This window comes from Budorcas taxicolor, chromosome 14 (genome assembly GCF_023091745.1).
Source record: "Budorcas taxicolor isolate Tak-1 chromosome 14, Takin1.1, whole genome shotgun sequence".
Lineage (NCBI taxonomy): Eukaryota > Metazoa > Chordata > Mammalia > Artiodactyla > Bovidae > Budorcas > Budorcas taxicolor.
In genome coordinates, this window is record NC_068923.1 from 22,630,374 (window position 1) to 22,774,552 (window position 144,179).

At 41.6% G+C, this 144,179-nt stretch overlaps 2 protein-coding genes across 2 annotated transcripts; one reads left to right on the forward strand and one right to left on the reverse strand.

Moving 5' to 3' along the window:
• Positions 1-5,614: 5,614 nt before the first annotated feature.
• OC90 (otoconin 90) lies at positions 5,615-29,360 on the forward strand. The gene is made up of 14 exons (XM_052651999.1): positions 5,615-5,660; positions 7,623-7,688; positions 9,197-9,253; positions 11,633-11,807; positions 14,135-14,247; positions 16,401-16,529; positions 16,681-16,722; positions 18,047-18,097; positions 20,184-20,231; positions 20,996-21,049; positions 23,761-23,877; positions 24,468-24,639; positions 26,322-26,428; positions 29,068-29,360. Exons 1-14 carry the CDS (start codon positions 5,615-5,617, stop codon positions 29,358-29,360), a joined length of 1,470 nt encoding a protein of 489 aa, XP_052507959.1.
• Positions 29,361-34,205: 4,845 nt separating this feature from the next.
• On the reverse strand, positions 34,206-114,091 carry EFR3A (EFR3 homolog A). The gene is made up of 24 exons (XM_052651761.1): positions 114,069-114,091; positions 85,661-85,737; positions 83,019-83,146; positions 81,621-81,771; positions 78,910-79,031; positions 75,212-75,361; positions 73,455-73,592; positions 71,089-71,167; positions 68,427-68,562; positions 66,612-66,779; positions 64,698-64,812; positions 63,918-63,969; positions 62,410-62,582; positions 60,315-60,390; positions 58,926-59,087; positions 58,014-58,145; positions 56,837-56,904; positions 55,723-55,850; positions 54,745-54,795; positions 47,687-47,778; positions 43,096-43,144; positions 39,631-39,734; positions 39,063-39,112; positions 34,206-34,371 (listed from the first exon to the last, which is right to left on the reverse strand). Exons 1-24 carry the CDS (start codon positions 114,076-114,078, stop codon positions 34,266-34,268), a joined length of 2,517 nt encoding a protein of 838 aa, XP_052507721.1. The 5' UTR covers positions 114,079-114,091; the 3' UTR covers positions 34,206-34,265.
• Between the last annotated feature and the right edge of the window lie 30,088 nt (positions 114,092-144,179).

Sequence of the window (144,179 nt, forward strand, 5' to 3'; positions counted from 1 at the left end):
GACCCCAAGACATAATCTCTGGGCCTCCAAGCCTTTGAGGTGAGCTGTGGGCATGGAACAGGGGAGCCATTGTTCTCTAATTAGAGCCTGGGTCTCATCTGAGGTTCAGGGTGGGCCCCTTAATATGGAGCCTTCATCTGCTCTAAGCCAGAGCATTATAATTCCTCCTCCCTCACAGAGTCAGCCCGCCTGCCAGGTTCATGAAAGGCTGTCCTCTTGATGTGAGGAGGGGGAGGAGGGTCGCATGACAAAGGGTCTTTCCCTGGGGTATAAAGGACTCAGTCCCCATCCTGTTCAAAGCCAGGCGTCATTCATTCAAGGCTTTCCAGTGGGACCTTCACGGTAGGCAGCCCCTTCTCCTGATGGTGTAGTGGAGGGGGAGAGGGAGGCAGGGAGGGACGGGGGAAGAGGGTTAGGGATGGAAGAAGACAGGGAAGGATGTAGGGAGGGAGGAGGGTGAGGATGGAGGAAGAGAGGGAGGAGGGAGATGCTTTCAAGGGATATCTGAGACCTGAGACCTGGATGCCACTCCAAGATGTAGGTAGCAACTCCAAGGCATCCTGAACCCTTGTACAAAGAGATGCGATGCCAGAGAATAACATCTGGTGAATTCACCTGGGGGAAAAAAAATCCAGCACAACACATCGGTGAGAGTCCGACACATCTGTGTGGGCCATTGTCCCTCCCGAGGGCAGCTGATGTGGAAATAAAATAAGAGTTAATCCCAGGCCAGCCTTACTGAGCACCCAGTTAGTGGCCAGGTATGTCCCTACTTGACCAGGATGACTTCATTCAGTCCTAACGACGTCCTGAGGAAGATGTACTGCCCAGGAAGACGAGCACAGGCCGCTTCAGTGTCCCGCTCAGGGCACTCATGAAGCGAGAGGCAGAGCTGGAACCCCCACCTGCCAGCTCCATCCCAGGTCTGTCCGGCTAGAAAGGCTTTGCTCTTAGACACATCCTAGAGGGGGTGGCATCAGTCTGCAGGGGACATTTTGGTGAGTCTGGCCTCCAGTGCATGCAGACCAACAGTCCCACAAGACAGTACTGCCCTGGGGTCACTGACAGCCCCAGAGGCTTTCTTGGGCAAAGTAAGAAAAGGCAGTTCGCCTCCAGGTGAACTCAGTCCACCCCCAAGGGCACCTGCCTCTGCCAGCCGAAGGAGGCTGGATTCCAGCAGGCGGATGCTGGATTTTTGCAGCGGCTCTGAGCTATACCCCCCAAACAGATCCTAATGTGCGTGTCCCCCGCCCCCACATTTTAAGCCCCCTCCCCGTTGCTCAGGGCTGAGCACGTGCCATCACCTCTGGGCACACCACGGTTTTCCTTTTCTTGGCCCCCAGTTGGGGGCCGTCAGCTGCAGCGTCACACCACACTCTGGCAAGTAGCTGCCACTCTGGGGGCCTCCCAAGTTAGTATTGTCAAGAACTTCAACAGTTATACAGTGAACAAAATGATGAGGCTGCTTATTTGGAATTTAATGACCAGGATCACAGTTTAGGGGAAAACACCTGGACCAAAGACTTACGTCGGACTGGCTGGCCTCAGTTTGATTCTTGCCTCTGGTGCTGCCCTGGTGTCCCTGCAGGGGTGCCTTTTGGCAAAGGCAGCCTTGGCAAGTTCCCAGGCCTCTCTGAGCCTTGGTTCCCCACCTAGAAAGTTCTAGCTTTGGAATTGTTTTAGCTCTCTGGAAATCTGACTTCCAAAGGCATGAGAGATGGATGGTTGACTTACACATGTTCTGCATGTCATGTTCTTAGGACTAAGTTTGAATGATGATACAGAGTGGTCAGGGCTGCCAAATACTGCTGTATGCATTGTGCACTGTGCAAAGGTGTTGTGTGCGCCGATGGGGCAAGTAGAGGCTGAAAGGCAGCCAGGGCGCAACTCCCAAGCTTTCCCTCTGCAGCTTAGTGTTGATGGAGACCCAACACAAAGAATGACCCAGTCGATGAAATGTAGCGTTTAAAGGAATGAGGTGCTGGGGTTTATAACTTTGTTTTTAATTGTAGTAAAATATACGTAACATATAATTTATCACTTAAACCATTTTTAAGTTCATTCACATTGTTGTGCTAACATTACTTCCATCACCTCCAGAATTTTCACCTTCCCCAATGGAAACTCTGTCCCATTAAACACCAACACCCTGTAGCCCCAGCCATAACCTACTTTAAAAAATCTTAGAGCTGAGTCATGGTTATGTCTGTAATAAGGTCATTTCTGTTCATTTGCAGTTTAATAAAATATATGCTTGAAAACCCAATAAATATAGCTGCAGTTCCAATAAACCTCACCCTCGCCTGTTCTCTGACTGTCGGGACTACTCAGGAGACTATCTCCCTGAAATGAGTGTCACAAGAGGAGAAAAACAACATCCATGGTGCTAAGCGGACCCCCTCCTGCATTTCACCAGTCAGGGGTTTCTACTCCAACAGGGAATTGGAACCTTCATTGCAATAGCTATTTCTTGAGCCTTTACTGGTGCTGGACGCCATCGTTGTAATTACTGATGATTTGGGGCCACCTCTCTCCATCAGGCACTTATAAGTGTCGTGCATGGTCATGGATTAACTCATTCAGTCCCTACAACACCTCCTGAGTTATATTGTTAATATAATGAGCCCCGGATCTGGGGAGTGAAGCATATTTTACCATAAACGGCCAGTCTTGAAGTCTCACCGATCTCATCTGTAAAAAGAAAGTTCAGACTAGATGATTCCACTTCCTCTTCTGAGCTCAAATCTTTGGCATCCTCTTGCTGGGTGATGATAACAATTGAAAATCAGACTCAGTAAGTGCCTGGTAGTGTGACATCAACACCCTTAGCCTCGGTCATGTGGGTATGACTTTATGGGTCCCAGAAATGCTTTTAGCTGCCACCCACAGAGTTCCCACTTTCTAGCAGAAGAGCCAGTGCAATCAGAGGGTCTGTCCAACCTTGAAAGTTAACCTGCCGTAAGAACTTAACTGGTTAAAAAAGACTATAAGCAGAGAATCGTGTCTGACAGATAAGAAGCAGAATATTAGAGAATGCGTCAGTTGAGTGTGAATCTCAAAAAACTCTCATCCTCTCCTTTTACATTCATTCAGCAAACATTTATCTTACAGCTAGCAGAGGCTGTGCTGGGGGTCCTGGAGCAAGTTCACAGAGTAGAGATCCTCTGGCCTACAAATGTCTTCTCCTCTGGGACACCTTTCCCAGCACCAAGGCCTGCCCACAAGTAGGGTGGCCCACCATGGCCCTAGGTACCTATGCCAGGCCACCAGGACACTGGGCAGCCTTTGCCTCTGGGCGAATAAATTGCAGAAAGTGTCCCTTCCTCCAGGCTGATGTAGCTCTGCAGAAGGCAAGCTTGGGAGTTGAGCCCTGGCTGCATTTCAACCCCTCCTTATCCCGTCGGCACACACAACTCCTTGGCACAGTGCAAAATACGCACAACCGTATTTAGCAGCCCTGTGTGTGCCACTGGGGTAGCGTGATCACTCTGTATTACCATCCAGACTTTGTCCTAAAAACATGTTCTACAGACTTTAGGACTCTGTGGGAGAGGGCGAGGGTGGGATGACGTGAGAGAATAGCATTGAAACATGTATATTACCATATGTGAAAGAGATGACCAGTCCAAGTTCATGAAACAGGGCACTCAAAGCCGGAGCACTGAGACAACCCTGAGGGGCGGGACGGGGAGGGCGGTGGGAGGGGGTTCAGGATGCGGGACACGTGTTCACCTGTGGCTGATTCATGTCAATGTATGGCAAAGACCACCACGATATTTTAAAATTAGTCACCAATTAAAATAAATAAACACAAAACATGTTCTAAAGCAGAATATGTATAAGTCACAATCCTTTGGGAGTTAGATTCCCAGGGAGCTAAAATCATCCTAAATCCCCCTGGCCTTTAAATTGTTCCTTCCCTGTTAAATAACAGTTGACCCACTTGAGTCGATAGGCAGTGAGTGACTACTGAAGTACATTTAGTGCTCAGATCACAGGGCAGCTAGAGCTGAAATGTGGCAGCTTCCTGAACCCACCACTTTTTGCCAAGAAGTATTCAAATGACTCAGAAGCCAAAGGGAAGAAAGATGGAGCCGCTGCAGGAAAAGCACTGTTTGCTAAAGGGCAGTGCCACCGGGGCCGGATTTATCCTGCGATGCTGGTACGAAGGTTCAGAGTCATCCTGCTGAAAAATATCCCATGATATCACTTACATGTGGAATCTTAAAAGATTATATAAATGAACTTATTTACAAAGCCAAAATAGACCCACAGACATGGAGAACAAACTTGTGGTTACCAAATGAGATTGGTGGGAGGAGATAAATTAGGAATTTGGAATTAACAGATACACACTACTATATATAAAATAGATAAACAAAAACCTACTGTATAGCACAGGGGACCATATTCAATATCTTATAATACCCTATAATGGAAAAGAATCTGAAAGTATATATATAGATTATAAATCACTGAGTCATTTTGCTGTACTCCCAAAACTAAAATAATATTGTAAACTACCTACACTTCAACTTAAAAATGGATTAAAAAGTTAAAAAAAAAAAAAGAATACTGCTGAGAATGCTGCTGGACACACACATGGGTTCCTCAAAACTCAGTTTACAAAAGTCAAACTATAGTGCTTGTTAAATTGCTGCCTTTCCCCAAAGTCCATGAACCACTCACAGGTAAGGTGTGTTTGCTTCACTTTGCTTTCCTGCATCCTTGCTACGTGCCTGGCACACAACAAATGACCATCAATTTAGTGATAAATAAATGAGAGCAGAACTATGTCCTCAAAGGAGTGCACGGTGACATTTCCATTTTACAGATGGATAAACTGAGTTTCGAAGAGGGAATGTGATCTCTTTACTGTCATACTCTTACGGACCAGGGTTCTTCGCCTTCCCCAGTCAATAGAAATTGAATAGAGGCTAAACAAGAAATTCAGGCAAGGCTTTGTTGGGGGCTTTGCGGTAGCAGGTGAGAGCAAAAACAAGCAACAGTTTCCCTTGCTTGCTGGCTCCCGGAGGGGTGAGTGAATTTGCTCCTTATATGGGGGGTGAGGATAGACCTATGTCCAGGGGTCGGGCCAAAGGGGTGGCTTAGGTGGTTTGGCCTCCCGTTTGGGTGGTGTGTGTGTGTGTGTGTAGTGGGCATGACCAGTATCCTGTTTTTGCTCCCGACACACTGTTTTTATACTCCAGGCTCTTCAAAACTGGCAGCTGGGGTTTTTGGTCTCTTTCTGTCTTTTGGGTCCAGCATTTGCTCCAACTGAGCATGCACACAGTTACTTTTAGTTTCTTACGGTTTCTTTGTACTAATATTTTGTTGTTCGAGGAGAGGTGTGTCCAGGTGCGAGCATTGCAGCTTTGCAGGAAAGAGTCCATGGTCCCAGCTGGTCTCATTACTGTTAGTTAAGCCGCTTGCAAGCCTGGGACAGGATCACTTTTGGGCCTTTCTCCTTTTCCTGCACTGCATTTTAGGACAAACAGGTCCTGTGGGGGTCTCGTGTCCTGGTTTCTGAAAGCATACTCACCATGCTCTGCTGACTTCTTTCCCAGGACACTGTGCCAGTAGATGCCAAGGTCCCTCCCTTTGCTCTGTTGCCATGATTGTGCTTCTCCTCCTAGGAATGCTGATGGCCCCACTCTGCGGTAAGTACTAGTATTTGACTGTATTTCTGGCTTTGTATATATTTACTATGAACACTGGGGTTTCCCAGATGGTGCTAGTGGTAAAGAATCCACCTGTCGGTGCTCAGGGCTGGTGCCCTGGGATGACCCTGGGGGATGGGATGGGGAGGAAGGTGGGAGGGAGGTTCTGGATGGGAACACATGTGCACCTGTGGCTGATTTATGTCGATGTTTGGCAAAAACCACTACAATATTGTAAAGTAATTAGCCTCCAATTAAAAAAAAAAAAAAGAATCCACCTGTCATGCAAGAGACGCAAAGAGACTTGTGTTCCATCCTTGGGTCGGAAATATCCCCTGGAGAAGGAAATGGCAACTCATTCCGGTATTCTGGTCTGGAAAATCCCATGGGCAGAGGAGCCAGCTGGGCTACAGTCCATGGGGTTAAAAAGAGCAGGATACGACTGAACGTGCGCACAGACACACATGAACCCTGGGCCGTCTTGCCAAATTCCATTTGTTTTACTTATTAGTATTTTTATCCTCTTGCCAGGTGAGTGATGGAAAGCAAACATTAGTGATAAGCTTGAGGGTTAATCCACATTTTGAGCATGGATGTGGGGGATAGGGGTTGAGGTGGGCACCAAGGAGAGCAAAGGGCAAGGGGACCAGTGAGCGAAGGCCTCTCCACCCAACAGTGCATCTCCCCCCCTGCAGACAGCAAAGCCGCTGTCCTTTGCTTTGCTGATTCCCTTGGAGTGTGATGGCCTCTTTGACCCGCAGTCGCTGCCTTGCCCCTTCAAACTAGATTGACTGGTTTGATCTCCTAGCAGCCCAAGGGACTCTCAAGAGTATGTTCAAACCCTAAAGCCATCTAAGTAAGCTCCTTGCTATGAAGAACCTAGACAGTGTATTAAAAAGCAGAGATATCACTTTGCCAACAATGGTCCATATAGTCAAAACTATGGTTTTTCCAGTAGTCAAGTACAGATGTGGGAGTTGGACCATAAAGAAGGTTGAGCACTGAATAATTTCTGCTTTTGAATTGTGGTGCTAGAGAAGACTCTTGAGAGTCCCTTGGACAGCAAGGAGATCAAACCTGTCAAATCTAAAGGAAATCAACCTTGAATATTCATTGGAAGGACTGATGCTGATGCTGAAGCTCCAGTACTTTGACCACCTGATGCGAAGAACTGACTCATTGGAAAAGACCCTGATGCTGGGAAAGATTGAAGGCAGGAGAAGAAGGGGACAACAGAGGAGAAGATGGCTGGATAGCATCATCAACTCAATAGACATAAATCTGAGCAAACTTGGGAGACAGTGAAGGACAGAGGAGCCTGGGGTGCTGCAGTCCATGAGGTCACAAGGAATCGGACACAACTTAGTGACTGAACAGCAACAGAGGTCTTCCACCCTATCATCACCTTCTCCCCAAGCAACATTTATCAAAGCGCAGTTTCTAGACCTGCAACTCTCAAACCAGCTGAGGAGCTTATTAAAAATATCTACTTCTGATATTTACACTGGAGTAAGACTGCAGGATCAGACCTGAGTGAGGGCACAAGGACCATAATTTTTACTGAGCTTGCATCCCAGGTGAGAGTGATGCTGGTAGCCTGTCCTCAATTATAAACTACTTGGCGTTTGGGGTCTTTTCTGTATCTGTTTTTATTTCCACCAATCCTTCATCTCAAGAAACTCCAAACAAACATGCCATGTAAGTTAAAATTGTATGCTTTGTATGAAACAACAGCTTCAAGATAAGTCTCAAAATCTCCATCCCAAACCAGAAGACTACTCCCTTAAGACCAACCAGTATAAAACACTGGGCCACCCTGGTCACTCCAGGCACTAGAAAAACCAGGTGTAGAATTCAACTTCCCTGCATCCTTATTGCTCTCCCTGCTGGCGCCTCCCAGCCCTCCCCAGCATGTGGGGGGGCCTGTGTTTGTACTAACCTTGTTCTTCTCCTCATTTATAGGGGGCCACCCTCTTGACACCCCACACCTTCCACATGAGCTGCCTCTGGGACTCTCAGAAAATATCAGTAAGGATCCTTTGCTCTTTTCTTAGGAGACCTAGCTGGGTAGCAAGCTGTCTAGGATATTGGCAGAGAGACTGATCCCTTCTGAATATACCCTAGAGTCGCTTAGTGCTATGGCATTTGACGGTACAGTGATTTGAGTAAGACTCCAAAGCATCTCCCTCACAGTTAATTCTGGTGTCTGATGCACCATCGGGCTGTCCTTTGAGACAAAGCACTAAAAACTCTTATCGAAAGACACAGGTCAGCTGGAAGGGGCAACCAGGTGAAGGAAGGAAATGGGCGAATCAATCAGGGTTACACAGTAACTGTCTTGAAAGAACAAAAAGGAAAAGGTGATGCATTGCAGGGCTCAGGTTATCAGAAAAGGGGATCTGTAGTTGTTCCTTGGAGAAGGGAAGGTTTTCCTGGTGCTGGATTGTAAAGAGTTCTCAGGTGGGTTCTTATACAGCCATTGTTGAAGAAGAGAGTACATAGTGAACTAGCTGGTGAGGTTTACCCTGAACTAAGGGTTCGTTTCTGACCTTTCAGAGAGATAAGTGGAGTCAACCAAATTATTTATACATGAACCCATGCAGCTAAGCGACCAGTCCTGTCCAGACACATGTTTGTGGCCTCTCTCCAATGGCACAACCCTCATGGGAAGTGCAATGCCCAGGAGGAGGTCTTCATCTGGTAGACGTTTAGACTCACAAGCCACACTTGGCTTTTAGAAGGATCAAAGTCAGGAAGCACAGTGTGCTAGCAGGCCATGCCAGCCACTCTTCTTTAACAGGAAAAGCCCTGGCATCGATCTACACGGCAGGCCAGGAGATCCTAAGTAACAGCTCAGATACAAGGGGCTCACCTGGAGCAGCCCCAGACCTGCTTTAACCTCGAAGCTGCATTCTCCATAGAAGTCAGTATACCTAGTAACCAGCCCTAAGTATAATTTCTAAAATGCCCAGAAGGGACGATGCCCAGTTCAAAAGTCATCACATTGATGGAGACCCAAAATGATGACTTCCTGCCAGGTGTTTGTAGTTCAGCCATAGTTTCTACAAGTCCAGACAGACCTCACCATCCAGGGGTCTTTTTCATCACTGAGTATTGTTGTGAAGGGCCGACTTGGAATTGGAAGTCTTTTCCATCATTGGAAAGACCCTGATGCTGGGAAAGATTGGAGTCAGGAGGCGAGGGGACAACAGAGGATGAGGTGGTTGGATGGCATCACTGACTCAACAGACATGAATTTGAGAAAACTCCAGGAGATGGTGAAGGACAGGGAAGCCTGGCATGCTGCAATCCACAGGGTCACAAAGAGTCAGACACTACTGAGCGAATGAACAATAACAACACAGCTCAATTTTTATCTTATCAGGTTTCCATGGCAACCTGTGTTACTAGAAAGTTATCCCAAGGTCAAATCTATCCTAAGAGAAGGAGTTTTACTCACTCTTCCTGAAGAGGGTGGACAGGGAAAGGAAAGGGGAGAACCCAACTCTAATGTATTATCTCTTCCTTCCACTTAGATATGACTTTCTTCAATGGGATGTTTAAAAATGTGGAAGGTGTGGCCGAAATTTTTGGTGAGTTAAATCTGAACTTGCTTTTATCCCCTGGGTGTTAGGGCATGGATGTGTGTGCAGGAAATCTAAGGAAATTAACAGGATTTGGGGGTCTGCCCTCTGAGCTCCCACGGCCTCCCCTGCAAGCTCCGAACAACACGATCAGATTCTGATGTGAATGGTAGCACCTTTTATCGTAGGGTGAGTCACTGAGGGATGAGCTGGTTTCGTTGTGCTTCATTCATTCTCACTGACCACAGCCTGGTCAGGAGGGGAATGGCATCCCTCTTTTCCTGGCAAAGGAGTTGAGGGAATTGCCCAGCCACACAACCAGAAGGGACAAGGTCTTCTCTGAGTCCAGAGCTTGGTCCTCTTACACCGAAGTAGTTTTATATTTCCTTCTCAACCAGTAACTATACATAAAGTTTGAGAAACATTCCGTGGATCAGTTCTATATCCGTTATGTGACTACCAATTGCACGATGCTGCGGGTGCTGTGATGATTCCCAGCACTGATAACTAAAAGTACCCCAAACAAGATTATTACATGATGGACACAAGCAAGGTGGCTCTGCGTTGCCTATTAGATTAGAATGCTAGGTTTAAAAGTGCACTTAAAATGTGTAAATGACTAAGTGCAGGTCTTGAATGAAAATGCATGTTTCCATAAACACACACACACATACACACACATACACGTAAACCCTAGATGGACTTTTCCCATCAACGTAGAACCTTTAATCATGTTTCTGATTAGACTGTGTGGAAACAAAACATGGGTAGCGAAGTTTGAATGAGGTAGGAAGAAACTAGCAGAGTGGTGAACAGTCAAGGTGGATGTGATCCTCACAACTTTGGATCTCCATAAAAGAAAGCCGAGCACTGAAGAATCGATGCTTTTGAACTGTGGTGTTGGAGAAGATGCTTGAGAGTCCCTTGGACTGCAAGGAGATCCAACCAGTCCATGCTAAAGGAGATCAGTCCTGAATAGTCAGTGGAAGGACTGATGCTGGAGCTGAAACTCCAATACTTTGGCCACCTGATGGGAAGAACTTACTCATTGGAAAAGACCCTGATGCTGGGAAAGATTGAAGACAGGAGGAGAAGGGGATGACAGAGGATGAGATGGTTGGATGGTATCACCGGCTCAATGGACATGAGTTTGAGTAAGCTCCGGGAGTTGGTGATGGACAGGGAAGCCTGGCGTGCTGCCGTCCATGGAGTCGCAAAGAGTCGGACACGACTGAGCGACTGAACTGAACTGAAGCTCTTTTGGATCACCCTGTGCATTTAAATTGGTGCTACGGGATCATCTCAGTAAGTATTTGATGATCCCCCAGGCAGAGAGAGTGAGCACGAGATGTCCATCAGTCATAAAGCTGATGACGTTTGCAAGAGCATTTTGTTTGGGACAAGTCATCATCGCTGGTGGATACCTCAGGTGTATCTCTGACCTTTGGTTTTTTTACCTGTGAAAGGGAGGTGACAGAATAGGGTCTGTCTTTCAGAATGAGCAAGACATTTATGGGATCATTGACCGTGAAAGCTTTTCATAGCATTACTCACTCCATCAATTTTAACTACGGTGCTATTTAAAGCATCTAACTGTTTTTGGCACATAACAGGTAACCCCAGATTATTAGTGTCTATACTCCTTTTTTTTCCCCTTGGGCTGATTTATAGTTCTTTATTGCTACGACTGTATCATTTGGGATCCATTCAGGAAACTAGTAGGGACTTAAATAATAAAGACATTTAATGATCTCACATAAGCCATCTGAAGGCACAAGGACTGATGTAGTAGCTCAAAACAGGCATCTGAGACCCAGCAGGCTCAGTTTATCTTGCCCCACTGCTCCCTTGGACATAATAGTTTTTCAGCTTCAGATATGGGGCCTCATGGTTGCAAAGTGGTTGCTGCAGTTCCAGCCCAGCATATCCTCACCGCATTCAAGGAAGAAGAAAATTGTAGGTCAGAAAGGCCCTCTTCTATGTCTTTATGCTTTATTAGGAAAGGAATATTTCTCCAAAGCTTCTAACTGACTACCCCTGAAGTTTTTTGGGTCATACATGGTTTTCATGGTCAGCCCTAGACCAACCTTATCATAGAAGCTTGAGATTACCATGATGAGCTGAGAATAATTATTAAACATCCCTAGGGGCTTCGGAAGGAGGCTCGCCTTCCTTGAGTACTTTTCAGTTTTGTTGGTAAGGCAGAAGGATGAATGGCTGTTGGGAGGCAACCAACAGGGACCGCAGCTTGTAAACCCGCCTCCCTTTAATTGTCTAGAAGTCCTGAGTATGCAGTGGGTGCTTAGTAGGTGAGGAGGTTCTATCCCCCTCAGAAGGGGGCTCCCTCCTCAACTCTGGCTCCTGGTGCCCCCTGCTCCCCTCCCCCAGATTGCCTGGGCTCCCACTTCACCTGGCTGCAGGCCGTCTTCACCAACTTCCCTGCACTGCTCCAGTTCGTGAATGGTATGAGGTGCGTGGCTGGGCTCTGCCCCCGGGACTTCGAGGACTACGGCTGTGCCTGCAGGTTTGAGATGGAAGGGCTGCCTGTGGACCAGTCTGACAGGTGAGGAAGACCAAAGGTGAGCTCGTGGAGACCCGGCTGAGCCTTGGGCAGAGCTCAGGTGCAGAAGGCTCCCTGGTCCGTGCTTCTGTGTGCAGGTGTATATGGGCGTGTGCAATACAATTTGAAATCTTAGAAGCATTCAGCATTAGCAAGGATACAGCAAATAGCTACTGGTAGCAGGAGGGTCACTTAGGACAATGTGCTGATATGTGTTAGAGTTTGGGGGCTTTCCTGATGGCTCAGTGGTAAAGAATCTGCCTGCAATGCAGGAGACTCAGGAAGCTTGAGTTGGATCCTTGCGTTGAGAAGATGCCCTAGAGCAGGAAATGGCAACTCATTCCAGTATTCTTGCCTGAAAACCCCAAGGACAGAGGAGTCTAGTGGGCTACAGTCCATGGGGTCACAAAGAGTCTGACACAACTGAGCGTCTGAGGCTGCACGCATGTTAGAGTTTTAAGCAGATCACCTATAACCCAGTAATTCCCATTTTCTGTTCCTTAGGGACCTGACCTTGGGCAAATTATTTTACTTCTTTATGTTCCAGTTTATTTGTCTATTAAATGGAGGTAATAAAAACACATACCTCATAGAGTTATTATTTAGGATCACACGACCAAATACAAGCTAATGTGATGGAAATCTGCCTGACTTATTGTTTTCAAGGGTATTAGTGACTGATAACAACAGCAACAAGATTAGTAGTGCTGTATTAGTAGTGATGATAGTAGTAGCAACAATATTAGTAGTAACAGCTGTCATAGTAGCTACAGTAGTGTTAATAGTAATAGCAGCGATAGCAACAGAAGCAGTACTCGTACACCTGCGATGGTGTTGGTGTTAGTAGTGGTAACAACAGTAGTAGAACAGTCGCTGTAGGAGCTGTAGTAATAAGAATAGTAGGAGCAATAGCTGCAGTACTAATAAAACTGCTACTAGGGTTTAGGGGTTGGGTTAGTAATAGTAGGAGTAACAGTAGCAGTAGTAGAGGTAGCAGTAGTAGTTAAAGTAGTAAGAAAAGTGGCAGTAGTGGAAATACCACCACTACTACTAGTAGTCATATTATAGCAGAAATCAGAGCCATGGAAACTGCAGCAGTGTGGACGTGGGAAACTGAACCCATGTCTCACCTTTGCTCTGGGACCATGTCCACACCTCACTGGTATTATGCATGCGTGCTAAGTCACTTCAGTCGTGTCCGACTCTTTGTGACCCTGTGGACGGTAGCCCGCCAGGCTCCTTTGTCCATGGGATTCTCCAGGCAAGAACACTGGAGTGGGTTGCCACGCCCTCCTGTAAGGGATCTTCCCGACCCAGGATTCGAACCTGCGTCTCTTATGTCTCCTGCACTAGCAGGTGGGTTCTTTTCCACTGGTGCCGCCTGGGAAGCCCCACTGGTGCTATACTTGTGCCCAAATCCAGGGTGATGGAGTGTGTGCCTTCATCTACACAGACTCCCAGAAGGTAGAGAAGGATTCCCATTGGTGTAAGCTGTTTCTGGACCAGAGGGCTGTCTTCCATCCCTGGGACCACAAGCCAGCTCACTGACATTCAGAAAGGGAGAAACTGATTCCATTCGGGGCATGGTGCCAGGACCATTTCTGGGAACGTGTTTTCCTTTCAGGTCCTCTCTTGCCACTTCTTTTAGTTATTAAAATACTGAGCAGACCTAGAAGTCAAAAAAATAAAGCAGCAATTCATCACTATGTGAATGATCAAAGCGTTGATGGCCGAAACTGGCAGAACGGTGCGTCACACCCAATTTCAGTGACTTTACACAGTGCAATTGATGGAGGTGGGAATTTCCAGACTTCTGGGAGACAGATTATTTCCACCTTGAACTTGCTCGCCAGAGCCCAGAAATAATTGCTGTAGTTTTATTGAGTGTTTACCGCATGGTAGGGTCTATATTGACATTCTATTGACCTTACCAGATTTTTATGTTAGGTAGTGTCAGAAATGGCAGCTTGCCCAAGGCTATCAGCTGCCTGTGTGTTTTTCCCTCTTTGCGTCGGGCTCCACTGCCCTCCTGCTTGCTCTACAAGAGCCACCTGACTCAGTTGTTTGATGTCAGCCTCTCTCTGTGATCAATCTTGACCTTGGCAAGTTACAGAGCTCCGTGTGTCTCAGTTTTCAAGTATGTAAATGCTGACAGCAATAACATCACCTGCTGCATGGGTAACGCAATTCAAATCCAAACATGATGTGTGTGTGCACACACTGAGGACTGAAACAGGTCACTGCCAGGAACCGTCCGGAGACACTGAATGATGGTGTGCTGCCTGCCCGTGTTCTAACCCACACTCTCATTCCGATCCTTCCTGCCGCAGCTGCTGCTTCCAGCATCGCAGGTGCTACGAGGAGGCCGCTGAGATGGACTGTCTGCAAGACCCTGCCAAGCTTAGCACAGATGTCAACTGCGTCAGCAAGAGTATCTCGTGTGGTGAGCGTCTCCAGGTGTCCCAGGAGACTGGGCTGAGAAACGACAGTTCAGAGACTCCAGGCCTGGGCTCCCAGGGTCCCCCCTCCTCATCGTCACCATTGCCTGCATCTCTGTGGGCACTTACAGCCCCGCCAGACCTGTGGCAACTGCACCTTGCCTGCAGTAGAGGGCCCACTGCGTGCTTTCTGAAATGAAACAACAGTTGCTCAGCAGATTATCTGATTTACAATTCTATGCTTGTACCAACCCTGGAAGCTTGGGGAGGGCAAATAGTTTGCTACTTAGGCATTGTGTGATTTAGGGGAGGGAGTACCCTGACCTTCTGCTTAACAACTCAGATCCTCAGAAGGGGGAGGACAGAACCTGCTTCAGAGATTTGTTACAAAAATTAAGTAATGCTTAAATGTAGAATGGTGTTACATTTAAAATTTTTAAACAGTGTTAAATGTCAAACAATATGGAGACTGGCATCTGTTGAGAACGCAATGATGGTGGAAGTGGAGGCAGACGCCATGATGGATGAATAAGGCTGGGGTGCTTCTTTATAAGAATCAGACACTTGTATGTTCAAGTCTCAGCTCTCCACCTTACCTGCTGTGTGACTCCAGGGATTTTACTTCATGTCTCTGAACAATCCTGGCAGACGAAGTAGAGTAGGCCAAAGCAGAGAGGGAAGAGGACCATGGCAAGATAGACTACTGCATTAGAGCCAGCCTTTTGGAGTGCCTGTTACATGTCGTAGATAGTATACACAGCAACTCTGGTTGTCCTAACAACTCTGGTAGACAGGGCTCGTCATCCCCAGTGTTCAGACAAGGACAGAAAGGCTCAGAGAAATTAAATAATAACTCTCCCAAAGTCACATAGCTGCCGAGTGGCAAAGCCAGAATTTGAACCCAGGTTTGACTGGCCCCTCAGTCCAGGTAATGCCAACTGGCAGGTGTTTGGAGCATCGGGAAGGGTGTAAATCACTAGGTGAGGAGCACAGTGAACCAGGGAACCATGGCTCGTTTGCTCACTCACCCAACACGCACACGCTGAGCGCCCCACCAAGTGCAAGGCAATCACCTACATGTCGGCGGTGCCCTGACCGGGGATTTCCTCTCGCTGTCAGACACTGACAGTGTCAGAAAGGAACCATACGGTGCGTTAGGAAGTGCTAAGATCTGGGGAGGAAAATTCATCCGAGGAGAGGCACAGAGAGACCTGGGGAGGGGGTTTAATAAGAAAGTCGGCTGAACCCTCCCTGTGAGCACGGCAGTTGCGTGAAGATCGAGAGGAGGGGGAAGCGGCCTGTGGCTTCTCAGGAGAAGAGCAGATGGAGGAAGCGGCCCGCGGCGGACCCGGGCTCCAGGGGCCTGGTGCGTCAGGAACGAGGGGGACAGCAGGTCAGAAGTGGGGTGGCAAGGGAGGAGTGAAAGGAGGTGAGGTCTGAGAAGGAACAGGAGGTAGTGGTTTTTACTTTGAGTGAAGACGTTGATGGAGGATTCTGAACACACACAAAAAGGCGTGGTTTGACCTGAGCCCTAAAGACTGTTCTGGCCCCTCAGTGGTGACAAGAGGCTGAGCAACAGGGGAGGAGGTGGGGGCCTAGTACGGCCTCTGCTGGAAGCCAGGCAGGATGGTGGGGGTGGAGAGAAGGTGGGGGTGGAGAGAAGGTGGGGGTGCATTGTTGCTGTTGTTTAGTTGCTTGGTTGCACCTGACTCTTTGCCACCTGTGGACTGTAGCCCGCCAGGCTCCTTTGCCCGTGGGATTCCCCAGGCAAGAATAGTGGAGTGGGGGTTCCCATTCCCTTCTCCAGGGGATCGTTCCAACCCAGGAATCGAACCTGCATCTCCTGCATTGGCACGTGTATTCTTTACCACTGAGCTGCCAGGAAAGCCCAGGGCTGCATGATCAGATTCATACAGGTTGAAAGCAGAGCCGGTAGGATAGCCTGGTGGATGGGGTGTGAGTGTGGGAGAAAAGTGCCTTTGGCTCCCAGGCTGGACCACACAGCGGAAGGGATGGAGCCGTCGTGGATGAGCTGAAGAAAACTGCAAGAGAAGCAGGGTGGTGGGGGGCAAGTCAGGAGTCAGTCTGAGCATTTGCATCACCCCTTGGGATTCCCAGTGAGCTCTTCCCATCTGCTCTGTCCTTGCTCTGTGTACAGAATCCAGGGACACCTGTGAGCACCTGCTGTGTACCTGCGATAAGTCTGCCATAGAGTGCTTGGCTCGGTCCAGTATCAACTCTTCCCTGAACCTTCTGGACACATCCTTCTGTCTGGTTCAGCCTCCAGGTAGGAAGACCCAGGCCTGGTGTCATTGCTAGGGATGGTGATCTGTGGTGGGAGCTGGTCAGAGACCATCATCACTGCGTTTCTTCAGATGCCCCAGTCCAGAGCCTTCTAACATCCCCAAACCCACTTCTCCAATATGCTTTCTTTTCAGAGACAACCAGCAAGGAGGAGCTGCTGACAGTTCTGCCCAGAGGTAAGGCCTCTTTGGAAAGCCACTCTTGCTTGGACCACAGGGACTTGGTTACAGATGGGAATGGATGGATTAGCATTAGGTTGGGGAGCTGGAGTGACCGGTGGCGCTGAAGGCGTGTCCACTTCCCCCAGCTCAGAGACACCATTGAAGTGTGAAGTGAAGTTGTTCAGTTGGGTCTGACTCTTTGCAACTCCATGGACTATAGCCTACCAGGCTCCTCCATCCATGGGATTTTCCAGGCAAGAGTACTGAAGTGGGTTGCCATTTCCTTCTGATAAATTTAGTCCATAGCCAACATCAAATGGCCCTTGCTAGGTAGACAGGTGTGAATTTAATCTGGTTAGGATGAAGACCCCAGGTTCTTCCTCTCTGTCTATATCTGTGAGCAGGACATGGTTCAGCGCTCAGACAGGGCAAAGCCCTTCCGGCCGGGTGACCTCTTGGTGGCTGAGGCCTCCTGGGGACAGACTGGCTGCTTCCCTCGTCTGCCCCCCAGAGCCTGCAGCCCAAGGAGCCACCTGGGCCCAGGTGGGGACTCCCTGAAGAGGAGGTTGTTTTCTTTATGTCACTTTTCAGGACAGGGTGGGCTCTTCATAACTGTCTACTGAACAAAGTAGGGGATGGTTCTAAGTCTAAAACATGTGTCTTATGAAAAAAAGTGAGAGTTAAGTTTATGCACATTATTTCTTGTCTGCCAAATTCCCCACAATCTCTCAGTCCCAACCTCGTGGGTACCAGAGGATGGGAAGTTCAAGGTGCACCTTGGCCGAGCATGCTTCCTTTCCTGGGGCTGCAGTCTCTTTCTCAGAACTAGTCCTGGCGTGTTTGCTAAAAAGGAAGTTGGTGTGACTGTGTGTGCCGTGGATGTGGGTGTGTCCATGCCTATATGTGTGTGGATTTGTGTATGAGCATGTATAGGTGTGTGTGTGTGGACATGTGAGGGGGTTGTGTGTGCATGTGGTGTCTCTATGGACCTTCTGAGTGCAGCACTCTTTTCTCTCTGCCATCCCGTGTGAACAGCAGTCTTCTCGGGTGGGGACCACAGTCCATAGCCACAAGCCTTCAGGGTTTGCAGCCCTTTGGTTGCAACAGCCTGTGGCTGATGGTGTCACTTTCCCCACAAGAACCAGCACTGGCTGGAGCCCCTCCTGAGCGGGGGCCCTGCTGGGCACCTCTAGGTCCTGGACTAGGGTGCAAGAGGCAGGACGAGCAGCCCCTTTGGGAACATCTTTGCCAGCCCCCTCCCTCCTCCCTTGCCCAGCCTGTCCTTGGGGATCCTTGGCGCTTTCATCACCCATTGCTCCCGGGGTCTCTCTTTCTCCAGTGGTTCCTGTGGAGCCCACGGACTCCAGCCTGATGGCCATCTCGGGAGAAGGTGAGCACAGGGGACCGGTGGGGACCCCAAATACCCGTGTTTTGATGGTGCCATCTGCTTGCTTGCTGAGATTGGCTACCTAAAATTCCCCCAACCTGGGCTTGCAGTGGAACCACCTCAGGAACATTCCAGAGTCCCCCTACTTCCTTTTGACCCACAGATCTCTTTTCTACTTGCTCAGCTTTCTCCCACAACTCCTAGTCCCATCTCAGGAGAATTACCAGTTAAAACACAGGACCCACACCCTTGACCATCTGACCTTGAACTTCAGATGAACAATGAATGCTGTGTTCATATAAGTGTGTCCCAGAATTTGTATGAGCCCTACTTCTACTAAAAGATATTGTTCATGGGAAATCCAAATGTAACTGGGCTTCCTGGCTTTTTATTTGCTAAATCTGGCAGCTCATCACTGCGGGGAGATCCCACCGCACACCCACTGCCTACAGTTTGGCATCTTGTTCTCTTTTGCTGCTGCTTCGGCAAGGTTAGAAGGAGAAGCTCATGGGCTCATCCTCCGTGTCCAAGCTCATGTCATCCCCAACCGCTCCCAGATAGCCTGTGCCTTGGAGTCCTGGTCCTGAGAACCAAAGCTCCACCATACACCCTGCCCCCAAGAGGCCGCCACGCCCAGCATGACTGGCAGCGGCCACGTCCCTTTGAAATTGAGGATAATGGAACTTTCTTGGCTGTCCAGTGTTTAAGACTCCAAGGTCCCAATGCACGGGTTCGATCCTTGGTTGAGGAACTAAGGTCTTGCATTACTGCACAGCAGGGCCAAAAGCAAACAAAAAAAGAATAAATTTAAAAAGTGAGCATAAGCTACGGGTTTCCTGGCCCCACCAGACAATCACAGAATAACCCCCAATTCATACATTTTCCACTTTCTTCAACCAGAATCCTTATTCCCCTTGTGATATGACCCTGGGATAGACTCAAAGTAAATAAGGTTCCTCAAGGAGTCTGGAGTCTAAGTAGAGGAAGAGAGTGGATGCACTCACATCTTTGCCCCCCAACACACACTCAACACCTTCACACCCACGACCTCAGCAGTGTCCACAAATGCCCTCTGAGGAGGAAGCCTTAATGTGGGCTCAAAAATCAATCACATGAGTGCCGACAGGACAGTTTGTGAGGGTTTGCAGCTGTTCTCACCATTGTGGGGTGAAATTATGTTTTGGAGTCAGGCAGATTTGGGATGGATTCCTGACTCTCCTATTTTTCAGCTATGTGACTTGGGAAGCATGGTTTAACCTCTCTAAGTTTCATTTTGCACAGGAATCAGTTTTGTTTTGTTTTGTTTTCAGGTTAAGAGCCAGATAGTAAATATTTTAGACTTGGGGGCAAGAAGATCTTTTTCACAACTACTCAACTCTACCATTGCCGCAGGAAAGCAGCCATAGACAGTCTGTAACTGGATGGGTGTGGTTGTGGTGCCAATAAAACTTTATTGACAAAAATGAGCTGAGGGCCAGGTCATAGTTTACCAATCCCTGGAAATGGGTGACTGTTGCTATTCTTTGGGGAGACAGAAGAATTCAATGAGACAGAGCACAGGAAGATTCTGGGCCAGCATCTTGTTCCAAAAATTCTAATGTGGCTACAAAAAAAGCACACACAATGTCAAACCACAAGCAGGATACTGGGAGACTGAAACTATGTAATCTCATTTAATGCTCATACAATTCTATGAAATAATTACTATAATCTCCATATTCAGATGGTATATTGAGATGGAGAGAGAAGCCGTCAAAACCCAGAGTTGGTGGGAGGGTTGAGATTTGAAGCTGCCGCTTCCTCCATCCTTGTTTTTAGACCTACGTTTCCTCTTAAGCTGCCTTCCCAGACAAAGCCATTCCAACCAGGGAAAATAATGGCTGTTTCTCCCAGAGTGGTCACTTGCTGGTCTCTCTGTCTAAACACAAGACGGGCCCTTATCTGGCCTCTTGTCCACTGAGTTGAGAAGTAATGGAGCCATAATACCCAGACAGAGTCCCTGATCAGATTGCCATGGGTCTTCTCTCCTCTGCCTGGCTAAGGTGCTGAGCTGGGTTGGTAATTGAGATTTGATGATTTCTTTTCACAGTGGCATCTGAGACCAGAGATGACCAACTGATCACGCTCTCCAGGACAAGTAAGCAGAAGGGACTTCAGAGGAGGGCACCCAGTAGAAAATGCCATCTCGGTATTTGTGCTGAGTTCTGGTGACTGACTTCCCAGGTGGCTCAGTGGTAAAGAATCCCTGCCAGTGCAGGAGATGTGGGTTTGATCCCTGGGTCAGGAAGATCCCCTAGAGTAGGAACTGGCAACCCACTCCAGTATTCTTGCCTGGAAAATCCCATGGACAAAGGGGAGACTGGTGGGCAATAGTCCATGGGGTCACAAAGAGTAAGACACAACCGAGTGCACGCGCGCACACACACACACACACACACACACACACACTGGTGACCACCATTTGACAGGATCTGGAGTAAATATTATTGTGCCCATTCTGCAGATTATATAGGAAACCAAGACTCTGGGGTATTAAAAACTCTAAGTCATTCTAGCCTTGACTTCTAGACTGGTTTCTAACCCCAGACTTCAGAATGTAAGATTTGTCTTCCTTCTGTTATACAGTTGTGATTTCAAAGAGAACAAAGTCTTATCTAAAAATAGATGGGCCAAGATGTCATCAAGATAATTAACCTATTTACTTTGTTCATGGTGATTAACAACCACGGTTCTATTTTTTAAAAATACTTACTTATCTATCTGTTTGTCCCTTGGGAAGTGACCAGGGGCAAAGCAAGGAGCATGTTGCCTCCTGTGCCCAGGGGATGGGAGCCGCCTCTGGACACTAAGATGGGACAGACTGGAGTTAGTGCTCTCTCCCTGTCTCTCCCTTGGGGACAGAACCAGGTGGAGACCAGGAAGGCGTGGAGGACTCTGGGACCACACCTTCTCCAGGTAGGCATGCTCAGCTTCTCCCACCTTTGCATACGTTGTCGTCCCCTGTATATTTATCTTGTGCTCCCCCAAATGAGAGAAATCACTGAAGCCAATTTACTTTTAAATCCCCTCCTCTACAAAAATTACCCCCTTTACCAAAACATAGACAAAGTGAAATCAAAAGATCCATTAATAGGAAGATACAGAAACCTACGTGCTAAAGAGATGCATTTAGAAAAAAATACGGAAAACTATACTTGGTTGTCTATTTAAATTCACAGAATACAAACAGCTACTTTTAATATTTGAAGATGTTTTCTTCCAGTCTCTACTCAACCCAGAGTAAGCACATCTGTAACATAAATAAAATGAATTTGAGATCACTTGGCAGCTATGGTTTCACAGTCTGAGTTGTATCACTTCATACAATGAGATGATATTCACCTGACATGAAGTATTTTTCTGTAACATGGCTTTTACAGGCTGTGCAACAGTTCCTTATGTGGAATCCTATAACTTATTTAACCAATTATTTCTAACATGTGTTATTATAAATAACAGATATGCACTTTCTTTATGCCTATGCACTTCTGATTAATTTGTCAGGGTAAATACCTAGAAGCTGAATTGCTGTATAAAAGATGTAATCATTTCAGGGCTTTCAATATGTCACCATATTGCCCTGGAGAAAAACTGAATCAATTTACACTCACAGACACATTCCAGGGGCCAATAGTGGGTACTATTTAAAAACAATAGAACGAAAACCCTCTAGTTTTTAATAGAAAAAAATGGTAGCTCATTATTTTCCATTGTTCCCTCTGATTACAATTAAACGTGGTGTTTTTTTTATACCTGAGCTGGGCTGGCCCCTCTCACCCTGGGGCTGCTTGTCCAGGCATGGACTTCAGGATAAACTGAGCTCCACTCCGATTTGTGCAGAAGCGATGGGGCATTTTAAAGGCTGATGAGGGAGGAGGAAGAGGAAACTATTAGGAGCTCCCGCAGAGCCAGAAAAGTGGAAAATTCCAAAGAGAGGGTAGGGGCTGTTTTCTGAGACCTGTTCGGCAAGGTGGGTGTGGATGGAAAGCAATGAATTCTCTTGACTGCCTTGAGCTTTCTCGGACAGGACCGTAAGGCAGAACAGAGCTGGGTCATCCCAGGGACAAGGCTTTCCTTGAGTGTTAGAAACCAGGCTAGGGTTTGTTTGGGCTTCCCTGGTGGCTCAGATGGTAAAGAATCTGCCTGCAATGCAGGAGAGTGGGGTTTGATCCCTGGGTTGGGAAGATTTCCCAGAGAAGGGAATGGCTACCCACTCCAGTATTCTTGTCTGGAGAGTCCCCATGGACAGAGGAGCCTGGTGGGCTATAGTCCATGGGGTCACAAAGAGTCAGACATGACTGAGTGACTAATACTAGAATTTGGTTAAGTCTCTTAGTGTGGGGAGTGCAGAGAGCTTGCAGTGCTCATGGGCTAAGGTCGAGGGAGGGCTCAGAGGGGCCTGACTGAAGTTTGGTCAAGGAGAGTCTTTGTCTGTTTCCAGCTCTCTGGAGTGTGGTAGAAAGTCACCATTTAATGGGTTTCCACTTGTGGGGCTGGAGAACTGAACAGGATGCTAACCTTAGGAGGCTGAGGTTATGATAAGGTTCCTGAAGGGCTGCTTCTAACCCATCAGGACCAGAGCGTTGAGCAAGCAGAGACAGGAGCCCAGATGTGTGAAGAAAACCAATATGGTGCGTCTGGGGAAGGACTGCAAGTTAGAGGTCCAGGCCTTACCCTGAGCTCTGGGGACTGAGCCTGGGTCAGCTGACGAGTGGGGTAGAGCATCCTGATGCTGCTTTGGTCTGGACCAGACTGGGCTGGAGATCTGGCCTGGGGCTGGAGACCTTCCTGCCTGCAGCCAAGGGGGCAGGTGGGACTGACACACGAGAGTGAACGGAGGTCCAGGAGGCAGGACCACATCGCTGGCAGCCTTGCCCGCGGTGGAAGGGACTTCGCACTTAATTCTGAGCACGAAGAGAGGCTAACGCGGTTTTGAAGAGTTCGAAGAAGAGTTTAGCTTGCCTGCGTGATTTTGTACTGAGAACCAGTTTAATGTCTCCATCATTCTTTTTTCTCTTCACTTGTGAGCATCTTGGTGGGCCTTTACTAGGCAGCCGCATGATAGTAAACATAACACCCATATAGGCTTGAGAGGTTGTGACGTTTCTTGCCCCCAAGATGTCATCCACATGTTCTAGCTTGGGTCCCAACAGTTTTAACTTCAACATGGAAAATTTGGAAATTCTCCCATAGCAGCCAAGGATCCCTGAGGCTTTGCCCTGGCTCTCTGCAGACCCAGTCTGAGGACACTCTCTCTCCTGATGCTTTATCTGAATTTGGCCTTGAGCATGTGTCCATCTGCAAATCTCTTCTTGAACCACTTTTTTTAAATTTAATTTTTTATTCATTTTAACACCAAAAAACATTTTGAATTAGGGTCTGGCCAATTAACAATGTTGTAAGTTTCAGGTGAACAGGGATGGGACATACATATACACGTATTCATTCTCCACCCAACCCTTCTCCCATCCAGGCTGTCATAACATTGAGCAGAGTTCCAGGTGCTATATAATAGGTTTTTGTTGGTTATTCATTTTAACTATGTGCACATGACCTTCCCAAAGCCCTTAACTTCCCTCGAAGTTAATCACTTGTTGAATATGGACCATAAAGACGTGTGTTTTCAGGGTCTGCAGAAATTGTTGCCACAGCAAAAGGTGTAACCGTCGTCCCCGCTGGCATTAAATCTTTGGGGTTGGCTGTATCGTCCATCAAAAGCGGTCCCGAGGAGACATCTAGGAAAGGTGAGCAGAAGCAGAGAGGTGTCTGTCCTCTCCCGGTCTTAAGATCTTCTTATGAGTGGGGTGGTTCATCAAGGCCCTTAGGTCACCGTAAGGCACTGGGGACCATCCCACTTGGTGCCACTAGAGGGCGCCATCTCTCCTGCTGCATGAGTGCCTTTAGTCATCAGCTGCTGGAGGCTGAACCGGGAAAGGAGCCGCTGACAGAGGGCTCTTGTGGCTCTTAGTGGCTGAGAAAGAAAGAGCTCGGCATCGTCTGCACCGTGGTTTGCTGGAAAGAATGAAACACTTGGGTTTTGATGGTGCTCCTCCTTGGCTCTTCTTCCTCAGGCGCCTTAGCAAAGGCCCCGCACCTGCAAAGGGCCACAGCTGGTGGGACACACACAGGAGGACTGGGCTCATTCCTGGGCAAGACACTGGCAAGGCGCTGCTCAGGCCTCCCTCTGGGCTTTGTGGTCCTCCCCCCTCTGAACTTGTGATGATGGGGTTTGCAAGGTGGACCTTTGCTTGGCTTAGCCCAAGTTGCAGGGCGAGGAGGAGGGGAGGGGAGAAGGAGGACAGAGAGAGACAGAAACGAGAGTCCTGTTTCTCAGCCTGTGACAGGCTCACTGTCCTGCATCCGGGAAGTGGGGACCACACACGGGTGAGGTCACAGCTTGGAGAGATGCTCTTCTGTCTGACATCCCGGTGCCCTGAGGACTTTGAATCCTATGGCTGTTACTGTGGGCAGGAAGGACAAGGCGAGCCGAGGGACGCCCTGGACAGGTACGTCGGTCATCACTTCAGGCTCATAGTGTTGCATTAGCGCGCTCAGCGGGGCTTGTTGCCATGACAACCCCTTTGTCCTGATGAGCAGGAGAGGCTCCAAGACTGACTTGTTTTAGGTCATTCAGCCATAAAGGGACAGAGCCAGACAGATTCAGATCTTTTGATATGGGAGTCTAGAGTTCCAACACGAGTACTACCCAGCTGCTCTAAAAGGGTTGATCTGCAAAGACACCTCAGAAAACCCCCAATATGCCTATTTAAACAATGAGTAACGTGTAGAATTGGGTTTCCTAGGTGGCTCAGTGGTAAAGAATCCACCTACCAATGCAGGAGATGTGGGTTTGATTCCTGGGTCAGGAAGATCCCTTGGAGGAGGAGATGGCAACCCACTCCAGTATTCTTGCCTCGAAAATTCCATGGACAGAGGAGCCTGGTGGGCTACAGGGTCCATGGGGTCACAGAATGAGACACCACTTAGGGACTAAACAGCAACAACAGCAACATGTAGAATTGGGGTCTTCAGTTGCTTTGCTCTGCAAGAGAACACGTTGAAATGAGCTTCTCGACAACTTTTAAGTTTGTCAAATTTTGTACCTACTGCTCTTGGAAGAACTTCCACTGACCTCATGCATTGATTAACGTATTCATTCATTAATATAGGCATTCAGCCTACATTTGCTGTGCTTTTGCTGTGTCTGGCACTGTGCTAGGCGGTAGAGACATATAAAGGACTAAACTTAAACAAAGCAGATGATAACAGATTGCCTCCGGAGCTGGCAGAGTGAGAGATACGGACAGTTCAACGAAATGCCACCCACTGTAACATATGCGGTCAGGACACAGGGGAAACGATGGGGGACGCAACCTGGAGATGAGCTAGGGAAAGATTCTGAGAGTAGAACTGGTTCAGTTTAAAGACTGATTGCACCTGAAGACTCACCCAGTTCACAGCCAGTTAGAGCTCTGGTGAAATGGTGTACACTGCCCACACGCTCCGATGGTGAAGTTACCTAGGGAGGATTGAAAACTATATCACAAGTTTCCTTGGACTGGGAGGGACACTGAAGGAGATTGTGAGGCTTTATGGGGCTAGATGGGTGAGTCTGAAAAGCAAGATCATGATTCAAGCCCATGTTGCCTGAGATCTTGCTCTTTGTTAGCCACTTCCTTAGATGCAGTTCTTTACACTCAGGATAGTTACTCTGTTCTCTTTAAGGCTGGGGACATAGGGGACACCCTATGGATGTAGGATTAACTGTTCTGTTGTATAAAAGGTGGGCGGGAGTGGTGTGTCACTGCTAGCCCATGTGGTACTTTTGTATCTACTAAAACTGGTACCCTTTCCTCAAGACTCTCTCTGTTAGAAGAGTATTGTAACAAATATGCAAGTCGCCTATCTTTTCAGTCAACAGAGTCATGATAAAAATACAAAAACATTTTTTTACAATTACAAGATGCTTCCGCTGTGATGGACACTGCCTTTGATGTGGCATCCTGGCACAGTCCGCAGCCTGAACAATCGTACATGGTGGCCCTTGTGTGTACCAGTCAGCCCTGTGTGCGCTGGAAAGGAGGCACTGACTACTGTCACTACTTCAGGGAGTGTGGGAGAGCTAAGCCTGGAGGGAGTTCTGAGGGCCGCGGGGGCTCGGGCAGTTAACTATTTTCCTTGCTGTTAGGTGCTGTCTGTCCCATCACTGCTGCCTGGAGCAGGTGAGAAGACTGGGCTGTCTGCTCGAGAGGCTTCCTCAGTCGCCGGTGCTGTGTGTGGACGGTACCCCCCAGTGTAAGTGCTGCGGGCCAGCACAGTGGGGTGTTCTTTCATTCAGCTCAGCATGGGGACCACAGCTCATCTGACAGATGCTTCCACAATCACTTGTTCACCTCTAATGTGACTTATGTACTCTGAGGCACATATTAGTACCCTTATTCCACTGAGGAGGGGACTCAAGTTCAAGAGGCCAAGTCAGCTGACCAAAGTCACTGAGCCTATGAGAGCAGGTGGGGACTAAGGTCACAACCCACACTTATTCAGGGCTTCCCACATGCTCTTCTGAGTTCTGGAGTTCATCCTCACTCCAGTCCTATGAGGTAGCCCCACGAGCCTGCCCATTTTACAGATGAGGAAACTGAGGTCCAGGACCACACAGGTAGGAAGAGGTGATAGAACTGGGGTTGGGACTGTGAAACCATAATTCCTCAGACCCAGAACCGAGTCTTCACTGTGCGAGTGGGTCTCTCTTCCTAAAAACAGAACACTTTCCCCATGGGGTCTCCTGAAGAACCCCACAGAAAAGGGGAAGTGACTCCGGCTGCAGGGAGGGGTGGACCTGCATCTCCACTCCTCCCAGTGGTGGAAGCCGGAGGTGCCTTCGTGGCCATTCAGGGTCTGGGGGGTGGCGGTGGAGCCATTCGGAAAGAGCCTGACTGCCAGGAGCCTCATTGTGCCGGGCTTGCTGCAGGACTGACTTCGTCTACATCTGACTGCTACACCAGTGGGTGCAGTCCCTTAGGCTTCACAGCTTAAAAGGAAACGGTCCCGTAGCATTTCTGGAGAGCCGTGTGGGGGGCCGTGTCACCCTCACTTTTTATCTGGGGAAGCCCCGGGCTGAGTGCCCCTCCCTCCCTGGGCACCCAGCCTTGGAGGGCCACGTGCGCCTCTTACCTCCCGGGAGCTCTGGGCTTTACATGTCACACATTCAGTCATTCATTCCTTCACTCACCTACCTGTGTGCTTCTCCAAAAAGCCGTCACCAGGAATGAGAAACGCCGCGAACAGACAGGGTCCCTGCCTTGAATCACTCACAGGCGGGAAGAGAGATAAGCATAGGACTCTGTAGTCTTACTGGAGCGCGGGGATAGGGGCTTTGAACCCGCGGAGTGCGGCAGCCAGGATGGGAGAAGTTGGCAGAAGTAAGAAGGGGCAGTGAGGTGAGGTTTTCCAGAGGTTAACAGGTCCCCTGATGCCCATGCTGGGTGTGTGTTTTTAAAAAGGAAGCGGGGAGGGGAGGGGAGAGACAAGTTGTGGCATTCGGGGAACTCCCGAGTCTGGGAATGACACGAGGTTCCGTCTTTCGGGAACAGAAAGTGGAGGCGGTGGGACTGTGATGGCGCAACGTGAGGCGGATCAGCCACGCAAGGCTGAAAGCCTAACGCTTCCTCCTGTAGGCGGTGAGGGGCAGGGGCGGGGTTAGAGCCGTGAGTGACGGGATGAGACGATCACTGTTCTCGCGGGTGCCGTCATGCCTCGGGTCCCACCCGCTCAGCTTAAGGTGCCTGCAGCCCTCTGGTCTCAGTGAACCCGGGAACGCTGTGGTGTCACTTCAACTTCTCGGGGGCTTCAGAGAACCAGTTCCAACCCTCTGTGAGCTGTGAGCGCGGCTTCCTGGCGCGGACGCAAGGGCCGGGGTCTAAGAGCCGAACCCCTTGCAGCCGCTCCGGGCGGTCCTCCGCGAGGGGCAGGGGCCGAAGCTGGAGCTGCTCTGGGGAACCGGCCGCCGCCTCTTTCCGCTCTTCGTCTGATTCTCCTCTTTCTGCTCCCTGCTGTGGAGATGCCACAGGGGTGTCTGGGCTGACCGGAAGGCCTGTGTCGGAGATTTGGAGGGTCGGTGTGATGAAAAAAGTCTGGTTGATGAGTGCTTCATGGTAGTATCAGACCAAAAATAAAATTAAATAGACCCAGTACAGACCCAACAGACCCAGGCAGTCTTTGGGCATCCTTGGTGGCTCAGACGGTAAAGAATCCACCTGCAGTGCAGGAGATCTGGGTTCCATCCCTGGGTTGGGAAGATCCCCTGGAGAAGTGAATGGCAACCCACTCCAGTATTCTTGCCTGGAGAATCCCGTGGACAGAGGAGCCTGGTGGGCTACAGTCCCTGGGGTCGCAAAGAGTCGGATAAGACCAAGCGACTAACACCAATACGTCTCTGAAAACCACAGACAAGGATACCATTTGTAGAATGCTTGTCTATGTCTGAGCAACGTCAAACACATTCATTCTTTTGGATCACGCAGATGCTCTGCGCTCCACCCCTACTTGCAGGCAACTGAAACAGTCAAGAAATAAAGTGGGGTCACCAGACTGAGCAAATAAAAATACAAATTGTAAAATATATACATATTTTATATATATATATATATATATATATATATATATATTTCTGCTGTGATAGAAGCACAGGGTGGGATTTGATGGGAGCCCACAGGAAAGACACCCCCTTTAAGCTGGGCGAGGAGTGGAGGGCTTGCCAAGTGGTTTTGTGATGGACAAGTATGAGTCAACCAGGAGGACGAAGTTAAGAGTATTCCCAGTAGAGGAAGCAGCGCATGCAGGATCAAGACGTTCAAGACGGAGGGAGAAGGCCGGGCTGGAGGGGGCCAGTATCCCGCGGCGGCTCAGGCTGCTCCTCTGTCCTTGCCCCTCAGGTGTGGGGTGGAACCTGTGTGCGAAGCTGCTCTGCGCCTGTGACCAGTCAGCGGCCGAGTGCATGGCCTCTGCCTTCTACAACCAAAGCCTCCAGTTGGCAGGCAGTCACGAGTGCCTGGGCGACCGGCCGAATTGTGAGGACAGCGGGCCTGCGGCTTCCGCCCCGGCCTCCAGCTCCGAGGAGGACAGCGAGGAGTCCTTACCCTTCACGGAGGGCCTGAGAAGAACCAGAAGGTTCCTGGGGAAGCCGCTGGGTCTCATGGGGACCAGGCCACCGTACGGCCCGAGATAGACGCCCAGAGGATGTGAGCAGCACACCCTGTGGGTCAGCCCCTCCTGCTCCTGTGGCCTCTCTGGGCCCGTCTCATCCTCCGTGTCCTCAGCGGAGGCTCACAGTGCAAGGAGACCCTTGCACACCCACTGTGACCTGTTTGTCAGTTCACAGGCGAGTGTGCCTTTGGAGAAGGCAGACAAGGGGTGGTTCGGGGCTTCCTGGAGTGCACTGGGGACGCTCAATAAATATTCCAACCAACGCTTCTGTTTTAATCTTTTTGGTTGTGCCGTGTGTCATGCACGGTCTTAGTTTCCAGATCCGGGATTGAACCTGCAGCCCCTGCAATGGAAGTGCATATTCTTGACCACTGGACTGCCAGGGAAGTTCCCTGTTTTTTGTTTTGAAGCAATGTTGTGGATACTGACAAATGAATAGATTGCAAGAGTGAGATGAGAGAGGAATGGAGGGTGAAAGAGTATCTCCACTCCCTAATCACTGAAAGCTACCTTTCCTATTTAAAAAAAAAAAAATATATATATATATATATATACACGAAGGAGTGTATTTAATCAATCTTATGAGATGACATGGGTCACCAGTAGCCCACCAAAGATGTATGCCAAGGGCTGACATGACAGCCTTTCTGGTATGTTGAGTGGCCACAGCTGCCACCAAGAAGAAACACTGATAACCCTGTCTTGGGTCTGGCAATATTGATTTAAAAAAAACAGGGGATGATCCCAGTGGCTGTAAGTTTGGGGGATACAAATGCCCTTTTGGACTCACACGAATGTAATAGGAATTACAAAAAATTGAAACTATATCATCTATTCACCCACCCGCCCCACAGTTACTGAGATCTTACCGTGTACCAGGCAATAGGCAATGCCTCCAGAATCCCCCTCAGTATTTGATAAGGACACAGACGCTAGGTTCACATTGCATCCTTGGTTCTCGATTCCTGTGAATCATGTGGCCTGTGGTGACATGGTACAAGGTCCCTGCCTGCTCCTCAGGTGGGAAAGCAGAGCCTTTGGAGTTAGTTCATGTTCGTGAGCCTCTCATGGTATGGACTATTCTGGAGTCAACGGGGTTGAAAACCTTAGGAAATCAAAAGGTCACAGTGCCAAGCCAACGGTTGATATCCTCTCCTGCCTTCCAGGGAGATCACCAGATGGGTGCCTGCCATCTCTGTGTTCCAAGTCTGTATCCTGTATACAACCTTAGAGAGGTAGTCCAGAATAAAGGTAGTTAGTGTCCTCGTTCACAAGACACGCAGGAATGCAAGGCATACGGCCAGTTGTCTTAACAAGGGCCTCACCTAATACTGTTGAGAAAATTGAAGTTTTCCAGTGGGAATGCCCTGATCTTCCTGCCACCAAAGCTACAGAACTGTTGGTGGTCTTTGTCTTCCTTCTTGTCATGATGAAAAACAGGGCTCCTTATCCACATCAAAGGTCAATCCCTCCATCTCTCCTCTGCTCTGGGTTCAGTTACCCTATTGCCTTTCCCGGGGCTTGATTCCTACAAATAGTTCCTTTTTGTTTCCGATCAGTTTATCCCCAAATAGCGAATAAGACCCTATGCAGAGCGAATGCAAGGATCATTCACGATAAACAGACTGAGTGCCTACTCTGTGCCATGCAGGCATGACCCGATGAACCTCTTCTAAGTGATTCACTTACCCCTCAAAAGATAACCTCTGAGGGGCAGAACCTAACAGCTGCATTTTACAGACCTCAAAGCTCAAAGCTGAGCCACTTCCTGAAGGCCACTCGGCTAGGAAGTGGCAGTGTGGGATCTGAACCCAGAGCCTGGGCTCCCTGCTGCTGCACCGCACCCCTCAGGAAGACCCTGAAGCCCATGGGCTGTGGTGCACAGCTCCACGGATGGCAGCAAAGCAGGCCAGGTGGCGGACGGTACTAGAGAGGAACTATGCTTTTTGAGAGAAAGGCTTTGTGGGGTTTATACAGCAGAGGGGTGGGGCTGGAAATACAAACACGAAGACGGATGCAGACACGGCGACAGTGCTCTCCAAGCACACGCTGAGAGCTTCATCTCAGCCACGTCTGATCACGACCACAGCTATGGAGCTGATTCTTCCCACGTACGTGAGGATGACTCCATCTGGCAACTTGATTTTTACTAAAGCACTTCATTCTTAATAGAATCCAAACAGTGGATTAGTTTAATAAATGTGATAGCTATTATAAGAATGGCTATTATACAGAAGTTATTAGATTTTGTTTTATTGCTTACATATGAATTGCACAGTGAATTTTTACATTACAAAAAACTCAATTCATTACATTTAGTACATATATTGGCACAAATAAAACAAATTAGTCCCCCCTTTTCAGACAGGCAGAAGAAAAATATTGTGAGGAAGTTAACTGCTGGTAAAGTACAGAATTAAGATTCTTAAAGAAAATGATTTCAGAAGTATTCAGGAAGAGAGAGAGAGAGAGAGAGAGTGTGTGTGTGTGTGTGTGTGCGTGTGCGTGTGCGTGTGTGTGTGTGTCCAGGTTAATTCCAATGACTCTATATAAGCAGACAATACAAGTATAGAAGGAACATTTAAATGTTAATTATTCAGTGTCAAGGAAAAAAATGAATGATATAAACAACAGTATACAGCAGAGAGAGAACGATGAACAGTTTTTATTGAGTTTTAAACATCTACAAAAATATAGCAATACACCCTAAACACTCAGTACCCAAACTGGCTATACTAAAATAGCACGCATACCCATGACTTGCACGATCTCCTGCCATCTCCTGGAAGGGATGGCAAGCCAAGGACACGAATCCACATTTCCTACTAATCGTTAATGAGACCAGTTCAGTAATCTAGCATATACAGAAGTCTACTGTGATCTAAAAACAACTACAACAAGAAAATACCCCCCAAACCTAAATCAACTGTTTACAAACAGACCACAAGAAAAGTGTGATAAACATTAACTGAAATGGTTTTCCTTCACATGCTATACATCATGCATTTTTAAATCACAGAGAAATGTGAAATTATGTCCAGCAAAGTTTGTTTTGCATGAGTGCAAATGAATATATATCTTTTCTTATACTATTAAATTATATATATTTTTCATACAAAAGCACACAGTGTTAATCTATAAAATGACATCCAAGTGGATGATGATCGTTTTTGCATGTCCCCCTGCTTAGATTTTTGCACAATCCAAAAGTTAACATCTTTCTTTAAAAATACAGAAGAAAAAAAAGGAAAAATAAAGAAAAACATAAAAACTGGCCTATTAAAACGTTTTTGCCTGGTCAAGAGCTAAAGTTATAGTGATAGCTGCAATGGAGCCATTTAAGCCCAGTGGTGACCGCACTGTTATTTAGAAAACAATGTCTTGTTTCTCTACATTGAATAAACCACCATGGATGCTTGACAGGTTTCAAAGACTAGAATCTTTTGTGAGATGTTTCAAGACACTGTACTTTGGTTTAAATATTCAAGAAAATTTAGAGTATACTTGTTCTATCTTGTTTCTACTGAAAGTGCCCAAATAATCGTAAACACAAAGTAATAACATGTCATTCTTCACTACGACTTTTTAAACAAAAGCTAAAGCTAAAACTCAATTGTTTTTTGGGTCATAATCTGTGATGTGTATACTGTTTGATGTAAAAAGGAATCGAAAACCTGAAAAGGTAGAATTACAAACAGACTATTTTATAAAAATGTCCTAACGTCACTTTATAAGAGTTGCAAAGAAAGTTGTTCATTTTTGCCATGTGATGGAATTCACTAAAATGTACATAATTTTAAGAAAACACTATGCGTTTCTCAGCACATGTAATCTTGGTAGCTTATTAAATCAACACAAGCTTAAACCGACAATCTTTTAGCACACTTAATGGCTAAACCCATAGGCACTCTTTTCAAATGTAATATCATGAATTCTAAACAGAGATGCATATAAGCTACAGTTCAAATCTTACACACAAAACTCCATTTGGGGCATTTTTTCGACTATGAGGATTTAAAACAATGCACCATATAAAAATGTAAAATAATGTGCTCTCAAGAGAAATTAAAATGTACACACTCATCACAGGTGAACTAGTAGCTGTTTTTAATGTCTTTTTTTCCTATTCTAAATATATAGCTCATTTAATTAATGGAGCCACAGCAAAAATACTACTATAATTTCAAAGTCTAGTCTGTAAACTAAATACATCTTATGATGTAAAAAATATTGCACAGTTTGGTACTCCAAGGGTAAGTTCTAAGACTCTCAAGTAGAATGGTCAAACTTTTGGCAGAAAACACAGTATTACAAGAACTAGACACTTAGATGTATGGAGATTTTGGGGTCATATTCTAGGACTATTACTCAGTAAATGTTATTACCATAGACAAGTTGAGGAATGACAGTCACATATTGTTGAAGTAAATGAACAGAAGGATGCTGATCACAACATCCAAAACATGGGGACAAAAAGCCCCAGGACAGTTCTGCAGGCCCACGATTAATATATTAGTATGTTTTTGCTTTTGAAGACAAAGGAAAACAAAAGCAGTTCTAATTTTAAGCAGTTGCGTAGATGTCTAAGAAACACACTAGACACTTCATACATCTTCAACTCTGGAAGGCTTAACTTTTTAATTATATGTTTGTGAAAGGCTTTAAATATACTATTTAACAATGAATTAATGTGAGACCAATATATGTTCAATTTTAAAAGCCAACAGGAACCTAAAAATAAAAAATTAACATGGCATAAACCCATCTTCAGAAGTACTCTATAAATCATATAGCTACAAAATTTCTAACCTGGTATGCCAAGCATTTGGTTAAACATAAATTCCATCATAATTTTCAGTAAAGTAAACCCTGAAAAGTCAGCTTGGCCCTAGTTGTTACACTTTCTGCTGAGGTCTTCATGAGCCACTCAGTACACACACAGATCTGGAAACTTCATCTCGTAGACTGGGACAGACTGGTATTGGGCGTGCCCGGAAGTGATGGTCAGTGTTCCCGATGGGCTGGGAGGAGGACTGCAAGAGAAGAGTGAGGCACTGTCAGCAGGTGTGTGGAAAAGCTGTTCCCTTCACACCGCATCCCCATCACGACCTGCCAGCAAGGTAAGGCTCTGCCGTCACAGTGGTCAGTGTGATGGAGTTGCGGGCCAGCTGCAAGGTGGCGTGGTGCATAGATCACAGTGGAACTAAGCTGTTTTTAAGTTCTAAACTAGACATTCTCCTCTGAATACAGGTATATATAATTTTAACAATGGGATTACATCATATCCATTCATATAAGCATGCTTTGTTTCAGTAGTAAAAAAACCTTTTATTATTTATATATATATATTAACCTTTTTTGATTACAGCATAGTATTTCAATATATAGATATATTATGATTAATTTATTTCCATGGGCAGATTGTACATTCATTTCCATTTTTCATTATTATAAATAAGGCTGACAGGTCTATTCTCACATATACATAATTTTATCCTGTCTTCTTGGTTTATAGCCTTACACACAGAGTTTCTGGATCAAAGTAGATTCACAATTTTGAGATGGGTACACACTGTCAGAATCCCCACAATTCATTCTTTCAACATCTGGCTGCACCATCCTCATACACCACTATAAATACTGGGTATAACTGTTCTCTCTTGTTCTCATCTTGGGCACTCTGGTAGGCAAAAGGGAATTCACTCTTATTTTTATCTTCACATTTTGGGTTACTACTAATGGCACTTACTTAGTATTCATTTTGTGTCTCCTTTAAAATGAATTGCCTATTTGAGTCTACTGCCTGTATTTCTCCTCACATATTTTTCTCATCAATTTGGGAAACTGATCTTTTGTCATATGATACAAATGCTTTTCCTCGATTAGTTACTTAATTCCTATCTCTACCATCGATAAAGATGACACTTTTCATCATTCAAAAAAGTTCCTTGGTGTCTTCAATCAATTTCTCCTTACTCCACATGCTCACATATCTCCAACACTGACTGTGTTCTGACCTCTGTCACTGAAGATTGGTGTCCCTTATTCTTGAATTTCATACGAATGGTCCATATAGACACAGAAAGGGTCAATACAAGATACACTCTTTTATGTTTGATTTGTTTTGCTTGGTGTATTTTTTAAGCTTACCCCCCGCCCCCCCGCCAAATGTGTTCCTTTTTACTGCTGAATAATATTTCACTGTGTCAAGAGCACCACTATTTGTCTACTCTCTCCATTCTCCTGTTCATGGATATCTCGTAATTATGAAAAAAGCTGCTAAAACATTCTAACATTTTAATTTCTCTGGGTAAATATTGAGAAATGGGATTACAGGATCAAAAGCAGGTATCTTCATAAGACACTGAAACTTCTTCATAAGTTTTGCAAAGTGTCTGTACCATTTTATACTCCTATGAGCAATATATGCAGACTCTTCTATAATGTCCAATATACTATTAAGTTCATCCAAAGACATTTTTTCTTCTTTTAGATACTGTATCACCCAGTTCTTGAACTACAATTTGGTTCTTTTTCAGAGTTTTCAGTTCTCTCCTAAAATATACATTATTTTTTTTCCTTTAAATTCTTTGATATGTGTGTGTTCTCTCAAGATCATATCTACTAATTCCAATAACTGATCTGTGGGGCTGCTTATTCTTACTGTATTTTCCTGCTCCTCTGCATTTCTTATAATTTTTTTCCTTATTGTACTAAGGTCAAAATGAATGAAGGAACAATGGAAACTGAGGTATAATATTGCTTATTTTGTTTCTTTTCTCAAGAATACAAACTCGTTTCTCTATCTGGTAGTTGGCTGTTGTTGTTTAGTCGCTAAGTCGTGTCTGACTCTGTGAGCCCATGGACTGTAGCCCGCCAGGCTCCTCCGGGACTTCCCAGGCAAGAACACTGGGGTGGGTCGTCCTTTCCTTCTCGAGGGGATCTTCCCGGCCCACGGATCGATCGCGTGTCTCCTGCATTAGCAGGTGGATTCTCCACCACTGAGCCGCCAGGGAAGCCTATCTGGTAGCTGGAGTGGCGAATCAGCAAGAGCAGATGTACCAGACAGAAGCTGAGAACCTGAAGATGCCCTGGGAAGCCTGCTTCCTTTCTCTCTATCACGTGAACTACCCAGAACTGCTACTTCCTAACCAGATGACCTGGGATAATTACCGAACACCTACATGAATCTGTTCCTATATTTGTAAAATAAAAATAAACACTACATATTTTTAAAATGTGATGTAAATACTAAATAAAAGAATGCACTCAGCAGAGTGCCTAGAATATCACAAGTTTTCAATAAATAACTAGTAGCAATAAGGTTTAATAAATGCAAATTATTAGCAGTAGTTGCAGTACCAATGAAAAAGAGTTAGTCATAATACTTATCCTAAAATACTAAATCCACATAGTCATAATAGTGGGATTAAACGTAACATAGAGGTCTCTAGCAATATTTCTTGTCAAAACATGAGTTATAGATTTGAATTTCGATTATTTCCACTCACTAGCTGGATAAACTTCTGCAAGTTATTTTACTTCTCTAAGCCTCAGTGTCTTTACCTGGAAAATAAAAAAACACAGCATCTACCTAACTTTTCAGGACTGTGGTGAGGATTAGCAAAAACAATAGATACAAAGCAGGTAGATATTTACAATTAGAACTAACAGGCAACAAAGATGTTGTACACAGGGAATGTTGCTTGCCATTCGCATTCTACAAGGTCAAGCCATCAGCCACTGCTGCTTCCCACAATGGTGTGCCCTGAGGGGGATTCAGGATGGGGAGAAATGGGAAGCATTCTATTTTTTAGACACCCGCCCCACAGCCAAGGTGCATATTTCAGGAACAATTTCAATAAGCCCAGATCCTTGCACCTTCCTCTACACAGAAAAGCACTAAAACTCACAGGCTGTGTATAAATGTCCACACCTAGCAATTTTCACTGAATCTAAGGTATAGAGCATACTGCATAGTTGAGTCTGATTCTCTGTTCTGAACTTTTATAAATGAGTGATTCTCAGCTTAGTAGGGGGTGGCATGGTGGTTAATTCCTAGAATGAGATGTTACACTGATGAAAAGGTGCCTTGCATAGGAAGGCAGTAAAAAGGCTGGGGGAAAAAAAGCAAGTCAACTGAGCATTTACCTGTTTATTCTATTTATAGGATACAAGGTTTGACACAAAACCGATTTAATCAAGCTGAAAATATAAAAGATGTAGGAAAAAAAAATCTCAGAAGCATAGCTTCTATCCATGGCTCATTAACTGTGCCACCATGTACACAGAGCAATCTCCGCACTGGAGTCAACATAAGAATATGCACAAACTCATTCTTCAGATGGAACCTGGAGTTTTCCCCTCCCTTTCTGATGTGCTTTATTACTTAACAATAGACACAGAATAACCAATGTTAGATACCTTATGTTTGCAGAGCATAAAATACAATTGCTCAATGGTGTAAACAGGGGTTTGGTTTCAGGACCACCCACAGATAGCAAAATCCTCAGGTCCTTGGGTGCTCAGGTCCCTTATATAAAATGGAGCAGTACTGGCATGGGGCCTATACAACGTATCTTCCCTTATAGTTTACATCATATCTAGATTAGTAGAACTTCTAATAGAATGTAAATGTTACAGAAGTAGTTGTCAGCATGCAGCAAATTCAAGCTTTGGTTTTTTGGAACTTTCTGGGACTTCCCCCCCGCACTGCCTAAATATTTCTGACCACTGTTGGTTGAATTTGAATATGCCGAACCCGTGGCTATGGAGGGCCAACTATAACTAATAACAGGACTCAAACAGACATAACCTCAGAGAAGGCAATGGCACCCCACTCCAGTACTCTTGCCTGGAAAAATCCCATGGACAGAGGAGCCTGGTGGGCTGCAGTCCATGGGGTCGCGAAGAGTCAGACATGACTGAGCGACCTCACTTTCACTTTTCACTTTCATGCATTGGAGAAGGGAATGGCATCCCACTCCAGTGTTCTTGCCTGGAGAATCCCAGGGACAGGGGAGCCTGGTGGGCTGCCGTCTATGGGATTGCACAGAATCGGACATGACTGAAGTGACTCAGCAGCAGCAGCAGCAGGAGAATCCCAATTGATGTTTGATAATTCAAGTGAGCCATCTGCAGAGGCAGAATTGTTATGGCCCTAGAAGAATGATGAGGTTGAACCATACCAAACAGTAGTTTTTGTAGGTCAAAATGATTAAATCTGAGAAACTACCTTGTTAAACATATCACTAGAATAAGAGTCTTCCAATTACTCAAATGTCCATAAGGTGGTTTAGTTGCTAAGTCGTGTTCGACTCTTTGTGACCCATGGACTGTAGCCTGCCAAGTTCCTCTGTCCATGTGATTTTCCAGGCAAGAATACTGGAGTGGGTTGCCATTTCCTTCTCCAGGGGATCTTTCCGACCCAGGGATTGAACTGAGGTCTCATGCACTGCAGGTGGAGTCTTTACCGACTGAACCATCAGGGAAGCCCTGTCTTTACAGAACCATTTTAAAGGAATTAAGTGATCTAAAAAGGAAAGCTAGAAAATCTTTAAGAAGTATCAGACTATCCAGTAAACAGAAAAATTACTAAGACAAAGATATCTATATGATCTTGGGTTTACTCTAAATGAAAAGCAGAATTACTTAAAAGCTAGAAATGTATAAGGGTCTAATAGCTTTTGTTGTTTTATTCATCTTGTAGTACCAAAACCCTTACCGTATGGTGAGTTCCAATATTTGAGCAAGTCTATCATGAAGCAAATTTGCCTACAAAGGAGAAAAAACAAATGTTAACAATGGATCTATTACTTTCGCAATATCCATATGTAAAAATACAAGTGATTTAAAGGACAAAGCATAACTGTAACTGTTAAGCTGATGGTACAGAATGTTTACTGTTTTGGTTTTATCTGTCTCATACACTGAAACTTAATGTAAAGTTTCTCTTCATTCCTTTCCTAATCTCATTGGTAAAAACAAATTGATATACACACAGAACAAAAAACCTACAGCAAAATCATTGAAAACCACTGCAAAAAAAATTTCAAAGCAACAAAAATCATTAACATTTAATTTGGGATCTGCCATTTCAATCAGCTCATACCGCACAAAGACATTATTTAAGGCTTCACAGCTGCATCTTCAGTTTTCGGTCCCTATCCAATCTACTACCTTGTGGATTCTACTGACTTGCCTAAAGCTTAGAATCTACCCAGCAGTTACCACGAAAAGCTTCAGCAAAACTCAAACGCCATCCCCACTGCCTTCACTGTGTGTTCACTTACTTTGGATTCACACTGTGCTGCTATTTCTTCAAAAGGTGCTTTCTGGAATTTCTCTATCACTAGACGCCTCTTTTCCTTTTCCTGTTCTTCCATTCCACTGGTATCTATATAAATGTTTTTAAAAAAAAACATTAAAAGGAATATAGAATTTCACAGAACACTGCCAATGACCCTAAGAGCAAATGATCTATGCATAAAAAATAAGGGTAATTTACAGGACTACTTGTTTAGGGAAAAAACAAAACGTGTAACACCCCTGAAATGCCTTAGTTGAGGCCAGAAAGCACACACAAAAAACTTCAAAATTACACTACACGAAACCCTTTTTCATAGACTATCTTTGTTCCTCTTACCAAAAAAAAGCAGAAGCACAACTTCCTACAAGTCAAGCAACTTCAAGGCCCTTCCTGAAGGATGATTATTTTATTTATAATCACGCCGTTGCACATATGAGGTACTAAATAAAAAGTTTGCTAAATCTGATAATGAATGGTGTGACTGAAATATAGATATGGTCAAGTGGAACCATACTGGTTTAGTCTTTTCCATTTATCTTCCATAATTTGAAAAGGGCTTGTTTTTAATCTTTAAATGTGTCGTCTGGTCAAAGATAATAAAACAATAAGTCGTCTGTCTTTTTGATATTACTGATATAATAACTGTGTCTATTTGCTTAACAATTTTAAAGAAGGCTAATTAATGTTAGTTATTGATGGTCTATTTTAACAACCCAGTGAGTCGACAATTTCATAAGGCAAAAGACACTCCGTTCAAGGTTCTTAAAACAAAGCTGCTCTTCAGGTACACAAACTGAAAGCAAAGTGAAAGTGAAGTTGCTCAGTCGTGTCCGACTCTTTGTGACCCTGTGGACTGTAGCCTACCAGGCTCCTCTGTCCATGGGATTCCCTAGGCAAGAGTACTAGAGTGGGCTGCCATTTCAGGTACACAAACTAGGTAACAATTAGCTAGTTTAAAAAAGGCGAAGTAGTATGTAGAAAGGAAATAGGTTATTTTTTTCTCCCTATGAAATTGTGTCAGGCTAACAAAGTTGTAGACTTTATGTACTTCTGAATGAATGTAATACAGAATTACAATCACATCTCTAGCACTCACTGGCCCAGGGTCACAAGCTTAAATGTGCCAGAGGCCAGGCAGGAGACATAAATGTTTTAAATTAGATCAGTAAAAGAGGTAAGAAAAACAGACTTGGGCAAGCTGAACATCTAGCTCTGGTCTTTATTCAAATTCAATTTCTGAAAATAACGCTTCCACCCAAATTTGGCCTGCAGGTGGCAAATCTGTCCAGCAGTTCTCAAACTTTTCTGGTTTCAAGACTCCTTTATATGTTATATCACTTGATAATTTCTGTATTATAATATAAAAATGAGACTTTAAAAATATTCATTACATTCATCAAAAACTCAAGGCACTGTATGTTAACATAAACATTTGTTTAATGAAAAAAATGACCATATTTTCTAAAGTGAAAATTTAGTGAAGAGAATGGCAGTTTTATATTTTTGCAAATCCCTTTAATGTCTGACTTAATAGAAGCCAACTGGATTCTATCTGCAAACATTCAATGCACTGCAATATGTTATTCTGGTTGAAGTATATAGAGAAAAAACTAAACTCACACAAGCATGTGCTGATATGCTGGAAGAGAGTAACTCAATAGCCTTTTCACAGAATTGTAGCTATTTCTTCTACAATAAAATATGACAAGTGGTAGCTTCTTAAAAGTTAGTTGCAATATGGAATCTGAAACTTTATTAATGAATTTTTTACAATTGATTATATTAACATTTATTGATCTGTTTTACACTTTGAATAGAGTTCTACTCATACATGATTCCGGAGAAGGCAATGGCACCCCACTCCAGTACTCTTGCCTGGAAAATCCCATGGGCGGAGGAGCCTGGCAGGCTGCAGTCCATGGGGTCGCGAAGAGTCGGACACAACTGAGCGACTTCACTTTCACTTTTCACTTTCATGCATTGGAGAAGGGAATGGCACCCCACTCCAGTGTTCTTGCCTGGAGAATCCCAGGGACGGGGGAGCCTGGTGGGCTGCCGTCTATGGGGTCGCACAGTCGGATACGACTGAAGCGACTTAGCAGCAGCAGCAGCATACATGATTCTGTAACACTGTGCAATGGTCATCTGGAATACTGCTCCACTGATTTTTGCAGATCCTCTAAATAACTGGGAGTACGTGGCATCAAAGAATGTGATGACCACCAGAAGAGTTGGAGGCCACTGCCTTCATTTACCTTAGTACATGCAGTAGAGAAGCAAACTATGTCCCAGTGTTATGCAGAAAATACTTCTGGACTTCAGGATCTCTTGAAAGAGTCTCCCCTGGGGCTCCAGGGGACCAAAGATACTCTGACAACACTGCCAAACTGTAAATTCCTCAACATGCCTTATCAACGTTTAAATGTCTCAAAGCATCTTGTACATAATAGGCGTTTAAAAATTGCTTAGTAAATTCAATTTTATTTTGACAAATCTGATATCATATTACAATAAGACAAAAAATCCTCCGTAAGATTAAGCTGAAAAAGGTCAGATTTTATTTCATGTATGATGGGCACCAGAGTGTTTAATGTCCCTTGATAGTGATTCTCTTACTCTAATATTTCTTAAAATCAAGAGCCAATTTCCACTCTCTATAGTGAAAGTCAATTTCCATGGTCCACTGCTTTACCAATTAGAAATAAATTCAGAGCATCATTAGCCACCAGGAATTTATATTAATACTTAATTGAAGGAATCATTCAAAAAAATTTTTAAAGAGGCAAATTATATGAGGTAAAATTTATTTCCAGAAAGATCAAAGGAGAAAAATCAAGAGTATTATTTTATGCAAAGGTAAGTGGAAAGATTAGAGTCAGTCAGACATGGGTATGAGATTTGGCTCTGGTATTTACTAGCTATGTGCTCTCAGGAAAGTTGTTAATTTCTCTGCCTCAGTGTTCTCACTGATGAAATAGCAAGAATTAATGTGATAATGCCTACTGACAAATTCTGCCAGCTCCTTTCTCCTACCCCATTAGAAACACACCTCTAATTATACTGCTATAAGCCTACTAAAAATGACTACATAATTCTCAGAATTTTCATCTGCCCATCTCCTATAAAAGGAAATACATTGACTGTTTCTCACAAATTCGTGTAGCCTGAATGCTGGCCACCACAAAAGGGTGACATTCAAATACACAGGGATGCGCTGTCATAGCTCTAGAAAATTCAGTCTGCACAAAGGAAAATAACTATCCAGGACCAGCCAGGACAACCACAAAAACCTAAAGAATGCAAGCTAATAAACTGATACTGTATTTATAGAGAAATCAACAGTATATACATTTGCCATGTTGCCTCCGGTAATTCCGACACCTAAACAAGTACTGAGATAAAGATAAACTAGTAAAATACTAGGGAAGTTAACAAGCAAAAATCTTACCAATTGCTTTCTTCAGTGCTTCAAAGGTGATTTCTTCAGTGTTACTAACCTAGAGAAAAGTGATTTTAAGTAAAATAGAGGGTTAAGAAAGGTCAATATAAATGACACCCTCACCTAGTTATAAGTCATCTAAGACCTTTTACAAATATTTTCTCTTCTTTGTGTTGGCTGGATTCATGATTATACTCCAGAGTATCAAATAATCATCATGTTTTCATTGGTTTTAACAACAGCCTAGCACAGTGCTTCTCCAAACAAGGTTACACACTGATGCTAGGCTGGCAGAACTAGCACCCTTTAAGGCAACCCAACTAATATTCAAGGCAGAGATTATGTATAAATGCAGCTTCAGCTGTATAATAAATGAGAACTACGTATTCTATACTCTCTATAATTTTGGTACCACATATATGTTTACAAGTAAAAAATGAAATAATCAGAAACTCTGAATGGTTTAAAAGCAAGAATCACTACTTTGGGAAGCGTTTAATGAGCACAGTTAACCAACATCTTAAAATAGTCATATTCTGGATCTTTTTTTTTTTTTTTTATTCTGGATCTTTTAAGGTCAACCACCAAGTCTGATTCTCCAGAAAACACCCTTTAACTTGAAGTTTTCAAATCTCTCCTGTTTTGAGACATGTTTGTGCTATATAAACAAAGGAATACTATATAAAGTCAGGAATACTTTTTGTGGCACTAACACATTTTCAGGAGGAATCATATATCCAATAACTACAGTATCTCAATAAAAGTTAAGAAAGGATATATGAATACTTGCCTTGGACTCTGGTCATCCCTACTTTTAGCTCATGAGCTTCTTTTTGCTAAGTCTAAGGCAGAAAGGCTAACGAAAGCAGAAGGCTCCATGCTTTGCACCTGAGCTTCTCTGTAATACAAAGGCTTTAGCTGGAAATCAAGCAGCAAGAGTTTCACTACCTCAGGTTTTCTACTGAAGGTTCATATTCCTAGTTGAAGTCAGATTAAACTCGGAAATCTTCAGTTGCTTTGTTCTAGATATTTGGAGCAGATATACAAGATTAGGCTCTGGCTGGTCAATTATTTGTACCTAGAAGCAATCTCGCACTTCAAAGTTGTTCTTACAACTGGTTAAGACGTTTAGACTTTTGAGAAACGATTAGAACACAGGAGAAAGAACACAGGAGAAGCCAGAAGGCCAGGATCCTTATTACACAGAACTTTTACCTATTACCTGTTCAATTCTGGGTGGGTGAAAAGCTAAAGGACTTTATCCAGTAACTCTTCTCTATTTGTTTTCCTCAGAGAATGATGATGCCTTCCTCAGCATGGAACCTCTCAAGTCACTCTGTCTCCCTCCTGTTTTTGCCTCCTTCCTCTGAGTCCCTTTGCGGCCCTTGCTGGTCCTCTCCCCCATCTCCAGCCTGGATACCCCAGACCCACTTCACCCTCAGTGCACACCACCACAGGGGTCTATCTGGCCTCTCTACAGCCGTCTCTTCTTTCTGATGTAGCTCAGTCACACTTTCGAGACTCCTCTCACTAAAGCCCAGCTCTGACAACGACACTGCCCACTCTCAACGTGCTGCCATTTCCTATTGGAGTGGAGTGCACACAAAGCCCTCGGCCTGGGGATGCAATGCTCTGTAACCTGGCTTCAACCCTGTCTCCCACTCCTGCCTTTTGTGAATTTTCTTTTTTTTTTTAAAAAAGAGGAATTTCTTTATACTAATGTTTAATGATTCATATTTTTCATACAAAGTAGCTGTAAATACAAGCCACCTACTTCATTTGGTGTTTAAGCAAACCACAGTCTGTTCCAAGTCTACAGAAAACACTGGTTGTGCTGCAGTTATTGGGAAATGGTGCAAAGACAGGCTTTTGGAGGAGTTTCAACATTCCTTTACTCTTTATGACTTTGGCCTTACGTATGACCCGTAACTCTCGCTTAGACTGTACAACGCCCTTGAGCCTGTGTAAAATCTGCTATTCAAGTTTTTCCAACCAGACTAGCTGTCATGTCACTTTCACTGATGAGTGCCTTCTTGTTTTGTTAGCACACATATAGGTTCCTTCAGTTGTACTTGGGGAACAGGCAGCAGTATGTATGTATGTATAAAAAGATCTCTGCTATTTGTCCTAGAAAAAGTGACAATCCTTCTCAGCCGACCAGTGACTTAATTTTGTATAAAAAATTTAATTTGTATTCCAAATTTAACACGTATAACTTCCCATCCATTCCCCCAAATAATTAAGCACTGACTATTATCTTCTTGAGAGAAGAACTAAGTCACAGTTTCAGGTTTTACTTATATTCATTATGCGTATCAGTCATGCTGATGGGGCTCAGCAAGCACCAGAGATCAGAGAGTCAGGCCTGTGGTGCTTTATTCTATTAGTCAAGCTGATTGTTTAATTTCAGGCAGCAGATATGTCTCTATTCTATTTTAGTCATTTATCTTCTTGAATAATTTAATTTAGGTATCTTTATACATATATAGGGCAAGTTTTAGGAGAAGTTCACTAAGGATTCACAGTGGGCTAAAACTTGAATTGCAAATGTCAGAACTGACATATTACAAATGGACCAGGTATTTTAATAGATTAGTAAAAAGCTGAGCTATATCTAGGGAAAAATGAAAGTTTTGGTATGGTCTCCATCTAAACATTAAAAAAAAGTTACAAGCTCTAAAAGCAGGTATCAAATATATCTGAGGACTATATGGGATTATATATATATATAATTTCACATAATTCTGATGAAATAATGATTTTTCAAATGAGCAGCTTTTAATTTGATTCACTGTTAGCAAATATACATATTCTCAGTTTGATATTTTGTTATACCATTAACTGGTGAATACCTAACTGATGAAAATCTCTCCTGTCCACACAATGGAATTACCTGGTTTCAGCCTAGAGGGTACCATCATTGTCTTCTGATATCTGAACAACCATTCCTAATACACAAAATTAGGTACCACAACAGTAAATGAGTTTGAAACTCCAATGCACTCAACTAAAAACTGTACTTAATTTTTCAAATACTCAGGGTGAGGTGTATTTGACTTAGGATTTACAGTTATAGCAAAGATAGAACAAAAGGATCTTTAATAATTTAACAAATGTATTAATGAACTTTTAATGTAAAATTCATGCTCAAGAATCTTCCTCCTATACTAAGTCTTCATGCAAATGTCATTTCAGTTCATTTTATTAAAATAAACTGACTCTCTGCAACAGTTTGAAGTGCTATATATGTATTTTTAGGAGAAATAAAAATGGTCAACAAAAGGCAAAGGGAAAAATTCCAGTCAATAAAACAGACTGCACTCTTGACACATATAAACTAAGGCTTTGGATGTAATTTCTTTCCTCCAAAGGTATTATCAGCAAATTAATAATCATTAAAGATAGAGTTAGCAAAGCATCCTCCTTGCTAATAACGAGTATAAAAATTAAAATGGCTTTGGAGAGTTGAAATTTAGGGAAGATGCTTTTTCTTGAGTCTTAAATTGGTAAGAAAACTTTAAACCAACCTTAAGGCCCCAAGTTCCAAAATGAACACTAACAGCTTATTCAAACTACTCCAATGCTCTGAAGGTAATTTCTTTATGAAACTGATTAATTTTACGTAAGAGGGAGTTAAAAACCTTGAAAAATATAAATTAACTGGCTGTACCCTGGCCACCAAATACAATTCTGGCACACAAATTAACTGACAGGATTTGGAAGCAGGAGGGAGAGGAGGAGGCTGAGAAAGCATAAATTCAGACAATTTCCTTCCCCTTTTCTTATATGGATATTCTTTTAATCATTTATACTGTACCAAGAGAAATAATGAAATACCTAGGAAGCAAACAATGGATAAACCACAAGGAGGAGGCTGACTTGACATGCTGGCACATCGGCACTTTTACTTGACTATCAAAAAATTCTCTGCTGATTTGTGTGGATAAGTCCTAGAGAATACTGGCTGCTTTTTCTTCCTATAACTCAGGAGGGTATACTCTTGTGCTCTATTGAAACAGGAGGAGAACATTAAATCTATGATATTTCAAATAACTCCTTCAAGAGTACACAGGTCACTGATACAGCTTAACCTACATTAAATGTTATATTTACTTTCCAAAATGATTTAAAAAATTCTCTCATAGGTGAAATTTTGAAACTTTCTAAAAGTAGTGGGTATCTGGCTTCACTACAGAGTGTATAATCCCATTTATTCTCACAATTTATGTTTCATAAATCTTTTAAAATAAATAGGATTAGAGGGCCTATTTATTTAATAACAGGCCTTATATAAGTTCTTACTTATTAAAAAAGCTTAGTTCTATGGTTTCTTTTACTACAATGTGAAATGCAGTGATATCATAACACTTAATATTAAATTTATGTATTTTTCCAAGTATTTGAAATAAATTTAGTAAAATAAATTGTAAATTACAAGTTCAAGGCTAAATCAAATTAACATCTACTAACAATTTTATTTATTTAGGAATAATTCAGAATTGTATTTGCTTCTAAAAGTGCAGAGGGGGCAAAAAGCTCTTTCAAATTGACTGACATCTATCTCAAGACAGTACTTGGTCATAAACTTTCAGCAACTTACCACATCGTCAGAAGGAATGCTGTTGGGTAAAATATCCACCTGAATGGATACGGTGTCCACAATACTCTTCCTTCTAGAAAGTCGATCTTCATCTACAATTTAAAAAAAAAAATCCCCCATTATTTGCTAGTTAGAAATGGTATCATTTCAGTTCGTCGCTCAGTCATGTCCGACGTTTTGCGACCCCATGAATCGCAGCACGCCAGGCCTCCCTGACCATCACCATCTCCTGGAGTTCACTCAGACTCAGAGTCCGTGATGCCATCCAGCCATCTCATCCTCTGTCGTCCCCTTCTCCTCCTGCCCCCAATCCCTCCCAGCATCAGAGTCTTTTCCAATGAGTCAGCTCTTCGCACGAGGTGGCCAAAGTACTGGAGTTTCAGCTTTAGCATCATTCCTTCCAAAGAAATCCCAGGGCTGATCTCCTTTAGGATGTACTGGTTCACGTATAAATTCCATTCATTACAGATTTCAAAATATTTCCGAAAATTAAGAGAGTTTGTCTTTTTTTGCTTTTACTAAATATAAAAAGCAGTGTGCTCTCAGACTTTAACAGATTTACAAAATAAAACTGATAGGTGGACTCAGCTTCATACAGTTGACCCCTGGACGACATGGAGGCAGGGGCACTGACACGTGAAGAGCCGAAAATCGGTGCAGAGCTTCAAAGCTGGCCCTCCACACCCCAGGTCCGTTTCCACTCCACGTTTTCCCATTCTGTATTAGTCAATTCTATTCGACATGTTCTATCATGTTGAGGTTTGACAGAAAATAACAAAATTCTGTAAAGCAATTATCCTTCAATAAAAAAAAATAAAAAAACATGTTCTAAACTCAATTTTAACGTCTCTAAGAAAACCTTCTTTTTCTCTACACTGTCATATTTATTTTTCAAGAGAGCCCTTCTTCAGAATGTTTTATCTTTTCTTATAGTTTTGTGGATGGCTTCTGAAGTGGTAATAGCGCACTCCCTCTTATACTGTCGGTAGAGCTGCTTCTAAAATGAATATTTTTCAGACTAACTTATAATTTTAAAACAAATCCAGCCTACTGACTAATGCTGTGCTTCCCAAGATTTTGCACATAGACACATACACAAAATTATAGTACATGAAAGGCACACGGAGCTCAATGGAAGAGGCTGCCTGCACTGTAAGCTGACTGCCCAAGACCAGACCCAGCTACCTGAAGAGCTAAGGAAGGTGATCAGTATTCAGACACACCTGTAAGGTTCCCAATAACGGGGAGCTCGGGTCTAAAATTAGCTTAACAGCACAGTCAGTCACATCATAATCTGGCAACACTTTATCTTTCTAATTTCATTTTGTATATGCAGTTGACCAAAGGAAATGGCAACCCACTCCAGTATTCCTGCCTAGAAAATGCCATGGACAGAGGAGCCTGGTAGGCTACAGTCCATGGGGTTGCAAAGAGTCAGACACGACTGAGCAACTTCACCTCATGAACAACCTAGCAGTTCGGGGCACTGACTCCTCTGCAGTCAAAAATCTGCATTACAACTTTAATTGGCCCTCCCGATCCATGGTTCTGCATCTGCAGATTCAACCAACTTGAGACCACATAATACCGTGGTACATATTTATTGAAAAATATCTGCATTTAAGTGGAACTATGCCGGGAGAAATAACAATTACCTCAGATATGCAGATGACACCACCCTTATGGCAGAAAGTGAAGGAACTAGAAAGCCTCTTGATGAAAATCAAAGAGGAGAGTGAAAAAGTTGGCTTAAAGCTCAACATTCAGAAAATGAAGATCATGGCATCCGGTCCCATCACTTCATGGGAAATAGATGGCGAAACAGTGGCTGACTTTATTTTTTTGGGCTCCAAAATCACTGCAGATGGTGACTGCAGCCCTGAAATTAAAAGACGCTTACTCCTTGGAAGGAAAGTTATGACCAACCTAGATAACATATTCAAAAGCAGAGACATTACTTTGCCAACAAAGGTCTGTCTAGTCAAAGCTATGGTTCTTCCAGTGGTTGTGTATGGATGTGAGAGTTGGACTGTGAAGAAAGCTGAGCACCGAAGAATTGATGCTTTTGAACTGTGGTGTTGGAGAAGACTCTTGAGAGTCCCTTGGACTGCAAGATCTAACTAGTCCATTCTAAAGGAGATTGGTCCTGGGTGTTCTTTGGAAGGAATGATGCTAAAGCTGAAACTCCAGTACTTCGGCCACCTCATGCCAAGAGTTGACTCATTGGAAGACTCTGATGCTGGGAGGGATTGGGGGCAGGAGGAGAAGGGGGAGACAGAGGATGAGATGGCAGGATGGCATCACCGACTCGATGGACATGAGTCTGAGTGAACTCCGGGAGTTGGTGATGGACAGAGAGGCCTGGCGTTCTGCGATTCATGGCGTCGCAGAGTCGGACACGACTGAGCGACTGAACTGAACTGATGCAGTTCAAACCAGTGTTGTTCTAGGGTCAACTGAACCGTGATTTTATTCTTCTGAAGGGGTGAATAATGAACTCAAAAAGGGCAAACATAAAGAAATTGGTTTCTTGGGACTTTCCTGGTGGTGTAGTGGTTAAGACTCGGTGCTCTGGGCGTGGGCTTGCTCCCTGGTTGGCGAACTAACATCCCCAAAGCTGTGTGGCGTGGCCTAAGAAAACCACTGGTTTCTTTCTTACTGACTACTCCTCTACTCCAAGGTAGCCTTCCCTGGCAGTGAATTAATGCTGTTAATCAAATATGGCAATTTACTCTCTTTCTGGGACATAGAAGGACTGCAGTTCCTGGCCTCTCTGTGGTTAGGAGGGACTCTGTAACTAGTTCTGGCCAATGAAGAGTGAGCAACGTTTTAGACTGTGGCTATTCCATCAGCTTGGACTCCAGAACAAGGAGGATATGAAGTTATGCACGGTGAGCTGGAGCAACGAGTAAGTCTTTACAGTTTTAAATCACTAAGAATGTGTGTCTGTTTATTTTCACAGCACAACTTAGCCAGGGTTCTTAACCTTGGCACTACTGGCATTTTGGGCCAGATAATTCTTGCCGTGGCAGCTATTCTGTGTATTGCAGAATATTTAGCAGCATCCCTAATTTCTACCTGCTAGATACCAGTAGGCCTCCCCACTGGCAATAACTAAGAATGTCTCTAAGGTTGACAAATGGTTCCTAGAGTGGGAAAAATCACTCCCAGTTGAGAACCACTGACCCACCCCATCCTGATAATAGACCTTTCGAGAATTTTCCCTGTATGCCACCATCTTATTATAAGTTTCTTAAACACTAACCACATCACTCCTCCAAGCAATTCTACCCATTGCCTGAGGAAGTAAAAAGGCAATCTGCATTCTCCAGTCAGATCCTACGAACAGGAACATCGGCTGTTCCCTTGTGTATTAAGGCAAACGTGTCTATTCTCCGTCTCTGAGCATCTGCGCACATGCTTTTCTACAAACAGCAACTCCTACAGGAAACACCTGTTACCTGCCCTTTCTTATGTCCTCCCCCCCACCATAAAAACTCTCATCTTTCAAGCTCTACTTACACAGTACATCTCATCCTTTAAATCTTAAATATTACTTAATTGTTTTTACTTACCTGTCTTCTGGCTACAGAAATTTCCTATTGGTTAGGATTGATCTTTCCTTATCAGTATTCAATCATTATCACCCGTAAGTCATTGACTACCAACATGTAAATAAATGTCTTATCTCCCCAACTGTACAAGAATTCAGTGGCAGACTGTTTTGTATCTGTCATCTAGCAGTTACTCAGGTTCTGCTGTATAAAGGCTGGTCGTACAGAATGAATACATACCCATCTGTGACAAGTTACTACATATTGTTTCACTGCAGTTTTCAGGTTGAAAATATCTTATCTCCTGCATATGACTATTATTAAGGTAACCGAGACACTGTACTTTTCCTAATTTTTCCACATGATCATATGTGCTAATATAAATCACCAAACATAAAAATTAACATCAACTGAACTGCTACAAAACAGTATGGTCATCACTGCTGACTTGCTTTTCAACTTTCAAGGCTTTACCAGAACTCAAAATGAGGAATGAATAATAGCCTGCTTCGCAAAAAAAAACCCATACAAGAATTTCTAGGTTAATATATGAAAACTGATGGGTTGCAGAGAAGAGACAAACTGAAACTTAAGATAAAAATAAAAAGGAAAGGAGAATTACAGAGGCAGGAGAGAGATCACTGAGTGGCAAAAATGAGTTAGAATGGGAGGGACATATGGGCAGAGATTTGAGAAAGACAAGGAATTTTTCAAAGGAAGAAAATGAAACTCAATGGGAAACTCTAACACTCTATTCTCAGAAAGTTCTTTCATCAATAGAGCAACCTGCTTGAAGGTGATAGAAAAAGCCCAGTCACAACTAAGTATCGTGCACATTGACACATGAGTAAGCTTTCCATAACACAGCTCACAGAAGATAACGCCCCTGTTTTCATGGGCCATCCATGTCTGCTCCTGACCTGTCCTTCAAGGTCGGCTGAGATGCAACATCACTGCAGCCACTGGGGACAGCCCTGTCCTGCCTCTCGGCATCTCAGTGCCTCGTGTGTGCACCCCCAGGGCAGACCCTTGCTTTTCTTCCTCAGGCTGGCCTGGGAGACGCTACTTTCTATGCCCCTTCCATTTTCCCATCCCACCTACCTCTCTCCGCTTCCTATAATCTGCTGTTTGGTATGGTAATCACTGTTTCTTCTTTCTGTTTTTTATTGCAACCTGGGTTTTAGAGCAATGCTTGGAGACAGTGAGACCTAACTTCCTTCAGTGATATTCTGCTGCCACCTAGAGTGTCTGTGTATAATGTATGGAACTGCATTCAGACGGCTAAAGAATAGAGAAATGCCAAGTATACACAATAGTCTGAACACAAGTATAATACAGAACTACATTAAATTACTCAATATAATTGTCCATGGTTGTATAAAAAAAAGTAGAAGAACTTACTTAACTGTATATTGATAAATCATGAAATGTAATTAGGGCTACAATGCTGCTCCGATTCAATTAAAAAGCTAGCCGGCAAAATGAAATTTCAGAGGTAATTTGTCCATACAAAAATTTCGTTTTAACAATGATATTAGTTACACAGACAGACTTTTTGGTTCTATAGAAAAATACAAAATTCCATCTAGAGCTAATGCATGTTTATTTATAGTGACACTGGTTTTTTAGGTTCTTTGCAATTCTTATCAAGCCATTCCCTGTTTAAAATCATTTAATGACTCCCCATTGCTTTCAGAACAGTTTGAACTATTTAACCCGGTTTTACAATTCCCAATCCTATTCTTCCAAGTCACTCCAAGGTAGACTAACTTTATAGTAATTCCTTGAAAAATCATCTTCTTGCTTGCGTCTATTTTTCCACACATGCTGTTACTTTGGCATGAAACAGTTCACTTGTCTAACACTTGCTTCAGGTTCAGCTTAGGGGTTTTTTTCCTTCTGGAAAACACCCCTGTTTCACAAAACCTGGACAGAAGACTCTCCGAGGTGCTGTCTGAGGACCCCAAACCTCTCTGATGATAGCCTTTAAGGCATACTGCAAGCGTCCAGTTAATTGTCTTATTAGACAAACTGTATAATGAATTAACTTCTTTCCTATGCATCTAGAATAAAACTGCTGACGTGCCATCTTGGTAGAACTGAGAAAAATGTCATTCAAAACCAACGTCTGTGTTTCTTGGTCCAGATGAGGAATCCCGTTAGGAAAGACTGTAAGCTTTGTTAAAGCAAGAACCTCTACCTGTCTTGCTCCTGTTTGCACAGCAGCTGCCACACCATAAATACTCATTAAATACTGCACCCCTTCATAGAGGAGCATTTAACACACACTTAGACATACACTATTAAGTCAATTTCTAGGCTGATTTGTAATAATTAGCTAACATTTATTGATCACTTACTTTATGCCAGTCATTAACTGTTCAGTAAGCTTTAGGCAGACCATTCTTCTTTAGAACCAGTTACCATTATATTTCAACTGTTTGTCTGTCTTCTCCACCAAACTTTAATCCTTGAGGATAGGGAGTGAATCTTAACATCTTCCTACCCCGAAAGTCAGAAGAGTGCTTGATATAGCAGACACTCAGTAAAAGTTTGTAATACAAGAAAAAATAAACCTGGATCAATATGGATGACTGAACAATCTTTGAGCACACAGTTGGCAAAATCAATTTATTAAGTACCTAACTGAACAGGCAAGGCAGTTAATTCTAGTGGCCTTACCTAATCAAATTATTTAATATCAGCCTCACTATCCTCATTTGTAAACAAAATTAATGCTACTTTTCTCATCAAACTACATTCTCAGATTACCTGAGAACATGAATACAGAGTATCACTGTGACTGGCAAACACTCAGTACATAATAAATGGCAGCTACTACTTTGATGATGAAGGGTATACCTGCATGATACACAACAACATAAATATTTAAACTTTTTTCTTTTAAGAAGAAAGATACCTTAAATCTTAAATCCCTTATTTTCTAAAAAATGAATATCTGATGGTTATACAGCAAAAGGAAAATTTAATAATTGATTATGCCACAAAGTGTTACTATGTCTTCTGACTTTCTCTGCATTAAGGCAGGACACACATGCCACAGACTGGTTCTAAACTGCCAAAATCTTTATAAATCAGAAAAACCTTATTCATACTGAGGGATTTCTGTGCAGTTACATAACTAAGTATATGCTGAAATGCTCTGAATTCTTCTACTCAGTGATAGACAGGCATTAAAAAAGATAATACATCCTTTTCAGGGGTGGGAAGAAATGGGAAATACAAACCATTTGTTAAAAAAAAAAAAAAGTACCATAATTTTTGTTCAGAACTGTTCGGAGTTAAAGGAACAGGGTAGAAGGAAATAACAAGGGATGGAAAGTAAACTACAGCTATGGGGAAGGTAAAGCAAAACAATAACTGAATTTACAACTACATAAAATACACAGGCCACTGTCTTCATTTTCTAGAAGGCAGTTGTACTAAGCTATTTTCCTAAAGGATGGGGGAGGGAAAGGATAGGCCAACTGACACTGGATTTACCTTTGCACTTGTGCCTGGGTTTATGAGGTTTTTTGCCTGAAGGAAAGAGAGCTAAATCCAAATTATAAGAATGAAATATTTTTAAAAACCTATTTAAAAAATTCTTTAAAATTACAAAGCTCTATTAATGTTTTATTCTTAGCACTTTTTACTTTCCCAAGGAATTCCCGAGGAACAGAATTTTCTATACTATGGAATTTAAAAGAAAATGCAAAAGCTTTCATTAACATCTCAGACTATTATGAACAACTATCTGTAATAAATATACATATTCTGGATCCAAGTTATAAAAAAGAGTTACTTCCAAAGGTCATGCTATTTCTAGCGATTAATTCGGAAAACTACCTAAATGAAATCAAACAGCTTTCTTGTAGAACAGATGTAGCCCCATCAAAAGAAAATGAAGGTGTCCTAAGATAAGTAAAAAGTGAATGCAAGATATGATGCAGTTTTGCTTTGAAACAAAACAATTATCTCAGGCAATGAAAAGAACAGGAGATATATTATACACAGAGGAAAACATATTCTTAACTTAAAAAGTTTGCAGGTTTCTTTACATAGAAAATAGCCTGTACTCTTTCAAATGACAAAAATTACCTAATTCATTAAGTTCAACAGTCACAATTTACTAACTAAACGATTTTTACCAATTTCCTGAAGTTAAACACAATATAGCTTAAAGAGCAAAGATCTTACTTTGCTTCTCTGTTTAAAGAATATTATTCAATATAATAATACATGAACTATAGCAATTATCACTTGACGATTCAATCTGCTCATGATAAAATCATGTATATGTCTTTTACTAAAGGTTTTCAAGAACAAAATTTTAAAATAGAAGTAAGCTTTCTTAAGCATCTGTAACAGTTGAGATATAGTAAGTACACAAACAGAATTAATTTTCATTGCTAACTGAACTTGCAGAAAAATTGTTGATACGTATTCGATACAGTAAGAGTTTTAATCACCTGCCCTTACCTGTCACTTGTGGTACGTATGGGACTGACAACCTCTCAACACTATAGCCACTGCCACCTAGTGACTCTGCAATCTTGTTGGTCAAAAAGTACAAATTTTTGTCATGCTTCTCTAAAGATTTTGGAAGCCTGTCAAGTTGATCAAAACAAAAGCCATTTAGTATTATTTAAAATAAGTTAACATATAAACATTTTAGATCAAGGTCTAAATATAAATGCAACTTAAACTGTAATTAGTCATAGGAAAATCAGTATATTTTAGGTGACTAATTTGAGCTCTTAAAGAGTTCAAACATATGGTATGTGGACCCAGCTAGGAAGCGTTCTGCTGTTCTTCTTCCCCAGTAACATCCCAAGGGTGAGGTCAGCCTTATTTTATCCTGCTGGTATTCACACATTAAATGATGAAGAGGACTAAATTCAGCTTTAACTATCATGCTAATTAAAAATCTACTGCAAGAAGAAAATAAAAATGAAGCTCACTGACTATTAATCAAGAACACACTAGCCAACTAAGTGACAGGAAGCTCTCGTCCAAGACATACAGCTTCACTTTCCTTTCAAACTGCTTGGTATTACATTATGCTGATGCTTTCAGTATCAAACTGCTTTTAGAGTCCAAAAGTTTGAATAAAGTATTTTTCATATATGTATTTTTTTGTTTGAGTAGTAAGAAAAAAAAGTTCAGAATATAACCGTCGTTTTTCGGAAAACATTCTTTATCCCGTATTTTATTAATATTGTTATCGATTATTGGAAGTCTTTAACAAGATATTATAGTTTCTTAAAGGAGTGTTCACCTATATATCAGAACATGCTCTATTTAAGAGTTGCATCTTCATGTTTAAAAAAAGGTAAGCTAAAATTTTTTTCATCAAAGACTGAGTCCATGTGTGTATGAGTCTACATTTATAATGTATGAGAACTTTTTTTTTTGTATGAGAACTTTTATAACAAGAGAAACAAGTTAGATGAGTTAAGTGACAGAAACATAAAACAATGAGGATTACAAAACATCAGAAAATTATTCTAACAATAGTTCACTCCTTTGCAATCACCATTTACTGGTTTCTCAAGTCAATGTCCCTTCCTTGAAATGTAAAGCATTAACATACATGCACTTATCTCTGAAAATATGCTCTGGTAGAAAATAAGGGGCTTCCATAGTTCGAATTTCAATAACCTGAAAAATATCCAAAAACAAAATAAAGTAAAAATCAAAGGCCTCACTCTTCAGGATGGTGCCACAAAAATGTGGAAAACTAAAAACACAGAAACAAAAACTAAACATTTATAAGAAATACCATCACTTCATTTTGGAATTTAAGCTACAGTTGAGAACCCAAATAAAGAGTTCATTTTGTTTTCATGTTTATGAACTCAGCAGGTAACAAAATCACAGTGATAAAATAATACAAGCTGTGAAAAAAGATGATACATCACATCTGATCAAACGTCCCACAGAGGCAATTAGAACCTGTGCTTTCTCAAGCACCCTGTGTGGGAAACGCCTCCACAAGCAGCAGGCCCTCGCTGTGCCCCTCCTCCATGGGACCTGCTGCCGCGCATGCCCACGGTCTCAGTGCTCTTCTGAGGTCTAGCTCCCCAACTCACTTGGGAGCTACCTAAAGGGGAACCCTGCTTTCATAGCATTTGGATCTTTAACAGCAGATGTCAAATAGTCACTCAAACATTTATTTAATGAGATGAATGAGTTTTATTTCTTAGAATGCACTAAAACCCCCTACATTTTAGGAAGGACTGAGGGATATGCTTCCAATTTCATAAAAACGGGGTTCTCCCTGAAAGATGTCTTTAGGGAATAAAAATTACCGTGGACTTTTTCTGCAGGTAAGTCAGGGGCTCTGAAATGTATGCTAAACTATTTAATGAGTTACTGCTGAAAAAGATAATAGTTAAATGACACAGGACAAATCTCTGAGAGGTGTATTATTCACTTAACTTTTGAGATCTAACTCAAGGAGACTGGTTTAAAACATAATGACAATAAAAACAGTATAATTAAAGAAATATGAGATACTAAGATCCATAATGTTTTAAAAGGAAAACAACTGTATAAGAAATTGTATGAAGTATTGTAGAAGAAAACCATATTTCCTGCTCAACCACTACACAGAAAAATTCTAATACAACAGGCATCAATGAAAATATAAACATAGCATTATCTTAATAATTTGATACATAATCATCAAAATTAAAAATAATTATTGCTGGTATAAAATCTGCTATTTTTGTGCAGTTCAAATGCAAGGACTTATCTCAATATATTACCTTGCTAACATGCTGGCAAAACGCAGGAACAGCTATCATCTGACTTACAAAGTTGAGGTATGCAGCAACCAGCGCCATGATTCCACAACGATGGAACATTGGTAAATTATCTTCATTGATAATTGCACTGTCCTTTAATCAAACAAACACACACACACTGACAGATCAAGGTCTCATGCTCATTGGCATTTTCTCTATGATTATACTAAGAAATGCAGCTAGGTTGGAATGCTAACCAAATGTCACCTTAGAAACAGCTTTCTTTTAACAAAAAAGTTCTAAAAGGACAATAAATACCTATTTATAAGAGACTTAAAACTCTCAGTTCAAATAGGTCTTCTTCAGGAAAGCCTTTCCTAAAGACGGGGGGATTCAGGGGCTGGTGAAATGTATATCAGATATATAAAAATAAATGCATGTATTCTCATTGCACACAGTTCTATTATTACATAATATGTAAACTCTAAATAAACAACTCCATCTATGTAATTCTTATTATTTAATGACTATCTTCCCCACTGAAAGGATGGGCACAGGGACCACGCTGTCTTTTTCATCATGGTAATCCTATGGCCTTGAACAATATTTAGCACATGGTCAATACTTACTCAACATTTGTAAAAAGAATAAATGAATGTGATCATAGTTTGAGTATTTTAGATTTAAAACGAGACAACTCCCCGTGGTGGATTCATGTCAATGTATGGCAAAACCAATACAGTATTGTAAAGTAAAATAAAGTAAAAATAAAAATTAAAAAAAAAAATTAACAAGTAAAAGAAAAACAAACAAAAAAAAACTAGACAACTCACTTAAAAAATTCATGTCCCTGAATAAAGATGATAATACTTTAAAGACGGTGTCTAATTCATAAAAAAATGCTTTTGTCAATGAAAGGCTATGAAAGCATACCTGTAAAGCAATGGCTAATCGAATGAGATCAATAACTACTTCTTCATTGGCCAATTCAATAGTTATAAGAGCAAGAGAAGTATAAAGTAGCTCATAGTTTTTGTGAACATTGTCTTCTTCTTTACAGCCCAAATATATGTGCCGATATAGCTGCTGCCCATTCTGAAAAGGGAAACGATACAGAAAAAAGACAGTCTTGCTTAAAATGTAGCAGGGCAGATTTCACAGGTGTATAAAACCTCTTACAAAGTAGCTATCTTATCACATAACAAGGGAGAGATTTAAACTGATAATTGGAGGGTCAAATTGTATTCCAATTATTAACATCAATAAATGTATTGATATATAATTAGACACTAGCATTGGAGTCAAAGAGAAAATTAAATAAAAACAGCAAGTCAGAAATAGTTCCAGTGCAAACAATGAAAATATCTTTAGTAATAATTTGAAAAGACAAGCAAATTATAGATAGATTTGAGAAAAGCTGAAAAGAATGGCAGAATTATGGGAGCCTCGGCAAGTGTAAGAAACACCTGGCTGAGGAGAAACGAACTCAGGTTTTCTTGCCTGCGGGAACAACCTCCTGGGAGGTGGGTTAGGAGCTGTCTGGGGAAGAGCATCTCCAGGCTCTGCCACACTTTGGTCTGAAGTGACACAGGCACGTCTAAAGTCCACCCACGAGGAGAGGTCACAGACACACCCACGGCACTGTAAGAGGTTTCCCTCTAAACCAAACGGATCTAACATGTTAGTCAAAAACAGAAAAGCCCGTCGTCTAAAGCATTCCAGAGTACAGGTCCAATTGTCAAGTGACAACAAACAGAAATAAAAGCGTTTTTCCCATTTCAAAGTACCATGTGGAAATTAACTCAACATGTAACACTGGTTCACAACACAAACTGTAAGTTACAACTGGCAAACTGAATGACCGCCACGCTTCCTCTCCACTAGGCAGGCCCCAGTGCCCACCCTAGATGTGATTTAACTCATCAGTGGGGAAGCGTGAGCATCAGTGTTTTTAAAGGCACAAAGCTCCCCAGGTGACTGTAATGTGTGGCCAGGGTCACAGGCCACAACAGTAGTCTTCTGAAGCCAGTCCATCTGTAGGGTTATGCATTTTGCTCTGTAATCTATTTAATATGCACATGGACCCATATAGGTAAGAGGGGTCTCTCCAGCTGTGCCAATGCATGACTGGTTAAGCCTGTTTAGGTCTGTGGTTCAGTACTAGTAAGTGTGAGTTTTCTGGCTACAGATACAGAACTATGTATGCTCTTCTAATAGATTCCCCTTCATTTCATTTTAAGGTTACAGATCAATGCAAACCTACCTGAGAATTCAAATGGCTATAACTTAAGTCACGCATTATTTTTCAGAAGATAATCTTACCTTTTTCATGAAACTTGTGTCTTGTCTACAAATTTTTTCTCTTTTTATTTTTAGGTCAGCCACATCTGGTATTATTCTAGAGAGAACCAATGCATCATTTTTTAAGGAATGACAGTTATTATATCATATCTCATATGACAAATCATAGCTATACTTAGAAGTCTGAACTATTTATCACTCATTTCAATGAGCATTTTAAATAAGCTTATATGTAATGATTCTACTGAATAACCGAGTTTAATTAAGTAAAATTGCACAAACTAATCCTTGAGGCAAAATCAAAATAAAATTTATGTAACTAATGATTACTAGTAGATGAGATCTCTGAAAGTACATTAAAAGACCTTTAACATTTACTATCTTAAATACATTCAGTTCAGTTCAGTTGCTCAGTCGTGTTCGACTCTTTGCAACCTCATGAATCGCAGCATGCCAGGCCTCCCTGTCTATCACCATCTCCCGGAGTTCACTCAGACTCACGTCCATCAAGTCCATGATGCCATCCAGCCATCTCATCCTCGATCGTCCCCTTCTCCTCCTGCCCCCAATCCCTCCCAGCATCAGAATCTTTCCCAATGAGTCAACTCTTCGCATGAGGTGGCCAAAGTACTGGAGCTTCAGCTTTAGCATCACTCCTTCCAAAGAAATCCGAGGGTTGATCTCCTTCAGAATGGACTGGTTGGATCTCCTTGCAGTCCAAGGGACTCTCAAGAGTCTTCTCCAACACCACAGTTCAAACGTATCAATTCTTCGGCGCTCAGCCTTCTTCACAGTCCAACTCTCACATCCATACATGACCACGGGAAAAACCATAGCCTTGACTAGACGGACCTTAGTCGGCAAAGTAATGTCTCTGCTTTTGAATATATTATCTAGGCTGGTCATAACTTTTCTTCCAAGGAGTAAGTGTCTTTTAATTTCATGGCTGCAGTCAGTATCTGCAGTGATTTTGGAGCCCCCCAAAATAAAGTCTGACACTGTTTCTACTGTTTCACCATCTATTTCCCATGAAGCGATGGGACCAGATGCCATGATCTTCGTTTTCTGAATGTTAAGCTTTAAGCCAACTTTTTCACTGTCCTCTTTCACTTTCATCCAGAGGCTTTTTAGTTCCTCTTCACTTTCTGCCATAAGAGTGGTGTCACCTGCATATCTGAGGTTATTGATATTTCTCCCGGCAATCTTGATTCCAGCTTGTGTTTCTTCCAGTCCAGCGTTTCTCATGATGTACTCTGCCTAGAAGTTAAATAAGCAGGGTGACAATATACAGCCTTGACGTACTCCTTTTCCTATTTGGAACCAGTCTGCTGTTCCATGTCCAGTTCTAACTGTTGCTTCCTGACCTGCATACAGATTTCTCGAGGCAGGTTAGGGCTCTGGTATTCCCATCTCTTTCAGAATTTTCCAGTTTATTGTGATCCACACAGTCAAAGGCTTTGGCATAGTCAATAAAGCAGAAATAGATGTTTTTCTGGAACTCTCTTGCTTTTTCCTTGATCCAGCGGATGTTGGCAATTTGATCTCTGGTTCCTCTGCCTTTTCTAAAACCAGCTTGAACATCAGGAAGTTCATGGTTCATGTATTGCTGAAGCCTGGCTTGGAGAATTTTGAGCATTACTTTACTAGTATGTGAGATGAGTGCAACTGTGCGGTAGTTTGAGCATTCTTTGGCATTGCCTTTCTTTGGGATTGGAATGAAAACTGACTTTTTCCAGTTCTGTGGCCACTGCTGAGTTTTCCATATTTGCTGGCATATTGAGTACGCACTTTCACAGCATCATCTTTCAGGATTTGAAACAGCTCAACTGGAATTCCATCACCTCCACTAGCTTTGTTCGTATATTAGTATTGTTATACAAATTAAATAAAATTCTGGATTAATAAAACCTAAAAATCCTAGATGAAAAAAAGTATAATACTGCATAATGGTAATGGTGATGGTTCTAACTGTGAAAGTACTGAAAACCATTGAACTAAACACTTTAAAAAGGTAAAAAACAAAAACAAAAACAAAAACAATCAATGCTGTACTTAAATGCATTAATGTAGAAATCTGAAAATTTCATCATTAAGCCTATTTTCAAACAGCACATACCTGATCCCTCGAAGCTTTGCCCTGTTGTCATGGCGATCCATGAGATTATGCATTACTTCCAAGACTAACTGCCTCAGTTCATAGTCTTCCATGAGGGACGGTGATAGCAAAGGGTCCAGGAAAGACCCTGGCAGTGCAGTAACGATTGTCTTCGCTTTGTATCCAGAAGTCACCTGATTATAGGGAGGAAAAACAAGCAAAAAACCTTTGTCATGAATCCTTCTTTGGTAAAACTCTCAAGTTGTTTTCTAAGAATCATAAGCTTAGGGAAAATAGGAAGTATAAACATAAGTCTGAAGGAAAAACTAAAAGAAAATTTGTGAGATGATGATGATTTTACAAAAAAACATCATTCATAAAGTTAATAAAATCAGTATCAGCAGGTATTTACCATATGCCAGGCGTGACTCTAAGCACTGCATGTGTACTAGCTTCATCATCACCATGTTCCTGTGAGGCTAGGAATTATTACTGCTTCCCCATTGTGTAAAAGAAAACCGAGGCTCAGAAGGTTAAGAATATATGGGGCAGGAAGTCAGTACTAAATGGATATAGGGAAATTAGGTAACAAATAACACAGGTAAGATCTGAAAATTTTAAACTAGCAAATAATTATTTTATTTTAAATTAAGCAGTTCAGTTTAATAGGAATGCATTTTCATTTTGGAAAGCTGTTTTCATTATTTAATTCGACATTTCTGAGTGTATTCCTATCTCTAAAGTTGGAGCTTTTAATCAGCCTATACTTAAATCCCATTAAACAGTTTAACCATAACACACAGACATTAATTCAGTTGACTGTGTAGTACAATTAGGATTAGAGACAAGGCTATTTGCTCAGGGAATTTATTTAATTAAAAAAAGCTTAGGGCCAAATGAAATTTCAGGTGGGTAATCTCCATTTATATTAAGGATTACAAGCATATGTGGAACATCTACCATTTATATTTGGGCATTCATTATAGGATAAAGATGATTTTATAAGTGAGTAGAAATTGGTGGGACAATTACTACTTACCTAAAAAAACTAAAAACATATCTATATTTTATATCACATACAAAAATAGATAAACTTCAGATCAAAGTTCTAGATGTGGAAAGCCAAACTGTAAACCTTTTGTAAAAAGATATAAACAAATGTGTTTATATCATCAGAGCAGGCAAAGGGCTCTTAAACAAGATACAAATATAAAAGCAAAAAACATATAGGAAAGAACTGAGAAATCTGGCGATAGCTGGGCCCAGGCATCATCTTCTGTAAAATGGTAATGCTTTCTGCCTTCTGTATCTTTCATCATTATGAAAACCAAATATGATGATGGGAAACTGAGGAATAAACAGTAAAAGCGAAATCAAGTACATTCAAGTACAGTATATAAACCACAGAAAGAAAGCTTACCATAAATGGTATCTTATAAGAAAAAGAAGCTGATAATATGAAGCTATTTTTTTAACCTCTTTAATAATTTAAGGTTAAGGGTGTTCTTTACCGGTCTTAAATTCCTTACCATAAGCAAAGATCGCAGCAACATTATTTGAATCCGCCTGGTTCCCAAATCCCTAAAATACACAAAACAGTGGCATTATCTTATAAAAAGTAATTAACCTTATTCATTTAAATTATTATTTTTCATTTTAAAACTATTAATATTAGCAAAACAGACTTTGCTTTCATACTAGCTAAAGTCATGGCTCACTTTATATTTTAAAGTAAACTTCATATGAATTACAGGGTTATATGCACAAAAATCAAATTCAAACAAAAAAAAATTAAAAAGCTGCTGGTTTGCAAAGGAAACAAACCTATGCATGTAATGACATGAAAAGTCAACTGTATGAAATCACAACAAAAGATCCAGAACAATTAAAAGATACTATAAACTGGAGAATATAAAATTATAATGCAAATATAATTGACAGACATAATATCTATGTAATATATATTAATAAGGCCAGAATGTGCCTAAATAATTGTTATACAAATAATTCTTTCAAAAAAGAATTAACAAATGAAAAAAGGGTTATTAATGGTCAAACAAATATCTTAAATAAGACTATCATTTCCTTATTAAGTTATTTACAAACTAAAGCATTAGCATGTTGTAAAATCAAATTAGGGCTTTCCTGGTGGTGCAGCTGGTAAAGACTCTGCCTGCAATGTGGGAGACCTGGGTTTGATCCCTGGAGAAGGGAACAGCTACCCACTTCAGTATTCTGGCCTTGAGTATTCAACTTTACAGTTTGAGAAATTTTCAGTTTGAGAACAAAGGAGAACCACAAAAACATACCCTAATTGACTGATATCCAAAGTATGTGTAGATGTTCCAAAAACAGGTACTTTCCCCATAATGAACATCATGATTTCTGACCTCTGATAATCTGGTAGGTTACTTCCAAAAAATCCTATAAAAATATCAAGATAAATTTAAGATGCATTTTTCAAATTGAAAACTTTATTTTTCCATATAATAAAAAAATCGTAATATTGGGTTGGTCAAAAGGTTCATTTGGTTTTTTTCAATAAGATGGCTCTAGTAGCGCTTAGTTGTCTTTAACTTCATTTGAAACAATTCTGTCAGACTGTATTGTGACAGCTGTCATATCAGCAGTGCATTAAGAAAAAACACTTAACAAGATTGAGTTTTTGTCTAGCCATTTTAATACTGAAGATGGAAAAAAAGCAACATTTACAGCATGTCATGCTTTAATATTTCAAGAAAGGTAAAAATGCAACTGAAATGCAAAACATGATTTGTACAGTATATCGAGAAGGTGCTGTGACTGATTAAATGTATCAGAAGTGGTTTGTGAAGTTTTATGCTGCAGATTTCTCGCTCGATGATACTACATGGTCAGACTGACCACTTGAAGTTGACAGTGACCAAATCGAGACATTAACTGAGAACAATCAACACTACACCGTGCTCTATATCCTTGTACCCTTTGTGTACACATGCGTGTGTGTGTGTTGCACGGAGTAGCGGGGAGGCATGTGATTGTAAACTCTCAGTGTTGGTATCCAGATCCTGGTCTCTGAGGTCTTTTGAATGTTTGCTAGATGCAGAGAGGGCAGAGGATCTGCATGGTCTTAAAGCACCTTCTCAGAGACTGCTTATCATTTACGAGGGGAAATGGAAACTGTGCAGCAGAGAGGTAGAAGAACGCGTGGAGTGACCACAACTAACACCACCAGCAAAAAAAGGACACACACTGTGTGGTGCTGTATGCGAGAATCTGAGAAGAGCACTATCACTTAAACAGTATTCAGCCAGAAATGCACACGCTGAATCTCATTATGAAGAAACTCCAGACAAACCCATCCAAGGATATTTTTTTTTAAGTGAGGGGTAAGGGGGATCTATCCTGGAGGGGAGAATGGCAACCCACTCCAGTATCCTTGCCTGGAGAATCCCATGGACAGAGGCGCCTGGCAGGCTGCAGTCACAGAGTCAGACATGACTGAAGCGACTTGCCAGCAGCAGCAAGGGGGACCTAAACTCTTTTAAAAATGTCTGGATCCTAAGAGAATGTTCCAAACTAAAGGAACCAAAGAAACATCACAACTAAACACAATATACGATCCTAGACTGGATCTTGGACCTAAGGGAAAACATGCTATAAAGGACATTATCAGGTCAAATGACAAAACTGAAACAATCAAGTCTGATTAAAGTACAATATCAAGTTAAATTTACTGATGCTGATAACTGTATTCTGGGTATGTAAGAAAATATCTTTATTCTTTGGAAAAAATACTCTGTAGTAAAGACCCATGATACATATGTACTTAATATGCAGTGGTCAGGAAAGAAAGGTAGATGGACACATGCACGCATCTCTCTATATGTATAGATTTATATATGCACATATATGTAGATAAACACATATATACATGCGTGCATATGCACACAGAGAAATGCAGAAAGGGAGGGAGAGAGGCAAACAGGCAGAGAGAGAAAGGAAATGATACGATAAAGGCATAAAATATTAAGAGATGAATCTAGGTGAAGGGTACATATGGTGTTCTTGATTGTAATTTGCTGTATTCTCATGTTTGTTTAGTTTCCAAACACAAAGTTGTTTTTTGAAAGTCTAACCTTTCATTCACCTTTAACTAATGCAGCATAACAGTCAAGCACTTTCAATGAGGGCTTTCTGAATCACTGTTTTCCATAACAATCTGAAAAGGGAAATGTACTCACCTATTGTTTGGATGATAGCATTCTGCACAATCTTCTCATCACTGTCTTTGGAACTTGTGTTTAAGTTGGCATTACCTGTAGAGCCTCCCTGTAAATCATTTGCTTCAAATTCAACACTGAGACGCAGATGCTTCAACAGGGTGTTGAAGACTTCCAGCACTGTGGGTCCTGCAAATGAACCCTGATGTGAGCGAGTACATTCTTCCAGCATCATAGACTCAAAGCCAATACTCATGTTTCTCAACAGAGACATCTAGATATTTTCTAAGTAGCTGGCAATACTTCGTAATTTACGAACTAACCATTCATTAAAAAAGTAAATGAGAAATCCCTAAGTAAGAAAGTCTTCTAGCTATTCCAGCAAACATCTACTGGGCATCTCGGAACAACTGGCTGTTGGAATCTTTGGTACAAACACAGAAAACGTGCGTAGTCTTATAAAAGTTACCAAAAACCTTCCATCTATCTAATCTTGTCTACTCAAAATAATGCATATTGTGATAAACTGCTGGGTCAGAATCCACAGAATTATGATAATACAGCCCGCTGTGGCATAAGAAATTTATTTTCCATCTTTTATGGCTAAAGAAGAAAGAATTTTGCCTCAATTATTAGAGTGAAGCTAGCCAATTTACCCAACTTGGATAAACTACATTTACTCTCTGCTTTTAATTCTGTGAACACTCTGTGTGTTTCTGTCAATGCATCCATCACAATACAATCTAATCAGTGCTTTTTACTTCTGCCTTCTACTCTAGATTATAACCTTCTCCAGGACAGGCAGCCTCGTGTAAATCCTTCTCTGAATGTACTGAACCTAACACACAGTTCCTCACACGTAAGAGACATCAGTAGTGAGATGGCTCAATCAATGCATCATCTGTGATTCAATTCATATTAATATGTCAAATGAAGTAGCTCTCCAAAAAATAACCTGTTTCCATCTCTTTGAGGTAAATTATGAGTAATGATGAGTCCATATACAAAATGTCCACTCTCATTTGACACTGAGTGAACATTACAATATTTCAGTAGGTAATACATAGTTTCACTTTGATTCTGAAGCAAAGAAAACATAACTAGATTTTCCTAACTTCAGAAATTTTATGAGGGACCCTTTCAGCCTTCTAAGCACCCGAGTGAAAAATCATGATGTCTGACCTGTCCCTTCTCCGTGTTACCCACAGTCAGTCAGTTAATCAAATCCTGCTGACTTCACATTCCCACTTTCACGGCTGCCATCAAGGTCAGCACCATATAACATTATCTCTGATGAAGATTATAGTAAACCTTTAAAGCGTGTTAGTCAACTGAAGAGTTATACCCATGATCTGGCCACAACCTGAACCTGAAGCCATGTCCCTGGCTTCCTCCACACACCACCACACGTCCCAGTCAAATGGGCTACATAATGCTTTGCTCCTGCTAATCCATTTTCCCCCTTCTCTGGACCTTGGCTTTCTTATGATACTTGATCAAAATCTGCCTTATATTATGGCATCAGGGAGAGTTGTCTAACTCAGTAAACTATAAGTTTCTTGTTTATCTGTACCCCTCCCAAACGTTTAGCATATAACTGGTTTCAAAATCTTTACTGGAAAAGAGGAAGGCAAGGAGAGACTGATTTGGAGAAAATGTTTAACTGTACATTAAAGAGGCCTGACAATAGTCATGGAAACCCAAAATTTCAAGAGAAATTATAGCACATTCAAAAATGTTAGAAATATTTTCAAATTGTCCCACACAGTGCTATACCTGCTGGAAAAAATATTCTGTAAAAGATTAATTTTTTTTTTTTTTTGGGCTGGCACTTACCTATGGAACCTTTAGCAGCAATGGCAACAGCCTCTAATAGAACCTGAATAATACCTGCTCGAACCCGTGGAGAATCTTTTTTACAAGCATCAAGGTGTCCGAGAATCTCCTGGATTACATGGTGAGAATACTGAGCCTAAGAGAAACAAACTAGTGTAAAAATATATGAACGATTATATACATCCTGGAATTCATAAAAATGACAAGTCATGTGACACTAAAACATCCAATTACAGGAGACTGGTACTTAAGTCATGGAACAATATATAGCCATTAAAAACCATTCTTCTTAAGAATAATAAGGATCATGGGAAACACTCATGATATCCTGAGGGGAAAAAAGCAAGTTGTAAAATGTGTGCTGTGCTAAGTCGCTCAGTCATGTCCGACTGCTTGCAATCCCATGGACTGTCTGTGGGGATTCTCCAGGCAAGAATACTGGAGTGGGTTGTCATGCCCTGCTCCAGGGGATCTTCCCAACCCAGAAATCGAACCCAGGTCTCCCGCATTGGAGACGGATTCTTTACCATCTGAGCCACCAGCCACCAGGGAAGCCCAGTTGTAAAATACTATGTTAAATAAAATTCAATCTGTTTTTTTAAGAAAGTATATAAGACTAGATATATATGTCTAAATGTTAACACTAGCCATCTCTGAGAAGGAGATTTATGAGAAAATTTTTATTCTCATAATAAATATTATCCTGATTGTATCAGGATAGCCTTATAAAATAGAAATTCCCATCCTGGTGGGTACTAACACGCTATTTTCAAAGAATGGACTTCATAAAATTTATAGTGAATGTAAAGCTTCTTCTAAAGCAATGCTGTGGACCAGAATAACTTCTTAAACACTTAATCAACAAATATTTATTGATTCCTTCGTTTCTTCAACTTTAGCATTTACTCCTTGCAAAAAACAATTTCATCTGGTAACTGAATCTGAATAAGGAAGGCAAATGAAGAAATACAAGGCTATGAAGACTAGGGGAAGAGTCTTAATTATGTCTACAGATTAACAGATCAACTTCTCACCTTCTAAACTATAATTAAAAGATCTTAAAAGTTCTCATCAGAAGAAAAAAAATGTGTTGCTATGTGAAGTGATGGATCTTGAGAAAACTTACTATGAGAATTATTTTGCAACACATACATTTATCAATCATGTTGTACACCTTAAACTTATATAACATTATATGTCAATTATTTTCAATAAACTGGGAAAATTTAAAAAAAATTATCCTTCCACATATAAACCAGCTTTATACTAGCTACCAAAAGTATTGAAAACTTACATTATGCTAGTCTATAATTAGTATTTTATTCAGACACAAAGTTTTAGAATAGGATGAACAGAATTCAAATCCTGACTTTCTTACCTATGTGCCCCTGAGTGAGGTACCTGATCTCTCTAAAGGTCAGTTTTCTGATCTATAACATGGGGATAACAACATCTACTTCATGGAAAAGGAAATGGCAACCCAATCCAGTATTCTTGCCTGGAAAATTCCACGGACAGAAGAGCCTGGCGGGATACAGTCCATGTGGTCGCAAAGAGTCAGACACAACTGAGAGACTAACACTTTCATACTTCACGTTCACTTCATAAAATAAGGAGGATTGAATGAAATGAAACATGTAAGGTTATTAGCATAGTCAGAGGCATGGCCAGCACTTGATAAATGTCAGCTTCTATCTTAGTATAAAAATGAGGCATTCAGTGCATGCACTAAGATTTTCTTTTCAGAAACAAGGAAAGTAAAGCTCAGAGAGGCTAAACAATTTGTCTAAGTTCTATGCAACTAGCAAACAGCCTATCTAGGATGCAAATCCTGTTATGACCGGTACTAAAAGCTGTGCTGCTTCTTACAACCTTATCTCCTTTAAATTAATGATGACTTTTTAGGGTATTAAAAATGTAGATGTTAAAAAAAACGTTTAAAAAAAGACCTAAAATTCCAAATGAATTAAGAGCTAGCTGAGTCTGCCCAAGTTTTTCTGTAGTAGATGACAGTGCCTCATCAAGGTTCTATGAAGACCAGTGGAGTTAATATATTAATACATGCACTATCACATAGCAAATACCCTATAAATGTATCAGTCACATGCTGCTATAATAATCAATTCTGATACTAGTTTATCAGAAAAACACAAGTACACAATAATGTGTTTAATAAATGCACAATAATGGTTATCATCATAAAATCATTTAGTTATTTTTATTAGATATCTTTTCATCTTGGCAAATAAGAATATAAGTATAAATAAAAATAAATGAGACAAAGAACTAAATTAAGACTATGTCTTATCTCCTATAGTGTTTTCTATCTCTGAGGACATTCTTACTGACAGAGAACCAAAATTACTTATATATTTTTTGAAGTCGCTCAGTTGTGCCCGACTCTTTACGACCCCATGGACAGTAGTAGCCTGCACCAAGCTCCTCCGTCCATGGGATTTTCCAGGCAAGAGTACTGGAGTGGGCTGCCATTTCCTTCTCCAGGGAATCTTCCCAACCCAGGGATTGAACCCAGGTCTCCCGCATTGTAGGCAGACACTTTACCATTTGTGCCACCAGGGAAGTCCTATATAATATATAATCCTTATATATATATATACTTACATAATCCTTTATATACTTATATAATATATTCAATCCTTACCTGAATGGAATACATTATAATTTTAAAGCAGTGAACTGCAAACTCATTGGGATCCCATAGTTTGTGATGATCCAAATGCCTGTAATTAATAGTAAGAAAATTACTTTACGAATTCCTTATTTTTATTATACTTTCTCCTCTAGAGCCATCAACAATATGCAAAGCTTAACAATCCAAAGAATATTATCTACAAGAGAAGCAGAGTTTCCATTTCAAGAACTATGATATTTATTTCCCTTTATTGGCAGATCCTTTCTTAAAACAACAATAAAAGCTACTATATATGTGTGATTTTTAACACCTACATGAGCTGGCAAGTAAGAAAAGTCCCTCAGTCTAGACTCCACAAGAAGGTGGAATCTGAAGAAGTATACCCTGAAGCCAGCAGCTATCTTAGGTACATCTTCAGATCTCCAGTAGTTGACAGCTAATGGTTTAATGGGATAAACAGAAAACTAGAGACAAAGCTTAGGGTCCACCTGGGAAAGATGGCTATCAGATCAGAAATACATGTATCAATCCAAGACCATTAAATCAATCCAAGTCACCTTCAGTGAATGTGTGGAAATGTTTCATGTAGAAGCTGTCTGTGTTGGCCTTGACTCTGAGAGGAACCACAAAAAGCCAAAGTCTCTCTGGAAAGTCCTTCTCCGCACCCAGAGAGTAGTTTGACAGAATTCCTAAGTATCTATGTGGTTGAAAAAAACTGAACCTAAGGTTGTAGTTCAAAGTGGTTCCTGGATAACACTGCACCCATGTCTTCAGCAGAAGCAAAATAAAGCCTTTTATGGACTGCACATCATTAATCCAAGCCTCATATCCACAAGGAAAGTGACAACGAATATGGGCTCAAAATTCAAATTCATAGAACACACAAGGTAAAAGGCCACTATGAATGTCCATGATCTCTCAAATTTTTAAGGGACTAGAACAAGTTTTTAAGGACTTTTATTTATGGCTGTATTCTCCCTAAATGCCTGGTATCTTATTTGCAGAGGGCATTTAACATTTAAATAACTAATTAACTAGCCAATATGTAATTAACTATTTAACATTTAATTAGATTAACTAACACATGATCAGGATGTAAATCCATCAAGTTATACATAGAGAAAAATATAGCCCATTTTCGAGTTACTCAAGCAATCCATTATAGTTAACATGATAACGTCTTTCTTCTACCAACAGCTCTCTGGATTTTTAAGGCATTATAGACTACCTCTTAGTTAATAACAGGATTAAGATAAAAACGTGCAGAAGGGCATGGCAACCCACTTCAGGATTCTTGCCTGGAGAATCCCCATGGACAGAGGAGCCTGGTGTGCTACAGTCCATGGGGCAGCAAAGGGTTGGACACAACTGAACGACTAAGCACAAGCGCAAGATAAAAACTAGAATTCTGATATTAAATCAGCAGGTCTAGACATTAAAAATAAATCTGCCCTTAGTTATATCTGACATAATTTGATTAGCTTTCAGCAGCATTTTCATAAGCCCAGAGAATCTTTAAATAGTAAACATCATTTTTTGGTGGTGGTAGCAGTAAGGGGGAATCTCTTTGAAAATATAAGAACTCTCTGATTCTTAATTTGTGGTTTATAGATTCTTGTAACTAAAGATAAACTTTGCACCAAAATATTTTTCCTAAAAAAAAAAAAGACTTCTGGATATTACATTTAGACTACTTTAAACATGCTATAAAGATGGAATCAGGAAGGGGAAGAACAAGGCAAATGATTTTTAAAAAGACTAACAAAAATATCCAGAAATTAAACAGAATATTATATAGGTCTATATGTGACAACTGAGTTAGAGGCTTGACAAGAGCCTCCATGTCTATGTGGAGAAACTCAAAGCTTATAAATGTGTTTTGCTTGGAGGGCAGCATATAAGTACCAACAAGATATTTAATATTCCTGTGATTAGTCACTCAGTATACAATAAAGTTTACTCAGAGAACAGAATGTAATTTAAGGCAGCCCAGTCACACAAAAAAGAAAGCAAAGGAAGAGAAGCCAAATATGAGGAACTGACCAGAAGTTAATAAAATAAGATACGTCACACTGGGATACTCTGCTTTAATATTTTAGTGGGGATATGCATTCCAAGGTGTGAACAGAAATCCCAGCAAAACAATGCACATGACACCAAGAGCATGACTGCATTTCCTACTTAAGAGGGAAAAGCGGGGAAGCGGTTGAACCAGTGCTCAAAGGGACACTGTCTGACTCAATCCCGTACTCTTCCCACACCTCTACACTGGCTCCGTGAGTAACTCTCTCATACAAGTAAGAGCATTTCAAATAAACTCAAACAGAATGCATACAGCACAGTCAGATGCAACCAGGAAAACGCCAGCGACTTACGCAAAAACTGGTCTCACAGCGTTATTCATATTCCCAAAGCTCGCCCGGCCCAGCAGTTCTCTGAAGCAGTTTTCAGCCAGCACAGAGGGATTCTCTTCTTTGTCTGCTGCTGAAGGAGAAGGAGGAGGGCCTATGCGACTGGGAAAAAAAGAGAAATGAAGACAAACAAACCAATGCAAGACTTCTGACACCAGTTCTAACAGTTAAACAGAAAAGATTTGACTTCTTGGAATTTCTAGCATGACATTTTCTTTCTACCTAAAATAACTTTAGAGCTTAAATTTACTTCCATGAATTCAACACCTTGAAACTGATCATATAATCTTTCAAAACGGGAGAACTAAATTCAGTTGTACTAACTTGTTTCTAACTAATAGAATATATTTTCCAAAGGCAAAATACTCAACAGTTGCCATGTTGTAAAGTTCCTACATCTCTGCATTTAGAGCACAGTCTCAGTGAGAAAAAGGTACCCAAAGATCACCCAGTTTCACTGTAAGAGAGCAAAAATAAAATGAAGTAGAAAATTATGACACAGGGTAAATAAAAGCTCACTAGAACACCTGTACATCTCCTCAGTAGACACAATTTGTTCATATTTTAACACTTTATTTCATGTACAATAATAACAAAGAAAAGCATATCTGTGGCACTGGGATAAAACCATGAGAAAATACAATTTCTCAAAATCTGTCAACCAATTTAACTTAATCCCGTTCCTCAAGAGCCATAATCATGGGCAATCAGTTCTCAACCAGCTAGGTACCTTCAGAAAAACTAACCTCAGCCACAATGCCAAAACCAGGAAAAATACAGAAGATGCTAAAATATATCAAGTCTCACACTTTAGGTTTCCAAAGCCCCAGACAGTCACATTTAAGAAATCTAGTGTAAATATTTTCTGTAATTGCTATAAATTTCAATAAACATATGAAGTGCCTACAGAGTTACCAATTTCATCTTTTCACTTCTACACCATGTTTACTTTGGCATTGCACACATAATCATCAAAACTACAAATAAAGTTAAACTTTTAGAACTACAGAATTAAATATCTTTTAAATTTGATTCAGACTTTCCCTCTTTAAACTACAAGAAAAGGGAGATCAGGAAATAGGCCAAACTGGAAAACACTGCTTCTAAAACTTGGTTGTATAGTACCTCTGTGTAAGGCAACAGAAATCTGCCAGGAAAGCATGCTATGGCATCTGAAAAAGGAGAATAACCACAGACTCCTAAGTGCAACAGGTTACCGGTGTATGGGGAGCAGAGGGGTCAGCATATGCCCCAAAAAAATATTCCATGCCAAAATATCTTAGAATAAATAAGAAATAGTCTAGTATTTATGTTGAAAAAGCATAGAGAGTAAATAGTAGCTGCTTGACTCCCTATGAAAAAGCACCTTGGATCTCTAAATAATAGAAGTTCAGTTTATAATCTCTATTTCTTACACTTGCAGCTTAAATGGTACTAATTCAAATTGCAATCTAGACTGCCCAATAATAAGCAGCAAGTGATGATTTATTCTAAAAGAAATAAAGCCTTAAGTGTCTGAGTAAGAATCTGTGGTCTACTCAGCCTAATGTGGTGACTAAAGATGGTAATTTTTTCAGAAAGGACATATATTTAAACTCACTCAAGTTTAGGAGACTACTATATACATAATACTAAAGATGAAACATTCTTATCCAAACAAGCAAGCACACATACACCCATACAAAATAACACAGCCCCACCCTACCATCTTTATTCAATACCTGTCAGCCTCTTCTATCTTTTGCATGTTGAACAGCAAGGATGGAACAATTTTATCCATATGCTGAGGCTCCCAAATGGTAGCCCGAAGTTCATCATTTACTGTTTTACGAACCACACCTTGAATACCTCTGATTCCAGCGATTCGGATTCTATAAAAAAAGAAAAAAAAAAAAAAATTCAGTCATGAAAAAAGTTATTTAAATAAGTTTGTTAGCTTAGTTAAGGGAATAGATGTTAAATAAATACTGTTATCTCAAGTCACTAAAACAAAAAAAAAAACTTAAGAAGTGTAAGAAATTAAAATCTCAAAAATCTAAGATGGACAGAGATATGGCAGTTCCAAAAGAAACTGACTTTTAATATCATCTTTTTGTAATCAGCATTTAAAGTTAAAAAGGACTGTAAAATATAGGGTTAGTCTATGTGTCAGTTTTCAATAAAATAATCTAATCAAAAGAAATAGATTCTCCTATATTCTCTCACATAAAGCATACCAAAATTTTCTCAGGTCAGTCTTCCAAGGCAATAGAAATAAAAGCAAAGATAAACAAATGGGACCTAATCAAACTTGCAAGCTTTTGCACAGCAAAGAAAACCATAAATAAAACAAAACGACAACCTACAGACTGGGAGGAAATATTTGCAAACGATATAACTGACAAGGGCTTAATTCCCAAAATCTACTAACAGCTTATACAACTCAATAATGAAAAAACAAACAACTCAATCAACAGATGAGCAGGCCTAAATAAACTTTTTCTCCAAAGAAGACACAGAGATGGTCGACAAGCACATGACAAGATGCTCATTATCGCTAATTATTAGAGAAATGCAAATCAAAACTACGAGGTACCACCTCACACCGGCCAGAATGGCCATCATTAAAAAGTACACAAATAACTAACGCTGGAGAGGGTGTGGAGGAAAGAGAGGCCTCCTAATACTGTTGGTGGGAATGTAAATGGTGTGGCAGCTATGGAAAACTCTATGGAGGCTCCTCAAAAAACTAAAAACAGGGTTGCCATAAGATCCAGCAATCCTACTTCTGAGCATATATCTAGAGAAAAATACAATCTGAAAAGATACATGCACCCTGATGTTCACTGCAGCAGAATGTGCAATAGCCAAGCCATGGAAACAGCCTGAATGCTGTTTGGGTGCTCACTGACAAGATGCAACATAGATATATACATAAATATATAAAACACACACACATACACACAATGGAATGTTACTCAACCATAAAGAAGAATGAAATAACAGTATCTGCAGCAACATGGCTGGACCTAGAGATTACATACTAAGTAAGTCAGAAAGAGAAAGACAAATACCATGTTATCACTTACGAGAGGAATCCAAAATATGACACAAATGAACTCATCTATGAAACAGAAACAAACCCGCAGATAGAAAGAACAGAACGTGTGACTGCCAAGAGGGATGGGGGTAGAATGGACCATGAATCTGGGATTAGCAGATGCAAACTATTATACACAGAATGAATAAACAAGGTCCTTCTATACAGCACAGGGAACTATACTCAAGATCCTGTAATAAAACCATCACAGAAAAGAATATGAAAAATTATATATGTGTAACTGAATCACTGTGCTATATTGCAGAAATTAATACACTGTAAATCAACTATACTTCAATAAAGTTTAAAAAAGAATTAGATTTTTCTGAGATGATAATAATTCAAACTAATGAGGATCAGATTCTCTCCCAGTTCTTGCCCAGAAGTCTGAGCAGCTGAGTGACAACAGGATTTTACTGTCCTGAACACCCTTAATGTGTCCTCAGCCTGCCCCTTCATGGCTTCTCCCTGAGAACCTCTCCCCTCCGAGTCCACCTTGATGGAGGACTAGGCTGGTTCCTTTAGAGGGATGACATGTGAGCTAACAAAATGGAATGCGGATGATCCAAGCCATGTACACACTACACGTCTGTGTGTCCTGACACAGACACATTATAGTATGTAGACAGGTAACATTTTGAGAGAAAGCTGCCCTCTCCTCCCTTCTCAATTCAAAGGCCTCAAGTTCCTCCAGCTCTTCCTCATTCTTCTTTAAAAATAAAATCTAATCTATCGGTCCAAGGATGGGAAGAAAAGTAACCAGAAAACAGCATATAAAATCTGAGGAAAGAACAAGCTCACAAGCAGAGCTAAGCTGGTAGCCCACCTTCCCTGAAACACCTTCATTCTGACCAAATGTGACTATTATTTACCCTCCTTTTTAGCTGCCAGACTTTCCTGGTGGCTCAGACGGTAAAAGCATCTGCCTACAATGCAGGAGACCCAGGTTCGATCCCTAGGTTGGGAAGATCCCCTGGAGAAGGAAATGGCAACCCACTCCAGTATTCTTGCCTGGAAAATTCCATGGACAGATGAGCCTGGTAGGCTACAGTCCATGGGGTCGCAAAGAGTCGGATATGACAGAGTGACTTCACTTTCACTTAGCTACTACCTGAAATATTCACTATTAGAAGTTTACTCAGCTTACCCAGGACTGTTTCCAAAAGCTATAAAATAGGTTTAGAGACTGGAGGATGAGGGGAAGTGGGTGACACTGCTTCACAAGCCCACAGGGAAATAACGCACGCCTACAGGAGTAGCGGGTGGAGAATGGGATGTGGCAGTAATACGGCACTAAACAGGTGAGGAAGTGAACATGCAGACAAGACAAATTCTGCCTCGTACGAAGCTGGATCTGTTCATGCTGTTCTCTTAGAACAAAGTCTTGAGAGATTCTTCTATAACCACAAAGGGATAAGCCTAAGTTTACTACAAAGTTACTATGTGCCAAGTCAAATATTTTATGAAAATCTTAAAGTATCAGTCCGATTTCCTACTGGCCATGACCTCTAATTTTATTTGATAGTGTATTGCTAAAAATAAAGGGATTTCTAATAATAAAACAAAGCCATGAACATATTCCATAAAAAGTGAAAGAGAAAGTGTTAGTTGCTCAGTTGTGTCCAACTCTTTGCAACCCCATGGTCTATGGCCTGCCAGGCTCCTCTAACCATGGATTCTCCAGGAAAGAATACTGGAGTGGGTAGCCATTTCCTTTTCCAGAGGATTTTCTTGGCCCAGGGATTGACCCAGGTCTCCTGCACTGCAGGCGTCTTCTTTACCATCTGAGCCACCAGGGAATGAGATATGAGAAGAAAATAAAGCTTGACTGGGGGTGGAATGGAGGCGTTGATATTTAATAAATAAAAGGTGGCCAAGGGAGGATTCTCATGGTAAGATGACACCTGAGCAGAAGTCTGAACAATGTGAGGTAAGCAGCCATAAGGAAGGTATCTGGGGAGTTGTTCTAAGCCAGGAGGCCACTCAGTCCAAAGGCTCTGGGCAGAAGTGTCCCTGATGTGCTCACACAAGCGAGGAGACCTAGGCGCTGGATCAGCGTGAAAGGGGGAAGAAATGACAGGATGACAGGATCTAATATCGATGAGGGGAGCATTAAAGGGGCATTCTGGGCTGCAGCGGAGACTGCATTTTATTCTGATCCAGTTAGGAAACCACTCTCAACTTTGCTGCTTCAGTCAGTTCTTCTAAAAGCAATGAAAAGCTGGACTTTAGGAATAAAGCATACATTTCCCATCTTCTTTGGGAATCATTATGTAAGATATAAACACAGTATTCATCAATAAATTACTCCATGACTATAAACTATAAAACAATACATACTCTGTTCGTGTTTCTGGATCACTATGATAGGAGTGACACATGGCACTGAAGCGAGATACAAAAAAGTCGTAACGTCTATGATACGACGGTGTGTCTTCTTCAATATTTGCAAATTTGACAAACTAAAAAGAATGACAGTAAAGTGTATTATCACCTTGTTCAAAGTGTAGAAAAAATATTTATTTTCATTCATTATTTGTTACATCGACAAGAAATATCCAAATAAAGAGCAAATGAGATATGAAATATCATAAATGTCACATACATATGAAAGGAATTTTTTAATAACAAACTTCACAAAATCAAGAATATAGCATTGTGAGTGTTAACTATAACTTTCTGACGCAGTTTCTTTGGAGTGAGTGAGTGCTTGCTTTGAAGCTCTTCTGCATTTCCCGGATGCTGGCAATGTTTTCGTGATAACCACAGACAGTTCCAAACCTTCAGGAGTTCTATTTCTTAAATCATAGGTAGGACATCTTGACAGCTGTTGTATAACACATGAATGAATATTTATACAAACAAGATGGGATAAGAAAAAGGGCCCTAAGCTGAAGAAAACATCACCAACACAGTAGAGAAGAAAAAGACTCATACAGTAAAATTTATTCTACCTCTTTTTAAAAGATTAAAAAAGAGAGAGAGATATGCATATGTTTAGGAAATTTTAAATATCCTACAAGAGTCACAAACCCAACCATATGATCCCTTAATAGGCATCCTTTTTTTCTTATTTGCTTTCTCATTTATTTGGTGACTTACTGCTTCTAAAATAGCCTAAAGATGTCCTGGGAACAAAATGAAAGTAAGCATAAACTTGAAAAAATAAAAGTATGATACTAAAAGTATTTTAAATTAATTTAGCCAGAGCCAAGTCATCTGTTTTAAATAATTTCATATGACTCATATGATTTAGAAAAAGGCCACAAATAACACACCTGGGGGTTCCATCCCTGGTCTGGGAAGATTCCACATGTGACAGGGCAACTGAGTCCGTGCACCCAACTCCAGAGCCTGTGCCCCGCAGTGAGACGCCACAGCAATGAGAGGCCTGCACAGCAGCTAGAGTCCCCACTTAAGGCAAGCAGAGGAAGCCCACATGCAGCAACAAAGACCCAGCACAGCCAAAAAAACAAAAAGTACAAAGACTACTAATAAACACAAAAGTCCTGAATCGGTCATGTTTGACAATATTTTTTTAACATTCAATTTTCAATGTTTGAGAACTTAGCACCCCAAAGAAAATTAAAATCAGACTTCCAGGAAATACTATATAAACAATGTTGGTCAAGATAATATAGCATTTCACTTAATACAATTCACTCAAATCAAAAGTAGGTAACTGGAGATGTCTGTCTTTTTCTCAAATGAGTCATTAAAGGAATTCTAATGGCATTGCTGACTTCAAGTAAAGAAAATTCCGGAGATTTCTCACACTAGAACTCCTTTGCCCCACAGACATTAAAACATTTCCCCTAAATATACAGGATGGATGAATGACAAGGTCCTACTGTACAGCAGTACAGTATCCTGTGATAAACTGTGATAAACTGTAACGGAGAAGAAAATGAAAAAAGTATACATTATATATATATATATATATATATAACTGAGTCACTTTGCTATACAGTAGAAATTAACACAATGTTGTAAATCAATTATACTTCCATAAATTGAAAAAAAAAATTTCCCCTAGACTTTCCTCACCTAACTGTAAAGGAAGCAGGAGAAGCGAAGTGGCCACACTGACTGAGATGGGGCCTGTCACACCACCTACCTGCATGTGGGAATATCCAACACTTTCCCTCTGAAACTAATGGACAAAATCATACTCAGGGTTTTCAAATGGGGATTTTATTTACATAATCTAGGTTAAAAAAAGGAATATATTATATTACTACCAACAATAATAACTAACAGTGCCATACACTGTTGTAAGAACTTGGTATTAACTCACATCATACAAGATCCTATAAAATTGGTACTATAATTATCCTTGCTTCACAGATGAAAAACTAAGGCAAGGAGTGGCTAAATAACTTGCCCAAGATACACAGCCAGAAAGTGCTGTAGGCTTAGTTCAGAGTAAGGCAGTCGAACCCTAGAAGCCGTGTTGCCAGTCAGCACCCACAGTTCCTAACCATGAAACAGCTGTCTGCAAGCAACAGCAGATAACAGATGACTCTTCTGTTAAGAACCTGGATGGAAACATGTAGACTGGTTGAATGCCCGAAAGCTTCCTCAGAGATGAAGATGGAACTAGAGACTGAGGCTGAAGGTGATACAATGAAACTAAAGACGAGGAGAAAGGTTATCACTGTATTTTATTTTCTTTATTAAATATGCCTTCCCCACCCCACACATGTTTAATAAACTACAGTTCCGGATAAAAGAAAGTGAATGTTGTTAGCAGAAACAGTTCAGAAGCAGTGTTAGAAGGCTGGGGAGTGGGTAGGGGGAGGTTGTGAGGGGACACGGACCCCTTCCACTTATGGCCAACTGAGTTTCTACCACTTCTTATGATTCGTAATGTCCCAGATTTCACACAGAGCAACAATAAAACTTTGAGACAAAATGTTCTAATCATCTACAACTGTCCTGGTTGCCCAAATACCCTGACCAGAGCATCTGCCATTACCAGATAAGGACACTCAAAGAAGACTTAATCCAAGTTATGGTAGTTACTCTTAAAATTAGAACCGCTTACTTACAGAATTTGTTCCAAGAACTTGAAGCTTTGGTTCCCCTGATTCCAGCAGTTTTGCTACCATATGAAGAAAGCTTTCTACAAATGGCTTGATGCTTTGAGAATGGCAGGCCATAAGAAGTTGGTCCAATGCCTCCATAGCAATTAAAACATACCTAAACATAAGAGAAAAGTAACATCAAAGCATCTCTAGCTCTCCAGATTCTTCTCAGCACACTCACAGGAATAATTAGAATAAATTTATTTAAATGCACAGAACAGAGATAGGCAAATTTAGCAGCATCTGAGTGAGAGCCTAATCCTCTCACGACACTAAGGATGTCGGGGTCATAAAAGGCCCCTCAGGTGGGAGGACGCAGAGACCAGACTGCACTCCTCCACTCTCTTCTCCTCAGCAAAACCTCTCCCAGAGCTGCTTCCACATTAACTTCCCGTGAATGTTTTTGTAAACATAAATATTCTCCATTTTCCAGATTTTTAACCATATTTCTCTGCATCTGACCCAAAACAGTTATTATAAGAAATGAGCTTAAATTTCTAACACAATCTATTTGTATTTATAAATATGAGAATATAAAACAGTATCAGCAATATTATAAGGAAAGGTATAAATTTTACCTTCCAATTCATCAGATTTTAAAGCTTGTACTAAAAGTTAAAATTCAGAATTTAGATAACTTTGCTTGAAAAAAGACCATAAGAACTATTTGTATCAAGACTCACACTTGTAGCAAATGCTCTAAATGGTAACAGTGTGAAAGTAGAGAAAGCCAGTATATCATTTGGAAAATGGAATACACTAAGAAACTAGGATCACAAAATGATAAAAGTATCTATATACCAAATTGCAAAGTAATTACTGTTCAAGCACAGGGAATGGATTAAGATGGTAGTCCTTTATTTATAGGTTGATGTATAGCTCACACAGTTCACATCAGCACGCCTGCTCAGAATTTACATATTCTGAACCTATTATAATATCTAAGACTAAACATAGCTCTCTTTTATTGCTCCTCTGACAGGCAAAACTGGAGCTGTGCTAAAAATTAATTTGCTAACAGAATTTCGTAGTTTCCAATTTTGAGACTGATTTTTAAAGTATAGTACTGCACTGACAGACCTTTAAGGGAATCAGTTTCTACTATTCCCATTAGGGAAGTTTAAAAAATCAGTGGATGCTTAAACAAACAACTCTTTTAACTAACATGAGTTTATTCTTAAACCTGACTACGAGGAAAGTAATAAGCACTACAGCATCTATTTGGTATAATACATATCCTCGTATGATACTACAATGCTTTATTCTCCATCTATTATCTCTGCCTGCCTAGATGGCAAAATAACTTATAGGATGATTTAGCCTAGCAAGAATTTTCCAAAGATACAACATTAGTTTCCTTACCCAGTACGATGTCTGACAACATCCCTGCTCAACCTTTCTGCAAGGTAAGAACCAATTCGATCCAGTTTCTCTGGAGCAGATACAGCATAAAATGTCAATTTCTCCATATCAGCTTTAACAAGGCCATCCTAAAAATAAAAACAACAACAAGTGAAATAGGTTCTACTTATGCCTGTATTTCCACGCTTAGTGTTTGTATTTCTAAGTGCTGCTTGCTTCTCATCCCCCCTTTATGGATCGGAAATTAATCCCTATTTACCCGGAGCCTGCCTGGATACAGTCTCTTTAGTGCTAATCACCATTCTGGATATGTAGAGCTTTCAAAAAGTTAAAGCGCTGCCCTATTTAGGAAAGCATACACCTTCACAAGCACTGGATTATTCTAACACCTTCCTCTATATATTAAAAACCAAAAAACAGCTCAATTATACAATATATTGTAGTCATTATCAGCAAAGGTTCAGTTATTTGCTCTCCTCATTAGAGCCCTCTTTGAAGGCAGGGACTATGACAGGTAGACAGATGCACTCTGGGCACCTGCTACTGGGTCCATTTTGGACACAGGAGACTTTTTTGTTTAATAAGTTAGAGATAAGAAATGTTGTCAGCTGGGTTTATGGTTGCCATATGTATGCAAGGTTCATGTAAATCTTTTTCTTACATCTTATTTTACAGATTGCTCAAGTAGATTTTTTCTAAATGTTTGGCACAAATAAAAACTCTTCCAACTGACCTGTCACCACTCTCATATCAAAAGTGTTCAAAGCTCCCTCACTGCCAGTAAGATAAGTAGATTTCTTATCTGTTATTCACATTCCTCCATAATCTTGCCTCCACCTTATCTTCATTAGCGGCATGTTTCAGATTCCTTAAAGAAATGATCTGAATATGCAGTCTATTAAATGATACTTTTGAAATTTCCAATCAGGAATTCAGTAATTGTGCCCTAGTAACACTCATTATACTACGATTAGGTTACAAGAACCTCCACTTGAAGATCCTGGTCCCAAATGTTATCTCTGACTTTATCACACCTTTTCTCTTAGGTACAAAGAAACTAATCTCTGCTTCTCCAGACGGTGTATATATCCTTCCAAGTTCATTTCTTCTGTGAATCTTCGCAGAGACTGCCAACTCAGAGCGAGTGATACCTTCCTGATTTAAAGGCAGAAACTTTACCCCTGTTTTACTTAACATTTTACTTTCTAATTTATGCACTGTGATTTAACATTTAGTATCCTTTCACTTTATATCAGTGGATGGAAAGCTTAAGGCAGGTGCCGTATCTTAGAGTTACTTATAAGCTATGAATTATCCAGGATATCTGGCAGCCAATATATTTAACTGATTCCAAGTCCAAGTTCAAGTGAAGTCGCTCAGTCATGTCTGACTCTTTGTGACCCCATGGACTGTAGCCTACCACGCTCCTCCATCCATCGGATTTTCCAACTGGAGTGGGCTGCCATTTCCTTCTCCAGAGGATCTTCCTGACCCAGGGATCGAACCCGGGTCTCCCGCATTGTAGGCAGATGCTTTACCGTTAGCCTCAGTTAAACAGATTAGCCTTTATACAGTTCCTTAAATCAGATTTGATTAAAAACAAGATATAGCTCATAAATTGTTAAGATAACCAATAAGTTTCTACAGTTGGCTACCTTTTAAAATAAAGCAACCTCTGGAACTCAAACCCATGTAACATTTTTTTGTTCCTATCTAACACTAGACTAAAGGAGTCTCAGAAAAGTTAGTGAAGTCGCTCAGTCTCGTCCGACTCTGCGACCCCATGGACTGTAGCCTAAGAGGCTCCTCCGTCTATGGGATTTTCCAGGCAAAAATACTGGAGTGGGTTGCCATTTCCTTCTCCAGATCTTCCCAACCCAGGGACTGAACCTGGGTCTCCCACATTGTAGGCAGATGCTTTACTGTCTGAGCCACCAGAGAAGTTCTCCAGAAAAGTTAAAGACAGTGTCAAATAAAATCAATCAAACACAGCTGCTTTGAAGCCTGTAGTCTTCCATAAAAAAGTAATTTTTATGAAAAATTAAAAAGCACTTAAGTAAAAAGAGAACAAACTCTGCCTGGAACATTCTCCTTTTACTTCTCAATTCTCTTCTGAAAACTGTGTGGCGAACCCTATTTATTCTTTGGATCTTAGCCTGGATTTCACTCCTTCAGGCATTCCTTCTTCCAAGTCCAAATCAGGTACCATTCCCACCTACTCCAGCAGTACCCTATACTTCACTTCTCTATCACAGCATTCTTTCACATAATATTGCAGTTGCCAATTTACTTGTCTATGAGTTTGGTGAGAGCAGAAGGCCATGTCTGTATTCACAGCTGTGTTCTTGGCATTTTGTAAATAATCTGAGACTAGGTCATAAATTTAGGAACTATACACACTAAGAACATCACCTGTCCATCATTCTGAATATATGCCTAACCTAAGAAAAGAATCTGAAAACCAGTCAAGCAAGCACGGATCGTTTAAAGGTTAAAAAAGAGAGAAGTATAAAATTAGTAGTGTACATGATGAGATTTGGGAGTAAAAGTAGAGAAATGAAATTAGGGAAACCTTAGGGAGATCAGCAGGGGGGAAGGATGGGTCAGCAAAGAGAAGGATCAGTAGATGTAGATCAAATTACTTTTGGATCTTCCGGGAATATGTTGTCCACCAGGCGTTTGTAGCGAGGACGCAGAGCAGAACAGCAGCAACACACTCCTGTTGAAAAAGAATAAAATCACAAAGTATGGCAGTTAATCATATTGTAAACTGATCTAAAAGTTCATGTTCTGAGTACTTATGGATTACTGAAAACAAAGGGGAAAAGTTCCAACAGCCACAAACAGAAATGGGTGTGCAAATTCATTATTAAGTAAGAAATGAAAAAGTCAAATTTCTCCTCCCCTTCCCAAAGACACCAGGTCAAAATGAACACTGTAATGAATTATTCCAGAGTTTCGAACCGAACTGTTCTGGAGTGTGTGTACATGCATGCATGACTACCAAATTCACCCTATAAAGTATATATGTAATCGGTACCCCCCTCACTTCCTTTCTGATCTCATCTTCTATTACTCTCTGCATCATCCCCTACTTACCTCCTTCCAAACCCCACTTTTCCTGCCAGGCCCAATCTACTCAGTTCCAGCTACAATGGTCTCAAAATAGTAGTTCGCTACACTAGGAAGTGTAGCTGGTGAAAACAGTTAACACCTCTATCTACATGATGAATTATATAAAGAAGCCACAACAGAGAGATAATCAACCTCAAGGGAAAGTCCAGGAACTTCAAAACCTGCTCAGAGACTACTCTGTACATTTTCCGTTGCTGGCATCTAGGAAAAAGTCATGCATTTGGATGAGAAGACCTAGGTTCACACCAATTCTTTCATTTAAGGGGCCACGTGACCTTGAGGGAACGCACATCATCTCACTGGAAAGAACTCTGTGAGGAGGAGGAGGAGGAGGGATCCGTTTTCTTGTCCTACAAACTACTAACTTAACGGGGTGTTGGTCTTGAGCCACTATACAGCCGTTCCCATGATTTAGGAAACTGGACTATGTGTGTTTGTGGCTAAGCGTGCACGTGTATGTATTTAGAAACCAAATTACGGCATGAGAGAACACAAGCTAGAAGTTAAGGAACTCAGACCTAAGCAGACTTCTACCATCTCATCGAGTAATGTTACTCAACAGGCAACTTCTCCGGATCTCACTTTGCTCATGAAGCATGCATAACTCATGCAGGCAGCAGTACCATGTCAAGTGAGTGCCCAACACAACAAAACATGTGAGACTGACTCCAGATTTGCAGCAGAATGGAGTCATTATGCTGATAAAACAGGACAGAATTAAGACATGTACAGCAATTTTGGTGATTATAAAGCAATGCACATACATTACTTAACATTTCCAGCAAATTAGTGAGATATTGTTATCACTACCACTTTACAAGAAACTGCAGAAGAACCGACCAAGTAATTTACTCAGCTGCAATGGCTAGGTGAGAATCCAATGCCTAACTCTGAAACCTCATGCTCTTTCCATGAAACCACTGATACCAGTGGTCAAATGAATCAACACACAGATGTTTCATTTGCACATACTACTTCCCGAACACCACATCAGATGCCACAGACACAGGAAAGTATAAGAGTCCAGATCTCTCCCCTTGAGTTTATAAACTGTCATAAAAAATAGTGAATAATTTAACAGCATATATTTAGGCACCACATGCAGATAGTATAAAATGCTGTCTACTGTTCAGGATGTTTTCTACTTTAAAAGGAGAAAGAAATTCCAGAGTCCATTAGGGGATTTTTTTTTTTAGACTAACTCCAAAATATCTGAACTATTTTTAAAGTCCAAAAGCAAAACACAGGCCTGATTATTAGAAAGAAAAGCAAGGGTAAAAGCAAAGTAAGCAAAAGTCATATTCCTGTGTCAATTATACCTAATATAAAAATACTTCAGATGAATATTAATACACAGAAATAAATTAAAATCAAAGATGTATCAAGTGATTAACTTACACAGGGCACTGAGCTGGGTATTGCAATGATGAAAGAAGCTTATAACTTGATAAGAAGATTAGTAGGAATACTTTGCTACACTAATGCAAGGCCAAATATAGAAAATTCAAATTGCTATTACGGCAAAGAGACTGGAGTGGAACTGAAAAACAACTCCCCAAGCTTCAAGTTTCCTGTTAGAATGATAAATTATGTAATTTACAACAGACTAAGAATTCTTAATAAGGTATTAAATCTCATTTACATCAATACTTTCTGATATCATACACTGTTTTTAGTTTTAAAAAAGCTTACAAAAAATGGGGGCTTCGGAATACACGTAATATCCAATTTTCACTTTGAAGAAGCATAGGGTCTATTAGAGGAGAAAGATGAGAAAAATGACAAAATGCCCAATAGGGGGTTAAACGGCAGAGGCTCTGGAGTCAGACAGGTCTGAGGTGAACCCAACATCTTTAACTGTCCAGTTAGGCAGGCACATTATTTTCTCTTATCTTACCTATGTTTCCTCATCAATGTAGTAGCACCTTCTTCATATTTATTGGGAACATGAAATAAAATTATATGTAAAGTTCTTATTAAGGGTGTAACATTTGGTAAGCATCCAACAGATTGGTAGTTATTATTACTAATGCTATATAAAAGTAGAGGACAGAGGAACTTGGCAAGTTATAGCCCACGGGGTTGCAAGAGTCGGACAAGACTGCGTGACTAAACAAAAACAAGATAAGAACTATGATCAGGGTAACCGAGGTGCGTGAGGGCCCTTGAGACAGTGTTCCCAACAGTGTGAAAACCTTTGCTGAGAATTAATCATCTAAACATCCAACAAATTCTCTGTGTGGTTCACAACAAGCTTTTGATAACAAGACCCGAGTCCAAGTGGATGACTGCTTTTTTCTGAACGTGATATGTGCAGCACTGTACTAAGTACTTGGCAGCATTACTCACATACTCCTGCAGCGACTCTCTGAGAGGGTCAGCAGCAACTTTGTTTGACAAAAGAGCAAAGGAGCTAAGGGAGGCTCATTTGTCCCATATCCCATATCGTAGAGCTGGTACATACAGAGGAGCAGAGATTCCAACCAGACATGATGACTTTGAAGGGTAACGGCCACACTAAACTGCAGTCCATGGGGCCACAAAGAGTCAGACATGACTCAGCGACCAAACAACAACAACAAAACTCAAGGACGGGACACTTCCTAACCTCCTTTAAACACTTTAGCTCTCCACAAGCCACGCCCAACGGACGCGACTGCAGGAACAAGTCTGAGAGACGAGGAGTGCCCCGCCACGGAGGAAATACACAGTCACAGTGCATTTCTCCACAAGTCCAAACAAAATACAACTTCCTGACCTCTTACTGTACATGAAAACCAACCAATCAAGAGAGAGCTGAAAGGAGGTTTACAAGCTTCAATTTACTCAGGTTTCTAGAAAATGATAACACTGAAGATAATATGAGGTGAAAGTGAGTGGTAATTGTAATCACAAAAGAAGAGAGAACTCTATGGGCTATTTTAAATAAGAGAATACTGTGTTACCAACATCACAAGAACAAGTGCAATGAAAGCATTGGACCTACTCAGGCACAGAAGCGTGGGGGTCTCCCCTGTCGAAGCCAGTTCATAAGGCTTTTCGAGTTCAGCTGCAGGTACCTGGACATAGTCCTTCATGTCGCAAGAGACGAGTTTCTAGTTGCTCTTTCAGCTCTTAGATCCTTTTACCTCCTGTTCAGGAAGTGCCTAGTTCACTTTACTTGTAATTAAATTAGCAGAGGGTACTAGTATACTGTAACATATCTACTTGTTGACATCAAACATAAAGCTATCAAGAACTTGATAATATCCGTATCGAATTCCACTAGCAAGGCCAAATAGCTTAAACAGATATGATTAAACTAGTGCATTGCTAGTTTACTAAAGACAGATTTTTATACAGTTTGAATAAGAAAATAAACCTATTTTCTATTTTTTTCCTTAAAGCGTTTAATTCTTCCTCATCCTAGCTTCCCATCCCTTCCAACAAACTCCTCACTTCTTTACCTCTTCCCAACTTTCTCTTTTCCAAAGGAAAAAGGGGGCTAAGCGTAGCACAGAGAGGTTCCAGCAACTGGCAAGTCTAGGCAATAACTTCCTTTAAATTCACTTCTAACACATGAAGGAGAAGGTAATTCACTATTCTCCTCCTGTAGCATATGGAATTCAGAACTCGACTTACGATATAGTAGGAGAAATAGGAAATCTCAAGTGGTAACTGAACTATGGAAAAATTGAACTGGGGCATAGCTGGAAGGAAAAATAATGACCAACAAGGGTGCCAAGCTGTGTATTATAGTGGTGTGCAGACAGGCTCTTGGGGCAATCTGTTCAATAATGCTCTCTGAGGCTTAGTCAGGAAACAGAAAAATCCTCCTGTCAATCTCTCAGGGTTAGCAGTACTAATAAAAAAAACAAAAAACAAAAAACTGCCTGGAATGTAGAAGCCACTTTAAAAACACTACACACACACATTTATTTTAGTAAATTTTGCATACTCCTAAATTAACCATTTCTTCTTTAGAGATACCCAAGACATGGGAATTCACCAGTGTCGCCTGGTGTGAGATATACTGGCCTCTAGAATCCTCTTTCTCTGATGGTGAGGTGTTATGAATAATTTCTAACCCATTCTGAGCCAACAGGCATCCAGCAACTGCACAGAAAGCCTCGCAGCTGAGCTGACAGAGCATGGGCCAGGCGCATGAGCACTGTGGGGTGCTGGGAGAATTTAGCTTCATGGGCTGTCCACCACTGAATACTGCTGTTTTGTAATGACATTCGCGTTCCTAATGCAGCTCTGTAAGTCTGGGGGTTTGGATAATTAAGACCCCTTTTAAAATAAGCTATACTTTCAGGGAGGGGGGTTCAGGATTGGGAACTCATGTACACCCGTGGCTGATTCATGTCAATGTATGGCAAAATCAATACAGTATTGTAAAGCAATAAAGTAAAAATAAAAATTAAAAATAAATAAATAAAATAAAATAAGCTATACTTTGAACTAACTATATTACCCAATGATAATTTAAATCTTTAATGTCTCCATTACTAAATTACTAATAATTGAACAGTTAGTGTTTATTATTAAACATCACCATAGCACTGGATATCTGGGAGAAAGCTATACTCTAAAACAAAAATAGGAAGTTACTATCATTGTCACTGAAGTTGAAGAACGCTTATATCTTCTGATGGAAACCAACTGTATTAGGTTTCTCTCTCAATCTGTTAAAGGAAAAAAAATCATAGTATCTATACCTTCTACACAGCAATTATATTATTTTGGTTTATAATTCTTATGTGTAATACATTAGGAATTTGCTGGTATATTTAGGGCTTACTAAATCTCATATTTTAAATGGGAATAGCTATGATTGCTGGATTCTGGTCCTTATGGTATTTCTATCATTGCACCTAAAACAAATTATCGTACTTATTTATACACAAATTCGGAGAAGGCAATGGCACCCCACTCCAGTACTCTTGCCTGGAAAATCCATGGACGAAGGAGCCTGGTAGCCTGCAGTCCATGGGGTCGCTAAGAGTCTGACATGACTGAGCGACTTCACTTTGACTTTTCACTTTCATGCCTTGGAGAAAGAAATGGCAACCCACTCCAGTATTCTTACCTGGAGAATCCCAGGGACGCGCGGGAGCCTGGTGGGCTGTCGTCTATGGGGTCACACAGAGTTGGACATGACTAAAGCTACTTAGCAGCATACACACATTTGTCTTTCCTACCTGAATGAGTCACATCAATACAAGGCCCATATATTTTGTTCATTGTTGCATGTCTGGAATATAACACTCACAAAAAATGCTCCTTCACTTAATGAATGTGGACCCAAGGTTCAGTGATAAAATAAATTTAGTATCTGCTGATATGTATTATACAAATCAAAATGATAAGAAAACTGTCCACCACAAAATATTAAATAAATGCCAGAACCATATAATTTCTCCAATGAATAGCTGACAACGTCAACTGAATCACTTTAAACAATTCATGTTTTATTTTTAGACCTGGCAGAAGCTATCAGTAATCAAGTTGAAAAGACAGAGCATGTTTTTCTATTAGAAGATTTTAAAAATTCATTACTTTAGGACCTCTAGCTCTGTGGTATCCAAAACCCTTGAAAAGACTCTGCATCACACATATTCTCTTCAAGGTTGAAATTAAAAGCTACTCATTCAGTTAGTGTCAGAATAAGACACTTCATACCATTAAAAGACTTAGTAATATTACAGGCATACACACACATCCCTCCCAAGTAACTAACACTTAACATGTAAATTTACATATACCATTCACACACACACATACTACTTATAAAGCGTAATATGGGCGTTACTCCTGCACTTCAACTTGGGTACAAGGCACTGTGGTAAGAACTACAGAGGGTCAAAAGGTAACTAACTACTTGAAAAGACAAAGGTTTAAAAATTGAAATTTAGAGAGAGGCTCAAGAGGGAGGGGTCCCATATATAATTATGACTGATTCACGTTGCTGTATGGCAGAAACCAGCACAATATTGTAAAGTGATTTTCCTCCAATTAGAAAATAAATAAAAACTGAAATTAAAAACAAGATTTGGACAACACTGGCGGACAGGAGCTATCTAATGTCAAATGGACCACATGGCTCCAGGGCCACAGAAGTTGAGAGAAGAGAGAAAGCACGCCTAGCTCACGTGAAAGAAGGTTTTACGAAGGATGGGAGCTGAGCTGAGGGCTCCCCCTGAAGAACGAGGAGAACTATGAGGAAACCAGAGACAGTGGGGGATGATTACAGGCAGATGGCACAGTGCCAGTTTCACTATGGAGGACGGCACACGGAAAAGCCCAAATGCGTGTTCTAATGACCCAGAGCTTAGAAAGGAAGGAACCTAGGAGGTGGCACAAAGGAAGCATCGAAAGGGTCTGCTGAATAATTAGACAGGAGTCAAAGAAAAACGGGAACAAAAGAGTCTTATCTCCAGGAAAGTGTTCCTTTTAAAAGGATTCTAATCCATTAGAGGAGTATTTTATTACATGACTCTTTCCGTAAGTAATTCTATACCATCTTTCTTCTCGTTCTCAATTTCACTACTTGTTTTTTATTCCCAGGCACATAAACTTCATGGAAAAGAGGACAACAAAGGCATTAAACGGAATTAAAGCTCCAATTCTTTTTTAAAAGATGGTCTTTCCACTGCATTGCAATACTTGCCTCTGCAAAAGACACAACGTAGACAAAAGTCTGTATACATTACAAAACTATTCTGAAATACTGTCTGTAGGAAAAAAAAAATAGCTTTTCTTCTTCTGAGTCAACTCGTGATGGATCAGTCTATACTTAACACATTTTTCCCCACTATCACAATTTTAAACAAACAAACAAAAAAGGTATTGTTTACTTACAAATAGTCAATTTATAGATTTATACCTAGATTTTACTGTATTCTACCATACTTAACTGAAAAAAAATATTACTCAGCAGAGTTAACCTGAGCAATAAAATATACAATAGGCATGGTTTTTAGAAAATGTAATTCTGTTAAGACCGCATTTGAAAACCTTTTGGAATCATCATACAGGGGAAAAAAAAAAAAACCTCCACAAAAGTTACGGTAAGGAAATATAATGCCCTATTCTTTTCATCTGACATTGGCTTAGTTGGCAAAGCAAATAAGAAAGGATCCACTGGATGACACAGAAACCAGAGCTGCGAACAGGAAAGCAAAGTACCGACACCTCTGTCTCTACCACCATGAGGACACAACACACGCGTTCACGCCTGCTTCTAAGACCAGACTGCACGACTGGGCCCTGCGCCACAGGCCTTCTCTCAGTGCACCCGGGGTGGTCCTGGATGGGAGCACACAGCACCCCAGCGTCCTACTCTCCGGAGGTAAGAAATTACATGAGGCAGAACCGAAACTGAAATAGTAGGTGATTTTCCTTTTAAGACAAAATACTGACTAAATGAACTCTGTGATAATGTCAGTAGTACTGTTAAGAATTACAAAAGGAATCACATTTTCTCCATGTGTAATTAAAAAAAAAAAGCATGTGAGAACTTTCCTCTTGAATCCACACCATGTTCTTGACTAATTATGTTGACAATTACTCTGCACAATTAATATGTTTTGGGGGAAGAGAGAATTATGTAATGGTCGAAGATAAATTCTCTCTCCCTGGCTTTCAGTAGCTCAGAGTCTGACAGGACAAGATAATCATACGGAAAGAAAAGTGTAACTCGACGGGGTAACAGCCACGCCAGAGGAGACGGCTATCGGAGAACAGCAGCGTGACCCTAACCTTCCTGCAAAAAGTAATGACTAAACAGAGCCTTAAAAAGCAGCAGCAGGAATTCAGCAAAAAAGGGAAGATCATTCCAGATGTGCAGAGCCACATGTCAAGAACAAGAGTTTTAATTTCCAAACAAATCATAAAGTTCTGCAGCATGACAGAAATGGCTAGACAAACTTGTAGGAAGCTGTGGAAATCAACTCAAAGCAGAAGGTACAGAGGGAGAGGAGTCAAAAGTGACAGACAGGACAGTCTGAACAAGTGACTGGACGATGGTGTCCAAGAAGGGACAGAGGAAGATAAATCTGGGGGTGGGGAGAGGGTATCAGAAAGAGAATAAACTTTATTCTGCACATGTTAAATTTGAGGTTACAAAACTAAAAGTGGGACATCTTGTAGTAGGCAAATGATTTAGATTAGAAATAAAAATTTAAGAACCAAAAGCATATAAACAATAGCAAAACCAACTAGTTTAACTAGCTGAAGTCAACAAAGAAACATAGGATGGAATTAAGAGAACTCTGGGGAAAGCAAGCATTTAAGGAATGACTAGCAGCGAAGGAAGTGAAAGGGAAGACATTTAAAGAGACAGGAAGAAAACTATAAAAAGAATAGTGATAGAGAAAACAAAGGAGAGTTTTCCAAATTGCATGCCTTCTATAAAAGTACCAATTTACATAGATAAAAGAAATAAGAACTCGAAAAAAAAGAAATACTCTCAGAACAAGGAAAGAGCAGAAAAAGAAAATAAGAGCTTTTTTAAAAAACGCATGAAAGTGAAAATTTTCATATTTTACAGTAATACAAATTAAAATTTCAAGATGTGTTAAATATTTTAACCAAAAATAACGCAGTGGCAGTTTCAGAATATCCAGAATGAAAAATACTATTCTACAGACTCTACACTTGATGTGGGAAAAAATAGACTAATCACATAGTTTATAATGATTATAGGTTCTTATTAAAAATAAAATGATGGATAATATGAAATATCCCTTAAAAGGACCTAGTAATACATTTCATTACTATCTTAATTAGTTTTTAGTAAGATACAAGTCCTCTATCTGAAATACATAACTAGACTATGTTCTACAATATTTAGTAAACAATGAAGGATAAAAATAATTGATTAGAGTGAAGTAACTGCAAAATCAAAGTTCTACTAAAGATTGGAAGGAAAAAAACTACTGAAGAAAACCCCACACACACTTTGTTTGGCATGTGATATTGAAAACAGGATAAAAACAAGATTTCTTCTAAAAAATCACTAATTGAGCACTGGTTTTATTCTAGTAATAGATATAATTTAACAGAAGTTTCACATCTAAGGAAGTCTTCCAAGACATTCAAAAAACACTGTAACTGTTTCATGTCTAGGCAACCAATCAAAAGAGGTTTATAAAGCCTCCACTGCATGTTAAGTGCCAGAAATACAAGATGTGTGTTTTCCAAAGAAAGACACAATTCAAAAATTCTAGTTGTCACACTGCATTCGTGCAAGTTTGTATCATTTTTATTTGCTGCTTTCATATCTAATATCCTTTGAAAGCAAATCCTTTCTATGCACTCCTCTGGATGCTCCTCATCGCATATCAGTGGTCAGAAGTGCAGTATGTCATCAGTCTCGAAGAGCTAAGTATCTTACTGTTAACCAAAAGGAATTTCGCCCTAGTTCGTGGATTCTGCAAAAAAAGTAACGCTATTAGATTTGACTTAACTGTAGACAGATTGTAGTATAGTATGTTTGAAGGCTACTAAATGCAACTCATAATGCTTAACAAAATCTTCATTTTTTTAGTTTAAAAAAATGTTTAGCACAGAATGTATCCAGTAATAAATGTCAAAATATCAGGTATTATCCAAATATTTAAAGGACATCATGTAAAAAAGGACTGGTCTGTGATGCCCTCAGAAGACAGAGGTTGGACAGAAGTAGTCAAAATATTATAGAACTCCCTGAGCGCTTTCAGATAGGATTATCTGTCAGCTGCTGTCCAGATTCAAACTAGAGGTTAGATTAAGTAACCAAAAATTCCTTCTAATTCTAAAAGCACATGACATTCCAACTCTACTGCAAAACAAATGTTTATGAATACTAATATGTGAAAAGTACTACACAAGGTATTGTGAAAGGTACAGAAAAGACCAGCAATGTACTCTATTATTTAACAAGGACACATATGCTTTGATACTCCCCTTCTAAATTAACGTGCCATCCAGGTAACAAGAAAGTTGGTTCTTGGTAAACAAAACACCACAAACCAAAACCAGATGTATGTTTAAAGTTTGAACCTTGACTCACAGTAAAAAGCCTTTTATTTCTCCTCAGAAGCTGTCTGAATGTGACATTTCCAATTTGTGAAAGTTTAAAAAAAAAAAACAACCTGACATTTCCAGATGCCTTTGAAAGGCTGTGCAGCTCATATAAAGCAAAATTAACACAGAAAGAATATGAGTACAAGACATTTCATTGTATGTCAGAAACATATTGAGAATATAATGAAATAAACTTTTCCACATTAGGCAAATTATAAGGTAGTTCATTCAGAGCATACCTACAAAAACCCAAATCACTTATTTTACAAAATATATATGACAAATTTAATAGTTTATTTTAGCTACACACACACATTTATTTAAAGGTTTAAAAAGTGAAGGCAGTTACTTTACCAAAATAAAGTAGATCTTTACCAAAGATCTCCCCAATTTACTTATACTTCACTGACAGGCTGGTCTTGGAGGTGAACCTGGATACAATCTCTACCTTTTCAGCCTTGTTTCCAAATAAAAACTGTGACTATTCACAGTTCTTAAAATCAATCCCCGAACTTCTTCATTTTCACATACCATTCTATCTATATAGAATATCCTATCTTCACAAAAAGTAGTACAGATCAGATGCATTCAGTAGTAAGATAATAGACATTCCAATTACAAAAGGCTCCTGGACTTGAAATCCATCGTAAATTCTAAAATAGTAGGTCCAACAATTTCAAACATAACTCATAACACTGAGATGGTCAATTAAGTATGAGACAAAAGGCACCTTAAAAAGAAAGGAATCTTTGCAACAAACTACTGAAGCAGGACAGAGTTGAAAGTAAAGCAGAATTCTGTACCTGGAAAACCAAGGTAGTGGCCTGACAAGACAGTGGGAGGGTTCAGAACAATGAGGCTCAAGAATATTAATTTATGATAACAAAGTTGTCCATTTTCTAGTCAGGAATACTTGGAAGATTAGAAAAATTAAACGAAGCTAATTTTTTAAAGCAATGGACAAATGCTGCAGGTTGAACTGTGTCCCCAAAAAAGATGTGCTGAAGACCTAGCCTCAGTACCTGTGATGGTGGCCTTACTTGGAAACAGAGATTTTGCACATGGCATCAAATTAAAAGGAGTTCATCCTCAATTAGGGTGGGCCCTTAATCCAAAGACTGGTCCCTCACAAAGAGAAAGATATGGGAGACACAAGGAAGAAGGCCGCATGAAGACAGGAAAGACAAGTTCTGCTGCTACAGACCAAGGCACTCTAAGGCTTGCCAGCAGCCACTAGTGCCAAAAGAGGCAAGCAAGGATCCTTCCCTAGAACTCTGTGGGTAGCATGGCCCTGGCCACACCTTGATTTCAGACTTCTAGCAGCCCGAACTGTGACAATACTTTACCATTCAGCTTATGGTATCTTGTTATTGCAGCTTAGAGAAACTAAAACAAGGAAGATTTCATAGAATGTGTAGATCAGTAAATTCTGTATTTGCTTAAATATTAGGTATGTACCATTCCTGAAATCAGTTCAAATGCTAAAATGACTTGAAGTCAGGCTCCGGAGAATTTAGTGGCAGTGGTGGTTTAGTCGCTAAGTTGGTCCAACTCTTGCGACCCCATGGACTGTAGCCTGCCAGGTTCCTCTGTCCATGGGATTTCCTATGCAAGAGTACAGGAGTGGGTTGCCATTTTCCTTCTCCAGGAGAATTTAGTAGCATACCAAATAACTGAAGCATGAAAAGAATTTCTGTTCATTTCTACCAATTTTCTTCCTGTGCTAGACATACTTTTCTTTAAGTAAATGAATATCTGGTTTCAGTACAAGAAAAAGTGACTATGCCATCAGTTTACATCAAAGTTTAAAGAAATAAGCATGCTTTAAAACACAGAAATAAAAAATAAATAAATAAAACACAGAAATACTGTTAAGTAACAGAAATCATTTCACTTTCATGTCTCATATAGCTATTACAGATTGCACTGTATCCCCTGCAAAACTCATATACTGAAGTCCTCTCAGGGCCTCAGAATGAGACCTTATTTAGAATAAGAGGTAATTCAGTCAGGACAAAGTCATTAGCGGGGGCCCTAATCCAACATACCTGGTATCCTTATAAAAGGGGAAATTTTAGACACGTGTGCATGCAGGGGGAGGTTCACATGCATGTGAAACTGGCAATCTATGAACACAAGCCAGGTAAAGAGACCGGGAACACACCTTCCCTCACAGCCCTCAGAAGGAACCAACCTTGATTTCAGACTTCTGACCTCCAGAACTGTACGCCAATAAATTCTCTGTTCAAAGTCACTCAGTTTGTGGTATTTTATTACAGCAGTCCTGGTCAACAAATAGAACATCAAACACTAAATGCAAGTTCCCCAGGGCACAAATTCTGTTTGCAGGGATACAGTGCAAAACACAGGAGAAAACCAGAAGACCAAACCCAATCTATCTCAGGGATATCCTGTTCTTATTTACTTCCTATCTGTCAGTCTGATTCCTTCAGAACACATTCAACAAATATTTATATACTACATTCCAAATTTTATCTTCCTTAATGCTTATAACCGTATGAGGTAGGTATCAACATCTATAGGTTATAAATAGGAAATAAAGATGAAAGTAATTTGTCCGAGGTCACGCAACTAGAAGTGGTGGACCCCCTTAAGAGTCTGTGCTCTTAACAGCTTCTATACTATACTGTTTTCCTGAGATGGCTTTTTCTTTCATTTTTTAAATAATATGCACTGTTTAATATTAACTAGAGAAACACAGTCAAAATATTATGCAGCTACCCAAAGACGACACTTGTTACCACAGCCCTCCATGGGTATAAAAATCAAGTCAGACAGTAGAGAATGGAGAAGTGACACCCTGCTTGAGAACCTGTCATATTATAAAATGTCATATTCCCACATATGGGCTTTCCTTATGGCTCAGCTGGGACAGAATGTGCCTGCAATGTGGGAGACCTGGGTTCGAAAGATCCCCTGGAGAAGGGAACAGCTACCCACTCCAGTATTCTGGCCTGGAGAATTCCATGAACTGTTTAGTCCATGGGGTTGCAAAGAGTTGGACATGACTGAGCGACTTTCACTTTCACTTTTCCCACTTCCAGAAATTATCTTCTTTTCCTATTATAGGTAACTCTGAGCTCTAAAACGTCCCTAAGGGTACAAGAACATCATGAAAGGAAGAATGAGAAACTTTTATTGGGCTATTAGACTGCCCCCACGAGAAGGTACTGGTGAGTTTCCAGCATACCAGAGAGTGAACAAGAGCTATATGGAGCTCAGCCACTGGAAAAAGGGAGACAGAACCTCATCATTTTACAAAATCACAGCCAAGCGACGATCGCTGTCTTAAAAGTTTTCTTTACCTACTGTGACAACAAAATACTCCCAAAATTATCATAGAAAATAACAAAAACATTTATATATAAACTTTCACAAAATTCCAGCAGCAAATCTATATGTAAAGCAAGTTCCAGTTTTGAAGCTACGGCCCGTTTTTATTTTATAAAAATAAGGCGGGAATCCTTTGCTTTATTACAATGTGGGCATACAGAGGGAAAAGTCCAGTTAATTCTCCCCTCGACAGATTAAAGCACTCGTTTTGGGATTATGGCAATCTGATACTGGATGATTTTAGACTTTTAAACTTAAAATATGGAGAAAGCGATGGCACCCCACTCCAGTACTCTTGCCTGCAAAATCCCATGGATGGAGGAGCCTGGTTGGCTGCAGTCCATGGGGTCTCGAAGAGTAGGACACGACTGACCGACTTCACTTTCACTTTTCACTTTCATGCATTGAAGGAAGTGGCAACCCACTCCAGTATTCTTGCCTGGAGAATCCCAGGGATGGGGGAGCCTGGTGGGCTGCCATCTATGGGGTCGCCCAGAGTCAGACATGACTGAAGTGACTTCAGTTCAGTTCAGTTCAGTCGCTCAGTCGTGTCTGACTCTTTGCGATCCCATGAACTGCAGCATGCCAGGCCTCCCTGTCCATCACCAACTCCCGGAGTTCACTCAAACTCATGTTCATCAAGTCGGTGATGCCATCCAGCCATCTCATCCTCGGTCATCCCCTTCTCCTCCTGCCCCCAATCCCTCCCAGCATCAGTCTTTTCCAGTGAGTCAACTCTTGGCATGAGGTGGCCAAAGTACTGGAGTTTCAGCTTAGCATCATTCCTTCCAAAGAAATCCCAGGGCTGATCTCCTTCAGAATGGATTGGTTGGATCTCCTTGCAGTCCAAGGGACTCTCAAGAGTCTTCTCCAACACCACAGTTCAAAAGCATCAATTCTTTGGCGCTCAGCCTTCTTCACAGTCCAACTCTCACATCCATACATGACTACTGGATTCCTTAGCAGCAGCAAACTTAAAATATAAGTGTAAGCTCTAATTTCTGACCTATAATAAAGGGGTTAAAAAGAACTAGAATTTCAGAATCTTGCCACTCATATCTTTAATTTTAGCACTTCTCCTAATAGTGCAATTTATCGAATTATGAGTCCTACTGAATCAAAACCTGGGAGAAAGGAAAGATTGGGCATCCAGGAGTTGACATTTAGAATCACTGCTTGGGTAATCTGTACCATTTTTGTTTCACATAAAAATCAAGTCTTACCATATATTTAATATAGGCAAATTTAATGGTATGCAAATTATATATCTTAAAAAAGCTTTTTTAAAAAGTCAACTATTTCCATCAGTATACTTACTGTGACCTTAATAAGTATTTGTTATACTATTGTCCACAACGAAAACCTGGATATTAAACAAAAAAAGATAAAGGTAGGGCTTTCTGTAGATTTTTAGCTAAGCTCTTAATACACAAACACACACACACACACCCTCAAATCCAATTTCCGCCTAAATAAGTTAAGGCACTGTAGTCCAGGAAAATAAACCCTCAAATCCTAAATCAAAAAGATATCCACTTGTCACCATTACAAATACAAAGAATCCACCATAAGCAATGACTAGGATCTTTCTCAGTGAACCACATTTAAGTTAATTAAAAATCTCTGAATATTTCAAAAGTAGGATATGAGTTATTTCAGGCAAAATCCAAAACAGCACTAAAATTCCTCAACTGCTTAAATATTAACATTTTTATTTCCTCATTAGTCAGAGAGTAACAGAAGTGCTAAACTGGCTGCATGCAGCGGGAGGGCGGGGTGCTGTTTGTAACTTCCTAAATTATTTTTAGAACAAATACATTCAATATACCGACAGCCTTGATTCTTCTTACAGAGTTCACAACACCCACAGTGTCTATGCCATATGCTGAAGATTTTCATTCCAATTGAGATGATTAATTTTTTTGATTAAACAGTAAAGGAAAAAACTGGGAGCACTCTAGTTATATACCTAAACAGAATATACTTTTCTCTATCTGAAGTTTGAAGACAGCAAAATGTAACAGGGCTTGCTGACAGGGCCAAGCCAACCATAAAGTTTATTGTCACAAAACTAAGCTACTAAGTTGAACCTTCAAGGTTCAGTGCTTGACACAGTCTCCCAAAACTGCCAAAGAAACCACAGAGATTCTAAACATTTTGTATATACTCCAGACGAGACTTTGGTAACACAACATCAAAAGCCTAGACTTCTTATACTTTATTATACATGCAATGGTACATGTTTTATGTTAATCAAAACTCTAAGAAGGCCATCTAATCTTTTCTAATAATTTGTTTAATGACTCATAAACCAAAATTTGTTGCTACCCAAGATTTCAATCCATTATCATATTTTCCTCGAGTTCAAAGGTAAGACTTGTAACAACGAGTGCATGGAAGAAATAAAAAACACAGCAACTTTCTGTGACATTAGACACAAAGGGAGAATCTGGAAATCTGTACATACTTGGAGTATTCATTTTATTACTGCAACTACGAACAGAAACTATTCACTCTTGAAAATTAAAAGTGAAAGCCACTACAGTCCATGGCATTCTCCAGGCCAGAATACTAGAGTGGGTAGCCTTTCCCTTCTCCAGGGGATCTTCCCAACCCAGGGATCGAACCCAGGTCTCCTGCATTGTAGGCGGATTCTTTACCAGCTGAGCTACCTGGGAAGCCCCTGAAAATTAAAAGGGGAACAACAGAAAATCATCCCACTTTTATGGAAATACTCAAATTCTTTATCAAGGCTGAATCCAATGCAATTTTAGATGGAAAAACATGAAGAACTGGTGGAATCAACTACCGTTCCAGCAAAAGTGCAGCAGCCAAACCACATTTAATTACAGTCGCCCTTCCCTCATGTTCTTGAAACCACTGGATACAAAGCTTTTACAACTGTTCAGCCCTTAACCAGTATGTTGCTGTATTCCCTATCAGGGTAGGCAACAAAAAGAGCAGCAGTATTTCTTTGCTGCTGAAGAGAGGACAGAGCCGGTTTACTGAGTAAACATGCAGAGAGCAGTGGGCAGGGCAGGGAACAAAGAGGAGCACCATTTGCTGGGAGGAGAAGGCGGTGATCCACACTCAAGGAGCTGTCTGAGGCTCCCCGCTCCAGTCTCCAAACGCCCTCTCACTTCTTTTTTTCTCTGAAATAAAGCAGTCCCTCAGCAAGTTTACATGAGCACTGTATCTGCCGCAAGCAAATTCAGTTCTTCCATAAATTCACATGACAGCAAGACTCGAAAAAGACAGAATGGGATGAGAAGCTACTAATATTCGAGATCTAGATGAAATTTTTAGGTTACACATGCGGGGCTTCCCTAATTTCTACTCTTAAATTGCACAATTTAGCTTGTCTACCCAGGAAATACAGAACAGTTTACATACTCTCAGCCTAGCATAATTTGACAATTTCTTCCCCTAGCTAGGAAGCAGTGACAAGACAAGTAAATGGCTTAAGTACAGGATAGACAGTACATACCACAGTTAAGATGTATGATCATCTTTAAGGCCCAAAGCTTTAAAGTAAATTTTTTCCCCTAACATTCCATAAATTATCATTATCAAAGCATCAGATCAAACAGTAAGAGACTGTCTAGCTTCTTTTTCTTGCTACACTGAAATGCTTCCAATGCTCCTACAACCAGATGGACTGTCCTGAGTTTTACCCAGTTCCTGCATGCAAGCATTCGTTCAGTGGCATTTTGTTTTTACTCTTTACAACCTATCCTCCAGTAATTTCATCCACAGTTACTGCTACAAATGTACCCTGAAGTCCTGTATGGCACCACGCACCTATCATACCCTAAAAAGGACTCACCTTCCATCTCGATCCTCCCAAACCGCTCGCCCTCCAAAAAGTCCCCGTATCACACCGGAGCACTTCATCCCAATGACCAAGCCTGAAATCTGGGCATCAATCCTGACTCCTCCCTCCACCCCTCACCCAACTAGTCCTGTGAATTGTACTTTCTCAACAACATTCAGATTCTACACTGCAATTCATCCTGCTGTGCGTGTGCTGTTGCGTCCTCCTCTTTGCGATGCCACGGGCTACAGCCTGCCAGGCTCCTCTGTCGCTGGGATTCTCCCAAGAATACTGGAGTGGGTGGCCATTTCCTCCTCCCAGGGGATCTTCCTGATCCAGGGATAGAACCCTTGTCTCCTGCATCTCCTGCGTTGGCAGGCAGATTCTTTACCACTGCACTGCTGGGTAAGCCTATGACCCAAGTTCGAAACCCGTCACTCAGTCCGCTGTACTTTAATAACCTCTAATTGCTCTCCTTCCTACCTCACTCACATGTTCCCATAGCAACCTCTATTTCTCTTTTAGTAATTTGAGTCACTCTACAAATATACACTGAAGGTGTACCATGAGCTACCAACTATACCAAAAACTATACGTACAGTAGCAAAGAAAACCAGGTTTCAGTGCCTGTAAAGCTCTCTGTCTGCTCAGCACTTGTCTTCCTCACCAGACTGAGCTTCATGAGGGCAGAGATGATGTCCAGGAAGATGCCCTCGTATCTAGTGTGAGGCACTGCTATGCCCTTGGTGCCTACAGTAACCGACACACATTAGGTGTTGATAAGCAGGTGTTACTTTAAAGAAAATTACCAGTTATACAGATTGCCTCAAAGCGGTCACGTGCCCAGCCCCAATGACTTACTCCAACTGGCTGCTGGTTATTTCCAACTGTGTGACTCAACCCAAATTGTCTTCCCCAACCCACACTCCTCTGAAACGACTCAGGCCAAGGACGCCATCTGCCACTCACCTTCTTGAGGGCTCTCTCTCAACTCCAAGCACTGTTCTCAGGGGGCTTGCCATTTCTATCTTTGTGTCAGAGCTATTTACACAAGGTTCTATAAACTGGATCAACTTTTTACAGCTAGGGACTGCTTTATTCACCTCTATACTCCCCAAGCCTTGCACATGTAGGCACTACAATAATCTGCTGAATGAATCAATCCCTAAGAGAAATCCAACAGGAAAATAAGAAAAGCTGAAAGAGAATATTTGTGACTCTAAGATTATAGTAACAGTGCCTATGACTGAAGTGACTACAAGGAGAGATGAGACAGCTCCACTCCCAGAGCGCATGAGAGCAAAAGCAGGTCAGACATCATCACTAAATGCCTCTGTTTTTGCTTCTAGATTCCTAAGCTTCTGATTCTAAAATATCTCATGCTCTTGTTAGAGGGCATATTCTAATATCTAAGACCATAAATTACAAACTTTTAAAAAAGCAATATTATTTACCTCCTGAAACAGAATGCAGAATTTCACCAACAAGACAAAAACAGAGCCGGCCCAGCTGAGGCAGGATCAGGTAGAGAGGCCACCTGCTGAGTCCCCGTCGCACCCCCTCCACACAACAGGCCCTCTTATGCTTCCATGGAAGACATTGGGGAAACTCGAGCTCTTCCGGTAGCTCAAACTTGCCCTGCGCCAGCCTCCAACACGGATCAAGAGCAACGCGTAATGCTCAGGAGCTAACATGGGAACCCTGTGCCGGGGATGGCACTGTAGTAAAGGTAATACAGACAGACCCACCTGGGGCAGATGCCCATGTTTCTTCCCCCTGACTCCTGGACCCGAGCTCTTCCATTTCAAAAAGACGGTGCTCTAAGACAAACCTGTGGCAGCTTGCAAAAGGCACTCCCATCCTTGGAAGACCACGCCAAGAAGCAGGATGGAACCAAGGGAAAAGGCAGCAGGGAACAGATTATTTAAGTCTGTTTCTGTTCCCGGCTGTGAATTGAAAAGGAAACTGGGCCCCTGAAGTTCACGCAGTGCAGCCAGCCAAGAGAATGGGGAACACCCACAGGGACCCAGACCCCAAATTTCAGCTATTACACATGTGCCTGGGGCACCCTCCACTGCAGATGCCCTTTTGGAATCAGGTGCAATAAAGGCAACAATCCAAGCAGCGATTCTAATTCCAATCACAGAGTTATTAAGTCATTTCTACCTCTAAAGCACAATGACATTCAACTGCATCTAAATCTCCCTGAGAGGTATTATCCTGTCCCATTTAATGGATCAAATAGTTAATAAAAATACTTATAACTAAGTTCATAAGTCAACGTATGTCAGATGTCATCAACAGACCACTCCTTTAGACTTCCACGCTGGCACCTGCTGCAAAGTTTATAAGGCCCCAGGAATTGACTATGGCAAACTTGAACATCTTACATTTCATTTTCAGTGCAACCACAGCACAGAGAACTTTGTAACGAATAGCCAAGACAGCTGTTCAAAAAGCCAATTAAATAGCAGGGGTGTGAAGAACACTTAGAATTAGCCCGCAAACTAGTGCAGCAAAAATACCCTGGAGCTCAGGTAATGAAAACAAAAAGATACAGCTGAATAACTCACCAAGAATAAAACCCAAAATAATAGCATTGGGGAGAATGAAAGTCCTCCTGAAGACTACAGAGCAAAAGGCTTAATGCCTATTTTTAGAACAGAGCAAACTCTTCATGCAGAGGTACAATGAAAAAAACCTGAGTAGTGATTTCTTCTTTAATAAAATTAGAATCATGCTGTCTAATAATATGCAGAAGGGAGACTATGGCAGCCTACATGAAAAGAGAAGTATTAGTACTGATAGTAGCTCCTGCTGAATTTCAAGAATATGTGAGAACAGGCTCATTTCAAGAGTGGAGCGAACCTGGCAGATAGAAATGACGAAAGAATTTTGACAGGTCTGACATATTAATCATAGGAGGGATTGCCAACATTCATTCTGTGATACTTCCGCAGAACTGTGCTCATTCTACAACACACAATCATTCGGGGGAAAACCCTACAAATTGCTGATAAACTGAAGTCACACAGAGTGGTTCATCTCAACCTTTCAGGTTTTCACAACTGAAAACAACACCTAAAAAATCAGAAATTTTTCCTTCCTTTCAAAATAAAACAGCATGATAAACATTTGCTATCACCTAACATATCAATAACCTCAGATATGCAGATGACACCACCCTTAGGGCAGAAAGTGAAGAGGAACTAAAAAGCCTCTTGATGAAAGTGAAAGAGGAGAGTGAAAAAGTTGGCCTAAAGCTCAACATTCAGAAAACGAAGATCATGGCATCCGGTCCCAGCACTTCATGGGAAATAGATGGGGAAACAGTGGAAACAGTGTCAGACTTTATTTTGGGGGGCTCCAAAATCACTGCAGATAGTGACTGCAGCCATGAAATTAAAAGACACTTACCCTTGGAAGAAAAGTTTTGACCAACCTAGATAGCATATTCAAAAGCAGAGACATTACTTTGCCAACTAAGGTCCGTCTAGTCAAGGCTATGGTTTTTCCTGTGGTCATGTATGGATGTGAGAGTTGGACTGTGAAGAAGGCTGAGCACCGAACAATTGATGCTTTTGAACTGTGACATTGGAGAAGACTCTTGAGAGTCCCTTGGACTGCAAGGAGATCCAACCAGTCCATTCTGAAGGAGATCAGCCCTGGGATTTCTTTGGAAGGAATGATGCTAAAGCTGAAACTCCAGTACTTTGGCCACCTCATGCCAAGAGTTGACTCACTGGAAAAGACTGATGCTGGGAGGGATTGGGGGAAGGAGGAGAAGAGGATGACAGAGGATGAGATGGCTGGATGGCATCACGGACTCGATGGATGTGAGTCTGAGTGAACTCCGGGAGTTGGTGATGGACAGGGAGGCCTGGCGTGCTGCGATTCATGGGGTCACAAAGAGTCAGACACGACTGAGCGACTGAACTGAACTGAACAGCAAGAGCAATCAGACAGTGAAGTGAAGTGAAGTCACTCAGTTGTGTCCGACTCTTTGCGACCCCATGGATGGTAGCCTACCAGGCTCCTCCCTCCATGGGATTCTCCAGGCAAGAGTACTGGAGTGGGTTGCCATTTCCTTCTCCAGAGGGTCTTCCCAACCCAGGGATCGAACCTGGGTCTCCCTCATTCCAGGCAGATGCTTTAACCTCTGCATTTCCCTAAGCCATAAATGTACATACACACACAATGAACACTATCTCATCAGTTACCCAAATTCTTTTCTATGGGCTAAAGGAAGAACCAGTTCATGGCAATATTTTGTTTCATTTAGGTTTTATAAAAAATTATGAAAGATTTGAAAAAATTATGCCAAAGTTATAAAAATCTTAAGCATTCTTTTTTCCGGTTGTGGACTATATGCCAACTGTGGAAAATCTGGAAAACATAAATTACACAAAATAAAAACAATTTATAAACCCAGTGCTTCTACAAGTACCATTTTTAATGGCTGTATGGTATTTTTTTTTGCAAGGATGTTCTATATTCAATTTGCACCACTTCCCCATGATTGAATATTAAAGTTTCTGGGTTTTTACTATTTTACCAATATTACTGTGACATCTCAGTGCAGAAATCCTGGCGCAGTTTATGTTTTTCATCATTTCTTATAGATTCCCAACAGTGAAATTACTGGGTCAATGAGTAAACACATTATCAGAGCACCTGATAAAATACTGACATACTACTTTTCAAGAGTTGTACCAGTTTAAAGTTCTGCCTTTTCTACTGCACCTCACCACCACCTTCGCCTATTATTGCTAAAGAAGTGATTAAACTTGTATCTTTGGTAATGCGACAAACTCCGAATGATTTCAGTTTTTAATTAACATTTCTTTATTAGTGAAAATGAATCATCTTTCCCCAAGCCTTAATCAGTCATTTCCACTCAGACGTTGACAAGCACAGGTGTGTGCTTTAACCATGGAAGGCTGATGGTATTTTGGTCTCTGATTTGTGGAAATACTGCAAATACTAATCTCTTGTAATTGATATTAACTTTGAATCCTTCAAATCTTTAGCCAGATTTTTACAACACTTCTATCCTATACCTCTCCATCCCCCATAAAGACAGTATGAACTTAGGTAGCTGTCAACACCCACCCAGTATTCAGATCATCCCATACCAAAGTTAGGCTATACAGTAGGTAAAAGGTGCTTTCTCCTAAGAATTAGTGCCTTCATCTGACTCAGGGACAAAGGACCTCCGCTTCCCAAAAGACAGAGTATTCTTTTCTTTCAGAGAAGCACGTGTGGGCGGCAGAGGGGACAGAGACTATACTGAAAAGCACATCCTGAAAAACCAGAGAGATGGCAGCAGCTGTTTTTCTGTTAAGTTGTCCCCTCCAAATCACTCCAAGTGGGAGTCTAGGCAGATCGAGTCTCCCCAAGAAGTTGGGCTTCTTCTTCCTACCTGCCCCCTACTCTGATGGGACGGCTTTGGTAGCGGCTCAGAAGTGGACCAGACTCCTGAGATGGAACCGTAAGGGATGGGGCAGAGGGAATCTGCTCACTCTGGCTCCCCAGAGAAGTGTGACACACCAATCTCACTTCAGGGTCAGGAAAGAGCCTGCCCTGACCCAAGAGGTCACAGCTGCCTGGATCGGGTCTGTAGGCTGCCTGGGCCTGCAGCCTGAGGTCATCTCCAGGGAGCAGACTGCAGGGCCCTGGATGGGAAAGCAGGCCAGGCTGTGGGCACACCGTGGTCAGTAACATTCAGTATTTAGACCGGTGGTTCTCAACCTGGGGACAGTGCCCCCCTAGGGGACACGTGCCAGCGTGTGAGGACATTTCTGGCTGTCACACTTTAGGACAGCGAGGACTACAACTAGCTTCTGGTGGGGAGACGCCAGAGACACTGCTACACAAAGCACAATGCACCGGACAGACTGAGACCACCGAACAAAAAAAGATCCAGCCCAGGGCATCGACAGAGCAAAAACTGAGAAACCCCGACTCAGAGTACTTCTGCAGGACTCCACTGGTATTCCTTCTCTCAGGCCTGGCAAATATTTCAGACAGGTCTGCTAAGAATCTACTCATAAACTGTAAAACCTTTCAGAACAGTTTTTATGGGGAAAAAAGTTATTTCAAGTTATCATATCTAAGAAGCACTTCTCTGACTCCAGTTCAAATTCCTTCTTTTAGTCAATACTGACCAGTACCTATGACGTGATCAGGCAGAGTGCTAAGCAGAAGAAACCGTGTTAAAAGAAACTGACAGGATCTGATGGCAGGTTCCACTGCTGCTGTGCCGGAGCAGAGCGCTGCAAAGTCACAGGCATCCAGCTCCAAGCCCAGCTCCACACTTAACGGCATCAGGCTGTTACTTGACTTCCCTGAACCAATCTCTTCGTTTCTGTAACTGGTCACATAGGACCTTCCTTAATGTGGGAGACAATTAAATAAGATCATTCCTGTAGAGCACAAAGTATACTGCCTGGTATACAATCAACACTCCATAAATAATTTCTATTACTAAGAGCAAATTTTAAGTTTTTGTAAAGTAACCAGTAAGTTGGAAACTGCTAACACGCCTACAAAACAGCCACTACCTGTGAGTGTGACAGCTGGAAGACAATTTTAGTCACGTTAGTTGCACAGCATATTAAATCTTGGAAATTCTGGCTCCTTCCTCCTTCTCCAGTCTCATCTCCCACCACCTATGTTATCTTCAATGCAGCCCCATGTCCCCATGAGTGGGGACAGATGACTTCTGGTAGTAACCCAAACAGTGTCAGGCCAAAGGTCGCTGTGAGAAAGAGCACTCTTCAGCTGTAACTCTGACAAGCTATATAGGTGCTGGGTGGGAGAGAGAGAAAAGGGGGTGAGGGGCAGGCAGGGAGAGAGAAGGAACAAACAGAATGCTGACACGCCAGGTGCAGGTCAAGCCTGCTCACATTTCTAAACAAAAACACTACAAACAGCATTCATCCCTCACATCACAATTCATCTATATTCTGCAGTTATTTCAAAAGAATGGATTGAAAAATAAGTCAAATATAATTAACTTCATCAATGGGAAAAAACCAAACATGGATGGACCACATTACCACAGCCTAACATATGTGGCCAAATAGTAATGCCAATCTAAATGAGAAAAGAGCACATTAACTACAAATAATCACTGAAAGTACAGCAAAGAATGATTAAGACTGCAGTTTCCCTTAGCCAATATACAATAGGTTTTCATATATTAAAAAAGAGCACATTCAATTGGACATTTTACTGAACTGTTTCAAGACAAGTTATCTGTCGGCTAAGGGGTCCCTTTCATATAAGTAGTTTACTAAAAACTTTATGTCTATACTTATATAGCCAAAAATCTACCTAGCATACCACTGGGATCCCCAGTATTCTTCCCTCAGATTCTGGTGACAAGACAGAAGCAAAGACAAAACTGCTAAATATTTTTATAAGTTCACACATATCTGATGTAAATTTTGGCCAAGACCATTTTTGCCTTAGTGTAACTCCAGAGGACATTTTTTGAAAAGATAAACTATTATCAGCTTAGCTATGGAAAAATAAACATTATCTATGCTCATTGTGATTATGGATAGGAACCCTAACCCCAACCCAACCCCGAGATCTGTGTTCAAGTCCTGGTTTTACTCCACCTGACTACGCAAGTTACTGAAACTCACTGAGTCTCAGTCTCCTGATACACAAAATAAAATAAATAAAATGACTGGAATTAAGTTTTAACATGTCTTCCACTCAAACTCTGATTCAGAATTTGGAAAATCTTCACAATCAAAATGTTTCTTAATGGTCCTTGGAGTGGAGGACGACGAAATAAAGGCCTTTAGAAAAATGACGTGACAAATTACAGGGTTGTAGGTTTGACAAGATCGCTTAGTGAGACAGTCTTGAAATCTGTGCTTAGTGACTGTTGCAAACCACTGCCTGAATACAGTGACATGACCACAGAACTGTTCCTGCACTGCAGCCACTTCCTGTCAGACACACTTCCAGGTAGCTGCTTTCGGAAAAAGACCTTTCGGGATCTTCTAATTAACTCCAATGACGTGACTGCTAACATTCATGAGACACGCTGTCACTCTGCCTTCACGGGCGTGCCATGCTCCACTAGATTCTACTCACCAACTCCAGTTTCAATGACTGAGAGAATCAACATGCCAAGTAAGCAACGAAATGGCAGGAATAGAAAAATTCTCTGACTTAGAGTTACGGAGTCTGAAAAGACCCTAGTGATCATCTCCAACACTTTCATTTTACAGGGAAGCATTACATTTGTTTCACTAAACCCTTAAGGATTAACTAGCGGAGCATATACATGAGCCTCTTAACTCGCCTGACGCCAAAAAGAAAAACACATTCGCTTATTGGGGTGGGTAGGTGTTCCTAAAAAGTCCCTAAACAAAATAATGATTTTGCAGAAATTACTTATTCTACATGCAGAATTTCTGAGAGGTACTAATGTCCACTGTACTATCCCAGCGACCTTGGTGGTTCTGGTCACAAAAAGAGAGAAAAAGGCAATTAGAAACACAACTGACTTCACCTGGGTACTACCAATCAGTATCATACTTTGAATCAATCACAGAAACCGTACCATAATAAATATGAGCAATGACAACTCAAGTAGTTCACTTCCTTCCAATCAGGTCATGAATATTGTATTCTTAACTATGCAAAGTACACCATGGCTCATCCTCGTGTCATTTTGCATTGTAAATCACACAACTAAGAAAACAAATAAACATTTCCCATGTCCATTCTATGAAGCTAGATAACCCTAAGACATAATAAAAAATAATAATAATTGCCACTTTACCAATAAATTCCACTTGAAGTCCTAACTTTCAAGAAAGGTGTCCCCTCCCCACCCTTTGCTTTCTAAGAAAGTAGATTCATGGTGGTGGTTTAGTTGTTAAGTCATGTCCCACTCTTTCCACTCCATGGACTATAGCCCACCAAGCTCCTCTGTCCATGGGATTTTCCAGGCAAGAATACTGGAGTGTAGATTAGCACAGTGCTAATTCACTGAATAACATGAACATGAATTTAGGAACAATAAATTGACAATAACAGCGATGAGGATATTCCTCTAGTCGGGCTGAATAAAATTAAAATATAAACTGCTGACATATGAACGTGTGCGTGCTCGGCCCCGTCCAATTCTTTTCGACCCCCCATAGACTGCAGCCTGCCAGGCTCCTCTGTCCACAGGATTATCCTAGCAAGAATACTGGAGTGGGTTGCCATTTCCTTCCCCAATGCATGCATGCATGCTAAGTCGCTTCAGTTGTGTCGCTGTGTGACCCTATGGACAGCAGCACACCAGGCTCCTCTGTCGACAGGATTATCCTAGCAAGAATACCAGAGTGGGTTGCCATTTCCTCCTCCAGGGGATCTTCCCCATCCAGGGATGGCACCCACCTCTCCTGCATTGGCAGGCAAATTCTTTATCACTGAGCCACCAGGGAAGCCTGCTGACATGCATACTGGATACAAAACCCAAGCAGATCAAGGTTAGGAAATCTGTGTTAAGAGGACAAAACCCACTTTATCCAAACATACAGAAGTTGTCAGTCATCTTTACATCAAGACTGTTTAAACATATGCAACAGCGTTATATAAACCTTTCTAGTATCAGGAAATAACGCCTCTTTACCCACCACTGGACAAAAGCAGCATGTGAGGCTGACCTGGAAATCCAGTGTCCCATATATCTACAAAAATAAGGACAATTAGGAAACGTTATGAATTCTAAGAAATAGGAGCTAACTGGAAACATGCTGCCAAGTGTTTCAGGATTCCACCTTATGAAACACCATGCTCACAAGAGCCCTACCCCCCAAAAAATTCTCAAATCAATCATCATCAATGCTTTTCCTCCGCGTCCAAAACCTGGAACTACCGTAGTCGGCACATACCTAAGCCAGGCCCCTGGGTTTAAAGAATCACTACTTGGTGATGCTCTGGGCTCGTTGAAAAATTGGTCGTTGGCAGTGTTGTAGTATATACACCCTGTTTGCCCAAAAGGCCTCCAACTGTCCAGCGATTTTCAAACTTCAGGGTCCTTCCGTTTAACACGGAGGACACAGATTCCGGGGCCCAAGCCCCGGGAGCTTTATTCAACGTGTCTAGGGAGGGAGACCTTAAACCCTCCTTTTCCAACCGGTTGCCCGGTGGATCGGAAGCCCGGTGGTCCAACACCACGGGGCACCCGAGCCTGACAAAGTTCCCCAAGGAGCGCGCCTACTTCAACCAGCAGGACGTGTCTCAGAGGAAAAATCCAGGCTTGCCGGGGCTCGGGCGTCGCGGCGAAGCGCTCCGGCAGAGGCTGGGGCGTCCCCACCGGCGACGCCCGTCCTCGAGGAAGTGAGGAGGCCACGGCGATGGGGAGTGAGTTCTCCGCCTTTGCAGGAAGTCCCTGCGCTTTGCTGGAGAAACAGCTGGACTGTGAAGTCCTGCGGGGCTGGCTTCTGGCAGCTCTGCCGCTTCCGCAGCCGGGCGCCCTCCGAGCTCGGGCCTCGGTCTCCCGCTCCGTGCAACGGGCTCCCGCGCCGCCACCACCTCCGCCCGCCCACTCCCGGGGAACCCTAAGCCCAAACGAAACGAACTCGGCCGGTCGCGGGCACTCCCCGGCCCGGCGACACCCGGAGTGCGCGCCCAACGCTCCCCGCCCGGCCCGGCCCGGCCCTCGGGCGGCCACTCACGGGTAGGCATGGTGACCGAGCCGCGCTCGACGCCGCGCCGAGCCTCAGCGGGGCCGCGCCGGGCGCGCCGACCGCATCACGACGGGCCAGCCGCCCGGGCCGCGCAGGCCCGGACGAGGCGAAGGGCGAAAGGCCAAGGGAGCCGATGCGGACCTCCGCGACCACGCAGGAGGAGCGGGTAGCAGCGGGCCCCCGCCGGCGCAGTCCCGCGCCGGACGACGCCGGGGCGTCCACACGCCCTGACGTCAGCACGTCGCCGACTCCTGGCCCCGCCCCCCCGCAGGGCGGTGGCCCTCGGAGGTGGGAGGGGCGGCATGGGGGGACTTGGGGAAATGCGGGAGGACTGCCCAGCGCTTTGGATATCCTCGGACTTCGCTTTATTGTCAAAAATGAGTAGTTTGAGTCACATTCGTTTTCACGAACCCTGATTCGAGGTGCATTAGCAACAATTTTTTTCTTAGCAATTGCACCTGTTTATGAGGTTGTGCGACCCCATAGGACACGACTGAAGCGACTTAGCAGCAGCAGCAACAGCAGCGTGAGGTTATGAGCTAAGCAGAATGGCTTTGAATGAATGCATCTAGTACCCGTAGGGTTTTTCTCTTCTAAGCCGTTGAACTTGCAGTGCGTCCTTTATTCTCTGGAAGTGTGCTTTATTTGAGAGGCCCGGAGGTCCTCCGGGGCGATGGCTGGGTCTGTTTTGAGAGGACAGAAAATGTAATTTCCTCTTGCTCCTCAGATGACTTTCAGAGAGATTTCATGCCTCTGGAGTTACTTTCCTCCAGAGACAGAGGTTCTGTCCACTTGACTGAGTCATTTTTCCTGACTCTCTGAATGTCACTGGTAATTGATGTATCTAATAGTCAACGGCCTAAGCTGGTACTCGGAGCCCAGAGCCTTCAGCAACCCACATATGCTCTGCTAGTCCTTATAGGATGCGGACAGCCTATGTGGAGAAAGAAATAGGAAGCCCACAGGGGTCTCAAACGGTGTTTGTCAAAGTGACTCAGGATTGTTTCTTGTGCCTGAATCACCTGGGAATCTATTAAAAATCGAATTCCTGCCTTCCTACCTAAAACCGATGAATCACACATGAGAGTGATTCAAGTATATATTTAACTTTGAAATTCTTTGTCTTTGAGGGTAGTGCCAACATTCTGGTTAAGAAATGATGTGCAGTACGGAAAGGAGAAAGGTGAAGATAAGAGAGGGCAGGGCTTGAGGGAAGTTTGTCTTGAGGTGGACTTGTGAAAAAGCAGAATTAGCAAAAAAAAATTGAACTAGCAAAGACCTGGACAGCTCTTAAAGAGACTAGGGGAGGGTAGAGGGCAATTTAAAGTGAGTTAGGAAAGTAGATGAGAGTGTACAGTCTGTATGTAGAGACTGTTTCTTGCTAACGGTAAAGGCCAGATTACCAAGTACTTGGTTTTCTTTCAATGCCTTGCTGCATATTTTTATCATCTGTAACATCTTTCCTGCTCCCAGATACCTTGCCCAGACTTTCAGGACACCTTTACTGTAGCAGTTTATTAACTGAATCCTAATTAAACTTTTATACATGCTTATATTCCACCACTGGACTATACACATTTCAGAAAATGGCAAAAACCATATTTGGTTCCTATGTCTGTATTCCAGCCTGGCGCACAGTAGGGGGGCTCGTTGTTGTTCAGTTGTTCAGTTCTGTCCAACTCTTTGCAACCCCATGGACTGTAGTACCCAGGCTTCTCTGTCCTCCACCATCTGGAGCTTGCTCAAACTCATGTCCATTGAGTCAGTGATGCCATCCAACCATCTCATCCTCTGTCATCCCCTTCTCCTCCTGCCTTCAATCTTTCCTAGCATCAGGGTCTTTTCTAGTGAGTTCACTTGTCGCATCAGGTGGCTAAAGTATTGGAGCTTCAGCTTCAGTATCAATCTTCCAATGAATATTCAGGATTGATTTCCTTTAGGATTGACTGGTTTTATCTCCTTGCAGTCCAAGGGACTTTTAAGAGTCTTCTTCAATACCACAGTTCAAAAGCATCTAAAACATATTAATTTAACAACTATGTAAATAAAATACATATTTATTCAATGGATATAAAAATAAAGCAAGTACAATAGAACTAGTTAATGAACAACTTTACATGCAAATGTGGAACTTGTCCTTTAAGAATCTAGGTTTTTTATAAGGACAGTATCATTACATGATCAGGAACAGCTTTTCTATGGACCAGACAGCATGGCAGAGGAACCATGGAGGGGAGACCTCGATTTTTATACAGAAGGAAGTACTGGTGGCTGTGGAAAAGGAAAGGGCTGAATCTTACTGCAGAAGCAGACTCCCTGGCATTTGCTGTCTGCTGACTTGGGAGCAAAAGTGAGGCATATGTTAGTTACGTAACTCAAAGATTGGAGTAAGGAAACGGATGGGGCTGGAAGAGCAGGAGACAACTTGGGAAAGAAGGCTGCTTTGGCGGGGGGTGTGAAGAGAGGATGTGAGTTTCTTTTTTACGTATTAAGCTTGAGATGACGTCCAAGAGAAACATCTGAGCAAATAGATCTGAAGGCAGCTGGCATACCAGGTGGAAGGCAGGCAGAGGGATCTCAGAGAAATTTGGAAATCTTTGGCCCAGGGACAGAAGCTGAAGGCAGGAGTCAGAGAAAGCCTGCTGAGGGAGGGTGTGGAGCCAGAATGGCAGAGATGGAGGAGATCCAGAGGGCATAGTGCCCCAGAAGGCAAAGGAGGATATGCTGCTGAATGACAGACATCTCTGTTACATTGTTCAAAAAGGATACAAGTCCCAGAGGCCCTGGATCGTTTGACCCATAATGGGTTTGGGTTTTTTGTTTTTTTTTTAAAAACTCCCTCTTGGTCTTTTGGTTTTGTATCATTGCCAGAAATAAAGTCAGCAGCCAAAGATCCTAAGGAAGGGACAGCTGAAAGTCAGGAATGATGATATCACAGATATCAGATCACATAACCTAAGTGTTATGCCTAAGTGTTTGCCGAAGTGTTTTCCAAGTTAGTACAAGTGGGCTTTCAGTAAGTGTTACTGAACAGACCTCCTTTCCCTCTCAAAATCTTCTGGGTCAGGTTCTGCCTGTGTATCACCCCTTTCCTCACCTCAATTTCTAGAGGACTGATTCTTCCACCACCTTCTAGTGCTTGAGCTAAGGGTGTTTGCCTGTCCTGAACCTCTCGTGAATACCCTTCCTATCCCCTCTGTGCCAGTGCTCCTCTCTTGAAGTTGAGTTTGGACTGGTAGGAACTGGGATTTATCGATCTCTGTGTCCCCACACCTCCCAGCTCTGATTCTTACACACTGCTTAGGGCCAACACAAAGATGAGCCTATGCATAGATTGCTCTTCCAGAAAGAATAATATCCGTCCAAGTGGTATTAGAAATACCATTGTCGACATCCTATCAGAATATTTGGTTATAGCCTGAATTGCTCAAAATAGCTCCACTTTAGGTTTAGTCCAGTATTTGTTCCAATTTCTAAATCAGGCACTGAGATGATTCACTTTTAATTAGCATGCATTTGCATATTCAAAGGTATTTGCCAGCAAATTTACAGTTTATAGGAAATAGCTGTTAAGTTATTTACTTCTCCCAAAAGCTTATTGCCAAAAGGTCATAATGATGCAATTTGATGCTCTCATTGCTTAGTTTTCTTTCTTACTAAATATTTATATCAGGAATATACCCTTCTTGTTTTGTTTCATTCCATTCTAATTTCTACTATCACCTAATAGTGACTCAGGGTTTTCCGGTTCTTATGAGACATCAAAACACAGACTTTGGACTTAGAAAACCTGGGTTTGAATCTTGCCTTCCCTCTTACCTAGCCTTTTGAGAATTTTTGACCTCTCTGGATGTAATTTTCCTCAATTTCAAAATCAAGAGAGATTTCTGTGTTGTAACATTTCATGAGTCCCCTCCAGGCAGTAGTTCTCAACCCTGACTCAACTTTGGAATCAGGGGAGCTTTTAAAAAATAGCCAAGCTCAGATCCCACTTCCCAGATTCTGATGTAGTTGGGTCTGCAGCGTAGCCAGGGTGTGGACCTAATTTAAAAGCTCCCCAGATGTCTTTATGCACAACCAAGGTGGAGATCCATTCTCTTAGGAAAGATGTGAGGGATTTCCTTGATGGTCTAGCGGTTAAGACCTTACCTTCAAGTGCAGGGAGTGCAGGCTCATTCACTAGTCAAGGAGTTAAGACCCCACATGCCTTGAGGTCAAAGACCAAAACATAAAATAGAAGCAGTATTATAACAAATTCAATAAAGACTTTAAAATGGTCCACATCAAAAAAAAAAAAAGAAACAAAAGAGAGAGAGAGAGAGAGAAAGCAAAGACTTGAAGTACAGTGAAGCTCTACCCATGCATGCCACACATGTCATCAGGCTATTTCTGTTGCCATTTAAGCTCATGCATTTGAGAACACAGCACACTGAATGCCGGAGTAATTTTCTCACTTCCGTCGTTGCCAAAGAGGTTGGAAGCACACGAGAACAAATGAAAAGGATGAGCCTCTAATCCAGAAGGTCATTCCCAATCCCTCTCTGTGCCAACTAGGACGGCGTGCGAGGCACACACTCCACGAGCCAAATGTCACCATCATCTGTGCTTTATAAAGAGAATTGCAAATGGATAGGGAGCAAAATCCTGAGATAATAAGGTTTAGTTCCTGATTAGAGCAGACAAAACAGCTGGTAATCTTTCCTTAGAAACACTATCATTTTAAACAATTAGAAAAGAGCATTATTTCTCATTGTTATTTACTAAAATACTAGCTAGCTTTAGTGTTTAACACAGGGTGTTAGAGTGGAACTGCTATAAGGAGACAGAGAAAAAAACTTCTTTTAAACATAGAGGCACTGTAGGCAATGAGATCCTTTACAAGACAACTTGAATTAGATAGTATATATTGGTGTATTCTCTCTACATGAAACACACTAGATGCTTAATAAATATTTGAAGAAGAGAGGGAGAAAGAGGAAGACAGAGAGAGAGAGAGGAAGAAGTGGGGAGGATAATAAACATGAAGGACATAAAGACAAGAAGCAAACATAGATAAATAAAAGTATTAGAAGAGGCTCTTTGTGGTGTCTTGGAGAAAAGTCCTCAGTTTCTTCCTGCCCCTGACTGTGTGCACCCTCTTGCAGTTGGCTTTGGTACTCTGTTTCCCCAGGTCTGACCCTGGAGATGCTAGACTGGCTTGGCAGCTTGCTTTGGCCAATGGGACAGAGATAAACACCATGCAAACAGAGACTTAGAAAATGTGATGAGGCCTGGGCTCTGTTGGAGGAGAGCGGGCCCAGTGATCCCACCCATTCCAGACAAGCCCACTGTAAATCAGCCAGCCCCAGCTGACCCTCCAACTCCACAAAGAGTCAAGAGTGAGTCTTGCCAAGACTAGCATAAGAACTGCCTAGCTGAGACCATCCCAAATTGTCACACACAGAGGCATGAGCTAAATAACTCCTTATTTTAAGCCACTAAATTTAAGGGTGGTTAGTTATGTGCCCCATAACCCCTATTACTAGTTAGCATTTAGCTAGCATTAGTTAGCGCCAAAGAATTGATGCTTTTGAACTGTGGTGTTGGAGAAGACTCTTGAGAGTCCCTTGGACTGCAAGGAGATCCAACCAGTCCATCCTAAAGGAAATCAGCCCTGAATATTCACTGGAAGTGTCATGCAAGTGTATGTTCCTCGGTTCTTTGTCTCGTCACAACAAAGATTTGGAGTGACGGACATTAAAGCCCCCTTGGTGTGTCACAGCTCTCAGGTCTTGAAAGGACCATGTTATAGCTCTTAGACAAATCAGTGTTACAGCTCTATTTTATTTAGAAGATAGCAGGAAAATCCATCTTTGAGGTGTGAGGGCACGTCGATCCAAAGACACGAGGAGAAGAGCGCCCCAGCGCGTGGGGTGGTGGTGGTGGGGAGCTGGCTCTGGCTCCTCTATTTATATGTTTATCTCTCCCTGGGCCTGTCCTATGTAAGTTGGGCCAGCCAGGAGTGCTGTTTGTTTTACCTGAGGTCCTCACTCTGGTCCTTGGACCTTCTTTTGTTCTATTTGTGAGGGCTTTTCCCTTTTTTGTCTTTTAGCCACCGCCATTTTTGACTCCTTTTCCCTGTTCTACCTACCTAACAGAAGGACTGATGCTGAAGTTGAAACTCCAGTCCTTTGGCCACCTGATGTGAAGAGCTGACTCATTTGAAAAGATCCTCATGCTGGGAAAGATTGAAGGTGGGAGGAGAAAGGGATGACAGAGGATGAGAGACGGTTGGATGGCATCACCGACACAGTGGACATGACTTTGAGTAACTCAAACTCCAGTGTTGAGGTCCTTTAATGGACCGGAACCTGGTGGTCTGGAATCAACCGATAAGAAAGTAAAGGAGAAAGAGGCTGATATTCCTTGGTTTACACAGAAAGCCAATAAAGCCCCTGCACGGGGCTTGCTCTGTTCACGGAGGCCTCAGGCGCCCTCTTGATGGGGTGAAGGCGCAGAGAGCCTTCTCGAGAGGGTCTTAGAAGCCTGGGCAGGAAAGTGAACTCAGAGAGCCTCTGCGCTCCAGGAAATCAGCCTGAAAAAGAGAGAGAAAGCAAGACATGGGGACCAAAGCTCTGATGGAGCAAAGGTGTTTTATTCAACATTGTATAGGTATTTATACTGTCTACAAGATAGCTATTTTCAGCAGAGATATTACCATATTTCATATAAAGGAAGAGGGTACTTATCACCATATAGAAAAACTAACGAAGGAAATGCCTGAATCCCTCAGCCCTGGGAGAGGCTTGCCTCTCCTCTTAATTCCTGAATATTCAGGAATTAATAAGGAATGGAGGATTACTGACATATCCAAAATAGTACACAGGAAGCCTCCTGTTTTAAATGCGTCCTGACAATTGCCCCTATTTTATTATATTTGTAAAATGAAATTTGATTTGTATCCAGTTGTAGGCACTATTGTTAAAATGAATCAAGAGTAACACAAAATTGAGGTAATCTGGAAGTAAGTCCAACCATGGGACCTTCTTCCCAGGGTCGTTGGTAACTACAAATTACGTCAAGATTGAAGAATCAAAAGGGAATCATTTCTTAAAGAGATAGAGGAATTAAGACAAGTATATAGTTTACAATTAATCCATGTTACAGAATGTAAAGTCTTACTGTAAATTTCCTATGGCTATAACAAAAGGAAGTGGGACATAGGCCTGTATAAAATATGACTGATTATAGAAATAGTTACTATGACCACAACTGGTCCCTGTAAAATGTCCGGTCCAGTTCCAAGTTTTTCAGTGCTTGCAGCCCAAATGTCACCTTGTTCAGGCCCACTCTGTTTATTGAGGATGATTCCAGGAGGAGAAGGGGTGCCATTCCACCTTCAAGCCAGCCACAAAGTCCTTTATTATGGTAATGTTTCATTAGTAACCTTTTACATAATGTTTTTTGTTCTTTCCCTAAAGTTTCAGTAGTATAAACATGGTTTACAGACAAAGAAAGGGCAGTAAATAATCCAAGCAATGTCCGAAAGTCTTTTGGAGGCAGGATGAAAGCCAAGTTTGTTGGCTGATGTTTATGCATAATTTCTCTGGGTCCAGGCACAATGGGAGGACTTCACAGCCTAAAGAAATGTTAATTAGTTTTCCTTCCTCCCCAGGGTGTGCTGGCTCTTTCAGGTTCTAGAGGGGGGCATATGTATAGAGTCATTAGTTGAAACGATTGGTCCTCTCTCTGTCCTTTCGACCACCTGTGATAGAGCGGGGTTGGGTATTAGCTGAACTCGAGTGAGATGGGGCGGGGGGAGGTATAGGCCAAAAGACTGAGCATTGCCAGGAGAATGTATTCAGGACTCAGAGGCAATCCCTGTTGAAAGACCAAATTTTCAGCTCCATTACTAAGGGTTTTTATTTGTCCCTGTTATGCCCAAGTCTCGAAATCTCACAATGACCACCAGGGAGCCGATATCTGATGCAAAAGCAAGAGAGTTTTTATTAACAAGCTCGAGCTGGGGCTCCCACCATTACCGACGCAGCAGCTATAGGGAGGAGCCCCGGGTTTTGGGTTACCTTGCTTGTATATGGAGTGTTCAAGAAAAAAAGAATTTCTAGGTAGGGGGACGTCTGATTGGTCACTTTCTTTCGAAGGGTTGTGTGTTGGTTTTTGATTGGTCCCTATTTCCTAGGTAGACCACAAGTTCCTGAACGTTAAGTCAGGAGATTCTGGTCTGGGGTCCGATCGGCTTGTGGGTGGTGGGGTGAGGTCAGGGGATTTCCAAAGGCTCTTTTCCCAGAACCTTACAAAATGGAGTTTTTCTGTTAACAAAATGGAGTAGCTTAGATTCCTCATCCCCAAGTGGGGAGATCATAGGGGTGATCCCACTGAGGCCGGTGCTTTCTGGAGATCTTTAGAGCAGACATAGCCCATATTGGAATTTCTTCTTCCTGGGGTTTTTGCTGTTTCATCTCCATTTTGAATGCTGGGGGCCCCCTTGGGTCAAATCTTCCCAAGAGGTTAAGAAAAATTAAAACAAATAAAACTTTATTAACAATAGTTATAGGTTTAGAAAATATGTTATGTTGGAATCTAGTAAAGCCTGCTTTGGATAAGGAAGACAGTAGTGTACCTTGTGTATTCTCCCTTTTTAAATTTTTTTATGTGTAACTTTAGTGTGTGATGTGTTTGGTTGACTATGTCTTTTGCCTCTGAGTTATAAGGAATACCTGTAATATGTTTAATAGAAAAATATTGTAAAAATTGTTTAAAGTGTCTAGAAATATAGGCAGGGTATAACATGTTGTGTAGCCTCGCCGCAAAGAGGTGTGGCCCAGATAAAAGAGGAATTTGTGTCTATACAGACGTGTAGGAAAGAAAATGGAGGAAGTTCAGGGCAATGAGTTACATCCATTTGCCATAGTTCATTAGGTTGCAAACCGTGAGGATTAATACCTTGCGCGATGGGTCGAAGATGTAGGGGTCTACAAGTAGAGCAATTACTAATAATTTCTTTAGCCTGGTGGTATAGGATTTTCCGTACCTGGTGTAGGGAGCCAGCATTGTTATGCAACAGAGCATGCTATTCCTCTGGAGTAGCAAAGGAAACCAGCTTATCAGCTTGTTCGTTATCATAAGTCATGGGGCCCGGAAGACAAGAATGTGTTCGAATATGTGTAATATAAATGGAAGAATAGCGGTTTCTAACAACAGATTGTAGTTCGAAAAAGAGTTGTTGAATAATAGGTTGACTGGAGTTTATGGTGGAGGTTTCTATATCTTTTAATACAAAAACAGAATATATAGAGTCAGAGACTATATTAATGGGGTAAGGATGTAGGCAAATAACTTGAATAAGAGCATATAATTCATTTTGTTGAGCAGAATGAAATTTAGTGTAAAAGACTTTATATTCCTTAAGAGATCAGAATGAAGCTTTGGCGTTTTAGGTCCATCTATATGAAAAACCTCAGCCTGTGGTATAGGTTGATAATGCGAGAAATAATAAATTCAGTAGTTTTGAAGAAATTCCACAGCTTATCAGAAAGATAATGAAATGAAACTTCTCCAAAATATTCCAGATAAGCCAATTCTGAGGAATAGTGGTAGGTGATGGGATTCCTGGTTGTAATGAACCCATAGGCTTCATAGATGAATTAACTGTCTCTGTTAGGAGACACCATTTGTTAAATTTCTTTTTTATAACAAAAATAGGAGAGTTCCAAGGAGAACAAGATTCTTCAATATGCTTTAATTCTAGTTGTGTATCTATAAGTTTGTTCAGTTCAGTTCAGTTGCTCAGTCATCTCCGACTCTGTGCGACCCCGTGAATCGCAGCACGCCAGGCCTCCCTGTCCATCACCATCTCCCGGAGTTCACTCAAACTCATGTCCACTGAGTCAGTGATGCCATCCAGCCATCTCATCCTCTGTCGTCCCCTTCTCCACCTGCCCCCAATCCCTCCCAGCATCAGAGTCTTTTCCAATGAATCAACTCTTCGCATGAGGTGGCCAGAGTACTGGAGTTTCAGCTTCAGCATCATTCCTTCCAAAGAACACCCAGGGCTGATCTCCTTCAGAATGGACTGGTTGGATCTCCTTGCAGTCCAAGGGACTCTCAAGAGTCTTCTCCAACACCACAGTTCAAAAGCATCAATTCTTCGGCGCTCAGCTTTCTTCATAGTCCAACACTTGCATCCGTACATGACCACTGGAAAAACCATAGCCTTGACTAGACGGACCTTTGTTGGCAAAGTAACGTCTCTGCTTTTCAATATGCTATCTAGGTTGATCATAACTTTTCTTCCAAGGAGAAAGCGTCTTTTAATTTCATGGCTGCAGTCTCCATCTGCAGTGATTTTGGAGCCCCCCAAAATAAAGTCTGACACTGTTTGCACTGTTTCCCCATCTATTTCCCATGAAGTGATGGGACCAGATGCCATGATCTTCATTTTCTGAATGTTGAGCTTCAAGCCAACATTTTCACTCTCCACTTTCACTTTCCTCAAGAGGCTTTTTATTTCCTCTTCACTTTCTGCCATAAGGGTAGTGTCATCTGCATATCTGAGGTTATTGATATTTCTCCTGGCAATCTTGATTCCAGCTTGTGCTTCTTCCAGCCCAGCGTTTCTCATGATGTACTCTACATAAGTTTCTTAGCCACCTGTAATTTCTCTTTTGTGAGGGGCCATGGCTCTGTCCAAAGAGGCTCGTCATTCTTCCAAGTTTTTTAATAAGTGTATTGTTTGTTAAATGAGCAGTGCCCCCTAGGAAAAATGTGGAATGTATATCTGAGTTTGTCATATCTTATATCTTTTTATTAAAAGCATATATCTTACCCTTTTTAGCAACTATGAAGTGTCTTGTATATTAGCATTTTATAGATTGGTGAATATATTATTATATCGCATTATAATATATATATTTATTATATATAAATATGTCAATATATTATTCATTATATATTTATTAATAGTTAAAAATATCTTTTTCTTACAGAAAACCTTTTTGTAAGAGGAAGTTAATGTTTAGTAATAAATGTTTTAAAATCTTATTTTATTTGGAAATTACCTAGCTATTTAATAAACTTTTATTATTTCATTTAGTACAACTCTAGAAATTTCACTTTTGTCAATCTTAATAGATTATTTTAGATTATAATAATAGATTATTCTGTTAAAAATATAATTATTTATAATAGAGTTTATCTAAAAGTTTTCATCTCATTTATATATATAAAGAGTTACCTTTTGTTGACAAATTTAGTTTACTTTGCTGCTGCTGCTGCTGCTGCTAAGTTGCTTCAGTTGTGTCCGACTCTGTGTGACCCCATAGATGGCAGCCCACTAGGCTCTGCCATCCGTGGGATTCTCCAGGCAAGAACACTGGAGTGGGTTGCCATTTCCTTCTCCAATGCATGAAAGTGTATAGTGAAAGTGAAGTTGCTCAGTCGTGTCTGACTCTTTGCAACCCCATGGACTGCAGCCTACCAGGCTCCTCTGTCCATGGGATTTTCCAGGCAAGAATACTGGAGTGGGTTGCCATTGCCTTGACTGAAATATTTCTTTAAGCCCGTGTTTTGGTTGGGGGGAGAGGCAAGAATACTGGAGTGGGTTGCTATTCCCCTCTCCAGGAGATCTTCCGGACGAGGGATTGAACCCAGGTCTCCCGCACTGTAGGGATGCTTTACCGTCTGAGCCACCATGGAGGTCTAGTTTACCTTAAACCTAGGCATAATAAAAGTATTATATAATGTTGATGACTTAAGACATGTCTTAATTAGATTAGCAAACAATTATATTTAAATTTTATTTATATTTAAATAAACATTATATTTAAATATTATTTTTTTTCAGTTCACGTGAATTTAAATTTAAATAAAGCTCATTAACTTCATATTATCTAAAAACAAAGCTGGTATATCAATGGCAGCACTGCCGGATGTTGAGGGTTTGAGGGAAAAGATGGAATTTTCCCTTGGTTTTCGGTGAAAGGGACCTGGGGGGTCCCCTGCTTGGAGTTTCATGGAATAGGTTTTCTTTCAACGTCAAATTTAGACTTACAGTCTTTGGCCCAATGCATTCCTCTACAGTAACGAGGGCAGATTTTTGGAGGTTTTTTATTTTTTCCTTTTTTTTTTTTTTAAAGCTTTCTTAGGGCAGTCCCTTTTTAAATGGTTCTTATTTCCACATGTAAAGCATCCTTCATTTCCGTTTCTTAAGGCAGCAACCATTGTTTCAGCTAGCATTTGCATCTTTTGAGTTTCTAATCTTAGATTGTGACAAGCCTTCAAATAATCAATAATAGTCCCCGTCTCACGAATTGGAGCTATAGCTTTTTGACATTCCTGATTTGCATTTTCATAAGCAAGTAATTTCTCTAGTTGCCTTTTGGCTTTTTCTCCAATTACAGTATGGGAAATAGCAGTTTGGAATCTAGCTAAAAAATCAGCATACATTTCATTAGGCCCCTGAACTTTAAATAAGTGATGAAGGAAAGTACAAAAGTGATGGGGCTTTCCAGCCGTTTTACCCTTGTCTTAATATTTACCAGCCTCAATAGGCCTGGGGGTCACTCTGTCCGAATCTGCATATGTGTACCAAGTCCCTGTTCAGGTGCCACTTGTTGAGGTCCTTTAATGGACCAGAACCTGGTGGTCCGGAGTCAACTGATAAGAAAGTAAAGGAGAGAGAAAGAGGCTGATATTCCTTGGCTTACACAGAAAGCCAATAAAGCCCCTGCACAGGGCTTGCTCTGTTCACGAAGGCCTCAGGCGCTCTCCGATGGGGTGAAGGCGCAGAGAGCCTTCTCGAGAGGGTCTTAGAAGCCCAGGCAGGAAAGTGAACTCAGAGAGCCTCTGCGCTCCAGGAAATCAGCCTGAAAAAGAGAGAGAGAGAGCAAGACACGGGGACCAAAGCTCTGATGGAGCAAAGGTGTTTTATTCAACATTGTGTAGGTATTTATACTGTTTTACAAGAAGCTATTTTCAGCAGAGATATTACCATACGGTTCATAAAAAGGAAGAGGGTACTTATCACCATATAGAAAAACTAACGAAGGAAATGCTTGGATCCCTCAGCCCTGGGAGAGGCTTGCCTCTCCTCTTAATTCCTGAATATTCAGGAATTAATAAGGAATGGAGAATTCCTGACAGATCCAAAACAGCACACAGGAAGCCTCCTGTTAAATGCTTCCTGACATTCCAGGAGTTGGTGATTGACACGGAGGCCTGGTGTGCTGTGGTCCATGGTGTTGCAAAGGGTCGGACGCGACTGAGTGACTGAAATGAACTGAACTGAACTGGAGTTAGCATATAGCCCACACCCTTTGCTGTTGTGAAGTCACCAAGTCACGTCCGACTCTTTGCGACCCTGTGGATGGCAGCACACTAGGCTTCCCTGTCCTTCATTACCACCTGGAGTTTACTCAGACTCATGTCTACTGACTCAGTGATGCCATCCAACCATCTCATCCTCTCTCACCCCCTTCTCCTGCCTTCAGTCTTTCCCAGCATCAGGGTCTTTTCCCATAGGTCGGCTCTTATCAGGTGGCCAAAGTATTGGAGCTTCAGCTTTAGCTTCAGTCCTTCCAGTGAATATTCAGGGTTGATTTCTTTTAGGATTGACTGGTTTGATCTCTTTGCAGTCCAAGGGACTCTCAAGTGTCTTCTCTAGAACCACAGTTCAAAAGCATCAATTCTTTGGCACTCAGCCTTCTTTATTGTCCAACTCTCACATCTGAACATGACTACTGAAAAAACCATAAAATTAATCACAGGAGGTATAACTTTTCATGATTTTAGTATGTACCCAGTATTGTACCATGTGCCTTACACATATTTTCTGACAAAATGTTCACAAAACCTGTGAGTAGATAAGCATGAGTATCCCACATTGATTTTAATAGAATAAACTGAAGCTTGGAGAGATTAAATTGGTCTCAAAAGTCATACAGGCACGTAAACAGCACTGAAATTTGGACTCAGGTCTGTCTATACCAAACCCAAGCTCTTAACTACAGGCAGTACAGAGTCAACTGAAGAACAGATCAGAGACCCAATAGGAGATGTAAAGGGGAGATTCTATGGAGTTAGAGTGTGTTTTGTGGAAAAGATTGTCAAGCCCTCCAGGGGAAGAGTCATGTTTTCCAACTATTTCAACAACTTTAAGGGAAGCCAAGAGATCTTGCATTGATTCTTTTTTCATGGGGTGGAAGATGAATTACAGTCATGGTATAGCTTACTCTTACTTAGATTGTTTACCATCTGAGCCACCAGGGAAGCCCTCCTCTTACTTAAGAAAGAAATGAACAATTCTGATGTGATTGATTGTTGTTTTCAAATAAGTTCTACTCATATCAGTGTTCAGGCTGGATTTAGAAAAGGCAGAGGAACCAGAGACCAAATTGCCAACATGCGCTGGATAATTGAAAAAGCAAGAGTGTTCCAGAAAAACATCTACTTTTGTTTTATTGACTATACCAAAGCCTTTGACTGTGGGGATCACAACAAACTGTGGAAAATTCTTCAAGACATGGGAATACCAGACCACTTGACCTGCCTCCTGAGAAATCTGTATGCAGGTGAGGAAGTAACAGTTAAAACTGGACATGGAAAACCAGATTGCTTCCAAACTGGGAAAGGAGTACATCAAGGCTGTATATTGTCACCCTGCTTATTTGACTTATATGCAGAGTACATCATGTGAAATGTCAGGCTGGATGAAGCACAAGCTGGAATCAAGATTGCCAGGAGAAATATCAATAACCTCAGATACACAGATGACACCAAATTTACGGCAGAAAGTGAGGAAAAACTAAAGCGCCTCTTTATGAAAGTGAAAGAGGAGAATGAAAAATTTGGCTTAAAAGTCAACATTCAGAAAATTAAGATCATGGCATCTGGTCCCATCACTTCATAGCAAATAGATGGGGAAACAATGGAAACAGTGAGAAACTTTATTTTTGGGGGCTCCAAAATGACTGCAGATGGTGACTTGAGCCGTGAAATTAAAAGATGCTTATTCCCTGGAAGAAAAGCTATGAACAACCTAGACAGCATATAAAAAGCAGAGGAATTACTTTGCCAACAAAAGTTTGTCTAGTCAAAGCTATGGTTTTTCCAAGAGTCATGAATGGATGTGAGAGTTGGACTATAAAGAAAACTGATCGCTGAAGAATTGATGCTTTTGAACTGTAGTGTTGGAGAACACTCTTGAGTGTCCCTTGGACTGCAAGGAGATCCAACCAGTCCATCCAAAGGAAATCAGCCCTAAATATTCATTGGAAGGACTGATGTTGAAGCTGAAACTCCAATACTTTGGCCACCTGATGTGAAGAGCTGACTCATTTGAAAAGACCCTGGTGCTGGGAAAGATTGAGGGCAGGAGGAGAAGGGGATGATAAAGAATGAGATGGTTGGATGGCACCACCAACTTAATGGACATGAGTTTGAGTAAGCTCTGGCAGTTGGTGATGTACAGGGAAGCCTGGTCTCCTGCAATCCATGGGGTCTTAAAGAGTTGGACATGACTGAGCGACTGAACTGAACTGATAATTGGTGTTCATCTTTCTCAGAAAAATGTTTTAAAATGTTGCATTTGATGGGATATGCAATGCATATAAAGTTCCTGTGAGAAATCTTCATCCATAGACTGTGCCATTATGGTCTTTTAAGTGAGTGACTAAGTGGAGCTGTGGGGAGATTGGGCAGGCAAGAGAGAGAGCTGCCTATTAAATTTGCCTCAAGGACTTCCCTGGTGGTCCAGTGGCTAAGACCCCATGCTCCCAGTGCAGGGAGCCAGATCAGGGAACTAGATAGATCCTACATTCCGCCCCTAAGAGTTCACGTGCCATAACTAAGACCCAGTGCTGTCAAATAAATACATAAAATATTTAAAGTTGCTTCAAATAAGCTAATAGCATTGGTTAAATAATATTGTTGTTATTCACTTCCTCAGTCATGTCCAACCTCTGAAACTCCATAGACTGCAGCACGCCAGGCTTCCCTGTCTGTCATCATGTCCCAGAGCTTGCTCAAACTATGTCCATTGAGTCAGTGATGCCCTCCAACCATCTCATCCTCTGTCGTCCCCTTCTCCTCCTGCCTTCAATCTTTCCCTGCATCACAGTCTCTTCTAATGAGTTGACTCTTTGCATCAGGTGACAAAAGTATTGGAGTTTCTGTTTCAGCATCAGTCCTCCCAGTGATTATTCAGAGCTGATTTCCTTTAGGATGGATCGGTTGGATCTCCTTGCAGTCCAAGGGACTTTCTAGAGTCTTCTCTAACACCACAGTTCAAAAGCATCAATTCTTTGGTGTTCAGCCTTCTTTATGGTCCCAGTCTCACATCCACACATGACTACTGGAAAAACTCTAAACTAAATAATATTACTGCTAATATTACCTTAAATCATGAATGTGGGAGGGGGTGTGGTTTGGTGTGGTTAGTTAGCCATTAGAAATGAAGGTAGAACATTTTATGCCTTTAAAGAAGAAACCCCACTGCAGACAAACATACTACCTCCAGCAAAATGAGAGAAGAGAGCGGCAGATTTGCTTGGACAAAAAAACAAAAAAATCTCACAAGCAGGGGGCTGAAACCAGTGTCAGTGAGATTGTTGCAGAAACCAGTACTGGAGAAGCCAAGCACCACACTTGGAGAGTTGGAGAACTCAGGTTTATTATGTTGGCGGGCCCAGAGGACTTAACACTCCAAGCTGGGAGCCCTGAACAAAGGGGTTACAGAGTTTTTATACACCAACAGGCATGATTAAGCAGGTTTGCAGGGGTTGGGCAATTGTAAAGAGCAGGACAAGGGTGAATGAGATAAGCTCCTCTTCCTAGTATTGTGAGTCCCCACTTCCTAGTATTGTGAGTATTTGTGATCCAGACTTTGCAAGGAGCAAGCTGAGTTACAGAGGCAGAAGGAGCAGAAGGTTATGTAAAAATTTAACTTATCCTCTTCAATATCAGAAGTTCTGAATGTCACGTGTGTGACGTGGTTTTTACTGGAGTATAAAGGAGCAGTATTGTGGATAACACTTTGAATGGTCTGTTAGGTTTCTTTGTGTCTTGAATTTTCTCCTTCAACACTTAGTTTAAAAGGAGAAGAATTAGACCTAACCCAGCATTTTAGAGGGCTTCCCAGGTATCTAACTACTAAAGAATCTGCCTGCCAATAGAGGAGCTTCAGGAGATGTAGGTTCGATCACTGGGTTGGGAAGACCCCCTGGAGGAGGAAATGACAACCCACTACAGTATTCTTGCCAGGATAATCCCATGGACAGAGGAGCTTGGCGGGCTATGGTCCACGGGGTCTCAAAAGGTAGGACGTGACTGAAGCGACAGAGCATGCACAGCATTTTAGGCTTTGGACGCCTGTCTTGTTCCCTCCTTTTCCCCAACCCTTCAGTTCAGTTCAGTTGCTCAGTCATGTCCGACTCTTTGCAACCCCATGAATTGCAGCACGCCAGGCCTCCCTGACCATCACCAACTCCCGGAGTTCACTCAAACTCATGTCCATCGAGTTGGTGATGCCACTCCAACCCTTAGGGGAAAATAAATCACTATTCTGTTAAACATCAGAATAGTGACTTATTATATCTCTGCTTACTATATTATATGAGTGCTTACTACATGTCAGATATCCAGAAAGTGCTGGGACACATGATCACCAACTAATGATGACTGCAATGTGGTCGGGTAGACAGTAAATAAGTACATAAACAAATACATCATTACACATTTTAAGTGCTGTGAAGGAAATGAACAGAGTTCTGATGATAAGAGTAGAGGTTAGATTTACTTAATAGATAGAAGGATTGGAGAAGTTCTCTCCATTGCTTTACCAAACCTCTAGGCAGTAGGCTGTGCTCCATTGCAGATGCAGACTCCAAGGGATGCATTCTTTACACAGAACTTAACAGCAATGATAAAACCAATCAAAAATGTGCCTGCTTTCCCTCAGTTCAGTTTAGTTCAGTTACTCAGTCGTGTCCGACTCTTTGCAACTCCATTGGCCTCAGCATGCAGGCCTCCTGGTCCACCACCAACTCCTGGAGCTTACTCAAACTCATGTCCATTGAGTCAGTGATGCCATCCAAACACCTTATCTTCTGTTGTCCCCTTCTCCTCCCACCCTCAATCTTTCCCAGCATCAGGGTCTTTTCCAATGAGTCAGTTCTTTGCATCAGGTGGCCAAAGTATTGGAGTTTCAGCCTCAACATCAGTCCTTCCAGTGAATATTCAGGACTGATTTGCTTTAGGATGAACTGCTTGGATCTCCTTGCCATCCAAGGGACTCTTAAAATTCTTCTCCAGCACCACAGTTCAAAATCATCAATTCTTTGGCACTCAGCTTTCTTTATAGTCCAACTCTCACATCCATACATGACTACTGGAAAAACCATAGCTTTGACTAGATGGAGCTTTGATGATAAAGTAGTCTCTGCTTTTTAGTATGCTGTCTAGGTTGGTCATAGCTTTTCTTCCAAGGAGCAAGTGTCTTTTAATTTAATGGCTGCAGTCACCATCTAGAGTGATTTTGGAGCCCAATAAAATAAAGTTTCTCACTGTTTCCACTGTTTCCCCATCTATTTGCCATGAAGTGATGGGACCAGTTGCCATTATCTTAGTTTTCTGAATGTTGAGCTTTAAGCCAACTTTTTCACTCTCCTCTTTCACTTTCATCAAGAGGCTCTTTAGTTCTTCTTCGCTTTCTACCATAAGGGTGGTGTCATCTGCATATCTGAGGTTATTGATATTTCTCCCAGAAATCTTGATTCCAGCTTGTGCTTCCTCCAGCCTGGCATTTCACATGATGTACTCTGCATATAAGTTAAATAAGCAGGGTGACAATATACTGCCTTGACATACTCCTTTTCCGACTCAGAAACAGTCTGTTTTTCCATGTCCAGTTCTAACTGCTGCTTCCTGACCTGCATACAGATTTCTCAAGAGGCAGATCAGGTGGTCTGGTATTCCCATCTCTTTCAGAATTTTCCACAGTTTCTTGTGATCCACACAGTCAAAGGCTTTGGCATAGTCAATAAAGCAGAAATAGATGTTTTTCTGGAACTCTCTTGCTTTTTCCATGATCCAGTGGATGTTGGCAATTTGATCTCTGGTTCCTCTGCCTTTTCTAAATCCAGTTTGAACATCTGGAAGTTCATGGTTCATATACTATTGAAGCCTGGCTTGGAGAATTTTGAGCATTTCTTTGCTAGCGTGTGAGATGAGTGCAATTGTGTGGTAGTTTGAGCATTCTTTGGCATTGCCTTTCTTTGGGATTGGAATGAAAACTGACCTTTTCCAGTCCTGTGGCCACTGCTGAGTTTTCCAAATTTGCTGGCATATTGAGTGCAGCATCATCTTTCAGGATTTGAAATAGCTCAACTGGAATTCCATCACCTCCACTAGCTTTGTTCATAGTGATGCTTCCTAAGGCCCACTTGACTTTGCATCCCAGGATGTCTGGCTCTAGGTGAGTAATCCCACCATCATGATTATCTAGGTTATGAAGATCTTTTCTGTATAGTTTTTCAGTGTATTCTTGCCACCTGTTCTTAATATCTTCTGCTTCTGTTAGGTCCCTACCATTTCTGTCCTTTATCGAGCCCATCTTTGCATGAAATGTTCCCTTGGTATCTCTAATTTTCTTGAAGAGAGCTCTAGTCTTTCCCATTCTGTTCTTTTCCTCTATTTCTTTGCACTGATCACTAAGGAAGGCTTTCTTATCTCTTCTTGCTGTTCTTTGGAACTCTGCATTCAACTGGGTGTATCTTTCCTTTTCTCCTTTGCCTTTCATTTCTCTTCTTTTCATAGCTATTTGTAGGGCCTCCTCTGACAACCATTTTGCCTTTTTTGCATTCCTTTTTCTTGGGGTTGGTCTTGATCACTGCCCCCTGTACAATGTCACAAACCTCCATCCATAGTTCTTCAGGCACTCTGTCTGTCAGATCTAATCCCTTGAATCTTTTTGTCACTTCCACTGTATAATCGTAAGGGATTTGACTTAGGTCATACCTGAATGGTCTAGTGGTTTTCCCTACTTTCTTCAATTTAAGTCTGAATTTGCCAATAAGGAGTTCATGATCTGAGCCACAGTCAGCTCCTGGTCTTGTTTTTGCTGACCGTATAGAGCTTCTCCCTCTATGGCTGCAAAGAATATAATCAATCTGATTTCAGTATTGACCATCTGGTGATGTCCACGTGTGGAGGCTTCTCTTGTGTTGTTGGTAGAGGGTGTTTGCTATGATCAGTGCATTCTCTTGGCAAAACTCTATTAGCCTTTGCCCTGCTTCATTCTGTACTCCAAGGCCAAATGCTTTTCACTGTCACCATATAAATATAGATGAGAATCAAATCAAGGTTTCTATTATCACTATTGTAAACAATGTCAGTGATAAAATGGTATGAAAAAGTCTTCCATTGGTCTAAGTTCTATTCAACTTCTGTGGTTACTGTGAGCTCTAATCATTTACAGGTGATGTAATTTGTATTATTTATCATCTAACAAGTGTAATAGTCTCTGTGAAAGTCACTTTGAAGCACTCCCAATCATAAAACTGAGCCTTGATGCATATGGATATAGCTGTTTTAAATTTTTTTAAAATGCAGACTCATTCTGAACTCACTGTCAGATGAAAGTAGTTCTGACTTGTCCCAGCTCTTTTCTGCTTCAGTTCTTGTCTCCAGATTCTATGGCACAAGATAATCCTGAAATTAAACAGTTGAATTGAAATTAATAATGTTAGTCCCATGATTGTGGAAAAAAAAAAAAAAAGGTAAACAACCTTGAACTACTTTAGTTTTATGGGGTGACTTGGAGGTTTTATTTGTTTAAATTTTAAGACAGTAAGCTGCAACACATATTATTTCCAAGAAGTACAAATTTTAGTTCATAAATAAACTGGTTTATGGGTTTCAAACAATAATTTGAAAAATCATTTCTTTGAATTATTTGCTGTAAAAGTAAACACTCAATATTGCATTTAATTTTTGTTGATTATGACATGGTTACTAAAAATGTTTTTGACGTACAGAGGAAAGATTGTTTAAAAAGGATTTGTTTCAGGTGACAAACTTATGAGGTACCACTGGGTTTCTTAAAGATGGGCATCTGCCCAAACAGTCAATCTGTGGGCAGTCCAACACCTCCATCCAGACAAGGACCCTGGCAACACTGTGTCCTAGATCGGTCCATCTTTTCATCCAGAATTTTAACTGTTGATAATGGGAAAAAGCCAAAAGTTAGCTCCTTAAGCTTAAGTGAGCAGCCTATGTGAGGTGTCATGGGAAGATGAGGAAAGGACCGAGAATTAAAGCTTAGAGGTGAAAAACCGTTCAGTTCAGTTCAGTCGCTCAGTCGTGTCCGACTCTTTGCGACCCCGTGAATCACAGCACGCCAGGCCTCCCTGTCCATCACCAACTTCCGGAGTTCACTCAGACTCACGTCCATCGAGTCAGTGATGCCATCCAGCCATCTCATCCTCTGTCGTCCCCTTCTCCTCCTGCCCCCAATCCTTCCCAGCATCAGAGTCTTTTCCAATGAGTCAACTCTTAACATGAGATGGTCAAAGTACTGGAGTTTCAGCTTTAGCATCACTCCTTCCAAAGAAATCCCAGGGCTGATCTCCTTCAGAATGGACTGGTTGGATCTCCTTGCAGTCCAAGGGACTCTCAAGAGTCTTCTCCAACACCACAGTTCAAAAGCATCAATTCTTCAGTGCTCAGCCTTCTTCACAGTCCAACTCTCACATCCATACATGACCACTGGAAAAACCATAGCCTTGACTAGATGGACCTTAGTCGGCAAAGTAATGTCTCTGCTTTTGAATATGCTATCTAGGTTGGTCATAACTTTTCTTCCAAGGAGTAAGCGTCTTTTAATTTCATGGCTGCAATCATCATCTGCAGTGATTTTGGAGCCCAAAAGAATAAAGTCAGGCACTGTTTGCACTGTTTCCCCATCTATTTCCCATGAAGTGATGGGACTGGATGCCATGATCTTCATTTTCTGAATGTTAAGCTTTAAGCCAACTTTTTCACTCTCCACTTTCACTTTCATCAAGAGGCTTTTTATTTCCTCTTCACTTTCTGCCATAAGGGTGGTGTCATCTGCATATCTGAGGTTATTCATATTTCTCCCGGCAATCTTGATTCCAGCTTGTGTTTCTTCCAGTCCAGCGTTTCTATGTACTCTGCCTAGAAGTTAAATAAGCAGGGTGACAATATACAGCCTTGACGTACTCCTTTTCCTGTTTGGAACCAGTCTGTTGTTCCATGTCCAGTTCTAACTGTTGCTTCCTGACCTGCATACAGATTTCTCAAGAGGCAGGTCAGGAGGTCTGGTATTTCCATCTCTTTCAGAATTTTCCACAGTTTCTTGTGATCCACACAGTCAAAGGCTTTGGCATAGTCAATAAAGCAGAAATAGATGTTTTTCTGGAACTCTCTTGCTTTTTCCATGATCCAGCAGATGTTGGCAATTTGATCTCTGGTTCCCCTGCCTTTTCTAAAACCAGCTTGAACATCAGGAAGTTAATAGTTCACGGATTGCTGAAGCCTGGCTTGGAGAATTTTGAGCATTACTTTACTAGCATGTGAGATGAGTGCAATTGTGTGGTAGTTTGAGCATTCTTTGGCATTGCCTTTCTTTGGGATTGGAATGAAAACTGACCTTTTCCAGTCCTGTGGCTACTGGTGAGTTTTCCAAATTAGCTGGCATATTGAGTGCAGCACTTTCACAGCATCATCTTTCAGGATTTGAAATACCTCAACTGAAATTCCATCACCTCCACTAGCTTTATTCGTAATGATGCTTCCTAAGGCCCACTTGACTTCACATTCCAGGATGTCTGGCTCTAGGTGAGTGATCACACCATCGTGATTATCCAGGTCGTGAACATCTTTTTTGTACAGTTCTTCTGTGTATTCTTGCCACCTCTTCTTAATATCTTCTGCTTCTGTTAGGTCCAGACCATTTCTGTCCTTTATCGAGCCCATCTTTGCAAGAAATGTTCCCTTGGTATCTCTAATTTTCTTGAAGAGATCTCTAGTCTTTCCCAATCTATTGTTTTCCTCTATGTCTTTGCATTGATCACTGAAGAAGGCTTTCTTATCTCTTCTTGCTATTCTTTGGAACTCTGCATTCAGATGCTTGTAGTTTTCCTTTTCTCCTTTGCTTTTTGCTTCTCTTCTTTTCACAGCTATTTATAAGGCCTCCTCAGAGAACCATTTCACTTTTTTGCATTTCTTTTCCATGGGGATGGTCTTCATCCCTGTCTCCTGTACAATGCCACGAACCTCATTCCATCGTTCATCAGGCACTGTATCTGTCAGATCTAGGCCCTTAAGTCTATTTCTCACTTCCACTGGATAATCATAAGGGATTTGCTTTAGGTCATACCTGAATGGTCTAGCGGTTTTCCCTACTTTCTTCAATTTAAGTCTGAATTTGCCAATAAGGAGTTCATGATCTGAGCCACAGTCAGCTCCTGGTCTTGTTTTTGTTGACTGTATAGAGCTTCTCCATCTTTGGCTGCAAAGAATATAATCAATCTGATTTCGGTGTTGACCATCTGGTGATGTCCATGTGTAGAGTCTTCTCTTGTGTTGTTGGAAGAGGGTGTTTGCTATGACCAGTGCATTTTCTTGGCAAAATTTTTAGTCTTTGCCCTGCTTCACTCCGCATTCCAAGGACAAATTTGCCTGTTACTCCAGGTGTTTCTTGACTTCCTACTTTTGCATTCCAGTCCCCTAGAATGAAAAGGACATCTTTTTTGGGTGTTAGTTCCAAAAGGTCTTGTAGGTCTTCATAGAACCATTCAACTTCAGCTTCTTCAGTGTTACTGGTTGGGGCATAGACTTGGATTACCGTAATATTGAATGGTTTGCCTTGGAAACGAACAGAGATCATTCTGTCGTTTTTGAGATTGCATCCAAGTACTGCATTTCGGACTCTTTTGTTGACCATGATGGCTACTCCATTTCTTCTGAGGGATTCCTGCCCTCAGTAGTAGATATAATGGTCATCTGAGTTAAATTCCCCCATTCCAGTCCATTTTAGTTCTCTGATTCCTAGAATGTTGATGTTCACTCTTGCCATCTCTTGTTTGACCACTTCCATTTGCCTTGATTCATGGACCTGACATTCCAGGTTCCTATGCCATATTGCTCTTTACACCATCAGACCTTGCTTCTATGACCAGTCACATCCACAGCTGGGTATTGTTTTTGCTTTGGCTCCATCCCTTCATTCTTTCTGGAGTTATTTCTTCACTGATCTCCAGTAGCGTGTTGGGCACCTACAGACCTGGGGAGTTCCTCTTTCAGTATCCTATCATTTTCCGTTTTCATACTGTTCATGGGGTTCTCAAGGCATGAATACTGAAGTGGTTTACCATTCCCTTCTCCAGTGGACTACATTCTGTCAGACCTCTCCACCATGACCAGCCCATCTTGGGTTGCCCCGAGGGCATGGCTTAGTTTCATGGAGTTAGACAAGGCTGTGGTCCTAGTGTGATTAGATTGACTAGTTTTCTGTGAGTATGGTTTCAGTGTGTCTGCCCTCTGATGGCCTCTTGCAACACCTACCAACTTACTTGGGTTTCTCGTACCTTGGGCATGGGGTATCTCTTCACGGCTGCTCCAGCAAATCGCAGCCACTGCTCCTTACCTTGGATGAAGGGTATCTCCTCACTGCTGCCCTTCCTGACCTTCAACGTGGGATGGCTCCTCTAGGCCCTGCTGCACCTGCGCAGCCACCGCAGGAACGGCTGAGAGGAGCCACCCCGTGTCCGAGGTCAGGGGTGGCGGCAGGGAGGAGCAACCCGGTGCCTGAGGCCAGGGGCGGCAGCAGGGAGGAGCAACCCCCCATCCAAAGAGCTGAGTAACATCCCCCCTCAATCCTGCCAGCTTTGTGGTTGTTTTGACAAGAAGTCATGAGCAAGAATCTTACAAAGAGGAAGGAGAACTTCCAAGGACAATGGTGAGGGCTTCCAAGTCCAGCTTCCCTTTTCATGTGAAAAATTTCCCTCCCATTGTTAACTTGAGAGGATTTGGGTCTTGCCTTTTTAAGGAAGAAGGCAATCTTACTAATTTATAAAAATCTCCAGTGGGGAAAGAAGTAGGTCCTTGAGTTTGATGATGAGCAACTGATCACTAGTAACTGTGAAAGTGAAAGTCTCTCAGTAATGTTGGTTTCTTTGCAATCCCATGGACTATACAGTCCCTGGAATTCTCCAGGTCAGAATACTGGCTGCTGTTTCCTTCTCCAGGGGATCTTCCCAACCCAGGGATCGAACCCAGGTCTCCCACATTGCAAGCAGATTCTTTACCAGCTGAGCCACCAGAGAAGGCCAAGAATACTGGAGTGGGTAGCCTATCCCTTCTCCAGTGGATTGAGCAGTTTATATACAGATGAAGGAGAAATTCAGTGGGGAGGAAAGAAGGCTACAGGAATAGCGGAAGCAAAATGAAGAGGGAATCTACTTTCCCAAAGAAGGGATTTGTTGGCCAAAGAAATTCCCGGTGATTCATGAAGTGTAGCAAGTAGAATTCCCCTTTTGCTATTAAACTTTCTTTCAAGCTAATTGTCCAAAACTATGCTAAATTTTATACTCTTTTAAATGGCATCAGAGAGGTAAAGCTTGGTGGGATGCAGAAGTCTGAACATAAGGGACCATAAGATGACTCAGATAAACAAACACAGCATGAAGAATGAGCTGGTCGGGGAGGGAGAAAAGAGAGAAAAATGACGTCAATTTCTGTTGACATAACTGTTCATTCACCATGGTGGCAAAGTAATACCGTTTTATATAACTGAGCAGGTTCCACAGTTTAGACACTTAATAAATCAGTTTTGAAATTACTGAACTCATTTGCAAATTTTTAAATAAATACCCCTTCATGATTATTTATTCTAAGGTGCAATAACATTCTTACCATAACCTGACCTGCTTTTCTTGGTTTACAACTGTGCTCACAATAAAATAAAGCATGTCTTTCCAATCACATTAAGATATATTTACTTAATTCATTTGGTGTAATTTTCCATAAACAGAATACAGTTTCTAAATGCTGTTTTAATGATCCAGAGAAGTGGAAAATAGTTTCGATTGCATTAACCAAAAATCTTTGCAGATTTTAATGACTCCAGTCGGAGAATGAACTATATATAGTCTGTGTAATGGAAAAGATAGATTTTTAAAAGACATATTTACCGATTCTAAAGAATCTGAAAAATGCCAAAAAGTGTAAAGAAGAAAATGCCAGTTGTTCTCATTCACCTCCCTCTTACTCAGAAATAACAGTTCGCTTTAGTGTGAGGAGAGGATAGTCATGGACTTTGAGGAACTATCAATGTGGAAAAGACGTATTCTGATTGAGAATCAGACTCAAATGTATCTTCAGTATTATTGATGAATATTTACCTCTCTAGACTAAGCTCTCTGTAAGCAGGAACCATATCTACATTTGCTCTCTACTGGTGGGTAGTAGATAGCACTTCAGTGTCTGGTGTGTGATAAGAGTTCAGTTAATAGTCACTGAAAGAATGATATTTATCAAGTTAGGGCTTGGAGTTTCAATCAACAGAAACCACATCTGACTGATTTAAGCATAAAGCAAATTCATTAAAAGATAATTGAGTGATTTCTCTGGTGGTCCAGTGGCTAAGACTCCATGCTCCCGATGCAGGGGGCCCAGGTTCGATCCCTGGCTTGGGAACTAGATCTCGCATGCTTCGACTAAAGATTCCAGATGCCACAACTAAAACCCAGAGTAGCCAAAAGCATAATTTTTTTTTTTTAAAGGTAATAGAGTAACTCTCAGAATGGTTAGGAAAGCCTGAGGTTTCAGCTCAGAATTTATAGCCGGGGCAATACTCAAAGCACAGCAACTAGCCTGAAGCATCCCTGGGCTGCTGCTGGCAGTACTGGTCACTATCCTCACTGGTACTACTTTGACCGTTGCTGTTTTTGCCTTTGGTGTCACTGCCCATTCCAGCATAGATTCAGTAAAAGTTTTAGTCACTCAGTCGTGTCCAACTCTTTGCAACCACATGGACTATACAGTCCATAGAATTCTCCAGGCCAGAACACTGACGTGGGTAGCCTTTCCCTTCTCCAGGAGATCTTCCCAACCCAAGGACTGAATGCAGGTCTCCCTCATTGCAGGCAGATTCTTTACCAGCTGAGTTACCAGGGAAGCCTCTTTTCCATCACTACCTTCCGGTTCAAAGTTTTGTGCAGGTATACTCGGTAGGAAAGGTGGAGGTCACATGCCCAACTGCAAGAAGAAAAATGGGTAAACAAATAGAAGGCATTTTCAGATTCTAGCGGGAGAACGGCTTTGCCTTACCAAGAGTGGACCCGCCACATGTAGGAAGCGGGGTTTAGATGCTGGGCACCCAAAAGTCAGGGCAAATGTCTTGCATTTAAATGTTCTGCACCAACATGTCTGTTTTGTTTTCCCCAAATTTACAGTATCAACACACACACATAACCAAACAAAATCTCATATAATGCCGATAGCCTTCATAAAATAAAAAATAATTTGCATCTCTGCCTTCAGAGAAACCAACATGAAGTCGTTTCTAGCTTCAGCTCCAGGTCTGGGGCAGTTATTTTCCATTTTTATTTTAGTAAAGTCACCATCCCATCTCAATCTTTCTGTATTCTAGGAAAATAAATTGTGAAGTTGACATAGCGGGAGAAAGAAGAAAGAAGAAAATTAGTCAATACTTCTGTGTACGTGCAAGTCAAGGAGAAAGAAAGTGCCAGGACATAACTAACTACAGTAATTGTTCATAAGGCTACAGTCAGCATTTGTCAGTTTAAGACCTCTCTTCTATCCATTTCCATTGCCTTTGACTTCTTTGATTTATCGGATGCTTAAAGTCTTCTACCTGGCAGGTTGACCCACATGTTCATCCCTACAGAGTAGGGGTCCTTCGTATTCTACCTGCCTGGGGTTGCTATTATCTTCCACTCATTTTTGTTACTAGACAGGGAAGGACTACTAAAAGCCATCACAGGAGACCACCCGAGATCAAAACACAGCCTTCCACCTTCCCTAGCTGATCAGAATTCATGATCCTAACCAACACCTTACCTCTCACTTCCTCCCATTCCTCCAACAGAGGTGCCAGAATGTGTAGGCAGTGGGTCAGTGCCCCATCCAAAGAAATCTTTTTGTGTCTCCTAAAGGAAACATTCTCTTGGACACTGAGTTTTCTAAAACCATTAAAGTTGAGTTGTGGGTATGGAGCACAATGTGTCTGGGCTATGAAAAAAACACCAGTGAATTACTGTCTGGCTCAGAGCATATCCTACGTTTTATATGTGTAACTGCAACTCCGCCATGCAAGGAAGTCCAACTGGCATGAAGACTGCGTTTTCAAGAAGTCTTCCCACGCTTCTAGAAGGTCAGGAATCCTTAGGCGATGGGGTATATGATAAGCACAGTGGATCCCATGGGCTTAAACTCTTCCTCTCTCACTGTAAAAAAAAGAAAAGGTTCTTGTTGAAAAAAAAAAGAAGAAACGATGTTGAATGTATTATATCGTCAATGTTGATGATAAATAAATCATTGAGAAGTCCTGCTGGCAGAAGCTTTGTGGTCAGGGTGACCTTTTATTTTCAGATTCCACACTAAATCTCCAGAAACAGCATTTCTGGAGTGGAGAGGGTCCTCTTGCTGCAAGCGAGGGTGGCAAAGGCTGTGTCCAGGATTTCAGATTCCAGACTAGAAGGCAGATTTTGTCTCCTATGAGGAGAGGGCAAATGCTAGGTGAGCAAAGACTGAAGATTGTCCTTTGCAGAACTGGGACTTTAAAATTTCAAAGTGGCAGAGAAATAAAGGAGTTTAGAATTGAAAGGTGATGTCTAGATAGCTTGTGGATTTCCCCTCATCCCCCAAACCTGCCACCTGCCAGGTTTCCTCTCACCTTTCCCTGAAAGCTCTCTTTATCCTGCAAGTTGTATGAACTACTTAACAGGGCTGGGTTCAGTACAAGGAATACTTTCAGCCATTTTCTGCAAATAATCTACCATCCAGGCTTACCCATCTAGACTCAGTTGAAGGTAGAACTCATCCTTGCTGGGAAAGGTTCTTTTCCCGCAGGACAGAGGCAGAGCAAGACACACGCCTTCTATAAGCACCCAAGTAAGTAGATGGAAAGGACTGAAAAAAGGGCCGGGTGGTGCCTTTCCAGTTCTTTCTTCCAAACTCACCCAAATTCATTCTTTCCTTGGGGAGAGTAAGTGAAAGCTGGGAGAGTCCAGGTGTCACACCGTGAAGGAGCTCCCTTCACTTGGAAGGAAACAACAGGTTGGGCAGAAATGTTCCCCCTTTGGTAATAAGGTCAGCCCAGTTTTTCTCTTTTGAGCATATAGCCTAAAACTACCCCAAGGATGATGTGCCATTTGTCCCATGGCTTTGTCCAAGCAAGTTTTTTCATGCCTGAAAACAGAATTCAAATCCACTTCAGTAAGAGTTAATTGATGCTTCTTCTTCTGGGCAGAAAGGGCAGCAGGAGAAAGGGCACTTCTGCATGGAGATCAAGGGGGAGATATAGGTTATTCAGGATTGCTGAAATGACGAGGGCAAAGGCAGGAAGAGGGGCAAAGCTGGGGTGAGGGATCTGCATTGTATTTAGTAATCTGAGTGGTCATTTCAGAAGAGTGCAGGGTGGGCAGGGAACACACATGAGAGAATGGAGCCTGGGGCATGGCCAACCTGAGGCCAGACCTCGTGCCCAGAAGGGCAGCTGTTCCTCAATTCCAGCCAATTTCTGCCACACAGAATTTGAGAACAGAGTTGCCGGGTTTCCGTATTTTTCATGAGAAGCTGGAGATACAGATTCCTGTGAAATTTTCCAGTTTTTAAAGATGGCCACCTCACTTCCTTTTGAATCACTGACTAGACATGGAGTGAGGTTAAATTTGCCCCGCGGCCACCAGGTTGAATCCCTTGCTTGACCGAGGGACACCCTGCTGAAGTACTTTACACAGATGGTCGTATTTCTTCTTTATAGCGTTCCTGTGACGTAAGCAGTGTCATGGTGCCTGTTTGACAGATGAGCAACTGAGACTCTAACTGAGCAACTGA

What these genes read in the sequence shown, in the direction of transcription:
- OC90 (XM_052651999.1), top strand. Translation starts at nt 5,615, where the DNA reads ATGATTGTGCTTCTCCTCCTAGGAATGCTGATGGCCCCACTCTGCG. An exon ending in GGGACTCTCAGAAAATATCA is followed by an intron (nt 7,689 to 9,196) that starts GTAAGGATCCTT and finishes CCTTCCACTTAG; the next exon opens with ATATGACTTTCTTCAATGGG. An exon ending in GCTGACAGTTCTGCCCAGAG is followed by an intron (nt 16,723 to 18,046) that starts GTAAGGCCTCTT and finishes CTCTTTCTCCAG; the next exon opens with TGGTTCCTGTGGAGCCCACG.
- EFR3A (XM_052651761.1), bottom strand. An exon ending in TATTCCCGGAAGATCCAAAA is followed by an intron (nt 83,147 to 85,660) that starts GTAATTTGATCT and finishes TTTTATTTTTAG; the next exon opens with GATGGCCTTGTTAAAGCTGA. An exon ending in GCATTCCTTCTGACGATGTG is followed by an intron (nt 43,145 to 47,686) that starts GTAAGTTGCTGA and finishes ACTTTTCTCTAG; the next exon opens with GTTAGTAACACTGAAGAAAT.